The sequence below is a fragment of the Bos grunniens genome, chromosome 12 (genome assembly GCF_055505025.1).
Source record: "Bos grunniens cultivar Pamir isolate PY7600 chromosome 12, Bosgru_T2T1.0, whole genome shotgun sequence".
Classification (NCBI taxonomy): Eukaryota; Metazoa; Chordata; class Mammalia; order Artiodactyla; family Bovidae; genus Bos; species Bos grunniens.
In genome coordinates this window covers 59771873-59916051 of record NC_141176.1, presented here as the reverse complement: position 1 = coordinate 59916051, position 144179 = coordinate 59771873, and the positions used below count along the sequence as shown (strand labels likewise).

General features: G+C 36.5%; 1 long non-coding RNA gene across 6 annotated transcripts; it reads left to right on the top strand.

The window, feature by feature from the left end:
* Nucleotides 1-28711: 28711 nt before the first annotated feature.
* On the top strand, nucleotides 28712-136670 carry LOC147361813 (uncharacterized). Of its 6 annotated transcripts, none has more exons than XR_015137656.1 (6): nucleotides 28712-28992; nucleotides 30124-30147; nucleotides 31093-31144; nucleotides 31334-31406; nucleotides 70977-71049; nucleotides 136511-136670. It is a non-coding gene; the product is annotated as an uncharacterized LOC147361813 (long non-coding RNA). The 6 variants fall into 6 exon arrangements; XR_015137653.1 differs by lacking the exon at nucleotides 30124-30147 and adding an exon at nucleotides 29817-29885; XR_015137651.1 differs by lacking the exon at nucleotides 30124-30147.
* Nucleotides 136671-144179: the final 7509 nt, after the last annotated feature.

The window sequence follows — 144179 nt, the reverse complement described above, 5'->3', positions numbered from 1 at the left end:
CAGAAAAGGAAGATCATGGCATCCAGTCCCATCACTTCATGGGAAATAGATGGGGAAACAGTGGAAACAGTGTCCGACTTTATTTTCCTGGGCTCCAAAATCACTACAGATGGTGACTGCAGCCATGAAATTACAAGATGCTTACTCCTTGGAAGGAAAGTTATGACCAACCTAGATAGCATATTCAAAAGCAGAGACATTACTTTGCCAACAAAGGTCCGTCTAGTCAAGGCTATAGTTTTTCCTGTGGTCATGTATGGATGTGAGAGTTGGACTGTGAAGAAAGCTGAGCGCCGAAGATTTGATGCTTCTGAACTGTGGTGTTGGAGAAGACTCTTGAGAGTCCCTTGGACTGCAAGGAGATCCAACGAGTCCATTCTGAAGGACATCATCCCTGGGATTTCTTTGGAAGGAATGATGCTTAAGCTGAAACTCCAGTACTTTGGCCACCTCATGTGAAGAGTTGACTCATTGGAAAAGACTCTGATGCTGGGAGGGATTGGGGGCAAGAAGAGAAGGGGACGACAGAGGATGAGATGGCTGGATGGCATCATTGACTCGACGGACGTGAGTCTGAGTGAACTCCAGGAGTTGGTGATGGACAGGGAGGCCTGGCATGCTGCGATTCATGGGGTCGCAAAGAGTCGGACATGACTAAGCGACTGATCTGATCTGTTCTGATCTGAACATTCAGTTAAGTTTAGTCGCTCAGTTGTGTCTGACTCTTTGCGACCCTGTGGACTGCAGCATGCCAGGCCTCCCTGTCCATCACCAACTCCTGGAGCTTGCTCAAACTCATGTCCATCGAGTCGGTGAGGCCATACAACCATCTCATCCTCTGTCATCCCCTTCTTCTCCTGCCTTTGATCTTTCCCAGCAAAAGGGTCTTTTCCAATAAGTCAGTTCTTCACATTTGGTGGCTAAAGTATTAGAGCTTCAGGTTTAGCATCAGTCCTTCCAGTGAATATTCAGGACTGATTTCCTTTAGGATTGACTGGTTTTATCTTCTTGCAGTCCAATTTGCAATATTAGTAAAATAAAAAAGGAGTAAAGCATGGATCTCAAATTTAGAATATCCTGGATATATTATCAGTGAAGATACATTATAGTGCATAGAAGGAGAGAATAATGTACATGAATAACTTCTCTGAAGATACAGGTTGAAATGAAATATATAATGTACTATATTAAATAAATATGTAATTTTATATATATATATACATACATATAAAATATACAAGCTCTCTAAACAAGGAATATGGTTATTTAACCCATAAGAATTTCTGTGACTAACAGTTAGAACTGGACATGGAACAACAGAATGGTTCCAAATAGGTAAAGGAGTACGTCAAACCTGTATATTGTCACCATGCTCATTTAACTTATATGCAGCATACATCACAAGAAACTCTGGCCTGGAGGAGGCACAAGCTGGAATCAAGATTGCCAGGAGAAATATCAGTAACCTCACATATGCAGATGACACCACCCTTATAGCAGAAAGTGAAGAAGAACTAAAGAGCCTCTTGATGAAAGTGAAAGAGGAGAGTGAAAAAGTTGGCTTAAAGTTCAACATTCAGAATACTGAGATCATGGCATCTGGTCCCATCACTTCATGGGAAATAGATGGGGAAACAGTGGAAACAGTGGCTGACTTTATTTTTCTGGGCTCCAAAATCACTGCAGATGGTGACTACAGCCATGAAATTAAAAGATGCTTACTCCTTGGAAGGAAAGTTATGACCAACCTAGACAGCATATTCAAAAGCTGAGACATTACTTTGCCAACAAAGGTCCGTCTAGTCAAGGCTATGGTTTTTCCAATGGTCATGTATGGATGTGAGAGTGGGACTGTGAAGAAAGCTGAGCGTTGAAGAATTGATGCTTCTGAACTGTGGTGTTGGAGAAGACTCTTGAGAGCCCCTTGGACTGCAAGGAGATTCAACCAGTCCATTCTAAAGGAGATCAGTATGGGTGTTCATTGGAAGCACTGATGTTGAAGCTGAAACTCTAATACTTTGGCCACCTCATGCAAAGTGCTGACTCATTTGAAAAGACCATGATTCTGGGAAAGATTGAGGGAAGGTGGAAAAGGGGACAACAGAGGATGAGATGGCTGGCATCACCAACTCGATGGACATGGGTTTGGGTGGACTCTGGGAGTTGGTGATGGACAGGGAGGCCTGGTGTGCTGCAATTCATGGGGTCTCAAAGAGTCGGACACGACTGAGTGACTGAACTGAACCGAACTGTGTTCAAGAAGCTTCTGAGTTTGAAACTTTTGCCAGACAATTCTGATCTAAAATTTCACCAATTTCTTAAATACATTAATGTGCTCCTGTAGATTGGAATTTATTCTCATGCTTTTAGTAATTTACTGAAATCTCATAAAGCCTAAAACAACTGATGAGTTGTTTTTTTGTTTTCTAAACTCATTTTATTAGTTTTCTTAGAAATCAAAGTCAATTCTTGCAATGAGGTATCTTGTTTTGTGGGCAATGGAATGAGTGTTTTCATTGCTGATTCAGAAAATATTCAATCAAATATTATTTTAAAATGGCACAATTGTAAATATATTATTATCTCTACCTTGTATTATAGATAATCATCAGTTATATAGACCATTTCATATTTTAACTTCTGTTTACCAAATCTGAAGCAAATTCATTTTTTAAAAATTGCATTTGATTTACAGAGTTTTAGTCTTTAATCCCAATTGTCCATTCTAAATCCCAAGCATCTCAGGGGCAAATAGACCCATAACATTTATATTTTGATCCATTTCTTACTATCCAATTAGGGGAAAAAATACACTACACAAATGTTTCTTTTCCTTTTAAACACATGCCAAAATTCCCCTTCTTTCATTCATTGCAGTACGTGGAAATTTATCAAACAGTGTGGCAAAGACAAATCCTTTCATAGCAAAAGAATGTCTCTAGGGCTTCCCTTAAAGTGGGAACAAACTGCTTTGTAGCTCTATTTGAAGCTGGTTAATAAGACACAAATGTAATAGTCGTCATTGCATTTAACTTCAGAAAAAAACACCACCAGCTTCAAAAGTGAACTTCGGATTATTGCCTCTGCAATTTGTTTAGGCAGCCAATGCACCACAACTCATTCACAGCCTACAAATTGCATTTGTTGGTGGAAGCAGCATACAATAAAGCTAGATTTCCTGGTGCTTTATTGATTCATCATCAAGTAGATGTTGGAATTTGTGTGTGTGTGTCTTTTTTCAATGACTCAAGTATTCTAAATGTTTTCAAAATAATGGCATGTATAAGGAGCTTCAATTCAGTTCAGTTCAGTCGCTCAGTCATGTCCAACTCTGCGACCCCATGAATCGCAGCATGCCAGGCCTCCCTGTCCATCACCAACTCCTGGAGTTCACTCAGACTCACGTCCGTCGAGTCAGTGATGCCATCCAGCCATCTCATCCTCTGTCGTCCCCTACTCCTCCTGTCCCAAATCTCTCCCAGCATCAGAGTCTTTTCCAATGAGTCAGCTCTTCACATGAGGTGGCCAAAGTACTGGAGTTTCAGCTTAAGCATCATTCCTTCCAAAGAAATCCCAGGGCCGATCTCCTTCAGAATGGACTCGTTGGATCTCCTTGCAGTCCAAGGGACTCTCAAGAGTCTTCTCCAACACCACAGTTCAAAAGCATCAAATCTTCGGCGCCCAGCCTTCTTCACAGTCCAACTCTCACATCCATACATGACCACAGGAAAAACCATAGCCTTGACTAGATGAACCTTTGTTGGCAAAGTAATGTCTCTGCTTTTGAATATGCTATCTAGGTTGGTCATAACTTTCCTTCCAAGGAGTAAGCATCTTGTAATTTCATGGCTGCAGTCACCATCTGTAGTGATTTTGGAGCCCAGGAAAATAAAGTCAGACACTGTTTCCACTGTTTCCCCATCTATTTCCCATGAAGTGATGGGACCGGATGCCATGATCTTCCTTTTCTGAATGTTAAGCTTTAAGCCAACTTTTTCACTCTCCTTTTTTACTTTCATCAAGAGGCTCTTTAGTTCCTCTTCACTTTCTGCCATAAGGGTGGTGTCATCTGCATATCTGAGGTTATTGATATTTCTCCCGGCAATCTTGATTCCAGCTTGTGTTTCTTCCATTCCAGCGTTTCTCATGATGTACTCTGCATATAAGTTAAATAAGCAGGGTGACAATATACAGCCTTGACATACTCCTTTTCCTATTTGGAACTAGTCTGTTGTTCCATGTCCACTTCTAACTGTTGCTTCCTGACCTGCATACAGATTTCTCAAGAGGCAGGTCAAGTGGTCTGGTATTCCCATCTCTTTCAGAATTTTCCACAGTTTATTGTGATCCACACAGTCAAAGGTTTTGGCATAGTCAATAAAGCAGAAATAGATGTTTTTATGGAACTCTCTTGCTTTTTCCATGATCCAGCAGATGTTGGCAATTTGATCTCTGGTTCTTCTGCCTTTTTAAAACCAGCTTGAACATCAGGAAGTTCACAGTTCACATATTGCTGAAGCCTGGCTTGGAGAATTTTGAGCATTACTTTACTAGTGTGTGAGATGAGTGCAATTGTGCAGTAGTTTGAGCATTCTTTGGCATTGCCTTTCTTTGGGATTGGAATGAAAACTGACCTTTTCCAGTCCTGTGGCCACTGCTGAGTTTTCCAAATTTGCTGGCATATTGAGTGTAGCACTTTTACAGCATCATCTTTCAGGATTTAAAATAGCTCAACTGGAATTCCATCACCTCCACTAGCTTCTTTCATAGTGATGCTTTCTTTCTTTTTTTTTTTTTTTTTTTTGAGTGTTTGTTTGTTTGTTTTTAATTTTTTAAATTTTATTTTATTTTTAAACTTTACTAAGGCCCACTTGACTTCACATTCCAGGATATCTGGCTCTAGATGAGTGATCACACCATCGTGATTATCCGGGTCACAAAGATCTTTTTTGTACAGTTCTTCTGTGTATTCTTGCCACCTCTTCTTAATATCTTCTGCTTCTGTTAGGTCCATACCATTTCTGTCCTTTATCTAGCCCATCTTTGCATGAAATGTTCCCTTAGTATCTCTAATTTTCCTGAAGAGATCTCTAGTCTTTCCCATTCTGTTGTTTTCTTCTATTTCTTTGCATTGATCGCTGTTTTTTCTTTTTTTTTTAAAGACGCTTGTAATTCTTTGGCATTTTTGTTTCCTTGAAATACTTTAGTATTCTATTTTCAAATTGCCTATGTGTGTAGGAATTTTAGAACTACTGTAAAAATTATTTATCTAAATGTGGAGAGTTGCCCTTTAATATCAATACATCAATGTTCCTAAACTTTGTGATTATATTCTAATGGTAGTAAAACATTATGATTTTTCATAAGTATTAACTGAAAGTGTGCCATTATAGCATATTTTGTCAGTTGTGTTTTACATTACTTTTGAGAATTATAGTTTTATGAGCATATCTGCGATGCAATATATTACTACATGCCATCAACACAACTGATTTTCCTAGCATATTTAGTTTCCATAAAATTTGTTCACAAAACATAATTTAACAAATAATTGTGTACCTTAATAGTTTCTATTTGTTAGGGCTTCCTTTGTGGCTCAGCTGGTAAAGAATCTGCCTGCAATGTGGGAGTCTGGGTTCGATATCTGGGTTGGGAAGATCCCCTAGAGAAAGCAAAGGCTATCCACTCTAGCATTCTGGCCTGGAGAACTCCATGGACTTTATAGTCCTTGGGGTTGCAAAGAGTCGGACATGACTGAGCAACCTTCACTTTCACTTTCACAGTTTCTATTTGTTAGGCAAATAATGAAATACTTGAATGTCAAGCTTGCTTTGGAAGTTTAGGACAAGTATTTTTATATCAAACTTCAAATTACAGAAATGCTTAAAGGCATTTACTTTAATAATAGTATTAATTTATAATTCTTTATAAACATATATTAACCATTGCTTTAAAATACTTTTAGTTTACTTGTGAAAATATTAAGATTAATGTTACTTGTACTGAATAAATTTCATATTAAGCTGATAATTGCATTTAGAAAATAAACATTAGATTGCATCACTTTGTAATAACACTATCCTGAGGATAACATAATAAATGGAGTTCAGTGGTTTTCTAGTACCTGTGATATCTGAATACTGTAAATGCCCAGTGTTTTTGACAACTTGTAGGCAGTATTCTGGCAAGGTATCAGGCTTAGTTATAAGATATTAAAGCATCTGAACTTCAGGAAAATTTTTACTTGAGATATGAAGAAGATATCCAAAAAGCAAAGATACAAGCAGATCTAGAGCTCAGTATATAAGTTGGGAATGGAAATCAGGTACATACAAGTACCCCTTTCACCACGGGAGCATCCTTTTTTTTTTTTTTTTTGGATAAATGCAGCTAAAATATTTAATATGTCTGTTTTGTTTTATTACTGCTGTGGGTTCTGACTTGCACTTGAGATACACCCTAAAGGATCAGTATATAAGTGATAATAAAGTTGAAATCTTTGTTGTCAAATAAATTGCACAAAAATGACAGCATTCTTAAGAATAAGCTACAAAATGCACTTCATAAAAGTATCCTAATAAAAAAGTGGAACTGATCAGTAATGTGGATGGCTAAACATTTTGAAGTCTTTTATTTCAAGGACACATAGTAGAAACTTAAAAAGAAATCCATTTCTTATTTTGATAAGTGCAAAACAAAATTGCTATTAGCCTTTGAATCAAATGTTGCTGTCAGTGAACTGAGGACCCTCAAATCAATATACATACCTTACATTAACATGTAACCCTAAAATCAATATAAATGCCTTAAATTAATATGGAACATAAAATTGAAGATTCAGGTGGATTTTTGAACAGATGCAGAGAATAAGAGATTGATCTGAATTTGCAAATGAATTCACAGCAAGTCCTTTCTGTTCCAAAGAATGACTTTCCCTGAGAAATTGTCTGCAATTGAAATCACTCTCTTTTAATAATTTTTATCCATATATATTATATATATGTAAATGATGGATAATGAATTATTGATACATGAATTAGTAAATAATAAATTGGCATTGAATATTAACTTTTTGTGTATATATATATTATCTTCTGCTGCTGCTGCTGCTGCAGCTTAGTCACTTCAGTCGTGTCTGACTCTGTCCAACACTATGGATGATAGTCCACCAGGCTCCTCTGTCAGTGGAATTCTCCAGGCAAGAGTATTGGAGTGGATGGCCATGTCTTCCTCCAGTGGATCTTTGCAACCCAGAGATTGAACCCTGGTCTCCTGAATTGCAAGCAGATTCTTTACCACTGAGCCACCAGGTAAGCCTATATATATTATCTAATATATATCAAATAAAGTATAAAATAAAATATACATCAAATTACATATACATAATATATTATATATATATCTGAATAATATATATATATATATAATTATTTAGTACTTACTAATTGAACAGTTACTATTCACTTGTAAACACACAATGGTGCACAAAATACAGACATATTACCTATACCATGGAATTTATAATCTAGAATGACACTAATTGTAAAGCTAGTTGTAATATGGAGAGATTATAAAAACACATATTATTAATAGGAAGTACTGGGTCTAAAAAGCGCAAATAATTGAAACAGAAAATATAAAGTTGAAAGACTTCTGTGTCCTTCATTCTCCTTCCTCAACTCTGAACATCAACCCTTGACAGCATGGACTTTTGAACTACAACAACAACAACAAAAAATCAGAGAGATTATCTAGAATAAATATGAACAGAATTTCATTATTTGTTATGATTGTTAAAGTAAAGGGTATATATTTTTGATTAAAATGTATCTGGTAAAATACGTATGATGTTAGAAGTCATCTCCCAGCTAACATTCCAAGTGTTAACATCATGAACTTACAAATTCGTAAAGTCTAGCTTTAAAGATTGTAGGCTTAAAAAAGTTAATTTCAAAATACACTGAGAATGACTATAATCCCTATGCATAACTTCATACAAAAGCCTCAGAAGTAATTTATCTATAAACCAGAATTCAAGTTTAACCACTCACAATGAGAAATGTAATAACTATGATTATATGATACCCTTATCTATAGACTTTATTATAGGGCTCGCAGATTAGCTATATGCACCCTTCTCCTCAATAGATACCTACTTATTACCAAAAATTGTAAAGATCTTTAGTCATCTGATTTCTCTGAATAGAGATGGATACAGAACATAAAATGCAGGGCTTCTTTTGTGCTTTTCACACTAAATAATCCTTCAACAATTACCTCTCCTCACATTCTTTCTTGAATCATTGGTTCTGTGTTCTATGGGGAATTTGACACCTGTTGTGGTAATTCTCAAAACCTTCATTTTTTCATCAGAAGAGAATTTTATTACTAAGTTCTAAAAGGACAAACTTAAATTCAACAGAATAAAATTATGTGATTTTTTTGAAAAGAACATTTTACTATGATTTATTTGTATGACTCACATTTTTAAGTGTGATCTTTGACTATTTAGAAAGTGTATCACCTCCATTGTATGCATTTGTGTCATGCACTTTTAGTTGACACATTGCAATGCTATCACTCGTTGCCCTCTTACTATAACAAGTGAAGGGCGTTACAGATAAATTAAGAATTTTGAAACAGGGAGACTGTACTGAATAATTCAGATGAGTTCACTGTCATTATATGAGCTTAACAAAGTGGAAGCAGGAGAGCCAAAGTCAGAGAAGATGGGGCAATGGAAGCACAGGAAGCAGAGATCCGACTCTTATAATTGCTGGCTTGTCACGACAAGTTAAGGATTCCAGTCAGCCTCTAAAAGCTGTAAAAATCAAGGGAATAGACTCTCTCCTAAAGCCTTTCAAAGGAAGCCTTAGATTTTAGCCCATTGAAGGCCATTTAAAATTTTTGTCCTACAGAACTATAACATAAAGAAAATATTAGTACATTTGCATTATTTTAAGCCACTAATTTTATGATAGTATTTCATAACAGCTACAGATAACCAATCTATATAGTTAATCAAAATAAGTTCTTGTGAGTGAAGTAAATTTAGAAATGCAATATCTATCTAGGAAAACATAAATGAAACATAATTAAAAGCACTATTCTGAGCAATAGCTATATCATACAAAACTATTCATGTATTTACTCAATGCTAAACAAATATGTATTGAGTAATATTTATCATGTTGACAGATCATTTTTGAATCTCAGCCTCACTAAATCTAGTTATGTAACCTCAGACACGCTTGAGATTCCTTTTCTACAAAATGAGTAAAATGCTTATGCAAAAAACTATAGCAGTGCATCACACATTATAAACGATAAACAAAGCTACTCATCTATTTGTTTCTTAGTATTATTGCTGGTCATTACATTTTATCACATACCTTGCAAATAAAAGCTATATTTGTAAAATATAGCTCGTAATAAACTGTAACACATTTGTAGATCAGGTTCAAACTTCAAACTGAAAATTTCAAAATTCTGTATGATAGACTTGAACATCTAGTTATTTTGGCATTATAATAATCATTTAATCAACATGAGAACTACATAATTACATCAGATGAATAATAGAAAAAAACATAGTGTCCCCCCAAATTAAAAACAAGATAGAAAAATGCAATAAACATTCTAAATAAATTGTCTTTCTTAATATAGTATTGTAATATATCAAGCCTGAATTAACAACAAGTCTAAACTACTATTTAATGACTCTGAGAACATACAATCTCTTTCATCTCCCAGCATAATAGAAAATAGATATAGGCATAGTGTCAGCCTATAAACTGAAAATTCAGAAACCTAAAAGAGAGTAATAAATTTCTTTTTAACAGCATGCTACCATCAGAGTAGTTAATAATAATTGTAGGAAATTACTTACCCTTTCCTCAGCTCTGGCTTAGAAAGTAATTTCATCTAAATGTATTGTATTTTAGCTGACACTAAGGACCTGCCTTTGTGAGTTCTATTACATTCTTATGTACTGTGGAATTGTACTTCAGGGTAATTTACAAACTATATGTGTGATTGGTGATTAAAATTATCTTCGAAGACTGAGTTCTATATCGATAACATTTTCCTGCCTATTTGAAGAGGAAATGAACAATCAGGAAGGCAATAAGCTATTCTTATGTGCTCCTGCACAAAGGTGTTCAGCAGATCTCTTCTCAAGATAACCATAGATGATTCAATTAATTTCTTCAAAGAGAACCTGTTCAAAGTTTTTATCATTATCTTCATTATTGCCATTGTCATTATTATTTTACTCTGTCTCAACAATAGACAGTAATAGTTTTCCTATATTGTATAGTATTCCTGTACTTGTCCCTTTTTTATCAAACAAAAAGTCAAATATATTGGATAGGGAAGTAATTTTGTATGCAATTTTAAAGTGATCCCTGGAATTAATTTAGGCATAATAAGATACAAACATTATAATACACATGATATTATATGAATACCATTAGTATTAGAGATAAATATAAAAGTAAATATGAAGCATTAAAATAAAATATATCAACATTCAAACACTATAGAGTAGTGTTCAGAGTATGACATCTGTATTGAAACTAAGTAGGTTGCTTTTTAGCTTTCTTCTTTTAACTGAAAAACTATTTTAATGTACACACATTCACATTTTTTATTTTCATTTTTTTTATTTGAAGTATAGTTAATTTAAATGTTTTGTTAGTTTCAAGTGTACAGCAAAGTGACTCAGGTATACACACATACTATATATATATCGGAGAAGGCAATGGCACCCCACTCCAGTACTCTTGCCTGGAAAATCCCATGGACGGAGGAGCCTGGTGGGCTGCAGTCCATGGGGTCACTAAGAGTTGGACACGACTGAGCGACTTCACTTTTACTTTTCACTTTCATGCATTGGAGAAGGAAATGGCAACCCACTCCAGTGTTCTTGCCTGGAGAATCCCAGGGACGGCTGAGCCTGGTGGGCTGCTGTCTATGGGGTCGCACAGAGTCGGACATGACTGAAGCGACTTAGCAGCAGCAGCAGCATATATAGATATACATATATATATTATATATATGTATAAATATATATATATATTCTTTTGTTAGCCTTAACATAGATCCTAGCAAGTAGGAGATGGTCAATACATTTCTCTCTGTCTTTCTCTCTTTCCTTTTTTCTTGTGCTTTCTATGTATATATATATATGTATATGTAAGGGCTTCTTCAATGGCTCAGTGGGTAAAGAACCTGCCTGTAATGCAAGAGACACAGGAGGTGTGGATTCAATCCCTGGATCGGGAAGATCCCCAGGAGAAGGAAATGGCAACCCCCTCTATTATTCTTGTCTAGGAAATTCCATTTTTAGAGAAGTCTGAGGGACTAGTGTCCAAAGGGTCACAAAGAGTCAAGGATGACTGAGCAACAAAGTATGAATGAATACATATGTATTTATATGTTTCTATATAAAACATACACATCACATAAATATATGCTTACAGGCAGGCACATGCATGTTTATATAATTATATATTTTATTTCATGTATAAAATATATCTATAATATAATATATATATATTCGATAAATAAGTAAACATATCCCAACATTCTACAACATATACTAAATCTTGCTGATGATGGCAATTTCCTTCTTTTTTAGCAATTTATCTATCTCTACCTATAAAACTACTGCCATCACAGTACAGATGAAGCAAAAATTAAGGACAAAGTAATAGCTACAGAAAAAGTGAAGCAACAGTCATTATAGTACTGTCCATTTCACAATATCCCCTTCATAGAGCACAGCCTTGTCATCATGAAGGGGCTGCATAATCCAATGAAGTTATAAGCCATGCCATGCAGGGCCATGCAAAATGGATTGGTCATAGTAGAGAGTTCTGGCAAAATGTGGTTCACTGGAGGAGGGAATGACAACCCACTCCAATATTCTTGCCGAGAGAACCCCATGAACAATATGAAAAGGCAAAAAGATATGACACTAGAAGATGACCCCCCCCAAGGTTGGAAGGTGTTCAAATATGCTACCAGGGAAGAGCAGAGGACAATTGCTCATAGCTCTAGAAAGAATGTAGCAACTGGGCCAAAGGAGAAGCAACACTCAGAAATGAATGTGTCCCAGTGGCTAAGATAGTAAAGGATCTGCCTGCAATATGGGAAACCTGGTTTCGATCCCTGGGTCTGGAAGATTCCCTGGAGAAGGGAATGCAAACCATTCCAGTATTCTTACCTGGAGAATTCCATGGACAGAGGAGCCTGGCGGGCTACAGCTTACAGGGTTGCAAAGAGTCAGACACAACTGAGTGACTAAGATGTTCACTTTTTTCACTGGTGGTAAAAATAAAGTCTGATGCAGCAAAGAACAATATTGTATAGGAACCTGAAATGTAAACCCCATGAATTAAGGTAAACAGGATGTGGTCTAGCAGGATAAGGCAGGAATGAACAATGATATCCTAGGAATCAGTGAACTAAAATGGACAAGAAGGTGCAAATTTAATTCAGATGAACATTATATGCAGTACTGTCAGCAAGAATCCCTTAGCAGAAATGGAGTAGCCCTCATAGTCAACAAAAGAGTCCAAAATGCAGTGTAACCTTGAAAAATGGCAGAATCATCTCCATTCATTTCCAAGGCAAATCATTCAACATCATCACAGTAGTCCAAGTCTAAGCCCCAACCATTGATTATGAAGAAGCTGAAGTTGACCAGTTCTCTGAAGACCTATGATACATTACAATACTAACACCAAGAAAAGATGTCTGTACACCAATGGGGATTGAAAGGCAAAAGTAGAAGTCAAGAGATACCCCAAATAATAGGCAACTTTGGCCTTGGAGTGAAACATGAAGCAGGGCAAATCTAACAATGTTTTGTCAAGAAAGCTCACTGATCAGAGCAAACACCTTTTTCCAGCAACCCAACAGACATCACCAGATGGTCAGTACCACAATCAGGCTGATTATATTCTTTGCAGCCAAAGATGGAAACGCTCTATACAGTTAGTGAAAACAAGACCTGGGGGGTGATTGTGGCTCAGATCCAGAGCTCCTTACTGTAAAATTCAAGCTTAAATGGAAGAAAGTAGGGAAAACTACTAGACCATCCAGGTATGACCTAAATCAGATTCCTTATGATTATATATTGGAGGTGAAAATAGATTCAAAATAGATTCAAGGGATTAGATCTGGTTGACAGGGTGTCTGAAGTAATATGAACAGAGGTTTGTAACATTGCACATGAAGCAGTGACCAGAACCATGCCAAAAACAAAGAAATGTAAGAAGGCAAGGTCATTGTCTGAGGAGGCTTTACAAATAGCAGAGGAAAGAACAGATGCAAAAGGCAAGGGAAAAGGAAAAGATATACCCAACTAAATACAGAGTTCCAGAAAATAGCAAGGAGAGAGAAGAAGGCCTTCTTCAGTGAACAATGCAAAGAAACAGAGGAAAACAAAAGAATAGGAAAGACTAGAGATCTCTTTAAGAAAACTGGAGATATCAAGGGAACAGTTCATGCAAGGATGGGCATAATAAAGTATAGAAAAGGTAAGGACTTAACAGAAGCAGAAGAGATAAAGAAGAGGTGGCAAGAATATACAGAACTGTACCAAAAACGAACTTAATGACCCAGATAACCACAATGGTGTGGTCATTCACTTAGAGCCAGATATCCTGGAGTGTGAAGTCAAGTGGACCTTAGGAAGCATTACTAGAAACAAAGCTAGTAGAGATGATGAAATTCCATCTAGGCTAATTAAAAACCTAAAAGATGATGCTGTTAAAGTGGTGTATTCAATAGTTCAGCAAATCTGGAAAACCCAGCAGTAGACACAAGACTGGAAAAGGTCAGATTTCACCACAATTCCAAAGAAGGGCAATGCTAAAGAATGTTCAAGCTACTGGACAATTGCACTTACTTCCAATTCTACTAAGATTATGCTCAAAATCCTACAAGCTAGGCTTTAGCAGTACTTGAATCGATGTAAAACCTGGGTTTAAAAAGGCAGAGGAACCAGAAATCATATTGACAACACTCACTGGATCATAAAGAAAGCAACGGAATTCTAGAAAAAATCTACTTTTTTATCATTGGCTACGAGAAAGTCTTTGACTATGTAGATCACAACGAACTGAGGAATATTCTTAAAGTGATGGGAATACCAGATCACTTGACCTGCCTCCTGACAAACCTGTATGCGGGTCGAAAAACAACAGTTAGAACCAAATGTGGAACAATTGACTGATTCCAAATTGGGAAAGGTGTACAAAAAGGCTGTATATTGTCACCCTGCTTATTTAACTCCTATACAGAGTATATCAGGTAAAATGTTTGGCTAGATTAATTACAAATTGGAATCAAGATTGCAGGGAGAAATATCAACAACTTCAGATATGCAAATACTTCCACTGTAATGGCATAAAATGAATAACTAAAGAGCCTCTTAATGAGGGTGAAAGAGGAGAGTAAAAATCTGGCTTGAAAATCAACATTAAAAAACTAAGATTATGACATCCAGTTCCATCACTTCATGGCAAATAGAAGGGGAAAAAGTAGAAGCAGTAACAGACTTTCTTTTGGGGGCTCCAAAAATCTGCAAACAGTGACTGAAGCTATGAAATTAGAAGATGCTTGGTCCTTGGAAGGAAAGCTATGACAAACCTAGACATCATATTAAAAAGCAGAGACATCACTTTGCCAACAAAGGTCCATTATAGTCAAAACAATGCTTTTTTCAGTAGTTATGTACAGGTGTGATAGTTGCTTTCAAACTGTATTGCTGGAGAAGACTCCTGAGAGTCCCTTGGACTGCAAGGAGATCAAATCGGTTGATCTTAAAGGAAATAAACCCTGAATATTCATTGGAAAGACTGATGCTGAAGCTGAAGCTCCAGTACTTTGGCCACCTGATGTAAAGAGCCAAATTATTGGAAAAATTATTGGATGCTGGGAAAGATTTCAAACAAAAGAAGAGGGTGGCAGAGAATGAGATGATCTAATAGCACCACTAACTCAATGGACATGAATTTGAGCTAACTCCAAGAGATAGTGGAAGACAGAGGAGCCTGGCATGCCGCAGTCCATGCAATCAAAAAGAGTTGAATTTGACTTAGCAACTGAACAACAATGACAATTTCACAATATATTTTGAAGGTGGTCTTCTGATTCAAAGCTGTTATTGGAGCTCCAGCTTCAGCATCAGTGCTTCCAATGAATATTCAGGTTTGATTTCCTTTAGGAGTGACTGGTTTGATCTCCTTGCAGTTCAGGGGACTCTCTGGAGTCTTCTCCAGCATCACAATTCAAAATAACCATTACTTCAATGCTTAGCTTTCTTTATGGTCCAACTCTCAGATCTGTACATGACTACTGGAAAACCATAGCTTTGACTCTAGAGACTTTTGTTGGCAAAGTGATGTCTCTTCTTTTGAATATGTTAGCCATAAGTTAGCCATAGCTTTCCTTGCAAGGAGCAAGAGCCTTCTAATTTCACCTATTAAGACAGATGATTTGTTAATAGCTGGGGTATCTGGTTTAAATATGTAATAGAATTATTTACTACTTTTGCAGACCCACAAATAAGTAAATATTTTATTCAGGACTTGGTATGATGAAATTTATTTTGTTTCTGAATTCTCAGCCAAAAATTATTGTCTCTACCTTTTCTCCCTACTCCAATCCTGGGTAATATTGATATTTTGTTCAGACACTCAAGGCAACAGGCTTTGGTAGTCTGTTTTATAGGACTGAGATATACATACTCATGTCTCTTTAATAATTTGTGAGATAGTCTTCTCAACTGTCACAAATCCCATTTTGAAAGCTAATCAAAATATCTATTAATAACTGAATATTTCATCAAAATATAACTCTCTGGCTTTCTTCACTCATCTTTAATTCTGCTATTGTTTTCATAATCTCAAAGCATTTTTAGTCACAACTGAAAGTATAAGGAAAATATTTTATATACAAATGTAAGGTTACATTAGGTTTTAGTTGTATTATTTTATTTACAAAATTTTTGCTTATATTGATTGACGTATATTCTATCACTGAATAAGAACATTGCAGACTTTATCAGCATGATTAGAGAAAGAAGCCAATAATATACTCAGTCACAATCAGTAAAAACAGTCAATTGTTATACTATACAAATCAGTGTAGACCAGTTAATATGTTAATTCTATCAGTCAACAGAATTAGAATATTTATTCATTCACCTCATCAATCTGAAAATCATTTCTTACAAAGAAAAATATACATAAAGTAACAACACTTACCTCAGAGTTAGCAGTGGCAAATGAAATAAAGCATATGCAAGTTCTTTATGAAGGGCAGAGCATTTTCACATGATAGAAATATTGAAGATGCTCTCTCAATAATCCAAAATTATGCTATGGGGCTTCCCATGTGGCACTAGTGGTAAAGAACCTGTCTGCCAATGTGGGAAACATAAGAGACACAGGTTAAATCCCTGGCTTGAGAAGGGGACAGCATAAAAACCCACTTCAGTATTCTTGCCTGGAGAATCCCAGTGAAAGAGGAACCTGGTGGGCTACAGTCCATAGGATCACAGTCGGACTTGACTGAAGTCACTTAGCATGCACATAGTCCACATATCTCTAAAAGTTGTATGTGTGTGTGTGTGTGTGTGTGTGTTAGTCACTAAGTCATAGGATTCTTCAGGCAAGAATACTGGAGTGGCTTAGCCATTTCCTTCTCCAGGGGATCTTCCAGACCCAGAGACTGAACTCCAGTGTCGTGTTGAAGACAGATCCTTTATCATCTGAGCCACCAAGGAGGCCCATAAATAGTGTATAGCTCTTATTTTTTTTGTTTTAATTTTTCATGATGCTTGTGTTTACACTTGGATTTGCACTTAGTTGAAAAAAAACATGCACCCCTTATCTCAGAAGGTTTTTTTCATATGAGCCTACCAGTCTCTTTGGCATAGTAGGTAACATAAAAAATTAAATGCCAATATTGGTAATCCATGGCTCAGGTGAAAAGCACCTCTGTACTTCAATTCACAATGGTATTTCATATCTAAAAGATATTTGATTTTCTGCACCCAATGAAGCCAGGGAGATAGCCAGAACATGTCTAGAGAGTCATAGAATTTTACAGCTGGAGGTAAATTTATTGTGAAACCCCAAATACATCAGATAAAGAAATAGACTTACAAAGATTAAATAACAAGCAAAATTTAAGTTTGGGCTAACTGATCTCAGATTTCAGGGAAAAAATCTAGATTTCTTTTTTCTTTATTCCCAGTTCAGCTACCCAAGTTTCTTTCAGACTCAAATAACATTTGATAGCCTATTTCCATTTCATTTGAGATGTACAAAACTATGTAAATACTTGCTTTAAACTCTTGCTGGATAAAAATTATAACTAGGTATTTTATAAAAAGGACTTTTTTTCCCTATCAAAAATATGTTAGAATTATTTTTGAAGGTAAATTAAGGTATGTTGTTTTGTGGAATGACTAAGACAGTAGTGTTAAATAAACCAAGAGAGGTAATGATTCTATGTCTGCTTTGCTAGAAGAAAGCAAAATTATTAGCACAAATATTTTGGGATGCATTAATAAAAATCCTGACCAACTGACTAACAACTATTTTCTCTACCTAATTGGTCTAAAATAATTATAATTATTTGGAGATTTTTCATTTAAGAAAAGTGTTAGCCAGTAAAAGATAAGAGGAGAGTGCAAAAGCTAGCTTAAAACTCAACATGTAAAAAACTAAGATCATGGCATCTGGCCCCATCACTTCATGGCAAATAGATGGGTAAACAATGGAAACAGTGAGAGACTTTATCTTCTTGGGCTCCAAAATCACTGCAGATGGTGACTGCTGCCATGAAATTAAAAGAGGCTTGCTCCTTGGAAGAAAAGTTATAACCAACCTAGACAGCATATTAAAAAGCAGAGACATTACTTTGCTGACAAAGGTCCATAGTCCATGGTCATAGTCATAGTCAAAGCTATGATTTTTCCAGTAGTCATGTATGAATGTGAGAGTCGGACCATAAAGAAGACTGAGTGCTGAAGAATTGATGCTTTTGAACGGTGGTGTTGGAGAATACTCTTGAGAGTCCATTGGACTGCAAGGAGATCCAACTAGTCCCTCCTAAAGGAAATCAGTACTGAATATTCATCAGAAGGACTGATGCTGAAACTAAAACTCCAATATTTTGGCTACCTGCAAAGAGCTGACTCATAGGAAAAGAGACTGATGCTGGGCAAGTTCGAAGGCAGAAGGGTAAGGGGACAACAGAGGATGAGATGGTTGGATGGCATCACCTACTCAATGGACATGAGTTTGAACAAGCTCTGGGAGATGGTGAAGGTCAGGTAAGCCTGGTGTGCTGCTGTCCATGGGGCTGCAAAGCATCAGATGTGATGGAGGGACTGAACAACAATGACAACAGCGAAGTGTAACAAGGGCTTCTAAGAATACAGTTTTGTTAAATTTTAGTTCTTAAAGGAAATCCATAAGAACTCAACCTCTCAGTTTTGCTGAATAACAATGAATTATCATCTAGCCCCAAGTGCTAATGTCAGCCTTCTTGCATGTAAATAAGAAGGCACCATGTGGATATGTTCAGTATATATAATAGTTGGCCAGACAGAGACTGAAAAATGCTCAGTCTTTCAGCATCTGGGGGGGAGGGGTTGATGACTTTGTGGACATTTTTGAGTTATTGAATTACCTCTCCTGAAGTCTTTACTCCTTGTGTCTTTCATGAGCCAACAATAATAAAGCAATACCCAAAATAATAAAACATGCTATTTATTTACCAATACCTAGAATATAGATTTACTTACAAGACAAAAGATACTACGGAGGTAGGAAAAATCATAACTGAGTAGCTTATGTTTGCAACAGAGGATTCCTCTTTACTGAAAATTATGGGTATATTAATACAGATGTATTTTGTATTGAGAGCTTCCTGGCAGCAGAGATGATGAAGACTCTGCCTGCAATTTAGGAGACTTGAGTATGATCCCTGGGTAGGAAAGATCCCCTGGAGAAGTGAATGGCTACCCACTCCAGTATTCTTGCCTACAACTCACATCAAATACTCATTACCTTGTAGTGCTTGATACAAAAATGCTGAAATCTTCCCTTTAATACAAGTTGAAATAGATTTTATCCTAGAACTAACAGAAATATTTCTTTAATCTATATGGAATGGATCTACTTACTCAGTCACACATAAGATTTACTACTAGTTTCAGTTAGAGTTGAAAGTTCATATATATATATATATATAAGTATTTTTATATATTAAATATATATTTATATAATAGATTTAAGGGTCTAGATCTGATAAACAGAGTGCCTTATGAACTATGGATGGAGGTTTGTGACATTGTACAAGAGACAGGGATCAAGACCATCCTCAAGAAAAAGAAATGGAAAAAAGCAAAATGGCTGTCTGGGGAGGCCTTACAAATAGCTGAGAAAAGAAGAGAAGGGATGAGCAAAGGAGAAAAGGAAAGTTAAAGCCATTTGAATGCAAAGTTCCAAAGAATAGCAAGGAGAGATAAGAAAGTGTTCCTCAGTGATCAGTGCAAAGAAATAGAGGAAAACAATAGAATGGGAAAGGCTAGAGATCTCTTCAAGAAAATTAGAGACACCAAGGGAACATTTCATGCAAAGATGGGCTCAATAAAGGACAGAAATGGTATGGACCTAACAGAAGCAGATGTATTAAGAAGAGGCAGCAAGAACACACAGAACTGTACAAAAAAGATCTTCAAGACCCAGGTAATCACGAAGGTGTGATCACTCACCTAGAGCCAGATCCTGGACTGTGAAGTCAAGTGGGCCTTAGGAAGCATCACTACAATGAAAGCAAGTGGAGGTGATGGAATTCTAGTTGAGCTATTTCAAATTCTAAAAGATGATGCTGTGAAAGTGCTGCACTCAATATAGCAGCAAATTTGGAAAACTCAGCAGTGGCCACAGGACTAGAAAAGATCAGTTTTCATTCCAATCCAAAAGAAAGGCAATGCCAAAAAATGCTCAAACTACCACACAATTGCATTCATCTCACATGCTAGTAAAGTAATGCTCAAAATTCTCCAAGCCAGGCTTCAGAGAAATACGTTAACCATGAACTTCCAGATGTTCAAGCAGTTTTTAGTAAAGGCAGAGGAAACAGAGATCAAGTTGCTAACATCCTCTGGATCATCAAAATAGCAAGAGAGTTCCAGAAAAACATCTATTTCTGCTTTAATGACTATGCCAAAGCCTTTGACTGTGTGGATCACAATAAACTGTGGAAAATTCTGAAAGAGATGGGAATACCAGACCACCTGACCTGCCTCTTGAGAAATCTATATGCAGGTCAGGAAGCAACAGTTAATACTGGCCATGGAACAACAGACTGGTTCCAAATAGGAAAAGGAGTACATCAAGGCTATGTATTGTCACCCTGCTTATTTAACTTATATGCAGTGTACATCATGAGAAACACTGGGCTGGATGAAGTACAAGCTGGAATCCAGATTGCCACAAGAAATACCAATAACCTCAGATACGCAGATGACATCACCCTTATGGCAGAAAGTAAGGAAGAACTAAAGAGCCTCTTGATGAAAGTGAAAGAGGAGAGTGAAAAGGTTGGCTTAAAGCTCAAGATTCAAAAAACTAAGATCATGGCATCTGGTCCCATCACGTCATGGCAGATATATGGGGAAACAGTGGAAACAGTGGCTGACTTTATTTTTTGGGGTTCCAAAATCTCTGCAGATGGTGTTTGCAGCCATAATACTAAAAGACGCTTACTCCTTGGAAGGAAAGGTATGACCAAACTAGACAGCATATTAAAAAGCAGAGACGTTACTTTGCCAACAAATGTCTATCTAGTCAAGGCTATGGTTTTTCCAGTAGTCATGTATGGATATGAGAGTTGGACTATAAAGAAAGCTGAGCCCTGAAGAATTGATGCTTCTGAGCTGCAGTGTTGGCAAAGACTCTTCAGAATCCCTTAGACTACAAGGTGATCCAACCAGTCCATCCTAAAGGAGATCAGTCCTGGGTGTTCACTGGAAGGACTGATGTTGAAGATGAAACTCCAATACTTTGGCCACCTGATGAGAAGAGCTGACTCATTTGAAAAGACACTGATGCTCGGAAAGATTGAAGGCAGGAGGAGAAGGGGACTACAGGGGATGAGATGGTTTGATGGCATCACCGACTCAATGGGCAGGAGTTTGGGTAGGCTCTAGGAGTTGTTGATGGACAGGGAGGCCTGGGGTGCTGCAGTTCATGGGGTTGGAAATAGCCAGACATGACTGAGCGACTGAACTGAACTGAATTTATATAATATATATAATATTATATATAATTTTATAGAATCGATATATGTTATTTATATATTATTATAATATAAATAAATACTAATTATATTAGATTAATATAATCATATTTTATATAATATATATATGAAAAAATTGAGATCTGAAACATTATGCTCAATATCTTATTTCAAATAGATATTGAGAGTTAGTGTTAAGTCCTCTGGTAGTTGAGTTTAATACATTAAAATATACTGTCCCTTTCATCAAAGCAGATGATACCTACAAAAACATAGTATGGGTTGGAAAGGCCCATGGAAGAAATACTTCCCAGTAAGGTGTATAGACAGAAGCATGTGTTTAAAAATATACTACTTGATATATAAATAATACCACCTAAAATAGCCAAGTGAAATTGAATGCATGTCTGCAGAAGCATAAAATGTGACTTGCTTTCCAGATTCACTGCTCAGAAATTTCAGGGTAATTTCAAATATAATTTAGAAAAAAAGTTTTGGAAAAGTGAACAATGTGTGAAAGCCTAATAAAGTCAAACCCTATGTTTGAAGCAGATTAGACTACTCAAAAGACACAGGTTATTATTATCATTGGTCATTTAGAATATGTCTGCAAGACATAGAACACTTGGGGGCTTTGACAAAAGTATTAAGAACCTTAAATGTTTCATGTGTTATGTTCTTAGTAAAAACAGTTAATTTTGTTTCTTCTGGTTTGTAAAAGCTACAACTAAGAACCAATTTATATGGAGAAGCTATAAAAGCTGTATAACCCTTGGCATTTCTAGAAACACTAGGATCTGTCCTACAGAGAAAAACAACCAAAATTCAGATGCACAGTTATGTCCCTCTGATTTAGGAAATATATTAAGACTTTTCCAATAGATCTTCTATTCTTTGAAGATAAGTGATGCATTTGATAGTTATGAAAATATTGTCCAGATGCATAAAAATAAGGATTCATAAAATATTTTATACTGAAGAAAATTCACTCATGCAGTAATTTTTGATGGCAAGTAAAAAGATTTATAATGAAGTCTACCATTTGAGTACTTGCTAAGGAAAATTTATCTTATTCTTGTAATGACATGAAATTCATTCCACAAAAAAAAGACTTAACAATTTAGATTCCGATCATCAAAAAAGTACTAGTACAGATTTTAAGGTTGATGTCAGCCTATCTGGCCTTCAAAGTGAATAATTCATTATCATTAATATAATTATTTCATTGTACTCTGCTAATTTAATATTATGGCATTAGTGGAAGTATATGGCCTTGTGCTGGAGAAGGAAATTGCAACCCACTCCAATACTCTTACCTGGAAAATCCCGTGGACCAACAGAGGAGCCTGGTAGGCTACAGTCCATGGGGTCACGAAGAGTTGGACACGACTGAGCCACTTCACTATGGTCTTGTGCTGACATTTACCCTTTGCTGTAACAATAATTAATTTTGAATTTTTTTGTCACTTTAAAAAAAAATTCATAATTTCTCTTGTTAAAAGAAAAATGGGTTTTGGTTATGAGGAGGCAGGGCCTTAGGGAGGTAATAAGATCATGAAGACAGACTTCTCATAAATGGAATTGTTGTTGCTGTTCGGTGACTAACTCTTGTCCGACACTTTGCAACCCCATGAATTGCAGCATGCCAGGCTTCCCTGTCCTTCACCATCTCCTGGAGTTTGTTTGAACTCATGTCCATTGAGTCAGTGATGCCACCCAACCATCTCATCCTCTGTTGTCTTTTTCTCTTCTTGACCAATTAGTGTCCTTATAAAAGAGACCTCAGAGATCTTGCTTGCCCTTCTCACCACGTGCTGTGCTGTGGTTAGTCACTCAGTTGTGCCTGACTCTTTGTGGCCCCATGGGCTATAACCCTGCAGGTTCTTCTGTCCATGGGATTCTCCAGGTAAGAGTACTGGAGTGGGTTGCCAGGACCTCTCGCCAAGTGAGAACACATCAAAAAAGTGGCTGAGAACCAGGAAGGGGGCTCTCACACCGTACTAAATATGCCTGGCACTTTGTTTTTGAACTTTTCAGGCTCCAGAACTGTAAGAAGTAAACCTCTGTTGTTTATAATCTTCTCAGCCTATGGTATTTTGTTTTAGTGTCAGAACTGAATATGAACCACAAGTAACTTGTGGAGATTAAATTTTATTTTCCTTGAAAATGTATATACAATTACTCTAATAATATTTACTTAAATTGTCCACATAAACTCATTCACTTGAAGTGCCCTTACAAAAAACCTAATTGCTTTTCATTTTATGTCTCTTCCATTTCCTTACTCTATTATAATTGTCTATGATTCTTTATTCCTGCACTAATATCAAACTCATAGTTGTTCATATCCCTTAATAACTGATAAGCCAGGATTCTCTATTTTTCAACATACTCTGAGTTTTCCTAACTGTATTCTATATTATTTAACAGAATTAAAAATCATCTTGTCCTGCTCCATAAAATTCCTGTTTAGAACTCATAATTGCTTTAAATTTTGCATTTTTTAGAAGAGAAAAGCCATTTTGCAATATTAATAACATGTAGGGGATTCAAGAGATTTGTTTATCCATTTGCTTACTGAAGAATATTTGGGATACTTTCAGCACTGGCTATTATTAATAAAATGACTATGAAATTCTCAAGAAATCTTCTTATGGACAATGTTTGTATTTATAATATATCAATAGCCACAAATGAAATTTCTATGTGATAGAGTAGACAGGTATTTATTTTTATTAGAAAATTTGAGTTTTTTTTCTAAATTGAGAGTAACATTTTTATCCCTGTTGTGAATATACCATGTATAATAATATATAGGCATTGCATTCTCTACATTTTCAGCAACATTTGGTTTTATCAATCTCTTTATCCATCTAGTGAGAGATACCTGGCATCTCGCTTTTAGTTTGTATTTCCTTGAGGAAGAGTGTGTCTTGAGTACTTTTTTTAAAAATTATTTTTGTGCCTTCCTAGTATGCATTTTGCTATTCTTAGATATTCCTTTGTGAAGCTTCTGTTCTAATCTTTTGCTTATATTTATTGAATTTCTTGTCATTTCATTATTGACTTGTAGAAATTTGTTGCATAATTCTGGGTTCAAGTCGTCTTGCAAATCTATGTTTTGCAAATATTATTTTCTTGGACTTAATTTTAAAATTTAAATTTAAAATTCTTCTAAAATTTATTTGCTTAATGTTTTATTTTAATGAACAGAATTTTTATGATTTACAATATATTTTTTAAGGCTATTGTTTCTGGATCTATCAAATAAAACTTTTCTTCTCCAAAACTGTGCAAATATTTTCTTCTGAAAAGTTATAGTTTCAAATTTGTGATAATATATATAATCCATTTCATATCGATTTTTATAAATTTGTAATATGTAAGAAAATATCAAAGAATTGTTCTTTATAAAAAAGGTTTCCAGTTATTCCAGCTCCAATAATTTGAAGATTTTTTTTTCCCCAATGATGACTTTGGCATCTTTTAGAAAATCAAAGTATCATTACATAAAAGTGGATCCATTTCTAACTATTTTCCATTGATCTATTTGTTAGGACTTCAACATACACATTTTGGGGAACATGATTCAGTTTATAACATAGGATCTCATGTTTTCTTGAGAAGGCATTATTCAGCTTTTAGATTTTCAAGTTTATTTATTTATTTTTCCCCTCTCTGTTCTTCAGAAAGAATTATTTCCATTGGTCATAGCACTCCATTAAGTGCTATGCTTATGTTAGGGCTTCCCTGTTGGCTCAGATGGAAAGAATCCACCTGCAATGCGGGATACTTGACTTCTATCCCTGGGTTGGAAAGATCCCCTGGAGGAGGGCCTTGTAACCCATTCCAGCATTCTTGCCTGGAGAATCCCCATGGACAGAGGAGCTTGGCAGGCTACAGTCCATGGAGTCGCAGAGTTGGATACCACTGAGTGACTAAGCAGCAGCAGAGGCAGCAAGCTTAGCTCATTGGATCTCTATTTTGTTATTTCTGTTTGTTCACTAGGCCCATCCAGTGAAGTTTTTCTTTTCTCTTTTTTTTTTCTTTTAGATATTCTACTTTTCCATTCTAGAATTATAACTTTATTTTTTCTTATAATTTTTTTTCTCTGCTGTAATTTCCAGACTGGGTTATCTCATGTTAGTCTTTGTTGGTTGTCTTACTTTCTAGACAATCAGCCATATTTTCCTATGTATTTATTTGTTGAGTAATTTTGACTTCTATCTTTGACATTGTTGTTGTTCAGTTGCTCAGTTGTGTCTGACTCTTTGAGTGAGTATTTAATTTTATTTTATATATTTTTAGAATTTCTACTTTAAGTTCTTTCTGTTCCTCCTATGAATATTGATTTTGCTTTTTAAGCAAGCATTCAATTTTCCCGAACCACAATTTTGTCACTCTTGTGGGTACAGAAGTTCAAATCTCAATATTTTTTAGCCTTTTCTGCAGTTCTTGTAATATGCCTCAGTAATTCAGACTTCAAGGGTAAGTCAGAATCTGGCAAATTCTATATTTAGATGTGGGTCTCTTTCTCTCTGGTCCTCTAATTTCCCTCTAACTGAGAGATATTCCCTCTCAGTATTCTTTGACTCTGGTAGTACAAACTTTCTTCTAGTTCTTCAATTGTTTAAGTCTTTTTTTTTTTTTTTTTAATAGAATTTGACTTATTCTTTTTGGATATTACTAAGGATGAATATCAAGAAACTATCTGTGAAAGAAGGAACTCTACTTAGTGCTACTGTTTATTCTCAGTTTAACTTTTATTAAATAGTATCTGAGTGCTTTTGATTATGCTTTGTGCCTTCAGGTTTATTTTTGTTTACCAAAATTTATAGGTTTTATGTATGGGAAGAGGGGTCTGATAGAAGATGTTCAGCCATGGCCCTAGTGAAGTATGTTTATTTACAAAGGAAAAGAGTACTACTATTTTATCTCTCAGGTACATTTGACAGTTGAACAAGACCGAGGTTGGACCATTGACCTCTCCCCCTGCCCAGTCAAAAATCCATGCACAATTTGACTTCCCCAAAACTTAATTACTAATAGACTACTATTGACTGGAAAATTTACTTATAAGCAGTTAACATATATTTTGTATTTTATTCTTATAATAATGTAAGCTAAAGAAAAGAAAAATTAAGAAAATTATAAAGAAGAAAAATTGTTTATAGGCCTGTACTCTGTCAATATTGTTAAGTTTACATCATCTATTTATAAGAGGATTGTCTGTTGATACCTACAATATTGTTGTTTTACGATATATAACACTGTAGATAATACACATATATTGTTTGTGTGTGTTAGTCACTGAGTCATGTCTGACTCTTTGAGACCCCAAGGACTGTAGCCTGCCAGACTCCTCTGTCCATGGGATTTTCCAGGCAAGAATACTGGAGTGGGTAGACATTCCCTTCTCTAGATACATATATTACTACATTAAATTTTTTTGAAAAGAAATATCTCTTACAGGTATAACAATTCATACATTGTTGATTAAGAAGCAACAACAGGATTGCTTTATTGTAGCCTAGGATGATCTATATGATTTCTTCATGAGGCCTAGCCCATACACTAGTGAATGAATCACTATAACATTTGTATGGTATACAGTATGACAGTCATTTTCATGAAACAGTATTTGGAACATTAAAAAAAAAGTTTATCTGTGATAATAGGCTGACAAGAAGTTTCTTCAATTAGAGAGAGAGGTATAACCTAAGGTAATGCAATTCTTTGTAAGCAAAGTAAAACGACAGTAAGAAAATAGAACATTTTAAATTTTATATAAAATATTACTCACCGTATGCCTATATAAGGATGGATGGTATAGACATATAATTTATACCTTTGTGACCTACCTGGTTTTATTTTTTTAATAGTTCTAACTATGTGGTTCATGCTATATAATGTAAATATCTCTAAGGATATAATCTTAATTGAATGAAGGTCAGAGAATACATATTTATTGCATGATATTATTGAGTTGTACCAAAACAATAGTTCAAGGTTTTTTTTGTGTTCTTCTGTTAGAACATTGCTTTTTCATTTTGCTTGACTCTCTGTTAGTTCTTATATATTAGGTAAATGAGCCACCTCTCCTAGTCTTGAAGGAATGGCCTCATGCAGGATATAATCTTAATCCTGGCCTAGCTCTAGGTTGTCCTTCAAACTTCTGCAATTGGCCAAGCAGCCTATTTTTATTTTTAATGCCCCCCAGTAGTTGAGTGTGTGTCAAGATCTTTCAGTTTCCTAGAAGAGAGGATCTCAGTCTGTATGGAGATTCAGCCTGATTGGGAACACATGCTCAAGCAGCAGCTTTTAAAGTGTACAAATGTATACAGTCCTGTGGGACTACAAGCATAAGCCATGCTGACCTCCAGAACTGGGCAACTGGGTGGTCTGGAGGTGATCCCCAGGTATCAGTTGCAAAAACTGTGACTCCAGATGACTGTGTAAATTTCTTTCTGGGAGTTATTAATATAAGTATGCTGTAGTGAGGCAGAGGAACACTATGCTGATGGTGCCTTCCAGCCTCTGCTGCTGCTACTGCTGCTAAGTCACTTCAGTCATGTCGGACTCTGTGTGACCCCATAGATGTCAGCCCACCAGGCTCCCCCGTCCCTGGGATTCTCCAGGCAAGAACACTGGAGTGGGTTGCCATTTCCTTCTCCAATGCATGAAAGTGAAAAAGTGAAAGTGAAGTCGCTCAGTTGTGTCCAACTCTTAGTGACCACATGGACTGCAGCCCCACCAGGCTCCTCCATCCATGGGATTTTCCAGGCAAGAGTACTGGAGTGGGGTGCCATTGCCTTCCAGCCTCTAATGTGTATTAAATTAGATATTAATACCTCCCAGGACTTCCCTAGTGGTCCAGTGGTTAAGAATTGATGCTTCCACTGCACGGGTGCAGGTTTGACCCCTGCTCGATCCCTTGGTCTGGGAGCTAGATCCAATATGCCAGAAAATCAGATGCCTCCATCACAGGTTAATGCTTTAAGATTAGCAAATAAGCCTCTCCATCTATTGCCTCCAGGCTGTGCCCTAAGGCTATGGAGACTGATCTTGCAAGCCTTTTGGGTCCTTTGTCACACTATTACAGCCTTGGGGTTTTGCAGACTTGAGTCTGCCTCTTTGGATTTCAAAGCTATATGTATTAGGGGTTCATCTTTTAAATGCCGGTTTGAAAAGCTGAGGTGTTGTAGGGAAAGAGCAAATTAGCGAAGATGGCTTGGTCAGGTTCTCTCGCCCCATGGCCTCTCGCTTTTGCCCCACATTTTGTAAATAATGATATGTAACAGCTGAGATCACTTACTGCACTGAGCATGCATATCACACGGTTTATGTAACAACTGAGATCACCTATAGGACTGCGCATGCCCCTCAGGAGGTACTTATTTGGTCACAGGTTGGGTTGTTGTAAAGCAGCGGCATTACTGCTGCATCACGACCGTGTCTGCGGGGTCAGCCATGAGAGGAGAGACTTGTGGTATGGCTGCCATGCCGGCCAGAACAGAATAAGTGTGTCTGCGATTGCTAGGGCTCCTGGAGTCTCCTTCTGGCCTCTTAGCTCGCGCCTTGCCTACCCTGGATTCAGCGAATAGTGCGGCAGTGGCTACAGCAAGACAACTGGCGTCACCAGCAGGCTCCGCAATACAGGTGTCCAATGTGCAGTTCAAAGCTTTCACTTTTCAGTGTGGAGTTCCCTCCTGATTATGGGTCTCAGTGCCAGGGATGGGGCTTGTGGAGAGATTGTGTCCCAGCCTCCTTAATAGATATGAGCTTTCTCTCATTGGCTCAACTAGAAGTTGCTCAGAATTTTTCTTTTTTTAGAGAGAGGGACTTTTTTTAGAGAGAGAGAGATTTGTTGAGTCCCTGAAAAGAGGTGAGTCCAGGATCCTCCTAAGTAACCCCTGGAACTGGACCCCCCCCAAAATATTTTTAAATGGTTAAAGAAATATACAGTAGGCATTTACTTATGTTCTCTTGCACTTTCCACATTTTAAAGCATATTTTAAAATTTGTGTTAGGTAATTCGGGAAGAATATATCAGCAAATTCACAATTGTAAACAGCACAAGACATATGTAAAAAAAAAAAAAGCATTGAACATTTAGAATGTTAATTAGCTATTTAATATTATAGAGTAGAAAGTCTAGAACAAGACTGGGAACTAGAACTGGATGTGCTAAGGCAAATGCACATTAGAGAGCCATTACAGTAGCATGGAAGGAATTGTTGTCCACCCCTGTGAGTCCACCCCCAGCAAGGGTTCTTCTACCAGGTGTCTTTAGAGCCTATGGAATGAGATTGAGTTCAGTTCAGAGGCAAAAGAGATCTTTATCAAAGAATGGACAAATGCAAACTCCTGCTCTAGAGCAGTGCCAAGGACCAAGGGTTCCAGAGGATAGTTGGGAGATGATCAAGCATGTTACATTTATCGTGCACTTTATTTCTAATCTAATGCCGCCACTGATCTGGCAGCACGAACCAGTCAGCCTGGAGGTTGGGGACTCCTGCTCCAGAAGAAACGCTGTCCTCAAGAGGCTGCAGGTGGGACTGTTTTGTAGGTTTCTGTCAGTGAGGAGAGGGCGGGGTTCTTGCCTATGAGGCGCAGGCGTGTCGCTTACCGCCCCAGACCCAGGTGCCTGGCCCAGCTTCTCTGCACAGGGCCATCGCCATCTTGAATTGAGGCACTGTGCACAGCGCTTGTCCTGCGGGCACACCGCGCTGGTGTGTTATGTGCAGCAGTTCCTCTATGGAAACTCTAACTGGACTTGTTACTTGCAAGGCCTCTGCACGCAACCCACTATAGGTAAGAAAAACCAGCTGTTGTTACTGTTTAGTCGCTAAGTCATGTCCGACTCTTTTGTGACCCCCATGGATTGCAGCCCGGCAGGCTCTTCTGTACATGGGATTTCCCAGGCAGGAATATCAGAGTGAGTTGCCATTCCCTTCTCCAGGGAATATTCCAGATCCAGGGATCAAACCCACATCTCCTGCATTGGTGGGCAGATTCTTTACTAAGCCACCAGGGAAGCCCAAATGAAACTAGACTAAGCCCAAAAGAAGAGGTTAGACCTCATCACCCAAATTACATCTTATTTTTTCACCCATGGAGACCAGTCAGCTTTGCCAGTGACAGAACTATCCATAAATTGAATTGGCAGCTGGAAATGAGCTAAGTGACAAAGATGACTAAAGGTTTATTCATGATTTGTGTGCATATTAGTGCCAAAATCTATACCATGGGAGTCTAGATTGAATAAGGCTCACCAGGACACTGTAGTAATAAAATGCACCATTTTCCTGTTAGTTTAGTGACATCTGTTGATCGAACAGTCATAGTGAATGTATAACCATTGTATATTTAGGTCTAGATCATAAATGAGTAATGATTTCATGGAAGTAATATCTGAAGCCATATATTTGGTTAAACTCACCCAGGGGTAAAATTACAAGAAAAAAAAAAAGTGAAAAATCCATACCTATACATTCACTTATCATCTAAAAGAAGAGAAACTAACACATTCCTTAGTATAGAGGTAAGTATATATTATGTATCTTTAGAAAGTTCGGGTACAGCATATGTAACATTCTGAATATGGGCTTAAAAACCTGGATCAGGAGTTGGCTGCCATAATAGGTCTTATTAGTCAAGGCAGGTAACATTTCAGAACTTCAGTTTTCACCCTCTGTAAAAGTTATCTACTTTGTCAGGTTAAAAGCTCCTTTTTTTTTTTTTTTTTTTTTCCATTAGGCAGTGAAGAAAGGAAAGTATATGGGAATGGGGCGAAGATAATGATTAGCAGGTGAGTTAAAAACAAGGGCTTCAGGTACCTTCAGCTTTTTCCCCAGGATATCCAGCTACCCCAGAGACAGTTCTGAAACCAGAGGGAGGCTCATTTGTATATACTTACTTGGTCATGGCTTGTTAAAGGTACAAAATTCTCCACAAGCTTACCACCCTATGTTGGCTTTGCTTTTCTCTATCCCATCAGGAATCAACATGGGAAACTGCTGTTTCCCAGAGGGAGCACACGACCTATTCCTAAGCTGCTCTTCTCCCAAATGGTAAGATGTGAATCAGTCACTTTATCTTTAATTGTAGTAGTGTATGTATATTCATATGTCTATTGAAAATGAAATATTCTAGCAGTGCCAAGTACTTCTGAAAGTGCCATTCAGACATATGGTACAACATGTTTATACCTTTTGCGGACCATCTGCTGTCTAGGCTCAATTGCACATTTATTTTACTTTTAATTCACAAAGAAAATGGAAAATAGAACTGGCCCATGTACTGCAATTTGGCTGGGCTTTAAGCAGGTGCAAATTCAATAAGAAAACGTATTTGGAACTATAAAAACCTCACTTGTCTGTCCCCGTGTGGGTATATATTCTTTCCAAACCAATGCAAATGTCTCAGTTTTTTATGCTTAGATCTGTTGCACTGTGTTTTAATGGGGTCAGATGGGATGAGGCTAATTTAGAAACCAGAGAACTCTATATCCTTTTGCTAAAGAATAAGGAATGTGTATAATAATACTTGTAATACGATTTTCTTGGTGTCACCCAGGTTTTATACTTATAAGAGAAGTAACAATTATGAAAACTTTATTCTTTCTAAACAATTTTCCTTTTAATATAGTATATGCTGTACACAGAATGAAAATACATAATATGAGATTTCTGTAGGCAAATCATCTTGCTTGTTAAAAATGTGAAAATTTGTCAGAAACCAAGTCACAGATACATACCACAAGAAAGAAAAAGAGAAACAAAGGAAGGGAATGAGGTAATATACTCATGTAGCAATGAAAACATACTTGCAATTTCTTTATTCTTAACTATGATACAAAGTATTTTTCAATAATAAGTTCTTTTCAGGGACTTTCCTGGCCTTCCAGTGGTTAAGACTTCACCTTCCAATGCAGGTGGTGCTGGTTTGGTATCTGGTTAGGGAACTAAGCTCCCACATGCCTTGTGGACAAAAAATCAAAATACGAGACAGAAGCAATATTGTAACAAATTTAATAAAGACTTTAAAAATGACTGACATCTAAAAAAATCTTTAAAACAAATACTGCTGCTGCTGCTGCTAAGTCACTTCAGTCGTGTCCGACTCTGTGCGACCCCATAGACGGCAGCCCACCAGGCTCCCCCGTCCCTGGGATTCTCCAGGCAAGAACACTGGAGTGGGTTGTCATTTCCTTCTCCAATAATTATTGACTCTAAGTAATCTTTTAATAACTAATGTTTTGGGTTGAGTTTTAATATAACTCTTTCAATTTTAATATGAGATAACTTTTTCAAAATTTCAAAGCTATTTTTTTGACAGAAAATTTTTGAATATTTAAATTTGATGTGCTTTAACCTAAAATATTATTCACTGTCTAGGTTCTTTAGGTAAGAATTGGTGAATTTTTCAGATAGAGGCTAAATATATCATATGTCAATAGGAGACACTTCTTTCACTGATATGGTCATTGATAAATGAAGGATATATATCAAGGGTCACTTGATATATGTAATTTTTTTTTATAAAGTTTGTCCTTGAAATGTTTTGTTTGAGGTCGGATGTTTCATTTGTGGCAAATACATACATACATAGATGTGTACATATAAATAAATGATGCCTCAGAAAGAAGTGTGAAGTGTGAAGTCGCTCAGTCGTGTCCGACTCTTTGCAACCCCATGGACTGTAGCCTATCAGGCTCCTCTGTCCATGGGATTTTCCAGGCAAGAGTGCTGGAGTGGATTGCTATTTCCTTCTCCAGGGGATCTTCCTGACCCAGGAATCGAACCTGGGTCTCCCGCATTGCAGGCAGACGCTTTACCCTCTGAGCCACTAAGAAAGTACAGGCATATTGTGAGAACACATAGGTGTAGGTTACTTTTCAGTTTCAATGGCTACACAATACTATTTTAACAGAAAAGAGTGGGGATCCATAGAGATGTCCTAAGGAAATCCACTCTATCAATAAAAGTAAGTCTTGACTGAGTATTTGCCATATGACATGTTGAAATGAGGAATAATACTATAATAATAAACAAGAGCTGAGACTAACTAGTTTTATGTGGAATATTTAAATAAATACTTGCATTACTTTCAAACCCTTACTACTTCTAAAATTTAAAGGCAAAGAAAAATGAAAACCAGTGGCATTGATTTAAAATTTTTGCCAAATCAAGGAAGCATTAACACCTTTAATCAGGGTGGTGAATAGGTTTAATCTCATGGACTGCTACTGCTGCTAAGTCACTTCAGTTGTGTCCGACTCTGTGTGACCCCATAGACGGCAGCCACCAGGCTCCCCCATCCCTGGGATTCTTCAGGCAAGAACTGGAATGGGTTGCCATTTCCTTCTCCAATTCAGGAAAGTGAAAAGTGAAAGTGAAGTCACTCAGTCGTGTCCGACTCTTCAAGACCCTATGGACTGCAGCCTACCAGGCTCCTCCATCCATGGGATTTTCCAGGCAAGAGTACTGGAGTGGGGTGCCATTGCCTTCTCCAATCTCATGGACAACTTCTGTCAATTTATACTGGTCTTCAAAAATGCTACCCTGCGAATCATTTGAGTTCTTCTCTTATGGTCATTGGAAGCAAATACAATAATTATTCATGTTGCCTTCCAAGATCCTTTAAAGCACTTTTCAAACTATCTTTAATTAACAGCTCCAACCATTCCCCCAGTAATATAAGACTTCTATTTGGAGTGAAGCTGAATCCTTTTACTACCATAATTTCTATGTATTCAAATAAGTTAACATGGATTCAAAGTTATCCTACAAAAAAATTAAATCAGCTAATTAAACATCCTGACTTTTCAAGAAATCCTAATGTTACTAGTTTCCTCTGTCTTTCTCTAAAGTGGCTACAGGGGGAAATAAGATTTTAATTCTAGATATGAGAATATAAAGATGGGGCTGAATTATATTTAGTGGCAGTGTATTTGAACTGTAGCTAAATGGGAATAAGGTTTAACATTTGTTATTGAATTTCTATCTCTCAGTTAAATCATACAAAAATCGGCTTTGTTTTCTGCCTTTTTCTTCTGCATTGTTGTTACTATGTGTAACTTCCCAGGTGGAGTAGTGGTAAATAACCTATCTGCCAGTGCAGGAGACATAAGGTACATGGGTTCAATCCCTGGGTTGGGAAGATCCCGTGGAGGAGGAAATGGCTACCAGTATCCTTGCCTGAAAATTCCATGGACAGAGGAGCCTATAAGGCTATAGTCCATAGAGTCACACGGAGTTGGACATGACTGAAGCAACTTAGCATGCACACACCCATACTTACTCTGTAATGTTTGTTTGTTGACATTATTCTTTGAAAATGAAACACCCAGTGGGAATAAGTTATTATCTGGGATGGTATTTGTTTACCTAATAATCTTGACATGGGTCTATATGGTGTACATATAGATGTATTTAACAGGAGTCTTCTAAATTTCAAGCATAAAATATAAGTTTAGAGTAACTAAACTCTTACTGAGAAAGTGAAAGTTGTTTAGTATAATTGAATGTATATTTAAGATCTATATGTACACACACATGTATTTAGATTAGTCATTTATACATTGTATGTAAAATATACATATATATGTTTGTGTATCTGCAGTAAAACTGACATGTGTGTACATACATAAAAATGTACCTTACAAAATTTACAAATAATATATGGCATGGGTTTGGTCAATGCAATGTTTAAGTAGCTTTGGCTTACTAAAACATCTTTGTGAATTCACACAAAAACAACTTGAAATTGAATATTTGCAATCCAGATTCCTCAATTTCTCCTGATACACCTCTTGTTGACCTTGATGGATGTTGGAACTTGATGTCATCAAAATCAATGCTGATATTAAAAGGAACTTTAGGAGCCCTGTCAAAATTAGCTAAAAGGTCATTCTCCATGGCAAACATCAAGTATGTAGCAGTAGAGACCACTGCTCATAAAGCAAGAGAAAATATACTCTCCAATCATCTGCTTTACCCAGGAAATGATATCTCCCTTACTGCCACACAGAAACTTTCTGTTAAAATTGCTTTTTTTTTTTTTTTTTCATAGCTGTAATTTATTTGGCATCTTCTATGAGTCTGTTGCTAGGTTAGAGAGTCTAGAATGCATTTAATTTCCAACTCTAACCCCTATTCATACCCTAACTCATGCTGTCATGGTGTTTAAGCCTTAATTTTAGGTCAATAAAAAGTTTGTTTTTTTTTTTTTTTTTATATTTCTCTATGTAAAGAATGTCATTTGTATGTGTGTGTGTGTGTGTTTATTCATTCAAACAATGACTTACAGTCAGTACTCATGGTTATTTCCTGCTCCAGGGAGTTTTTATCTTCTCCTTCTTAAAATGTCTGCTCTTCAAGATCTTTGTATATCACAACATGCCAAAGACAATTCACAGAGTAGACAAATGAGTCTTAAGCTGTGCTATGAAATCTTGGATTTTTGTCAAGATTTTATTGTATCATTAAACATGAAAAATAATAACTTGAAAATCAGGTACCTTTATCTTTAAAACACTGTTTCATTGATTTCCCTTTTTTCTGGTTACCAGTGTGAATTCTGAATAGAAAAGACTGATTTTCTTTCTGAACCAAGATTTTTAAAAACATATGAGATGCTTTTTTCTTTTTTTCCTACTTTAACCTGTATATTTAGGAATTTAAAAGGAAATGAGTATGTATCTCTATTGTCATTAGTTTCACTAGAGACTTGATTTATCCATTCAGTTACTGGACTTAAGCCTTTCTGTAGAGTATCAGTCCAATTATACCTACCTGTCTTGCAAAATTCCTTTTATACATATGATTCATTTCTTGGCTCCAAAATCACAGCAGAGGGTGACTGCAGCCATGAAATTAAAAGACACTTTCTCCCTGGAAGAAAAGCAATGACAACCTAGACAGCATATTAAAAAACAGAGATGTTGCTTTGCTAACAAAGGTCTGTCTAGTCAAAGCGATGGTTTCTCCAGTAGTAATGTATGGATGTGAGAATTGGACTATAGAGAAGACTGAGTGCCAAACGTGTTGGAGAAAACTCTTGAGAGTCTCTTGGCCTGCAAGGAGATCAAACCTGTCAATCCTAAACGAAATCAGTCCAGAATATTCATCAGAAAGACTGCTGCTGAAGCTGAAACTCCAATACTTTGGCCACCTGATGTGAAGAACCTACTCATTGGAAAAGACCCTGATGCTGGGAAAGATTGAAGGCACGAGGAGAAGAGGACCACAGAGGATGAGATGATTGTATGGCATCACTGACTCGATGGATATGAGTTTGAGTATGATCTGGGTGTTGGTGATGGACAGGGAAGCCTGTTGTGCTGCAGTCCATGTGGTCGCAAAGAGTCGGACATGGCTGAGTGACTGAACTGAATGTATGCATACATACATATCTATCCTTTTGATAATTAAGTAACTGAGAAATCTAAATAAAGCATGTTTCCATACTTCATATGTGTTTTTTCCTTGTAGGTTTTTTTCTTTATGCATATACCGACATTGGGCGAAGGCTCTTTTTAATATTTTATACCATAGAATTTTTGCAGCGATTAAGAACAGAAACCTGCTTTGCACAATGTCTAGTGTGTGCTAAGTGCCCAGTTAATGGTAAACTAAAACCGATAATCAAACATTATTAAGGTAAATCATTTTCTAGCAAACTGTTCCTCTAATGGCATTCAACATTATTCAGACTAATTTATCCATTGAAAACAACTAAAGATGTTGGATTAAAATATCTTTACAAATCTTACTGATAAATCAAAGACTGATAAAATAACAAGAAATCATCAGGCAAAATATAACAGAAAGCAAGAATTCACTCTTAAGTATACATAGAGCCTGAGCTCATATGCCAATCTTGCAGTAATTGAGCTTTTGAGAATCTAATAGGGCAAGGGAGATTGAAGTATAAGCATAAAGCTTTGTAAGGTTACTAAGCCAAGTGCAAATTCCCTAAATTAAGGTTGCACTCCTAGGGTAAACTTGAACCAGAAATAAATATACCCCATCCCAAGCCTCAGAAACTTAAAGACAAATACAGACTTCCATATGATTTAACACCCTAAGGACACATTCTGGGAGAACCAAGGGAAATCAGATATCGAATCTGGTCAAGGAGGTATCTAAATCATCATTGTGCCTACTGGAACTATCAGACACAGATTGTAAAAATAAGTAATTTTTATGATGTTAAAAAGACAAACCTTGGCCATATTTGCAGAGAACAAGAATTAGATGATTTGAAAAATATTCAAATAAAACTTGTAGAAGTATTTTTTAAAAATACATGACCAAATCAAAACGCAGTGATTAATTTTGACAGCAGACTGGGATTTCCCTGGATATTAAGTGATTAAGAATCTGTGTTTCTTCTGCAAGGGGCATGGGTTAAATCCCTGGTCAGGGAACTAAGATCCTGAATTCTGTGCAGCACAGCTAAAAAAAAAAAAAAAAAAAGTATTTAGCAGACTAAAAAAATATTGGACATTAGGTCAAAATAAATCATCTAGATAGAGCATTCAGACTCAAAACAATAAAAGTATGGGATAGCAGTAATGAAAATGTGCAGGACAGAATGAAGTCTATATTGTTTAATGAGAGCCATAGGCAAAAAAGACAGGGGACAGAGACAATATTAGAAAAGACAATAAGGATTTTCCAGAAATATTATATTAGAAAGGCATAACAACTCACAGCCAGCTGAATGACCATAAATCATCAGCATCTACTTTGGAAATTCAGGTATCTTTTTCCTTAAAGTTCTGTATTGATCTTTCCACTTGGCCTGGGCCATTTCTCGAGATGCAGTAAAACACATTTGTAATGGTGCAAACTCTACTTTGGCTTCTGAGGAGGAAGTATAGCACAATTCTCATCAGAATCCTAGCCAGTTATTTGAAGTTGACCTGAATGCCTTCAAGGACCCAACTTTTGTTAAGCTATAGTAAGGGATAGATTTTATATCATCTTTTCTGATTGGATGACTCTGCTGTAGAGAATTGGAAAAGGAAATGGCAGCCCGCTCCAGTATTCTTGCCCTGAGAATCCCCTGGGCAGAGGAGCCTGTCAGGCTACAGTCCATGGGATTGCAAGAGTTGGATACTACTTAATGACTAAACCGCCACCACTGTAAAGAATAATGGCCATAGTGGGTACACAAATTTTGAATCTGTTATCCTTCTAGGAATTTTCCCCAAGCAAACAAACAAAATTATATTCTCTATAGATTTTCCCAGCCAACTGAGGGATAATTGATCTACATGGGGGAATTTCTTAGATATTTGAGGTCTCTTAAGGTCATCACTAAGGTGGAAACAGTTGTGTTTAGGGAAGAAAGGTGATTAATGATTGGTTTTCCCAAAAGAAATATGATTCGAAAGGTGCATATGGTACTCTGTGAAGAACTTGTTTATTTTGTTGGGATTTAATCAGCTGCAGGTCACAGGTTGATAGTGCGGTCAACATAGCCTGCCAGCCAATTGGTAAACTTTGTAATAACCAGTTACTCAGTTTGTGTAACTGAACCTAGTTCTTGTATTTGGAGGGACTGCCTGAGAGCATTGAGTGCAATCTGTCCTCTTTATCTAAGACAGATACTAGGTAGTATCCCTGTGTCACATTTCAGTATCTATAACTAATTTTTTCTCCAATAAATTGCTCACAGCTAAACTTTTAACAAAAAAGGGTCAGATAGAAGAAAACATCATTTTCATAAAGCATAATTGGAAGTAATTTTGAGTCCATTTGCCTTCTTTTGACTATATTTTCATATGAAGAATGTGTCAACCAGGCTGGTCTGAGATTGGTGATAGTAGAAAGATGTATCATCTCCAGGAATGAAATGGGTGGGATAGAATCCACTCATGTGTCTCTAACTGAGATGGGATGGTCACTTTCTGAAAAGAGCTGGATTCAATGACCAAGTTACTCTAATGAGGTAAATTAAGAAGAGGTGAAGTAGAAATCTGTTTAAACTAATTGGTAAGGAAACTGTTCCAACACTTAATAGTAGCAGATGCTTGCAGATAATGGGAAGCATGGAATTTCCATCAAATAGCTTGACTATAAGCTCATTGTTGAATGACTTTTCCAATAAATTGCATATTATTTCCAGAGTACAAGTGGTCTGAAAACCCCAAAAGAGAAAAGAAAATAAATCTTAAAGCCAAAGAATTAAAAAAAAAATTATTTAGAAGTACCAGCTACATTGACTTCTCTACAGTAAAAGAAGAAGAAAAAAGAATGGACTAATATATTTTGTATATTGAAAGAAAATTGTTCCTAAATTGGACATTTATACTACACACAATTATCTTTTAAGAGGAGAGGCATTTATCACTGGTTGGATAATACTAAGGGGGAGAAAAGGAAAATGATCCAAGATGTGACATTGGTAACTGAAAGTGAAGTGTAAAGAGTAATGAAGAGGCAGAGTTTTATATATGATTGAAGTTAAGCAGGTATAAATTCAAATTAGAATTTTACAGCTTTAGGATGTTAAATGCAATTCCTGTGATAAAAACTGTTAAGATTCCTTTTCATACATGTTGATATGCTAATGATTTAAAAATACTGACAAGCCCAAGACTGGTAGAAAGCAGAAATATTTTAACATGGATGCACTAATAGTAGAAACTTAAATTGGAAATGGTTTGGCTTTATACAAGAATGGTGAACATGTGAATTCCCTAAAATCAAGCTATTCCACTCCTCATACTAAAGAAATGGCAGCCCACTCCAGTATTACTGCCTGGAAATTCCCATGGACAGAGCAGTCTGATGGGCTACATTCCACGGAGTAGTGAGGTGTTGGACACGATTTAACGACTAAACAGCAGCAGCAGCAACAGCAGCAGCATGATAAAGTTAGCAGAATTTAGAGAACCAGGATGGATGTACAAGAATAATTAGAGGAAGATTCTGAAATAGGGAAAATTTTGTAAATAGAGTGAATATATAAGTTGTTATTAATTCATAAATATCAAGATAATTAAAGACAAACCAAGACTGCATTTCGGTGAAAATAAACTCGTTAACATAAAACAATTGAAAGAGTTTTAAAAATATATTGTCAGTTGAAAGGACAAAGAAAAATGACTGCCTAGAGTATGGAATCTAAATGTAAAATGTTCAGTAATAGACAGTATTAAACTCTAAAGTTTTAAGGATAAATACACAGGAAAACCATAGAGGCAAGTAAGAAAACGAGTATCACAAGATCAGTGTAATGGTAACTTCTAAGAGTAGCTAAGTTTGTGCTTGGAAAAAGTCATGAGGTGAAGGAAGAGGACTGTAAGTTACTGTTGATATTTTATTTCTTGATTCAGGGTGGTGTTTATGATTTATTCATTAAACAGTATAATTCATTATTTTATTATGTTTATCAAACATTATTAAATATGATCCAAGTAAATATTTTCTTTTCATTACTCTTCCTATTCTCTTTAACTACTGATACATCTAAAAATAAGTATATGTGTCATTACATTCAGGGTCTTTAATAAGTGTTTTACCTATAATTTCAAAAGATTATCACATGAAATTTTTTTTTTAACTTTACAATATTGTATTGGTTTTGCCGTATATCAAAATGAGTCTGCCACAGGTATACACATGTTCCCCATCCTGAACCCTCCTCCCTCCTCCCACCCCGTACCATCCCTCTAGGTCGTCCCAGTGCACCAGCCCCAAGCATCCAGTATTGTGCATTGAACCTGGACTGGCGACTCATTTCATATATGATATTATACATGTTTCAATGCCATTCTCCCAAATCATCCCTCCCTCTCCCTCTCCCACAGAGTCCAAAAGACTGTTCTATACATCAGTGTCTCTTTTGCTGTCTCGTATACAGGGTTATTGTTACCATCTTTCTAAATTCCGTATATATGGGTTAGTATACTGTATTGGTGTTTTTCTTTCTGGCTTACTTCACTCTGTATAATAGGCTCCGGTTTCATCCACTTCATTAGAACTGATTCAAATGTATTCTTTTTAATGGCTGAGTAATACTCCATTGTGTATATGTACCACAGCATTCTTATCCATTCATCTGCTGATGGACATCTAGGTTGCTTCCATGTCCTGGCTATTATAAACAGTGCTGTGATGAACATTGGGGTACACGTGTCTATTTCAATTCTGGTTTCCTCAGTGTGTATGCCCAGGCAGTTCTACTTCCAGTTTTTTTAAGGAGTCTCCACACTGTTCTCCATAGTGGCTCTACTAGTTTGCATTCCCACCAACAGTGTAATTTTTACAGTACATTTAGAGAGCACTGAAACCAAATTTTTTCCAGTGAAAATTTTGTGTATAAAATAACACCCAAAGGCAGAAAGAAGCAGCATGATCTAAATTCCCAAGTAGTCATGAAGATAGTGACTTTGAGACATATGTCTGTAATATTTTAAGAACTGAGGAAAATAGAGATTTGAATACATATGTACACAAGTTATACTGTTAAAAATTGTGCATATAAAAGTAAAACATACTCTAAATTAGCAAAAAACGCCTACAAACACAAATTAATTTTAGGTTTATATTTCAGGAGTAGTTTGCACAAATATATATACATAATTATTTTTTATAAATATGATCAATTGATTATTCATAATTCCAGTTGTAGTATATAATGAAATACCCTTAAAGCTGAACATATGGATTTTTCTCACCTTAGATACCACGGTATTTTTCTATTTAGTTTGCAAAACCTTATTGCAATAAAAAAAAAAGCATATGCAAAATTTTTTTTTTTTTGGTAAACCTTTTAAGTATTTATTTAGCACCCATTACCATGATATTTTTTATAAACCACTTAAACATTTCTTTAGCATTCATTACCAAAATAGTTTTATAAACAGCTATGTATATAAATATATATAAGTGCATGCTCATGTGATCAGTTGTATCCTATTCTTTTTGATCACACGGACTGTAGCCTGCCAGGCTCCTCTGTCAATTGAATATTCTGGGCAGAAATACTGGAGTCAGTTGCTATTTCCTACTCAAGGGGATCTTCCCGACCCAAAGATTAAAACTGTGTCTCAAGTCTCCTGAATTGGCAGGCAGATTCTCTACCACTGAGCCGCCTGGGAAGGCCGTATATATGCATACCTGCATATCAAATTATTCCCATATTATATAAATGATGAAATTGATTTGATAAATTATCCAGTCACTGATTGTGATCCTAAAACTAGTACATGCAATCTTACAATAAAGTCTCAGGTGGATTGTTATATAATTTAGACATGACCAAGAAGTACTGCTTTGATATAAAGGCCGACTGTTTTCTAAAAGTGAGTACATTAACAAGTCAACTTATTTTCCCAGATAAAGGATATACTGCCTTAAATAATATATGATGCCTTAAATAATAATATATGATAAATTAGGAGGTAAGTTAGCAAGCAGGATTTATTTTCAAGGGAAAAAAAAGGAATTGGAACAGCTCTCCACAGCAGATATTGGCTAAAGAGGCATTGCCTAAGGCCATTGAACTTGAAAAAAATGAAGCAAATGTGTTGAAGTTCCCCACACTCAGTATGGTATGAGGGTGAAGGCTGGATTTGCAGCTTACCACAGACACCACCCTTATGGCAGAAATTGAAGAGGAACTAAAAAGCCTCTTGATGAAAGTGAAAGAGGAGAGTGGAAAAGTTGACTTAAAGCTCAACATTCAGAAAACTAAGATCATGGCATCTGGTCCCATCACTTCATGGGAAATAGATGGGGAAACAGTGAAAACAGAGTCAGACTTTATTTTTATGGGCTCCAAAATCACTGCAGATGGTGACTGCAGCCATGAAATTAAAAGACGCTTACTTCTTTGAAGGAAAGGAATGACCAACCTAGATAGCACATTCAAAAGCAGAGACATTACTTTACCAACAGAGGTCCGTCTAGTCAAGGCTATGGTTTTTCCAGTGGTCATGTATGGATGTGAGAGTTGGACTGTGAAGAAGGCTGAGTGCCAAAGAATTGATGCTTTTGAACTGTGGTGTTGGAGAAGACTCTTGAGAGTCCCTTAGACTACAAGGAGATCCAACCAGTCCATTCTGAAGGAGATCAGTCCTTGGTGTTCATTGGAAGGACTGATGTTGGAGCTGAAACTCCAATACTTTGGCCACCTCATGCGAAGAGTTGACTCATTGGAAAAGACTCTGATGCTGGGAGGAATTGAGGGCAGGAGGAGAAAGGGATGACAGAAGATGAGATGGCTGGATGGTATCACCGACTTGATGGACGTGAGTTTGAGTGAACTCCGGGAGTTGGTGATGGACAGGGAGGCCTGGCGTGCTGCAATTCACGGGGTCACAAAGAGTCGGACACGACTGAGCGACTGAACTGACTGACTGACTGATAGGATGCCAACAAACACTTATCTGAAATATGAGGACTAGTTTACCTTGATATAATTCTTGTTCCTCAAAAAAGTTTTAGCCCTTTTGCAAAGAGAACAGATCATCCCAGACATGATTCTGGGTTATTTTTTTTCCCCTTAATCTTTGCTAGCTCTCAGATTTAGAGTATAGGAAGGTGTCAGTTCACTGAAACACTACCGTGAGCATGTGTACATCATCTTCCCCTACACTGTCTTCTTCTAATATATTTTCAAGCTATCATTCACTGTTTCCAAAATCATCTGTATAACAAAAGTCAGTTAAATGTTATCTCTGTAAAAACTTAGTGTTTTCAATGTCTTATAAGAATAGTCCTGCAGAAATCTACAATAAAAATTTTATCCACCAGTACATTCTCTCCTTGTTTTGATCTACAACCCTGCATTAAGACAAAACCCAGTCCCAGTGTCCTAGTCTGTTTGCTATGATAAACCCAAAACCACACATTGTGCACTGGATTTCTGTTTAGAATGTATTTTCAGAACTTTCTTTAGGGTATCTACTTTGGAAAATTGGTAATGGAATATTTTGCCTTGCTGTATAACTGAAATTCTTTGTTGCTTATTCATTTTTTTTTGCTATTCTTCCTGGTGACCAACCCAAATGACCATTATCTATTGTGAAAGGAGAAAAGCCAAATCATTAGGTCAAATTTATACTAAATATTGCTAAATGAGATCAACTTTGTTATGAATGTGAGGGAGGTAAGCAAGATGCTTAAATATATTGTTTGACAGAGAGGAGATAAGTCAAAATTTAGTTTTGTTCTAAGTCCACTATGGAAATTCTCAATATTTATGAAAATTAAAATATCATTAATTATAGGACAGGAGGGCAGAGCGGCAAAGCTGTGGTTGCAATTTATCAGCTATTGAATTTAGGTCATCTTGAATTTAGCAAAATTTTGATGGGAAGGAATAGTTGGAGACAAGTTTTTCAGGGGTCATGTTGAAACAGTTTTAGTCTTTTAGAGACTTTTACAGTTATTCTTTACCAGCATTTGCCTCAGAGAGACCATTTTTATGCTGAATGTCAGAGTCCAGTTTCTCACCTCTAACTAGGAATCCAAGTCTGAAGAACAAGTGAAGTCCATGAGCGTAAGAAATGTTAGAGTTTCAAGTGTAATTTTTTTTTTTCCCCCTAGTGAATTCATTCATCAGATACTGGCTAGTTCTCAGATAAAAACACTCATGGGTCTGGATAAGATACAATACAGAATTGCAGTGCTAAGGAATACAAGAAGTGGATCGTCAATACACCCTGAAGTGCTTCCTTTAGAAATACTAACTTTTCTTAATGCTCACAAAAAAAAAAAAAAAAAAAAAATCCTAAGCCCCAAATTCCCCAGTTTAGAAAAGCCACAGTGGCCAGATTTCCAAGGTTTCATTTCTTTCTCTTTAGTTCTTTATTCTAACCGTCAAATGTCAAATGCCAAGCATTTAGAAACTAAATAAAGTTTTATAAATAAAAGGAAAAAATCTTAAAAATTTTCATCCTTGATGCTTATTAAATTTTATATTTTTAAACCACAACAGATGGTTTAAAGATAGTTATTTTTTTAGCTTTTTAAAAAATGTTTATTTTTAGTTGAAAGATAATAGATTTACAGAATTTTGTTGTTTTCTGTCAAACCTCAACATGAATCAGCCATAGGTATACATATATCCTCTCCCTTTTGAACCTCCCTCCTGTCTCCCTCCCCACGCCACCCCTCTAGGTTGATACAGAGCCCCTGTTTGAGTTTCCTGAGCCATAGAGCAAATTCCCGTTGGCTATCTATTTTACATATGGTAATGTAAGTTTCCATGTTACTCTTTCAATACATCTCCCCCTCTCCTCCCCTCTTCCCATGTCCATAAGTCTATCTTCTATGTCTGTTTCTCCATTGCTGCTCTGTAAATAAATTCTTCAATACCATTTTTTAAGATTCCGTATATATGTGTTAGAATACAATATTTATCTTTCTCTTTCTGACTTACTTCATTCTGTATAATAGGCTCTAGATTCATCCATCTCATTAGAACTGATTCAAATGTGTTCCTTTGTATGGCTGAATAATATTCCATTGTGTATATGTACCAAAACTTCTTTATTCATCTGTTGATGGACATCTGGGTTGTTTCCATGTTATAGCTGTTGTAAATAGTGCTGCAATGAACAGTGGGATATATGTGTCTTTTTCAATTTTGGTTTCCTCAGGGTATATGCCTAGGAGTGGGATTGCTGGTCATATCGTGGTTTTATTCCTAGTTTCTTAAGGAATCACCATACTGTGTTCCATAGTGGCTATATCAATTTACATTCCAACCAAGAGTGCAAGAGCATTCTCTTTTCTCCACACCCTCTAGAGCATTTATTGTTTGTAGACTTTTTGATAATGAAGGATAATTATTTTTTTAAAAAATGGAGAAAGAGACAGCAATTCAGATTCCCTAGTATTCAAAATCAGTGTCTGAAAGTCTTAGGAGTCAGAAATGTGACTCAAAATTTTTGGAAAAACTGAATTCTTCATGAAGCTATCTGCTTTTAGAGAATCTGTAAAGAGTGTCAGTTTTACATTTCCAATCACTGAGGACAGCTGGTTCATGGGCGTATGATGCATTGTGACTTTGGAAATGTAAATGCAGGGCTTTCAAAGATAATTGCTGGGTTAGTAAGACCAGGTATGATCTTTTCCAAAGAGGTTCAAGAGTATTTTTACATTGTTTCTGAGGTTTTCCTTTAGTTCAGTTCAGTTCAGTTGCTCAGTTGTGTCCGACTCTTTGCAACATTATGAACCACAGCACGCCAGGCCTCTCTGTCCATCACCAACTCCCGGAATTTACCCAAACTCATGTCCATTGAGTCGGTGATACCATCTAACAATCTCATTCTCTGTCATCCCCTTCAACTCCTGCCTTCAATCTTTCCCAACATCAGGGTCTTTTCAGATGAGTCAGCTCTTCACATCAGGTGGCCAAAATATTGAAGTTTCAGCTTCAACATCAGTCCTTCCAATGAACACCCAGGACTGGTCTCCTTTAGGATGGACTGGTTGGATCTCCTTGCAGTCCAAGGGACTCTCAAGAGTCTTCTCCAACACCACACTTCAAAAGCATCAAGTCTTCGGTGCTCAGCTTTCTTTATAATCCAACTTTCACATCCATACAGGACCACTGGAAAAACCATAGCTTTGACTAGATGGACCTTTGTTGGCAAAGTTATGTCTGTGCTTTTTAATATATTGTCTAGGTTGGTCATAACTTTCCTTCCAAGGAGTAAGTGTCTTTTAATTTCATGGCTACAATCACCGTCTGTAGTGATTTTGGAGCCCAGAAAAAAAAAGTCAGCCACTGTTTCCACTATTTCCCTATCTATTTGCCATGAATTGATGGGATTGGATGCCATGATCTTAGTTTTCTGAATTTTGAGCTTTAAGCCAACTTTTTCACTCTCCTTTTTCACTTTCATCAAGAGGCTCTTTAGTTCTTTTTCACTTTCTGCCATAAGGGAGGTGTCATCTGCATATCTGAGGTTATTGATATTTCTCCTGGCAATCTTGATTCCAGCTGTGCTTCCTCCAGCCCAGCGTTTCTCATGATGTACTCTGTATAAAAGTTAAATAAGCAGGGTGACAATACACAGCCTTGACGTACTCCTTTTCCTATTTGGAACCAGTCTGTTGTTCCATGTCCAGTTCTAACTGTTGCTTTCTTGGTTGTTTGTTTGTTGTTTGCATACAGGTTTCTCAAGAGGCAGGTCAGGTGGTCTGGTATTCTCATCTCTTTCAGAATTTTCCACAGTTTATTGTGATCCACACAGTCGAAGGCTTTGGCATAGTCAATAAAGCAGAAATAGATGTTTATCTGGAACTCTCTTGGTTTTTCCATGATCCAGCAGATGTTGGCAATTTGATCTCTGGCTCCTCTGCCTTTTCTAAAAACAGCTTGAACATCTGGAAGTTCACAGTTCACCTATTGCTGAAGCCTGGCTTGGAGAATTTTGAGCATTACTTTACTAGCGTGTGAGATGAGTGCAATTGTGCTTGAACATCTGGAAGTAAAGCTACCTAGGTCTGTTGGTGATAAGTTTTTGTATACTGCAATAAACCTTTAAAAAATAACAGTTGTTGGATATATAATTGCTAATATCACTGGGTTAGAGTTAAGAGAATGATGACTTATGATTTCCAGTCAGTGAATTTTTGATAGTCAAGGAAGTTAAGGATGATACCTTAGGTCATGGCAGTGAATGCTTTAAATAATTTTCCAAGCATTATTTGTTCTTTTGTCTTTCACTACTGATAGACATGATAAAGACAATGGGGTTTCTAAATAATGAAAGGTATCATATACAGTTATTGTGAAATAATTTCCTCTGTCTCTGAATAAAATGGTTCATAAGGGACCAAGTTGAAAATACAAAGTCTAGGAGGCTGATTGTTATTATTCATTTGTTTTCACCTTATTTGTTTTCTAGTTGTTAATGCAGTTGCCTTTGCCAGATAAAATCTTATGGCCATCTTGAAAATACATACTAAAATGTATTCATATCAGTTTGAGGGAAGCAATTGCAAAATACCATTTTTAAATTTCACAATAAACTTTGAGGCTTGGTTCTTGGTTACTGCTTTGAGGTTGTCCTGGATTACAAATTTGGCAGGTGGGTGTGTGCCTGAAACATCCTAAGAGTTTTGAGTAAAATTATTCTGCTGCTGCTGCTAAGTCACTTCAGTCGTGTCCGACTCTGTGCGATCCCATAGACAGCAGCCCACCAGGCTCTGCCGTCCCTGGGATTCTCCAGGCAAGAACACTGGAGTGGGATGCCATTTCCTTCTCCAATGCGTGAAAGTGAAAAGTGAAAGTGAAGTCTCTCAGTCATGTCCGACTTGTAGCGACCCCATGGACTGCAGCCTACCAGGCTCCTCTGTCCATGGGATTTTCCAGGCAAGAGTACTGGAGTCAGGTGCCATTGCCTTCTCCCCAAATTATTCTAGCTATAGTGATATTAAGCTGCCAGGTAATTTACCTTTGCTACGGTGATCAAACTGAATAGTTACGTTAATAAATTATGTTATTTGATTGATTATGTTAATATATTATTATAATAAAATTTATCCTGGGAATGAGAATATATTATAAACTGTATGGAGATGGACAAGCCTCTGTAGCAATTTTATTTATGTTAAAAACCAAACTGATTGCTATTGATTGTACTGATGGTCATGCACATTGTATTTTAAAACAAAAGTCATCTTGTAGATAGCTGTTATGCATGCCTTTCTGCTTGTCCATGTGCGTGTATATGCTCAGTCTCTTTAGTCATGTGTGACTCTTTGTGAGTCTATGGACTGTAGCCCACCAAGCTCCTCTGTCCAAGGGATTCTCCAGTCAAGAATACTGGAGTGGGTTGCCATGCCCTCCTCCAGGGTATCTCCCCAAGCCCGGGATTGAATCCATTTCTCCTGTGTCCCCTGCATTGTCAGGCAGGTTCTTACCACTAGTGCCACCTAGGAAGCCCCTGGCTTATACATGAGTATATTTTTAATCTGAGGGCTTCAATATATATTTTTGGGGAAACACAATTCAAACCATAAGGGTCCACTCTTTACCCTCTCTGAAATTCATGTCTTTCCCATGTGTGAAATACATTCACTTCATCTCAACATCCCCAAAGTTTTAGCCCATTCCAGTTTAACTCAATGTCCAAAATTCACATAAATACAGTTAGCTCAAATTCACTTAAATTAGTTACATGAACGGCATTGAGTATGGTCCATCTAGAGAAAATATTTCTTGTCATCTATAGCCTTGTGAAATTACAAAACAAGTTATATCTTTTAAAACAAAATACTGGAGCTCTTATTGGATAGATGTTTTCATTCCGTAAGGTAGAGATTGGAGGAAAAAGGTCTCAGGTTCCAAGTAAGTTTGAAAACAAGCAAGGCAGATTCCATTAGATATCAAGGGTTGAGAACAATACCATGTGGCTCAGTTCCCTGTTCTGGCAGCTCTCTTGGCCCACTGGAGTGCAGCCTTAGCCTCTCTGCCCTGGGAAATACTGTCATCTCTGGCTGCTTCATCCGTGGTTCTACCCTCAGAGTCCTTTATTGCATTCTGTCTCTGACCCTCTCAAGCCAGGCTGGCAATGTTTCTTCTTGCATAATTCTAAAAATCTTGTCAGTCTTCTGAACAATTCATGGGAGTCCAAACCATCAAACAGAAAGGTACTCAATATATCATTCCTGATTATTTACATCTATATTCCCAGGTTCTTAGAGTTGACTGGATCCACAATTCACATAACCAGTCTCATTAGCAAATGTTTGTCCAGCCACATTCTTAGGTTCCAGAATGTACAGGATTGGATTTGAATTTTCCAAATCATTAACTGATGTTTTGTTTTTTGTGTAAGAGTTCATTCCTCAACTTATGTCTTACTTTTGCATTTTATTATAAGCAGCAAGAGAATCCAGGTCACACATTTCACACTTTATTGCAAGTTATTCTCAGTTAAAATCCATGATTGTCACTTATAAGCTCTACTTTCCACAAAATAGTGGAGCATAAATCCATCAAGTTCTCTGCCACTTTTTTTAAAAAATAAGTATCACTTTTCCTCCATGTTCCAGTAACATATTCCTCATTTCCATCTGAGACATCATCAGAAGTACTCTTAATGTTCATATCTCTTGTAGCATTCTTCATGACAATATATGTATTGTCTAAGAAATAGAAGCTTTGTATGCAACTCCTCTTAACTCTTTCTTATTCTTTCTCAGAATTTTCTTTGATGGCCATATTTCTATCAACAATCTCTTCAAGGCAATCTAGCTTTTCCTATTAAGAGGTTCAAAAAATTTCCAACCTATGCCCATTACCCGTTTCCAAACCCACTTTCACATTTTCTTAGGTGTTTGTTATAGCAGACTGTTGGCCTTCTAAACTATGAGAGAATTCATTTTTGTTGCTTTAAGTCAGTTGCTTTATAACAGCTCAGAGACTAATATAGATTTTACTAAAATGATCAAAGTGCTGCTATAACAAATACTTGAGGAAAAATACAAATATAAAATGAAATGCACACATACTAAAACCAAACACACAGAGATATCTATAAAGCACCAATAAGATAGGAAAGGGGAGTATTTTACCTATATTTATATTTATAATTAAAAATAGCAATTACTTTTAAGCAAGACTTTTGGAAGCCGGATGTCACTGAATGGCAGCTTTATACTAATGGAATACTGTGGTGCTGGAGAAGACTCCTGAGAGCCCCTTGGACTGCAAGGAGATCAAACCAGTCCATCCTAAAGGAAATTAGTCCTGAATATTCATTGGAAAGACTGATGCTGAAGCTGAAGCTCCAGTACTTTGGCCACTTGATGTGAAGAGCCAACTCATTAGAAAAGACCCTGATACTTGGAAAGATTAAGAGCAAGAGAAGGAGATGACAGAGGATTAGATAGTTGGATGGCATCACTGACACAATGGACATAAGTCTGAACAAACTCCAGCATAGTGAAGGACAGGGAGGCCTGACATGCTGCAGTCCACGGGGTCTCAAAGAGTCAGACAAGATTTAGCAACTGAAGAACAACAATGTACAAAGAGGTTGTACAGGCAGTAAGTATGTTCACTGTCTGTAACAAATTTAAATATGTAGTAGATCTGAATAGAAACCACTCTGCTCTTTATATCATAAAGCACTGGAATTTCTAAACATTGTTATTGGCAAAATATACCTTCTTGCCTTGGTTGATTATTTGTGTTCTCCCCACTGTTTAAAAGTAGTGCGGAAAACTGTGTCAATTTAGAATTATATACTCTGTAAAATTTCTCTTAAAGAACAAAAGTTAACATCTAGGCATTTTTGTATATTGGCCATGTTTCCTGTGGACTTCCCAGATAAAGAATCTGCCTGCCCGCCAGGGCAGGAGAATTAAGAGACATGGGTTCGATTCTTGGATTGGAAATACCCACTTGAGGAGGACATAGTTACCCAGTCCAGTATTCTTGCCTGGAAAGTCTCATGGACAGAACAGAGTTGGAAACAACTGAAGCAACTTAGCATGTACTCAATCAGTTCCCTGCAAACTTGCTAAACTCATTTATTCAGGTAGCTTTTATGTAAATTTTGTAGCATGTTCTAAGATAGAAAATCACTTTGTTTGCAAATAAAATAGATATACTTCTTCCCGGTAGATTGTAATGGCTTTTATTTCATTTATTTTATTATTATTCTCACTAAAATTTCTAGTAAAATTTTGAAGAGAAATAGTAGATCATCATCATTGCCTATTCCCTGATTTTAAATGGAAAATAATGTTAGCTGTGAGATTTTCCCAGTTGCCTTATATCAGTTTGAAGACATTTTCTTCTAATGAAGTGAAGTGAAAGTCACTCAGTCATGTCCGACTCTTTGTGACCCCATGGAGTATACAGTCCATGAAACTTTCCAGGTCAGAATACTGGAGTAGGTAGCTTTTCCCTTCTCCAGGGAATCTTCCCAACCCAGGGATCACACCCAGGTCTCCAGCATTGAAGGCGGATTCTTTACCAGCTGAGCCGCAAGGGAAGCACGAGATTACTGGAGTGGGTAGCCTATCCTTTCTCCAGTGGATCTTCCCAACCCAGGAATTGAACCAGGGTCCCCTGCATTGCAGGCAGATTCTTTAGCAACTGAGCTATAAGGGAAGCCCACCTTTCTTCTAAGAATGACTTTTAAAACAAAAAACTGAATAAAATATGTGACGATTCTAAATGTTGGCAAGGATGTAGCGCTCACACATTTCTTGAGGAGGAATCAATTTTTATAACCTTGGAAAATTCTTTGAAATCGTCTAGTGATGCTGGAAACAACTTTCAAACCAAATTGTATGCACATGCTTAACAAAAGATACATACAACAGTATCGATGGCAAAATGATGTATAAAAGTTCCAGACTGGAAAACTGAAGTATCAGGCCCAAATTATCAATTTGAATATATTTACTCAACAGAATAATGTACAAAAATTACAGTGGCATAGCTAGAGCCTCAGTCAGTGATAAGCATGAATCTCACATGCATAACTTTGAGCAAAAGAGGCAAAACCTGAAAAACTGTATACAGTTAATTTGTACACATTTTAAACATAGTTGAAACCATAATGTGAATTAATCTGTTAGAAATCATTATAGTTGTTAACTTTTGGCATACAGGCAGCTCTGACATACTGTTATGTACCCTTTCCTTACTTGGATGGTATATGTACACTTAAAATATGCAAAAATCTCTGCATATATGTTGTGCTGAAGTTGAAAAAATAAGAAAATTTGTGCAAATAGATGTATGTTGTAATAAAATTTAGACCTATAAGCCAAGTTTTTACTTACATATCTATTTCTTTCCCTTCATCTTCTGTATTCCTGCAGTTGAATCAGAAACATTCATTGCTTTGAAGAACATGCTGTTAAGAGAGGTCCAAAATGAATTCATAAAGAATAGAATGAACAAGTCGCTTTGTGTTCCAAATTAGATTTTTTTTTGTATTTAAAGCAGGGACAATAACCTCAAAATGAAATGCTTTTCATTTTCAAGGGTCTTCTATTTTAAAGAACCAAAAATTAAACTTTGAATGATGCCAAGATGAATATGTTTGCCATACAAGAGATAAGAGCAAGACCCTATGAACTGCAGCTCATCAGGCTTCCCTATCTTTCACTGTCACCTGGAGTTTCTCAAACTCATGTCCATTGAGTTGGTGACACTGTTGTAATGTCATGATCCATGGTTTATTAAAGTCTGATTATAATATAGAGAAAAATAAACATTTTTGCACTTCACAAATAACACATATTTGTGGCACTTGATGGTTTTGCTATGTCTAAGGCTGGTCTTGGAAAATCATAGGATTTTGAATTATTTATTATCTTTATATGATAAACAAGATTTCATATGCAGATTTCTAAGTGGTTTTAATTATACCATCACCTGAAAAATAAATAACCAATATGAAGTCATAAGTAATAACCAGTTGACTAAGGTAAATAAAAATAGTCAAGTTTGGTGCATGTATGATGCATGTGTGAATAATTGAATCAAAGACTTTTATATTAATATACAATACATTAATCTAAATTAGCATAATGAAAGTTAACAACTTTGGAAGATAATTGGAATTATAAAAGCTTACACACAAATGTAGATGTTTAAATTAACAAATAGCAAAATAGAAAGTAACATCAGTTTTTAAATGCTATTGACATCAAGCAAAAAGTGAACAGTTTTCTTTACAAATCAGAAGTCAACATGCTCATAGAACACATGCTCATAGAAGAAATGTCAGAGGGCACTTGCAGTTTTTAATATCCATACTTTAATAAAGATGATATATAATATATGCTATGATGGTGTAAAAAACATCTTATTCAGCCATCCTGCTCTAGAAATATTTCTAAAATTGTGTTATTCTTATAATAAAAGTAACTTGAATTCAACTTTAGAGTGGGATCTTATTTAGGCTCTACTTTTAGCATTTTCTGAAGAATATTTTTAGTTAAGAAAAGCATAATTAATTTCAATAAGAATGACTTATTGAAAACTGTTAACTGCATAATATAAAATAGAAAATGCACTGTAAAATATGTAACTAATATTAAATAAAAGTATAATTACTATGACCAATTAAAAGAACAATAGTAATGACTTATCCATTGGAGTCAGGGAAAGAGGTTAGAATTTTTATATAATATTTTTTCAAGAAGAAGAGAATAATATTTTTTTAATTTATTTATTTTCATTGAAGTCAAGAGGATAATATTGTTTCAGTTCAGTTCAGTTCAGTCACTCAGTTGTGTCCGACTCTTTGCAACCCCATGAATTGCAGCACGCCAGGCCTTCCTGTCTATCACCAACTCCCAGAGTTCACTCAAACTCATGTCCATCGAGTCTGTGATGCCATCCAGTCATCTCATCCTCTGTCATCCCCTTTTCCTCCTGCCCCCAATCCCTCGCAGCATCAGAGTCTTTTCCAATGAGTCAGCTCTTTGCATGAGGTGGCCAAGTTACTGGAGTTTCAGCTTTAGCATCATTCCTTCCAAATTTAGATATTATTAAATTACATGAGAGGGATAAGAGTTGACTGGCAAATGAACTGATGTTCTGTCTTCCTCTCTGAGGATATCTGAATGTTCAGTTCTTAACTGTTGGTCAAGATAAGGACCATAAATCTATGATGTGTTGTTTAAGGTCCAAACATTCACTGGTGATCAGTTTTGTTACTGCTGGTTTGGTCCTGGCTTAACTGATTTAATAAGCCTAGTGGTGAATGGCCAATGGTCTTAGTCTTCCCTAGGAGTGTCAGCGTCTCCTAGACATGGTCTACCAATGCTTGCCTGCATTGTATTCCTCTTGCCATAATGGCCACTTTGCCTTAAAAAAGAAAGCCTAATGTGAGTGTATTCTGTGAAGTCAAGTCTTTTCACGTATCTAAAGGAGAGAAGTGTTTGCAGCATCTATGAGTTAATAATAAGCTGATTGAGAGAGTGAAGATAAAACAACAAAATATCTCATTCAAAAAAAGGCAGTGTGGAAGGAGTAAAACAGAATCAGAAAAAGGATAAGACAGAGAATATAAAAAGTAAGATGCTAGAAAGTCCTCCAAATATTTGAGCAATCACTGGTAAATATAAATATGTGGAAACATAACTAAGTATACTATGGATTCTTGCTTTGCATTTTCTCTCTTTGAAAATGTTACTCCAGAACTTTTCCAAATGCTTAGATTTCATCTGAAATAGATATTTTAGAATAAAAACATTTTGTCTCCAAAATAAAAGGATGTTTACTTATAATGTATTTTCTTATAGTTAATGCTGGAAGGTTGACCCCCCAAAAAAGGAGATTCAACAGCCTATTTTCTTAACCTACAGCTTCACCATTTATGATTGCAGGTACTGAAAAAGATGAATTTGACATTTCAGTGAGTATTCTGACTCATTGGTAAAGGAAACTGGTCCAAATAAACTGGGCCAACTGTAACTAAGAAAAGAAAAATATGACAAAGACCATCTTTCTCTCATCTTTCTCTCAGCTTTATAAGGTGTTGATCATATGACGGTTGTCTTATAGCACAGATTTTTTTTTTTGAATAGTATTATGTGTCAGGTAAACCAATCATTCTAAGCGCACACACAAAAAACACTTGAATGTTTTTTGAGCTCTTTTCAAGAACTAACTCATTTGAAAAGACCCTAATGCTAAGATTGAAGGCAGGAGGAGAAGGGGACAACAGAGGATGAGATGGTTGGATGGCATCACTGACTCAATGGACCTAAGTTTGAGTAAACTCCGGGAGTTGGTGATGGACAGGGAGGCCTGGTGTGCTGCAGTCCATGGGGTCTTAGAGAGTCAGACATGACTGAGCAACTGAAATGAACTGAAAGATGAAAGTCATTTGAAAGTCATACAGTTTCTTCCGGGGTACATTTTCATAATTCACTGGTTGGATAAATGTACATGAAGGCTGAGAGACTGAAAAAGTTTTGAACAGTTGACACCGGTAAATGCTTGTTGAAAACTTAGTAATGAAAGGAGAAAGTGGGAAAAATGCAGAAAGTAGCATCGACATATATACACTACCATATGTAAAATAGATAGCTGGTGAGAAGTTGCTATATAACACAGGGAGCCCAGCCTGAGGCTTTCTGATGACCTAGAAGAGTGGGATGAGGGGAAGGGAGAGATACTCAAGAGGGAGGTGATATATGCATGATTATGATTGATTTGTGTTGTTGTATGACAGAAGCCAACACAACGTTGTAAAACGATTTTCCTCCAATTAAAAAAGAAATCATGTCCATGTACTTTTCAATGAGGGAGTGGATCTTCAAATTAATAATTTAGCTGAAAACATGAAGTCAGCATTTTGTCTTTAGGATTGTACTTTTGACTTATGTATTGACTAATACAGATGTGGCTGTATTGTTTGTTTGCACTGGTCCAAAATAAGTGTAAGTTCAGTTCAATGCAGTCGCTCAGTTGTGTCCCACTGTTTGCAACCCCATAGACTGCAGCACTCCAGGCTTCCCTGTTCATCAACAATTCCCAGAGCTTACTCAAACTCATGTCCATGGAGTCAGTGGTGCCATCCAACCATCTCATCCTCTGTCATCCCTGTTTACTCCTGCCTTCAATCGTGCCCAGCATCAGTCTTTTCCAATTAGTCAGTTCTTCGCATCAGGTGGCCAAAGTATTGGAGTTTCAGCTTCAGCATAAGTCTTTCCAATGAATATTCAGAACTGATTTCCTTTAGGATGGACTGGTTGGATCTCCTTGCAGTCTAAGGGATTCTCAAGACTCTTCTCCAATACCACAGTTCAAACGCATCAATTCTTTGGTGCTCAGCTTTCTTTATAGTCAACTCTCACATCTATACATAACTACTGGAAAAACCATAGCTTTGACTAGATGGACCTTTGTTGGCAAAGTAATGTCTCTGCTTTTTAATATGGTATCTAGGTTACAAAATAAGTGTAAGCTAGCCATCATAGAAGAAAATGTATGAAATGCTTGGCAATAAACACAAGTAATACTGAAATATACAAAGTGCTAAATAACCCTCTGAATGGTCCCTTTTTATCTATAATAATTGTACTGACATTTGCATTTTGGTGCAGAAATAGTAGTGAGTGAAACTTTTTGTGTCAGTACAAGTCAAGGTAGAGATACCAAATTATGGCAATAGTCAGTTTTCTTCACCACGACAAACTTACAGTTAAATAACTGATACTTCAAGCAAGTATTGGAAATGTAGAAACCTGTGTCCATCTCCATGAGTTTATATCCTCTCAGTAATTTAGGGTTTTGTTGATAAGTTAATGGATATATTTATGAATAGTAAATTATGTCAATATTAGGAAGATTTGTATAATTCATGGAAGTATTTTCCAAATGAACAATATATGATGATACAAATTCATATATGGGTAAAAGACACATTCAAAGATAGCAATGACTTACTCAAGTATGAAAGATTTATCGATATGGTTTCAGATTTCTACTGAATATAAATCACTGAATCTTTAAAATCTTTAAAGATTTTAAATCTGAATCACCAATCTTTAAAAAACTACCTCTTGTCAAGCTGGAGTATAGAATCAAAAATAGCCACAATTATCTGAAAAAGGCTATGAAAATACTTCTCATTTTTTTCTACATTATTTCTAACTTTTTTTTTGTAATCTTCAAGCAGAAAAAAATGAAAAACTTATTGCAGCAGAGTGAATGCAGGAATGAAAATGAGAATCTAGCTCTGTTCTAGTAATGTATAAAACAATGCTATTCTTCTCACTAAATGTTTCAAATAATGTGTAATTTTCAATAGAATGTATTGACTTAGTGGGCAAGGGTTATAATTATTTTAAGAATGTTAATAAGCAAGTATTATGAAAGATCTTAATTTTTAGCAAAATTTAAATTTAAGAAAATGTGATGATTTTAGTCATAATGCAAATCCTCTGACATTACCTTTTCATAAAAAATTTAGCTCTATATGGGTGCAGAAAGAGCTCCATGTTTTTTTTGTTTTTTGTTTTTTTCCTTCTAAAGGTCTGCTCATTTCTGTTAGAGTGCATGTGTGCTTGCTAAGTTGCTTCCATCTTCTCTGACTCTTCGGGACCCTGTGGATTGTGGCTCACCAGGCTTCTCTGTCTATCGGATTCTCCAGGCAAGAATACTGGAGTGGATTATCATGCCCTTTGTCAGGGGATCGTCCTGACCCAGGGATCAAACCTGCATCTCTTACATCTCCTCCTTTAGCAGTCGGGTTCTTTTCCACTAGGAAAACCCTTCTGTTTCAGTTGTTCTAGGTTATGCTCTGTCTCCGCATAAGAATGAAAACTCTCCCTTTAACTTTCCATCTTTCTGTTTGAAGGTGATAAATTTTAGAGTTCAAAGACACCCTCTATTATGTTCTTAGTTACTGTTGTCAAGATTTGATAGAGCTCTTCTGTTGCAAATCTAGGTATTAAAGAATTTCACACTCCCCTGCTGAGATTTGGGCAAAGCACTCTTTGCAGTTACTTAATAGCTGAGAATGGCTTTTCTTTCTTTTCATTACACTGGTGGAATAGAAGTAACTATAACATTTTCAAAGACTTTGAAGAATGTATATCAAGGTATGATTCAGGTTGCACTCCATTATTTTTATTTATATATATATATATTTATCTGAAAAAGGATATATATATATATATATATATGTATATTTCAGTTCAGTTCAGTTCAGTTTGGTTGCTCAGTTGTGTCCGACTCTTTGGGACCCCATGAACTGCAGCATGCCACTCCTTCCTGTCCATCACCAACTCCCGGAGTCCACTCAAACCCATGTTCATCAAGTCGGTGATGCCATCCAACTATCTCATCCTCTGTCCTCCCCTTCTCCTCCTGCCCTCAATCTTTCCCAGCGTCAGGGTCTTTTCAAATGAGTCAGCTCTTCACGTCAGGTGGCCAAAGTGTTAGACTTTCAGCTTCAACATCAGTCCTTCCAATGAACACCCAGGACTGATCTCCTTTAGGATGGACTGGTTGGATCTCCTTGCAGTCCAAGGGACTCTCAAGAGTCTTCTCAAAAGCATCAATTCTTCTGCACTCAGCTTTCTTTATAGTCCAACTCTCACATCCACACATGACCACTGGAAAAACTATAGCCTTGACTAGACGGACCTTTGTTGGCAAAATTATGTCTCTGCTTTTTAATATGCTGTCTAGGTTGGTCATAACTTTCCTTCCAAGGAGTAAGCCTCTTTTAATTTCATGGCTGCAATCACCATCTGCAGAGATTTTGGAGCCCAGAAAAATAAAGTCAGCCACTGTTTCCCCATCTATTTGCCGTGAGGTGATGGGACCAGAAGCCATGATCTTAGTTTTCTGAATGTTGAGCTTTAAGTCAACTTTTGCACTCTCCTCTTTCACTTTCATCAAGAGGCTCTTTAGTTCTTCTTCACTTTTATATATAAATATGTAAACCCCCTTAAATATATATAGAAATATCAATGATTGGTGAAATCTGAAAATGTCTGTCAGTTGCTGGAATATCTTGTCTCCGTGTTACACCCTGTGTTATCTCTGGTACATTATTTAAGTTGCAGATAAAAGAGAATTTTGCTTTTTACAATAATTTAGATTATTATAAAATAAAGATAGTTCTATACACTGCAGTTGGAAGCAGCCTCTAATGAAATAACTGTAAGCCAATTAAAATAAATAAAGATAAATAGTATCCTAATTTCAGAACCAATGATCCTTTTGCATTTTACTTCCAAACACAATATATTTTTGTTGGAATTCAATTTCTAAATAAATATATAAACATTAACAAGTCACTGATATTTGGGTTGTAAAGTGACTCACTAAAAAAGGCCAGTGCTGGAATAAATTTATTAACACTAATTTTGATAAATATTTCTAATATTTGACTATGGAATTCTTTATAGAACATTTACCTATTATTTATATAGATACATCTTTATAAAATTAAAGTTTAGCACAATATAATGAGTACTGAATGTTGGAAGAATGTATAAAGATCATTTAATCTTACTTGTTATTGAATGTAATGGGTGTTAAGAATGCTCAATCATGTGGTTTTTGCATTATAGTAACTCCATTTCTAAATAAAATTTCAGCTGATATAATAAATGTTTCTCCACTTTTAATCCATTTTTTTTTAATCAGGAAGGCATTTTTCTTTCTTTTCTTTCTTGTTTTTTTTTTTTTGAGCAGAAAAATGACTTGATTTTATTTTCAAAGTAGCATACTGGCTGTCATAATAGTATGGACTACAGGAGAGGGTGGGATGGATTGAGAGAATAAAATTGAAACATATACCTTAACATATGTAAAATTAGATAGCCAGTGGAAATTTGCTGTATGACACATGGAGCTGAAATCAGGTGCTCTGTGACTTTTCATATTTTTACCCACGAATGATTTATGCCCTTTACTTTAAAAGGTATATTAAAATCAAACTAATACATTAAGTTTGATCCTGTTACTTAAATTCCTGTTCATATGTTGGTTGGCATTTATTAGACATGGAGAGGAGAGAACGCAAAGTGTCAGCTGCAGCTTGAAACATTAGCCACAAGAATAAAGAGCTCATTAAAATAGCAGTGCTTCCTCTCACTTCTGTTCCTTGACATAATACCCGCAGATACTATACCACTGTTAACCTCAGACTATAATAATGTTACTAACCATGGTGATTCCTCAACAGTTATAATCTGTTTTGCAAACTATTCACCTTTGAAACCAAAGGTCTCTTTATATTACCTTAAGCCTTTTTTTTTTTTTTTCTTTTTCACCTCCTATTTATTTAAGCAAACATTTATCTAGAACTCTCTAAAAATATTGCTCTGGTTTTCCTATTATGAAAGTAATGGAAGTTCATTAAAAATAAATATTACTGTAGTTCAACATACAAGGTGAAACCCAAATAGATTATAACACATATAATTTCAGCATAGAGCAGAAAGTTTAAGATGAATGAATCTGGAGCTTGATTCCTTGGGTTCAAACCCTGTCTCTGCCAGCCTTTAATGTGCATTTTAAAGCAAGGTAATTAAGCTTTCACCGATTCAGCCTCCAGGGGAATCAAATAGTTCTGACTTCATAGGGCTGGTGTGAGATTTAAAATAATTAATTAAAACTTTATTAGTAATAGTGACCTCATAAGCTTGAAGTTGTCTAAAATTAAATTAGTTAATCGGTTGTGAGGATGAAATTAACCTCAGAGTACTATTTAATGCTCAGTAGGCATTGACTTTATATTAGCAATATAAAATAGAGTATTTTTACCACTTTAAACTCATATTAGGTATAATATTTGAAAACTGCATGATCATTTCCCTATGTTTCTCAATATCACTGTTTTCAGTAAATACTATCCCCATTGTATGAAGAAAATATAATCTAATCAATAGTATAATATGCTGGAATATATATGTTTTTTCCATTCTGAGTTTTGGAAAGGCCAAATTTAGCACTCTTTTACACATAATTTTTGCAAGGCAGTTTTATTTCTTAAAATGCGTTTCTACGATTGGGATTACTAGAACTTGGTATATTCAAACCATTTATTCAAAGAATATTTATTTAGTGCATGTGTGTACACTCATCCCTCAAAGCCATGAGGTGGATTGATTCTAGGACCTTCTCAGATACCAAAATCCATGCATGTTCAAGTCCCTTATATAAAATAGTGAATATAACCTTTGTTCTCTTTCCATGTATTTTGTCATCTCAAGATTAGCCCAGGTGGCGTTAGTGTTAAACCACCCCCCACCCCCCTGCTGCCAATGTAGAATACATAAGAGATGTGAGTTCTATCTCTGAGTCAGGAAGATCCCCTGGAGGAAGGCATGGCAACCCACTCCAGTATTCTTGCCTGGAGAATCCCATGGACAGAGGAGCATGGTGGACTATAGTACATAGGGTTGCAAAGAGTCAGATGTGACTGAAGCAACTTAGCAGGCAGGCAGATTACTTATAATGCTTAATACACTGTAAATGCTATAAAAATAGTTGCCAATGCAATAAAAATGCTATGGAAATGGTTACCAGTATGCAGCAAATTCAAGTTTTGCTTTTTTCTAACTTTCTGGAATTTTAAAAAATAAATTCAACTCATGGTTCGATAGAGCTTCAGAAGTGTGATCCACTGATATGGAGGGCCAAATGTGTAGTGGCTGGTATCCATCTCAGTTCCCTTGCAGATACTGCCAAAGTCTCTGTCCCCATGGAGATTATATCTCCTGGAAAATAATTTGAACTTTTGGTACATACTGCCAAATTCCCAAACTGACAAAGCTTGTTTCACATTATCTTTTCACCAATGATGTATGAAATATTGTTTCTTAAATGTCAACCAATAGTGGCTAGTCTAAGCAAGCAAGTAACAGCTAAATGAATAATAAAACAATAGGAACAAAAATAGAAGCTATGGAATAAACAATGAAAAGGCAGAAAAATTCATCATCTTTAGCCTCATTATGGCATGTAGGAGTGTAAATTAAAGACAAGTGTTGTATTTAGTCACTAAGTCATGTCTTATTCTTTTGCAACCCCATGGACTGTAGCCCTCCAGGCTCCTCTGTCCATGGGATTTCCCAGGCAAGAATACTGGAGTGGGTTGCCATTTCTTTCTCCAGGATATCTTCCCCACCCAGGGATTGAACCTTCTTCTCCTGCATTGTAGGCAGTTCCCTTACCACTGAACCACCTGGGAAGCCCAAGTTAAAGATGTATATTCCAAATAAAATATTTAAAGTGCTGATAATACCAGAAAACCATTTTCTCCTTTATTGCCTTATTTGTTATTATTATTGTGTTGTGGGAAATATCTTACCCAAAGAAGACTTTTATGAATCTTAGCAGGAACACAGGTCAGACATCATTTATATAATTCTTTTAAAGAATAGAAACAGTTCCAAATATGACAAGAAGGGAAGACAAATAATTTAAGTATGACAACATCTTTCACTTCCCATCTTCTTAGAATCTGTAAAATGCTTATAATTTTTCATACTATTATCATAATTGCTGTATAAAGATACATAATGTTGACAGGTTGTGGATAATTACTTCCAATTTACAATAGGAAAAATGGTGAGATTAAAATACAATTTCATTCTTTTAGCATATCATTTCAAAGATTTGCACTCTCTAAACAATGGTGTAGGATATGACTGAAGCAGTGGTATGAAAGATATATGATACAGATAACAATACATGATCTAGAGAAAAAATACAGGCTTTAAAGTGAGAAACTCTTGTTCTGAATTTCAGTGAACTGTGATGTGTAAAAATACATTTAATCATTCAGTCTTCTTTTCTCTCATTAATAAAAACCAGTTAATACACAGTACACCAAAGGTCTTCTGTGAGGATTTAATGAGAAAAAACTATGCAAAATTTCATTCAAGTTCTTAGCACATGATATAAAATCCCAAGCAATGGTTTTCCATTGCCATTGTATTTATATTAACCACAGCCACATAGATATTAGCCATTTTTTCCAGTCCCACCCAAGCATGCACATGCATATATCATTTAATCTTTTAAAAATATTGCACAAATAATTGAGGTCTCTGATTTCCGTCTTTGCTATAAAAAGCTTTCTCTTCTGATTTTTTTAAAGAAAACTTTCAAGCTATTAAGTCACACTTAAATCCATGTCTCTTTTAGCAGTGGACATGCTGTCTAATATTTTAAGAATAAATACATGTATTTTCTTTCCTTCTAACTTAATGGATACTTAACAATGAAGAGAGCCATTTTAAATACTGTAGATTATTTCTTCCTCAACTCAAGGTTGAAAATGAAATGTTATATGGTTTTATAGTGGCCCACAATGTTTAACTTATTCTTAAGAACATAAGACTAGAATTGCACTTGATTTCTTATGATCAAAAACATGAGTAAAAGGATTGGTAAGTGATCAGTTGATAATGATTTAAGTAACTTCTTCACAAGCAGCAACTCCATGTTGCTTTTACTTTATTTCTAACACTTACTAAAGGTGTTAAATGCCTGTTATCACTAGTTCAGAATTTATCTTAAGTATGTATTTGTGATTTTCATATTGTGTAGGTACTCCATCTTTGACAATCAGAGAGGACTTCTTTTTGAAAGAATAATACAGTAGGTACAGCTGTCATGGGCTCTACATAGCAAGTGGACAGGTTTCTAAGATCCAGGAGTGGTTAAGGTCAATATCTCAATTACCCTTTGTCTTGTAAATGATTCTTTCCATGTGTAAAGAAAAGTGTCTTGTCAGGATAACGTGATAGAAGATTGTGCACTTAGTGCCCAGGATCTATTTTTCTTCAGATAAACAGAGTGCTTTATTTTCTTTTCTTCCTGCCAATCTTCCTTTCACAAGAACTAAATTACCTAAATGGAGAGCAGGTTGTTAAATGTCTGAACTTTAAGATCCTAAAAGTACTGGCAGTTTGCCACATTGAAGATCTGACACCGACTGGCCTTGGTTTTAAACACTCCTTCCCATTTAGATATTGACAACATAGAGAATGGGAATGTCCTGTTATTTCTTGTCACAGTTTATGTTCATTGGAGAAATCCATATCTTTAGAACTTCTGTTTTTCTTTTCATCTGACTTCTACCAAAGTATTCACTGGAATGGTAACTTTCACAATTCTAGTTACTGTGAAAACAGAACCTGAAGATGCTGTCCCTACACTATTTTTTTAGTTGCTGATCTACCCAGAGTGAATTGGGAATACAGGATAAAAACAGGAAGTAGGGACTGGGAAAAGAAATACAAAGAAGATAGTATCATCTTCAACCTAGCCAATGCTCTATCTATGACCGGTCCTCGCATTCCTATTAAAAGGCAACCACTGCAGCATATGTACATTGGAAATTGTATTTTAATCCAGTTTCCAACATTTATTATCTCAGTGACTTTGATATGAAGAAATTACAAACTCATCTTGCTTCCATTTCTGTATTTCCAAAATAAAGGTAAAATGAGTCAATGTACAGAGTGTGTGTGCAGCTGGTATCCCAGGTGGCACTGTGGTAAAGAATTTGCCTGCCAAGGCAGGAGCTGCAAGAGATGCAGTTTCATTCCCTTGGTTGGGAAGATCCCCTGGAGAAGGAAAAGGCAACACACTTCTTTCTTGCCTGGAAAATCCCATGGACAGAGGAGCCTGGTGGGCCCTACTCCGTGGGGTTGCAAAGAGTTGAACATGACTGAGTGACTGAACACACACACATATGTAGGTAGCTAGCTTTAGGAGATTCAGGAGATTCCCTGGTGGCTCAGGGGTAAAGAAACTGTCTGCCAATATAGGAGATGTGGGTTCCATCCCTGGGTCAGGATGATCCCTGGAGAAGGAAGTGCTCAATAAATGTGCTAATATTGTCATGGCCCTGATTCTCTCAGATGTGTGCCCATGACAGACACCTTCAGGTCCAAGTCAAAAATTTGGCCTGTTTTCTTTTCTTATAGTAATTCTGTTGTGATTATATCATATCCCAAATCTTATGTAGCTTAAGGTATCAAAGTAAAATTTTCTTTCCTTATGCCTAAAAGTTATATGAATATGCAGAATGGTATTTTTTCACAGAGCTACAACAAATAATTTCACAATTAGTATGGAAATAAAAAAAACCTCAAATAGCCAAAGCAATTTTGAGAAAGAAGAATGGAACTGGAGGAATCAACTTGCCTGACTTCAGACTCTACTACAAAGCCACAGTCATCAAGACAGTATGGTACTGGCACAAAGACAGAAATATAGATCAATGGAACAAAATAGAAAGCTCAGAGATAAATCCATGCAGCTATGGACACCTTATCTTTGACAAAGGAGGCAAGAATATACAATGGAGAAAAGACAATCTCTTTAACAAGTGGTGCTTGGAAAACTGGTCAACCACTTGTAAAAGAATGAAATTAGAACACTTTCTAACACCATACACAAAAATAAACTCAAAATGGATTAAAGATCTAAATGTAAGACCAGAAACTATAAAACTCCTAGAGGAGAACATAGGCAAAACACTCTCTGACATAAATCACAGCAGGATCCTCTATGACCTACCTCCTACAATATTGGAAATACAAGCAAAATTAAACAAATAGGACCTAATTAAAATTAAAAGCTTCTGCACTACAAAGGAAACTATAAGCAAGGTGAAAAGACAGCCTTCAGAATGGGAGAAAATAATAGCAAATGAAGCAACTGACAAAGAATTAATCTCAAAAATATACAAGCAACTCCTGCAGCTCAATTCCAGAAAAATAAACGACCCAATAAAAAAATGGGCCAAAGAACTAAACAGACATTTCTCCAAAGAAGACATACAGATGGCTAACAAACACATGAAAAGATGCTCAACATCACTCATTATCAGAGAAATGCAAATCAAAACCACAATAAGGCACCATTTCACACCAGTCAGAATGGCTGCTATCCAAAAGTCTATAAGCAATAAATGCTGGAGAGGGTGTGGAGAAAAGGGAACCTTCTTACACTGTTGGTGGGAATGCAAACTAGTACAGCCACTATGGAGAACAGTGTGGAGATTCCTTAAAAAACTGGAAATAGAACTGCCATATGACCCAGCAATCCCACTGCTGGGCATACACACCAAGGAAACCAGAATTGAAAGAGACATGTGTACCCCAATGTTCATTGAAGCACTGTTTGCAACAGCCAGGACATGGAAGCAACCTAGATGTCCATCAGAAGAAGAATGGATAAGAAAGCTGTGGTACATATACACAATGGAATATTACTCAGCTATTAAAAAGAATGCATTTGAATCAGTTCTAATGAGGTGGATGAAACTGGACCCTGTTATACAAAGTGAAGTAAGCCAGAAAGAAAAACACCAATACAGTATACTAATGCCTATATATGGAATTTAGAAAGATGGTAATGATAGCCCTGTATGTGAGACAGCAAAAGAGACACAGATGTATAGAACAGTTTATGGACTCTGTGGGAGAGGGAGAGGGTGGGATGATTTGGGAGAATGGCATTGAAACATGTATAATATCATATAAGAAATTAATTGCCAGTCCAGGTTTGATGCAGGATACAGGATGCTTGGGGCTGGTGCCCTGGGATGACCCAGAGGGATGGTATGGGGAGGGAGGTGGGGGGCAGGTTTCAGGATGGGGAACACGTGTACACCCATGGAAGATTCATGTTGATGTGTGGCAAGACCAGTGCAATATTGTAAAGTAATTAGCCTCCAATTAAAATAAATAAATTTATATTTTAAAAATTTAAGAAAAAAAAGAGCTTCAGTAGAACTAGTAAAAATTTTTGTAAATATTTTGTACTGCAGAACCTATTATTTCTTGTAGCTATTACTGAATCCCTAATTTTCCAAAAGCTTTCAATATTGTTAAACAACTGTTTTACATCTGTGAACCCAAAATGTCAGTCAAAGCAAAGGAGATGTTGCGGTATAAAAAGAGAGAGAAATTCATTTTACAAATATTATTCTGTTAAATGTATATGTTTTGGAGCAAAGCATTTTCTATTTGAAGTTGAAGTCCAAACAGTTGAAAGCCTAAACAGAACAAAAACATCAAGAGAGAATTTCTTCTGCTTCACTGGCTTTGAGTGAAGACAATATTTTTTTTCTTGCCTTTGAACTTTAACTGAATCATTGGCTCTTAATGAGTTTTAAGCCTACTGGCTTTCACACTGGAACTACATCATCTGTTCTTCTGGGTCTTCAACCTCCTGAAGATCTTGGGACTCGTCAACCTCCATAATCACATATGCTAATTCCTTAAACTCTTTAGGTAGATAGATATATAGGTCACTAAGTATATGATAATAAAATAGGTGATAGACAGATACAGATGATCCTCCATTAGTTCTGTTTCTCTGGTGAACCTTGACTAATACAGCCTCCAAACTGCACTTTGTCTTTTTCCAATGGGGAATAATAATAATTCACACCTCATAGGGTAGATTCAGTGACTCTATACATAAAAGTTTTAGTAAAAGTGGCTCAAAAATTGTGTTTTCAAATTAAAATTTTTATTTTAAGATTTCTATTTAAAGTCTTGTAAATTTTATCTTTAAATCTGAATGTGTAGTTGTGTCCAACTCTTTGCGATCCCACGGCTTACAGTCATGGAATTCTCTAGGCATGAATACTGGAGTGGGTAGCCTTTTCCTTACTCCAGGGGTTCTTCCCAACCAGGGATTGAACCCAGGTCTCCTGCGTTTCAGGGAGATTCTTTACCAGCTGAGCCACAAGGGAAGCCCAAGAATTCTTGAGTGGGTAGCCTTCCAGCAGAAGGCTGGGGAAGCGGATCTTTTCAACCCAGGAATTGAACTGGGATCTCCTGCATTGCAGGCAGATTCCTTACCAGCTGAGCTATCAGGAAGCCCACTGATAGGTAAAAGGAGAAGATAAAATTACCTCAATTTTATCTTAGGCTATTACAAACTCCTGACCAGTTTATTTGCCTAAAGCATGTTCTCCTCTAAAAGCTATAAATTAAAATTCTTCATTTGTCTAATAGTCTGATAACTTTATGATTCCATCAGATCAGATCAGATCAGTCACTCAGTCGTGTCCAACTCTTTGCGACCCCATGAATTGCAGCACGCCAGGCCTCCCTGTCCATCACCAACTCCCGAAGTTCACTGAGACTTACATCCATCGAGTCAGTGATGCCATCCAGCCATCTCATCCTCTGTCGTCCCCTTCTCCTCTTGCCCCCAATCCCTCCCAGCATCAGAGTCTTTTCCAATGAGTCAACCAACTCTTCACATGAGGTGGCCAAAGTACTGGAGTTTAAGCTTTAGCATCATTCCTTCCAAAGAAATCCCAGGGCTGATCTCCTTCAGAATGGACTGGTTGGTAAGTCATTTAGCTTCTTCATTCCCATCATCATCTGTTCCCACAGCTGGAATTTTGTTGTTGTTGTTCAGTCGGTAAGTTATTCTGACTCTTTGTGACCACACTGGCTGAAGCACACCAGGTTCGCCTGTCTTTCACTATCTCCCAGAGTTTGCTCAAATCCGTGCCCATTGAGTCAGTGATGCTATCTAACCATCTTATTCTCCGCCGCTCTCTTCTCATTTTACCTTCAATCTTTCCCAGCATCTGGGTCTTTTCTAATGGGATGGCTCTTCACATCAGATGGCCAAAGTACTGAAACTTCAGCATCAGCCCTTCCAATGAATAGTCAGGGTTTATATCCTTTGGCAGTCCTTGAGTCTGAACCCAAGTCTACTGGCTCTAGAGTCTTCATTTCTGATTGCTTCATGGTGAATCCTGTCAACTATACATTGACTTGTAAATCAGTTATTTAACACCTTGTCTACACCAAATGGAATACTCTTTTGGAAAAAAAATAAGTAAACTGACTAAAAAGATATTTTATTTACAGATTTACCTAGCTCTTACTCAATTTAAAAAGACTATAGGTTTGAGTTTCTAAGACATAGGAACAGAATTCTCAACGGGAGAGAGTTTAGTTGTTTTGTCCAAAAAAATAATGTATAAAAGTGTCATGAACATAGAACGCACTAAAGAAATATTCAACAAACTAATAAATTAAGAATAATTTGTAGAGTGGTTGAAAATAGAGCTCATCTGACAAAGTTTCTTAACTTCAAAATATAAACAAATTTAAAAGTCTTATGGACTTAGACTTGTTTTAAGTGTAGTACTCTTAAATGGAGCCTCAGTTCATTCAACATTTGTTTTCCTATAGTATTTAATGATTCAGCAACTTATACTGGTGGTTTCCATTCTAGCAGTATGGAATAAAGGATAGAATAAAGATGTTTTTCTTCTAATCATATTCCTCTAAATTAAATGTGGATATTATATGTATATATATATGCCTGTATTAAAAATATTAAATAAGTATCACTTTCACAAAATGCATTTGATTTTCTGAACTCTTTCTAGGTACTTCACACACTAAAGGGAAAAACTTGCTTGTGTTGGATGATTTAGCACCAGAAGAGATGTTAGCAAAGCCTCTAATATGTTGAGGATAAAAGTCAGATAACAAGTTTCCGGAACTTGGGAGAAAACATTATCCCTTAAAATGATCTTAGGATTTTAGAAATGTGATTTTATTATATTGTTTTTTAGTCTCCTATATAGATGGGACAAACTGTTCAAGTAAAATGGAAACTGAGCTTGGACGATGAATTGACTCCTCTTTAAATCATTTTCATTCTGTGACCTTGGCAATGAAAAGACAGGCTCAGATGATGTAATGTTTAAGGCTCTCCTAGCTCTAATGTTCTGTGAACAAAATAGGATTCTAGATTTTAAGCAACAGAAAATCATTAGATATCTTACATATGTGACTGATTTGTGTGGCTGTGTAAATGCATATGTATAAGTTTAGATAGAAAGTGGATTAGTGTTTGACTGTAGAGCTTTTTTTCTTTATTCTGCAATTTACTTTTATTGCCAAAATAAACAAAAAGAAATTTAATGTATTCTACTGAATTTCAAGTAATATATTGATTTCTTCCTAACTTCTAAGTAAAACTGTTGTTCAGTATAAATAATAGCCAATATTGCCAATAATTTTTTGCCCTGCATTTTGATGTTATTGTTTGTATCCATTTGTAAACCAAATAAACTGTCATATGTCAAGTGTGACATTACTACATCAATATAGTCCAAATCAAGTCTGTCTCTGTTCTCTTTTTTGCAGGAGATTAAGAAACTACTTCAGTAAATAAAGGGAGTCCATTCAAAGAATGAGAATGTGAAGCAGAATTACCTGAGTGAGTAGAAGAAATAAGGCACCATTTTATAATTTAGAAAATGGGAGCAAAAATGCAAAAATGAATCCCACTATTATAGAATAAAATATAAGAAAATTTTGGAAGTGGATATAGAATCAGTCAACATTTGATCAATAATTGCAAGTCTGCAATCAAAATTAGATGGCATTATGTGAAAACCAAACATAGGTGGGCAGGCAATGTGTCTAAAATTGATAATATTTTATCTTAAATAATTGTTATTAATTGATATAAGCATTTTACAGTAGTCCTCATGCAAATACCTGAGTGTGTACCAAGGCCAGGGTCTGCTTCATGTGTTCCTAGGACTTGGAGACATTTAGCAGATAGCAAACTCAACAATAATGAGTTTGTCTGTAAATGATACCCTCGTTGTTGTTGTTGTTTTCTTAGCCATTAGAGACCTTACCTGTTAAGTTCCAATTTTAAATTATTGTTTTAATTTGGATATTAATTCAAGTTATTTATTGTTGTTTATAAACTTCTTAGTGGTCTTTCTGAAATTCTTCATATTATAACATAGTAATTCTCCAAAAAATATATATATATACAGAAACCAGCAAGAAAACAAATCCAAATTAAACTATAATTCACCAGAACTAAACAAGGATAAAAAGAAATCAAATGCAAGCACTATAAAAATAATTCCCATAATAACCCATTTTATCTAAGATAAAACTGTCTAATAACAGCTCAAGTCTTTATGTATTTTATATATATATGTATATATACATACATACATATCAGATCTTACAACATAGACCATTTTTCTATTCAGTATACTCTTCAAAAAGAAAGTCTTGTGGAAAAGTTTAACAAAGTCCTAAAATAACTGCTCTACAAATGTGGAAACAGGCAAGCAGAGTAATGGGATATGGAAACAATAGTATTAGTTATAAAAGTGCAACAGCCTTCCTTAGGACCTATCTATTGAGCATCTATGTCAGAATAACCCTGATCTGAGGACAGTTTGAATAGGCTAAAAAGGTTAAAATAATTTCCCACTACAAAATTCTATTGACCACATAAGTCTGTTTGGCTTTTCACTGTGTGACTTCTTTTTATTACCTTTTCGCAATTTTAAACTCATGAGGTATATGTGTGTGTGTATGTTCCTATGTATGCTATGCTATGCTAAGTCACTTCAGTCGTGTCCGACTCTGACCCCATAGACGGCAGCCCACCAGGCTCCCCCGTCCCTGGGATTCTCCAGGCAAGAACACTGGAGTGGATTGCCATTTCCTTCTCCAATGCATGAAAGTGAAAAGTGAAAGTGAAGTCACTCAGTCGTGTCCGACTCTTAGCGACCCCATGGACTGCAGCCTAACAGGCTCCCCGTCCATGGGATTTTCCAAGCAAGAGTACTGGAATGGGGTGCCATTGCCTTCTCCTATGTATAGATATAAACTTTATTTCAGATCTAGCCTAATCCCACTTGACAGTGCTATTTCCATTTTTGCGTAAATTCCAATAGACAAGTTCCATTTATGTTGCAAAATAAAAGTTCTAGAGATACCACTGATTTTGTAACTAAAATCATAGTTACCAATTAAGAAGGAGATTTAAATGCCAAAAAGATAAATTATAAAAACCTGAAGACATGCTTTTTCTCAAACATTATTAAAACTAGCCAATTCGAAGAAAACAATAATTTTAGTAAGGAAAAGTATGTAATATGTCATTGAGGAAATTTGTGAAAAGGAGTGCTATGGTCTGAATATTCATGGTTCCTCAAAATTCATACAATGAAATCATACAGTGAAGCCCCAAAGGTGATGTTAGTGGTGGATGAGGTCTTTGGGAAGCTCTTAGCTCATGATGGTGGAGCCCTCATAAATAGGACTAGTGCGTTAAATAAAAAGATCCTACAGATTTCTCTTGCCTCTTCCACCTTGTGAGGACACAGTGGGAAGCTGCTGGCATGAGCCAGGAAGAGGGCCCTTGCCCTGCCAGGCTGCTACCTTGATCTTGGATTTTCTGGCCTCTACAACTGTGAAAAAAAATAATTCCTGTTGTTTATAAGCTACCCAGCCTGTGGCATTTCTATATAGAAACATAAATGGACTAAGACAAGATGGAAAACACTTTCCAAAGTGTCCTTATAGACTTCTAGAAGGCATGGGTATTCTAAATATAAGAATATATAAGAATATAATATTATGAATATATTCTAATATAATAATTGTTATTATCTAAAGGCAATACAAAACCATAAATACCTCTGCATATTTTATATCTTTCTTGAACTCATGATCTATTAATAAATCTGGTTATCTCAATGATATCTCTTTAAGGATAGCCTAACCACATCTCAAAATCATTATCAATGCTTTTAAACAAAAGTATTATTTTTCCATGCCCTTCTCATCTTTTTAGATACAGTTACAAAGTGTATGTCAACTGAGATCCTTTCATAACTAAAAAAAAGTTGATCACCAAATACTTTCATTCCTACCCCCTTGAAATTGTTTTCTTTTTCTATATTCAAGCTTATGATTAAGCCACAATATATGATATTATTATTTCTTCCTGATATTTAAACCTTGAATCAGTTTCCTCTAATTAAATACTCTTCCACATCTGCAGTAAATTTATCTGTTAAAAATTCAAAGAAGATCATATTATTTTCTGCTCTAATGACATTTTTATAACTCTAGTCAACCCAGATTTAGTTCAAAATTCTCTGCATAAATTCAAGATAGTCCACCTTCTGTCACATCTTCAACTTCTATTGCACTGAAGTATCCTCTTCATCTGTCTAGACCAGGTAAATGTGTTTTTGTTGTTTCTGTGATAGACAGAATATCCCCATAGTTATATCCATGCCCTAACACTTATAACCTAAGAACGTGCTATGTGACATGGCAAAAGAGTTTCTCAAACGTACTTAACATTTATACACCTTAAAATAGTGAGATTATTATGGATTACTTGGGTAGGTGCACTATAATCACATGAGCCGTTAAAAGACAAGCACATCTTCACGTGGACTTGAAGAGAGGTGGCCCATGAATAAGCTATTGGGATTGAAAGCACAGCAATGACTCGTCTTTGTTGCTGGAGGGGTCCACATGGAAAGTATAAGGAACTGGTCTGAACTAACAGCCGGCAGTACAACAGGGACTTCAATCTGATAACTACCAAAAAAATAAAAAATAAAACTGAATTCAGTCAACGACTTGAATGAGCTAAGAAATGCATCCTTCCTCAATCTCTAGTAGGAAACCTAGACCTGTGGTTAATTTGATTTTGGCCTTATAAGACCTAGAGCAGAGAAACCAGCTAAGACCTGTGAGCCATAGACCTGTGAGATGCCAAATAGAAGATGCCATTGGCCCTGAGTCTGTGCGAAATTTTATAGAAGCAGTAAAAAACTAAAGTCTCCCTTAGAAATAAGCATTACATTTTAAAATAAACATTTCATCCTATTTCTTCTTCCACAACATATTATATGTATATGTCGATTATGGTAATTTGTATATATTTTTGCTCTTAGGACATATAAATGCTTTGTTACAGATGTTCTTTGAACTAACTAGTATTCCAATCTTCCTAAATTTACCAACATGGGATGCACAGCAGATTTGTTTTCCAAAGGTAACCACAACAATGTCTCCCATTCCATATGTGCTGCTGCAAGGTGATTTGCCATTCCTCCAGCCAAAGGTAGAGTTTAATTTTCTAACCACTTTAAAACTGAGTGGGCTTTGTGACTACATTGATAAGAAGGTATAAATAAATAAAGGGCAGACATGTTTCTGTGTTAGTTCTAGATATCTTCCTGTTAGCTTCTCTTTCTCCCTCTTGGAAGCCAGCCACCAAAAAAGAAATCTAACTACCCTGGAATTACCAAGTTGTGAGAAATCATAGAAATCGCAGCACATGGAAGACCCTGGAAGATAAACCATCATAACTAATTTGAGACACTCTCACTAATTTGTGAGAGAGAGACACAGAGAGAGAGAGAGACTAACAAACACCGTGGCAACAGATATGTGAATGAATGGAGAGAATATTTAAGAATGTCATCATTCAGACACTACTACCCCAGCTGATACCAAAAGGACCACAGATAAACTATTCAGGTTAGTCCTTTCCAAATTCCTTACCCTCAAACTGTGAGAAAATTAAAATGACTGTTTATGCCACTAAGATTTGGAGCACTTTGTTACACAGCCAACTGTATGTTCGTTGCTAAATCATGTCCAGCCCTTTGCGACCCCATAACCAGGATCCTCTCTCCATGGAATTCACCAGGCAAGAATACTGGAGTGGGTAGCCATTCCCTTCTCCAGGGGATCTTCCCTATCCAGGAATTAAACCCAAGTTTCCTGCATTGCAGGCAGATTCTTTATCATCCGAGCCACCATTTATAGGGAAGACTTAGAAAACCTTGGATAACTTAAATAAACCTTAGATAACTTATAACTTAAATAAGTTAATTGGCTAAAAAATTCTGGTCATTAAAAATAATAATGACAATCAGTTCCCTAATGGCAACCCACTCCAGTGTTCTTGCCTGGAGAATCCCAGGGACAGGGGAGCCTGTTGGGTACCGTCTATGGGGTCACACAGAGTCGGACACAACTGACGTGACTTAGCAGCAGCAGTGTCAAAGCACATACATTTCTGGTCTTGTAAGTATATATTCAGAAGTTTGGCTCCTGGCCAAAAATCCAAGGAGTGATTTTTTCAGACCTGATTATAGATAATTTCAAGTCTTTACCAGTAGCATCATAGAACAAAGCTGCCCTCCCCACATTGGCTTAGAGCAGAGTCCATCCAGTGCATTCTCTGAAGGGAGTTGCAGTCAAGAACTCAGACCTCCTTGCTGCCCATACTCTGGTCTGCATCTGCAATTTCTATCCCAGTTTCCTTACTCAGAATCCTTTTTATCTGGGGCCTTTGGCCAAGACCTTCCTCAGGTGCCTCTGCTGAGGCCTTCTAACAGGGGAGAGGGGAAGGAAAACTTGAAGACACTTTTCTTGATTCTGATTCAGTTCTCAGTACTTTCCCACTCCTGCTACTGCTGCTGCTGCTAAGTTACTTCAGTCATGTCTGACTCTGTGTGACCCCATAGATGGCAGCCCACCATTTTCCGCCATTGTTGGGATTCTCCAGGCAAGAACACTGGAGTGGGTTGCCATTTCGTTTTCCAATGCATGAAAGTGAAAAGTGAAAGTGAAGTAGCTCAGTCGTGTCTGACTCTGAGCGACCCCATGGACTCCAGTCTACCAGGCTCCTCCGTCCATGCGATTTTCCAGGCAAGAGTACTGGAGTGGGTTGCCGTCGCCTTCTCCGTTCCCACTCCTAGACATTCCCTTGCCCTTGCCCTTGGCACCTGAGTTCATCAAACTATAGGAAACTTTTATTCCAGGCTCTCTCTTCAGTGATACCATGCCCTTGACTGGACTGGTCCAATGGACCTTCAATAGGGGAAAATTGGAAGAGGAGGTGTACGTGTTTTCTCTGGTTTAACTGCCAGCTTAAACTATTATGGTTCGTGATTAAAGGCTTAACTGTTACTTTCAGTTTGGCTTGTTGTTTTACAGACAGCTGACAACTCAGGTCTTTCTCTCCAACTCAGCTGAGTCCCTGACATATCTTATTAGTGAAGATAGCTGATGGTTTTTGTCAGGGTATGCTGTGTTATGAGGTTTTATATTGAAATATCAGCCCCTAAATCTCAGTAGCCAAAGCAATGGAAGATTACTCTTCACCCACTTGACACATCCTTCATGGGGCATCGGATTATTGCTCAACACAGTCCCTGGGGGACCTGAATTGACAGAAGAGCTACCATTTTAGCTTTACTGGTTACTAAGTGACAGACAAAGTATGTCCTGGAGGATCTTGCATTAGCAATTAAAAACTGTGACCCAGACATGGCACTTATCTCTTCTGAACACACTCACTCACTTACTCATCAACTCTAGAGGGGCCAAATAGTATAACCATATCGTATTTCTGGAGTCTGTAAGTCAGAACTATTTGGCAGACAGTTGTTAAAACTAACTCTCTGAAAATAACTTTCTTGTTAATATCCATTCTCGTCCCTTAGAAGGTGTATTGCCTACTTCCAGGAACTCTACAAATTATTCAAAGTGAGGTTCCGTGGGTTCTGCTGAGTCATTTTCTGATTAAATAATTCATTCCCAAGTCTCAATGCTCATGTTAAAACTGTGTAATCAGTAAGGAGTCATGATCATGAAGTTGAGAGGGGAAGCTTGGTCAGAGTTTCTTCGTTGCAAATAATGAACTCAAAGCCATTGCTTTTTTTGTGTTCATGGTTATGGGGTAAATATTTAAGATCCTCAGCTACAGCATCTGATTGACTAAGTGCTAATTATCACCTGGAAGTGGATGAAAGCATTGGGAAAAGGGTTGATCCAATAAAAGGACCCTCTGGGGACTCCCCTAGGATTCTCCACTGTGAGAATAGGCACTGAGATTTACAAGTCTATCAAGGTTACACAAATTGAGGTGCAGTGATTCTCCAAAGGAAATTGGAGTTAGAAATGAGAACTGTAAAACAGCAAATAACAACTAATGTTGCTGGTAAGTCACTTCAGTCGTGTCCGACTCTGTGTGACCCATAGACGGCAGCCCACCAGGCTCCCCCGTCCCTGGGATTCTCCAGGCAAGAACACTGGAGTGGGTTGCCATTTCCTTCTCCAATGCATGAAAGTGAAAAGTGAAAGTGAAGACACTCAGTCATATCTGACTCTTAGCGACCCCATGGACTGCAGCCTACCAGGCTCCTCCGTCCATGAGATTTTCCAGGCAAAAGTACTGGAGTGGGGTGCCATTGCCTTCTCTGAGCAACTAATGTTAGGGAATAAAATTTGCTCAAGGCCAATTTTTACTTACAAGTTATCCCTGATTCATTTACTGAAAACAGTGCATTCTAAGGCAAAACATATTTAGTATGACCTTCTTTTCTCAAGGTGAAACACACAAACTCGTAGTCTACAGAAAATTCTCCATATCCTTGATGACAGAGATTGCCTTGCTCATTCTGGAATGTCCCCTGTGACTTGCTCCCTGACTAAATATCTGAGCCAAAGTCACTTCCTATGATGACAGCAGGTAATTGGAAAATCTCCACAGAAACATCATCACATTGAAGTTGATACTAAATTAGAACAATGCTGTTTGGCTTGATAGGAGTTGAAGCCATGTTTCTGGCATATAATAGATCTCCTATCAGTACCCTTCAAGAAACTCCCTGAAAGCATTAACTACGCTGTTCTTTCAGAAACTTGGTCAGATATAGAACTCTAAAAATAAAAGAGAAGTGTATTCTTTATTTTAGGACATAATGTGAATCCATGTCATTTATTAAAAACTTGTGACTTTGGTTAAGAAAAACGCCTTCTACACTGAATCCATGAATGGATACAAAGAGAGAGTTGTTAAAATCAGTGATTATGACAGAATACTGATTTAGAATACAGCTACTGTGTCAAGTGGAATCAAGGACCACAGGGTCTCTTAGATCCATAGAAATCCCCTGAAACCTTTGCCCTTTCCCCATAATAACTTGAGTGATTATAAAGGGAAGACACTAGTTATTGGAGGATCCTATACTTAAAGGGGAACCATCCTGACTCTTTCAGGATAATGTATTGTCAGTAATGCCTAACGCAGCTCCCGACATCGCTTTAGGCATTACTGACAATTTATGTGCTTTTTTTTTTTTTAATGTTTCTTTGGTTAGTTCATTGATTTTAATGTATAGCAGAACCATCATTTTCTTTGTGGACAAATATCATAATCAAGCAACATGAGGATAACTAGACCACCATGAATGAGCTTAAATACTAATTTAATATGATAAACTAGATCTGAAGTGGACACATGATTGAACATTGTCACCTTTGGTATTTTTCCCAAATGCTTTAGTAAATTTCCAAGATCCCATGAAAAGTAAATAGGTAATAAATTTATGATCCAAATGTAGATCTTCTGGTATGTAATCTAGACTTTTAAATAAGTTATACTTATTTAGTTTTATTGTTATTGTTTATTAACTTATTTATCATTGTTACAACTGCTTCATTGAAACATTTATGATATATAATTTGATGATAAACAATATTTAACCCTTGCAAAAAACAATAAAATTAGTATAAAAAATAAATTGAGTAGGTTACTTGGCCTAACCAAGTTTTGGTTGCCTTCCTACTAAAATGGGGTAGAAAGAAATTAAGTTATCTGTGTTATAGCGTCTGTTACAGAAGCTGGCATCAGATCAGATCAGATCAGTCCCTCAGTCATGTCCGACTCTTTGTGACCCCATGAATCGCAGCACGCCAGGCCTCCCTGTCCATCACCAACTCCCGGAGTTCACTCAGACTCACGTCCATCGAGTCAGTGATGCCATCCAGCCATGTCATCCTCTGTCGTCCCCTTCTCCTCCTACCCCCAATCCCTCCCAGCATCAGAGTCTTTTCCAATGAGTGAACTCTTCGCATGAGGTGGCCAAAGTACTGGAGTTTCAGCTTTAGCATCATTCCTTCCAAAGAAATCCCAGGGCTGATCTTCTTCAGAATGGACTGGTGGGATCTCCTTGCAGTCCAAGGGACTCTCAAGAGTCTTCTCCAACACCACAGTTCAAAAGCATCAATTCTTTGGCGCTCAGCCTTCTTCACAGTCCAACTCTCACATCCATATACATGACCACAGGAAAAACCATAGCCTTGACTAGACGAACCTTTGTTGGCAAAGTAATGTCTCTGTTTTGAATATGCTATCTAGGTTGGTCATAACTTTTCTTCCAAGGAGTAAGCGTCTTTTAATTTCATGGCTGCAGTCACCATCTGTAGTGATTTTGGAGCCCAGAAAAATAAAGTCTGACACTGTTTCCAGTGTTTCCCCATCTATTTCCCATGAAGTGGTGGGACCGGATGCCATGATCTTCGTTTTCTGAATGTTGAGCTTTAAGCCAACTTTGTCACTCTCCACTTTCACTTTCATCAAGAGGCTTTTGAATTCCTCTTCACTTTCTGCCATAAGGGTGATGTCTCTTCAATAAAGTTGTCTTCTCCTCCCTGCTTTTTCCTGCTTTCTCTTCCTTGATCTTTATTCTCATTTCCCCTTTCTTCCTTTCCTTTGCCAAACTTTATGTTCCTTGGGTTTGTTTGAATTCATAATTCTATGAATTATTATATTTTATTTTAAAGACTTCATGTATAGTTTAACTATCTAGTAAAAAATCAAACACCTATAAGAGAAAAATGCTCAAATTGACAAATTTTTTAAAATAGTTTTATTTCTAAAGCTGTTGCTGTTACTGCTTTATATTGACATTTGAAACAATATATTTTAAAACATGTATTCTTTATGTGTTCTCTGATTTAATCCATCAACAAAGATTTGTTAAGGAGTGTTTGTAACCCTGAATATGGTCATTTAGTGGTAATTAAATGCAAATGTTTAAATGTAAAGACCAGTGCAGTTTATTTAATTCTTAATCTACATGAAAATAATTTCTCTGTTGCTAAGGATAAACATTTTCATTGAGTTTCCAATATTTTTCAAGTTAAAAACGTATTAAAATTTAGAGTTTATTAAATTATGTAGTACACTAGATTAATATTGAATATAAGTCATATTGCCCAGATTAAAGCAGAAATATATACTGAAGTTACCATTATAGAAGTAGCCATATTTCCTGAATCCTATACCTGATGTAACTCTTATACATCACTAGATGGCACTCTAAATTTAGACTGTGACAAATGTGTTTTCAACCAGAAGTACATTACTTGTGGTTTATAAAGAAGAATTCATCATACGAAATAAACAAATGATCTACCTTCCTCCCTATAAACAAAGTTAAGATTTCCTCTACTACTTACTGGTGATGAGTAAGAAAACCTACAGTACTTAATTAAAACAATTTTACAATGCCAAAGTATATGATGAAAGACTAAACTAAAAAGAGGATATGCAGGTAACTTTTAAATGTTTCTCATAAATTTTTCAAACCTTATTTTTAATTGTTAACTTTAAGGCTTAATTTATATGTATATATCCAGTAATATAGAAATAAAGTATATTTATTTCTGTAAAAAGAGATGACTTACTGTTTAAAAAGCTGCCTAGCTTCTTAAAAACTTTTTTTTTAATTTACAAGTAGATATACAAATAGACTGGATACAATAAAAATGAAAGTACTACTATTAAAATATGTTTTCCTAATCAAATATAATTAGGGGTTTCCCCAAATAGACAGTGAAAACTTATGTGATTGTTTTCTCAGATGTAAATTCATCAAATTCTTAATTTCTCTAGAGTATTTTTAGTTTCATGAAAAGACTAAGTTCATACTTGTCTTACTTTCCTACGTAAGTGATTGCTTCCCATATAAAGTGATACGACTGAACCTTTGGAAACGTTATCGTGATCATTTGAAAAGTAACCAGCCAATGATCTTATGACCCCAGCATAATTGAAGCCGTCAGCTATTCTCTGTCCAGGAACAAGGCCCTGGATGGTTAGCAGAAGGGGCGATGAGGTGGCTCGGCCTCACATTCAGGCTGTCAATTAGACTGCATTAAGGAACACTTTTAGCAGGGTTAATGCCATTGCTAGAGAAAGGCAGGCATCTGAAGATAGCCAGTACTTAGAAATATTCTACATTAGAAACCAACTTCTCCATGGATGGAAGTCAATGTATTTATCTCTTACTCTATGGTAAGGTCATGGCTCCAATTACAATGTAAAAACGCATGAATTCTGAACGGTTTTCCTTTGCTGAAGACCACAGATTTTTTTTTTTTTTCTTTTCCTGACTGCACACTAAAGATCAACTTTTTAATTGTCTGGGTCAGATATGTGGGAAATAGCTATTATATTCTTCCCTTCCAGAGTAAAGAATGAGATCTTTGAATAAAATCCCTTCTGAAAAAATGGAAAAAAAAAATGTGGAGCTCTGTTGCACTGCAGCAAAGTTTGTTTTTCACTAAGTCTCTATATTTTGAGAGGAAGGGAAAAATCCATCACTGTTAACACTGATAAATGGGTAGAATTTTAATATTCATATTTCTGATTCAATTACAGTTACTGTGACATAAAAGGAGATGGCAAACTATTATGTTACTTTGGGATATATGAAATCCATACAAAACCCATAAGGGGGAAAAATATTCTTAGAATTGTTATTTTCTTTAAATACTCCAAAAATGTTCTAGTGCATTATGAAATATAAAATGAACTTATTTTAAATTCTCACTTCATTTGAAGCTAAAATTTATCTTTGTCAATACTGATCTGTTATAGAGATAGTAGGAGATCAAGAATTCAGGGAAATATATTATTATAATTGTGAAGAAAAAAATTAAAACAAATATTCACTTACCAATGTTAAATTTACTGATATTTGGTGTTGGATGCAATAAAAGGGCTATAAAATTAAAACGCTTTGTTAAAAAAATAAATTATATTGTTCAAATTGTCATAAATTAAGAGAAATAATAGTTTCAGAAAATAAAACTTTAAGAAAGATATGTAAAACAAGCACAAGCTTTGGCCCGAAATTCTTCTCAGAAATCAAATTGGAAGCTACCAATGCCAAAATTCAATGCATCAGTGTATCAGAAGTCTTTCTAATAACCACAAGGATATTTGTCAAAAGAATGAGGGACTTGGAATTAGACAACCTGGATTTGAATCCTAACTTTGTTCTTGCTAGCTTTTAGAATTTGGACAAATGATTTAATCTACTTAAGCCTAGGCATCTCTTGTCCTAAAATAATAAAACATAGCACCTAAACAATCCTATCATCAACTGCTTATTTGGCTGATGGCCTAGAATTGAAATGTCTGGAAAACATGACCAAGCATTCATTTTATAGATTAACTCTAGTTTCTTCAGGGATATAACTGTTTATTTTTATGGCCCTTCTTCAAATTCCAATTCAGCTGTAGCATTGTTCCAAATTCTGTCAATAGTAGGATTTAAAACACACCCCAGATTTTCTTAGAATAGAGTAGAAACATATATTTGAATTATTTTAAAATGCAGCAAGTAACTCTTTTTATTACATAATGTTCTATATATTCTAAAATGTATTTGAGGCAGATACATATATCATTTACTCTAAAATACACCTGGTTAATATGTTTTGTAAGTTGGATCACTTACCATTATCTTTAGCAACCCAAGAATTTACAAGATTTAGGCTACAGGGTTTTTTGTTGTTGTTGTTGTTATTTTTTTCTTTAACCAATCAATATAAAAACTAAAAAAAGATACTTCCTTGATAAAGAATCCCTGTAGCAATGTAGAAGACACCAGTTTGATCCCTTGTCTGGGAGGATCCCACAAGCTGCAGAGAACCTAAGCCCATGCACCGCAACTATTGAATCTGTGTTCTAGAGCATAGGAGCCATAACTACTGAGCCTATATACTGCAGTAACAAAGCTTGTGAACACTAGAGTCTGTACTCTGCAATAAGAGAAGCCACTGCTTAAAACTCAACGTTCAAAAAACTAAGATCATGGCATACTGTCCCATCAGTTCATGGCAAATAGATGGGGAAACAATGGAAACAGTGAGAGACTATTTTCTTGGGCTCCAAAATCACTGCAGATGAGGACTGCAGCCATGAAATTAAAAGATGCTTGTTCCTTGGAAGAAAAGTTATGACCAACCTAGACAGCGTATTAAAAAGCAGAGACATAGCTTTGCTGACAAAGTTTGGTCTAGTCAAAGCTATGGGTTTTTCCAGTAGTCATGTATGGATGTGAGAAGAATACTCAGTCGTGTCCAACTCCTTGTGATCCCATGGACTGTACAGTCCATGGAATTCTCCAGGCCAGCATACTGGAGTGATTAGCTTTTCCCTTTCCCAGGGGATCTTCCTAACTCAGGGATCAAACCCAGGTCTCCTGCATTGCAGGCAGATTCTTTATCAGCTGAGTCACAAGTTGGACTAAAAAGAAAGCTGAGAATCAAAAATTGACACTTTTGAAACGTGGTATTGGAGAAGACTCTTGAGAATCTCTTGGACTGCAAGGAGATCAAACCAGTCAATCCTAAAGGAAATCAGTCCTGATTATTCATTGGAAGGACTGATGCTGAAGCTGAAGCTCCAATACTCTGGCCACCTGATGCAAAGACTGACTCATTGGAAAAGACCCTGATGCTGGGAAAGATTGAAGACAGGAGGAGAAGGGGATGACAGATGTGAGATGGTTGGATGGTATCACCGACTCAATGGACATGAGTTTGAGCAAGCTCTGGGAGTTGTTGATGGACAGAGAAGCCTGGCGTGCTGCAGTCCATGGGGTCACAAAGAGTTGGACATGAATGAGTGACTGAATTGAACTACAGTAAGAAGCCCATGCACCACAACTAGAGAATAGCCCCTAGTCCCTGCAAATAGAAAAAGCCCATATGCAGTAACAAAGACTCAGCACAGCCCAAATAAATTAAATTTTTAAAATACTAAAATTTATGTAAATTATTTAAAAAGAGAATATGAAAATACAGTAAGCATGTATTTTTTTTCTCTTGTGAGTCCCTTGGACAGCAAGGAGAGCAAACCAGTCAATGCTAAAGACAATCAACCTGAATAATCTTTGGAAGGACTGTTTAAGGAGCTCCAGTATTTTGGCCACCTGATGCAAAGAGCTGACTCATTGGAAAAGAACATAAAGCTCAGAAAGATTGAAGGCAGAAAGAGAAGGGGGTGTGACAGGATTAGATTGTTGGATGGCATCATTGACTCAATGCACGTAAGTTTGAGCAAACTCTGGGAGATAGTGAAGGTCAGGGAAGCCTGATATGCTGCAGTAATGGAGTTGGAAAGAGTTGGACATGACTGAGTGACTGAACAACAACAACAATTATTTATTCTAAGTTATTGAACATGAATAGCATACTGGAGCTCAAGCTGGGCTCAGACAAATCTGATTCTACTACTTGATGATATTTTCTAAGCTTTTGTTGATCAAAATATTACTTCACAGAACTGTAGCATCCACACCAACTGGGAACTTGTAACAAATGCACTCTTTTCAGGTCCCAAACCATACCCACTTCAGTTTAGCAACATCTGCAGTTGATTTATAAATACAAGTTTTGAGAAGCATTGCTGTTTATGTAATTTATGTAGGTTCACAAACTAAATGACCTATTCTATTAATTACATCTTTGTCATCATTTTTAAAGGACCTGTAGAGTGCAATAATCTGTCAGGCAAAACTGTTTATGCCAGAGTAGCTTTAACCAACTTTTCTAAAGAAATAGAAAGTTGGAACTTATGTATTTATGTTATATATAGGATGTTAACCAATTAGACAAGTTGAAAAATTCCTTTCCATACAAAGAGCAAAAGAAATCATTCAACTACTGATTTTCCTGAAATGAAAAATCATTGAATATATATGACTTACATCTCTGTGTATCAGTCTGTTTCTTTCTGAAACAGTGGTTTCAGTGTGTATATATATATATATATATATATATATATATATATATATATATATATGAACACACAATGGTTTGGTCACTCACCTAGGGCCAGATATCCTGTAACATGACGTCAAGTAGGCCATAGGAAGTGTTAACTACAAGCAAAGCTACTAGAGGTGATGGGATTCCAGCTGAGTAATTTTAAATCCCAAAAGATGATGTTGTTTAAAGTGGTGTGCTCAATATGTCATCAAATTTGGAAAACTCAGCAGTGGCCACAGGAAGGAAAAGGTCAGTTTTCATTCCAATCCCAAAGAAAGGCAATGCCAAAGGCTGCTGAAACTACCATACAATTATACTTATTTCACATGCTAGTAAGGTAATGCTCAAAATCCCTTAACTGCTGCTGCTGCTAAGTCACTTCAGTTGTGTCCGACTCTGTGCGACTCCATAGACGGCAGCCTACCAGGATCCTCCGTCCCTGGGATTCTACAGACAAGAATACTGGATTGGGTTGCCATTTCCTTCTAAAATGCATGCATGCATGCTAAGTCACTTCAGTCATGTCCAACTCTGTGCAACCCGACAGACAGCAGCCCACCAGGCTCCTCTATCCCTGGGATTCTCCAGGTAAGAATACTGGAGTGGGTTGCCATTTCCTTCTCCAACTAGGTGTCAGCAATATGTGAACCTAGAACTTCCAAATATACAAACTGGGTTTAGAAAAGGTAGAGGAAGCAGAGATTAAATTACCAACATTCACAAGATCATAGAAAAAAACAAGGGAATTCCAGAAAAACAACGATTTCTGCTTAATTGACTACACTAAAGCATTTGACTGTGTGGAATATGACAAACTGGAAAATTCTTAAAGATATGGGAATACCTGAACACCTTACCTGTCTTCTGAGAAAATCTGTATACGGGTCAAGAGACAACAGTTAGAACAGGACATGGAACAACTGACTGATTCAAAATTGGGAAAGGAGTATGACAAGGCTGTGTATTGTTGCTTGTTTATTTAACTTATATGCACAGTATATCATGTGAAATGCCGAGCTGGATGAATCCAAGTTGGAATCAAGATTGCAGTAAGAAATATCAACAACCTCAGATATGAAGATGATACACTCTATGACAGAAAGTGAAGAGGAACTAAAGACCGTCTTGATAAATGTGAAAGAGGAGAGTGAAAAACTTGCTTAAAACTCAACATTCATAGTTTTATATATATAGGTCTTTAGTTTCTTTAGGTAGATATATTCCTAAGTATTTTATTCTTTTCGTTGCAATGGTGAATGGAATTGTTTCCTTAATTTCTCTATTTTCTTGTTATTAGTGTATAGGATGCAAGGGATTTCTGTGTGAGGGTTTTATATCCTGCCACTTTACTATATTCATTGATTAGCTCTAGTAATTTTCTGTTGGAGTCTTTAGGGTTTTCTATGTAGATGATCATGTCATCTGCAAACGGTGAGAGTTTTACTTCTTCTTTTCCAATTTAGATTCCTTTTATTTCTTTTTATGCTCTGATTGCTGTGGCCAAAACTTCCAAAACTGTGTTGAATAGTGGTGAAAGTGGACACCCTTGTCTTATTCCTGACTTTAGGGGAAATACTTTCAACTTTTCACCATTGAGGATAATGTTTGCTGTGGGTTTGTCATATATAGATTTTATTATGTTGAGGTATGATCCTTCTGTTCCTGGTTTCTGGAGAGTTTTTATCATAAATGGATGTTGAATTTGGTCAAAGGCTTTCTCTGCATCTATTGAGATAATCATATGGCTTTTCTTTTTCTTTTTTAAATTTTATTTTATTTTTAAACTTTACAATATTGTATTAGTTTTGCCAGATATCGAAATGAATCTGCCACAGGTATACCTGTGTTCCCCATCCTGAACCCTCCTCCCTCCTCCCTCCCCATACCCTCCCTCTGGGTCGTCCCAGTGCACCAGCCCCAAGCATCCAGTATCGTGCATCGAACCTGGACTGGCGACTCGTTTCATACATGATATTATACATGTTTCAATGCCATTCTCCCAAATCTCCCCACCTTCTCCCTCTCCCACAGAGTCCATAAGACTGATCTATACATCAGTGTCTCTTTTGCTGTCTCGTACACAGGGTTATTGTTACCATCTTTCTAAATTCCATATATATGCATTAGTATACTGTATTGGTGTTTTTCTTTCTGGCTTACTTCACTCTGTATAATAGGTTCCATTTTCATCCATCTCATTAGAACTGATTCAAATGTATTCTTTTTAATGGCTGAGTAATACTCCATTGTGTACATGTACCACAGCTTTCTTATCCATTCATCTTCAATGTGTTAATCTGGTGTATTGCATTAATTGATTTGCAGATATTGAAGAACCCTTGCATCCCTGGGATAAAGCCCACTTGGTCATGGTGTATGATCTTTTTAATGTGTTGTTGGATTGTGATTGCTAGAATTTTGTTAAGGATTTTTGCATCTATGTTCGTCAGTGATATTGGCCTGTAGTTTTCTTTTTTTGTGGTATCTTTGTCAGGTTTTGGTATTAGGGTGATGGTGGCCTCATAGAATGAGTTTGGAAGTTTCCCTTCCTCTACAATTTTCTGGAAGAGTTTGAGTAGGATAGGTGTTAGCTCGTCTCTAAATTTTTGATAGAATTCAGCTGTGAAGCCGTCTGGATCTGGGCTTCTGTTTTCTGGAAGATTTCTGATTACAGTTTCAATTTCTGTGCTTGTGATGGGTCTGTTAAGATGTTCTATTCTTCCTGGCCCAGTTTTGGAAAGTTGTACTTGTCTAAGAATTTGTCCATTTCTTCTACGTTTTCCATTTTATTGGCATATAATTGCTGATTGTAGTCTCTTATGATCCTTTGTATTTCTGTGTTGTCTGTTGTGATCTCTCCACTGTCATTTCTAATTTTATTGATTTGATTTTTCTCCCTTTGTTTCTTGATGAGTCTGGCTAATGGTTTGTCAATTTTATTTATCCTTTCAAAGAACCAGCTTTTGGCTTTGTTGATTTTTGCTGTGGTCTCTTTTGTTTCTTTTACATTTATTTCTGCCCTAATTTTTAAGATTTCTTTCCTTCTACTAACCCTGGATAACACTGGTGAAAGAAATCAAAGAGGACACTAATAGACGGAGAAATATACCATGTTCATGAATCAGAAGAATCAATATAGTGAAAATGAATATACTACCCAAAGCAATCTATAGATTCAATGCAATCTCTATCAAGCTACCAATGGTATTTTTCACAGAGGTAGAGCAAATAATTTCACAATTTGTATGGAAATACAAAAAACCTCAAATAGCCAAAGCAATCTTGAGAAAGAAGAATGGAACTGGAGGAAACAACATGCCTGACTTCAGACTCTACTACAAAGCCACAGTCATCAAGATAGTATGGTACTGGCACAAAGACAGAAATATAGATCAATGGAACAAAATAGAAAGCCCAGAGATAAACCCACGCACCTATGGACATCTTATCTTTGACAAAGGAAGCAAGAATATACAGTGGATAAAAGACAATCTTTTCAACAAGTGGTGCTGGGAAAACTGGTCAACCACTTATAAATGAATGAATGAAACTAGAACATTTTCTAACACCATACACAAAAATAAACTCAAAATGGATTAAAAATCTAAATGTAAGACCAGAAACTATAAAAACTCCTAGAGGAGAACATAGGCAAAACACTCTCTGACATAAATCACAGCAGGATCCTCTATGACCCACCTCCCACAATATTGGAAATAAAAGCAAAAATAAACAAATGGGACCTAATTAAAATTAAAAGCTTCTGCACTACAAAGGAAACTATAAGCAAGGTGAAAAGAAAGCCTTCAGAATGGGAGAAAATAATAGCAAATGAAACAACTGACAAAGAATTAATCTCAAAAATATACAAGCAACTCCTGCAGCTCAATTCCAGAAAAATAAACGACCCAATAAAAAAATGGGCCAAAGAACTAAACAGACATTTCTCCAAAGAAGACATACAGATGGCTAACAAACACATGAAAAGATGCTCAACATCACTCATTATCAGAGAAATGCAAATCAAAATCACAATGAGGTACCATTTCATGCCAGACAGAAGGGCTGCTATCCAAAAGTCTACAAGCAATAAATGCTGAAGAGGGTTTGGAGAAAAGGGAACCCTCTTACACTGTTGGTGGGAAGGCAAACTAGTACAGCCACTATGGAGAACACTGTGGAGATTCCTTAAAACACTGGAAATAACTGCCTTATGACCCAGCAATCCCACTGCTGGGCATACACACTGAGATAACCAGAATTGAAAGAGACACGTGTACCCCAATGTTCATCGCAGCACTGTTTATAATAGCCAGGACATGGAAGCAACCTAGATGTCCATCAGAAGATGAATGGATAAGAAAGCTGTGATACATATACACAATGGAGTATTACTCAGCCATTAAAAAGAATACATTTGAATCAGTTCTAATGAAGTGGATGAAACTGGAGCCTGCTATACAGAATGAAGTAACCAGAAAGAAAAGCACCAATACAGTATACTAATGCCTATATATGGAATTTAGAAAGATGGTAATGATAACCCTGTATGCGAGACAGCAAAAGAGACACAGATGTATAGAACAATCTTTTGGACCCTTTGGGAGAGGGAGAGGGTGGGATGATTTGGGAGAATGGCATTGAAACGTGTATAATATCATATAAGAAATGAATCCCCCGTCCAGGTTTGATGCAGGATACAGGATGCTTGGGGCTGGTTCACTGGGATGACCCAGAGGGATGGTATGGGGAGGGAAATGGGAGGGGAGTTCAGGGTGTTGAACACGTGTACACCCATGGCAGATTCATGTTGATGTATGGCAAAAACCAATACAGTATTGTAAAGTAATTAGATTCCAATTAAAATAAATAAATTTAAATTAAAAAAAAAAACTCAACATTAAAAAAACTAAGATCATGGCATCTGGTCCCATCACTTCATGGCAATACATGGGGAAAAGTTGGAAACAGTGACAGATTTTCTTTTCTTGGGTTCCAAAATCACTGCTGTTGGTGACTGCAGCCATTACATTAAAAGATGCTTGTTCCTTGGAAGGAGAGCTATGACAAACCTAGACAGAGTATTTTACAAAAAGCAAAGTCATCCCTTTTCTGACAAAGGTCCATATAGTCAAAGCTGTGGTTTTCCAGTATTCATGTATGTATGTGAGAGTTGGACCATAAAGAAGACTGAGAGCCAAAGAATTGATGCTTTTGAATCGTGGTTCTGGAAAAGACTCTTGAAGAGAGTCCCTTGGACTGCTAGCAGATCAAACCAGTTAATCCTAAAGGAAATCAACCCTGGATATTTCCTGGAAGGACTGATGCTAAAGCTGAAGCTCCAATACTTCAGCCACCTGATGTGAAGGGTGAAACATTAGAAAAGTCCTTGAAGCTGGGAAAGATTGAAGGCAAAAGGAGAAGAAGGCCAAAGAGGATGAGAGAGTTCATTAGCATCACTGACTCAACGGACATGAAGTTGAACAAACTCCAGGAGATAGTGAAGGCTGAGGAATCCTGGTGGTCTCAGTCCATAAGTCATATCCAAATTATGGACTTAGTGTAATTATTACACTTAGAGTGTAAGAGTTGGATATGACTTAGTGACTATTCAACAAAAAGAACATGAGAACAATCATCTTTACTCAGTGCCTTTTCAACCTTTTTTTCTTTTCTTTATATCCTCAAACATGAAAATATATACAGTATTGTCAAGGAACCATAATGAATAAAGAGAATAATATCTTAAAATGTTTCATTTCTTCAGAAGTTTCATTTGGTAGCCATCTCCTCTGTCTCTTTTAGAAAAAAATGTGTTGTTACATTAAATTTAAATTCATTTTGTATTGCAGAGCATCCAGTGTTGATAACAATGGCTTATAATATAAAATAGTCTTTAAGCAATTATAAAATATTAGTCATAATGATTATCAATTAGCTTCCCATATTAGCTTCCCATAACCAATAATCATAATGGTTATGGTTATTATCCCCATTTTATAGATGAGAAAACAAAAATTCAGAGAAGAGATGTGACTTTTCCAAACCTTGACTCTTTATAGATCTTCCTAACTTAAAAAAAAATTGGTAATAATTTTGTTATACTATGCCTTAACTCAACAAGAGAATTCCCATCTTAAAAGGAAAAAATATATATCTTTCTATATTTTCCTCAGGGCTTAAACATATAGAATTTGAAACAACTATTTGTGACTGTTCAAAGGCTTTGCTTCAAAATATATTGGCTTGGAATTTTTATAAATAAAAAAGTGTGTATTGAATTATTAGATAAATGAATCATGTACATAAATTTTGTAAAAATGCATATACATATTAATTTTTTGTCCAAATATGTTTCCTTTCATGATTTAAGTTTCTTCCAAACAGTAGTTTATCTGCAAGCTGTGGACTAGTCTTCTCTTTAGTCAAATATGTGTGATGCTATGAAAAGAACCAAGAATAAATAGATGGTTATTTTAAAATAATTACCAAAATAGACCTAGACTAACTTATCTAAAATAGCACCATTGCTGTGTGTGTAATGCATTACAGTAGATATGTCTTAAATACTTTGTTTCACCAGTAGAGCTAGAGGGAAATGTGTTATTAACTTTTATTATCTTATTCAAATACAATCTGCAAAAAAATCATTAATAGTTTCTCTCATGGATGCACAGAGTGAGAATTACCTTTTTATGTATCAGTGCTTATGTTAATTTACTATTGTTTAAAGTTTTATTATCATAAAAGTATATATAAAATGATTTTACACAGCAACATCACCTAAGTGAGAAATAATTTATAGATAAATTTGAAGAAAAATTTCAAAGGTACTTAAAGATTATCACCTAACTTATTATGCATTCACAGAAAATTATATTTAGGATTGCTTGCTTTTTCTAATATAAGAAAATCTTCCAAAGAGGAGTGACTGAATAAAAATTCATTTTTTAGTACAGTAGTATACTACTGCCTTTAGAAAAGCAATTGTTAAATATTCAGGAAATAATTTTAGATGTTAGAATTAAGTACAATTGGAAATTCAGAATGACTTTGTTTCTAGTAAATGAGAGATAATATTATATTGTGATAATATCTCTTGATACTGACTGAAGTATTATAGTCTAGCATTTATAAAGACTATAAAGTGCTGATGATTTTAAACTATCTTGCAAACCTAGATTTACCCACTCTGATGTTTTGGAAGAATGCTAACTATATTCAGTTTTTGTTATTCCCAGTAATTATGTTCTATAAAGTCTCTGCAAAAACTGAATCATTCACTATTCAGTGAATAATGATCCATTTTTCGTAGGGCCCTCTCAGGTGGTGCTAGTAGTAAAGAACCCGCCTGCCAATACAGGAAATGTAAGAGAAAAGGGTTTGATCCCTGGGTTGGGAAGATCCCCTGTAGGAGGAAATGGCCACCCACTCTAGTATTCTTGCCTGGAGAATCCTATGGACAGAGGAGCCTGGCGGGCTTCAGTCCATGGGGTCTCAAAGAGTAGGACACAACTGAAGCGACTTAGCACAAACCATTGTTCCTAGGAGAAATACAGAATTAGTTTCCTGCAAGCTTCTAGTCCTAACATTTTTGTCAACAAATCAAAACATAGCTTTGTTTTATATATGCTTATTTTAAAGACACCTGATTTAATACAGCGTTGCTTTATTAAAATTGAACTCACAGCCTTCCCAGGTGGCTCAGTAATAAAGAATCTGCTTGCCAATGAAGGAGACACAGGAGACACCAGTTCAATCCCTGTGTCAGGAAGATCCCCTGGAGGAGGAAATGGCAACCCACTCCAGTATTCTTGCCTGGAAAATCCCATGAACAGAAGAGCCTGGCAAGCTACAGTCCACAGGGTTTCAAAGAGTCAGACATGACTGCTCAACCAAGCACGCACACATGCAAAGCCCACAGCACCATAATTAATGCCTGAACGTAGCTTTTCTAACATATGTATTCTCTTTAGATGATACATCAGAGATTTCCTGCACTTTTAGTAGATGGACAGCACTTTGATACTACCCTTGAGGGCAATTTAGAAAAGTGAAATAATCAACAAAAAAGCACAAAAAACAGAACTGTGGCATTTAAATAGACTACAAAAAGAACAATTGTTTATAGTATGAGAACTGAAACAAGAAGGTCAGCTGTCATCTTATTTGACATCAGCTGGAAATGTGTGTTGAGTAATTTGAACTTTTGTCATTCTGTGTATATCCCACAGTGTATAACACCACAAGTGTTTTGTGGTTGTTTCTGTTTTGCTTTTTTTTTTAATCGGAGTATATTTGATTTATAATATTGTGTTACAATATTGTGTTAGGTATACAACACAGTGGTTTAGTTATACACACACACACACACACACATATATATATACACACACACATAATTTATACAATACCTATAAGTGGCTGGATGGCATCACTGGCTTGATGGACGTGAGTCTTTGTGAACTCCGGGAGTTGGTGATGGACAGGGAGGCCTGGCATGCTGTGATTCATGGGGTCGCAAAGAGTCGGACACAACTGAGCGACTGATCTGATCTGATCCGATAAGTGTATTTTGTATACATGTGTGTGTGTGTGTATATATATATATATATATATTCATTTTCTAATTATTTTCCCTTGTAGGTATTATGTAAATTGTGTATGGCTCCTTGTGCTATACAGTAGGTCCTTGTAGGTTATCTACTTTATGTATAGTTGTTTGTATATGATAATCCCATGAGTGTTGTTCTGGGAGGGTCATGCAGAAGTTTTAGTGAAAAGAGAAATTCTCAAACATAGAATCCATGAACAATGAGGATCCACTGTACTTGGTTTTACTTATTTCACTTAGAATGACTATTTATTAAAAATTGAATTCTGCTCTATTCAGTGCTTTCTTTTCTGTGCTTTTGGTGATTTTACATAAGATGGATATGCTTAAATGAGATTCTAATGAGAAGAATCATTTTCTTGTTTTTGTCTAAGCTGAGAGTTATTTCACTAAGCACATCACTTCTCTGTACCACCATTAAACATCTACTCCCTTTAGTTCTTGGAGCTCAGAAGATATTCTTACATAGTCACTTCATGCTTAGTATTATACAGGTTGAACCACATCAGTAATACTATAAAGTTGAGAAAAATGATACACTTTGGCAATTATGTTAACTTAAAGATTTATCCCTGACAGTTATTAATTCTATGACTTTTGAAAATTGCTTTACATATTCAGTACCTTAGATTTCTAATTCTTAAATAAGCTTAATATATAATATACTTAGTATTTAATGAAAATATACATTTCAAATCATTCCTGGTGCTTGTCACAGAGTAGGCAGTAAATAAATGCTATACTTTCCCCTATACAGTAAAAATGTATGATATATATGAAAGGCACAATACAGAAAATGCTGTCTCACCACAGAAAATAAAGTATACTTTGCTGAAGGTTAAAAACACAAACGGTAATTAACTTATATCTCTTAAGGGTAAATTAAAAAGCAAACAAAGAATAAAGGAAGAATGAAAAATCCCGTTATAACCACTTGTTTTTCCAAATGCAATGATTAGATGACTGAGCTCATATGGTCATGAGGGAAGTACAAACTTAGCTTGATAACGTGAAATATATGAAGTGATATATCAGGTTTTTACCTTAAAACACAATAAAGTTAAAGGGCAATTTCTTAAAAAAAAAATGTAAGAGGCTTTACAAGTTTCAGCTGAACTAAGCAATGCATTTTGAAAGAGCACCATAAAGAGAAATGTGTCTAAGGAATTAGTTGGCAGGTATGGCAAAACAACTTAGAGAAAGTGGGAAAATATGTCCGTAGGCAAACTATCTTGACACAGAAAATTTCAAAAGCATCAAACACAACATGAACATTTTTCACTTTCTTGACTTATTTCATTTGAGCCACCTAACTCACCAAGGAGTACTTCTTGAAATTAACAAAGTTTACCATGCCTAAAGCCATTAAAAAAAAAAAGCAACAACAAAAAAGGAAAAAACCAAGTCAATAGATGGCATTTTTTTGCCTTTTATCTAATGATAATCAAAGAACTATGAGACTTAAAGTACTTCTGAGTTTTTCCTGATAATAATATTTGAAATGAGCTTTTTAAAGACATTGCAATGCATTATAAAATAGACACATGTTAGCAGAGGATAAGTAGTGATTGATTGATTGAAAATGGTGAATGTTATTTTCTAATCTCTCAAAAGAGAGTAGAACTGGCATTTACAATAATTCTAGCCTAGCGTATTTTAATCATCTGGAACAAATACTCCCCTAATTTAAGAGGTTTTGAAAATATAAACACTCATCTCCTATGCTAGCAAATCACACAACTGCACTTATCTCACATACTAGCAAAGTAATGCTCAAAATTCTCCAAGCCAGGCTTCAAAGGTACATGAACCGTGAAGTTCCAGATGTTCAAGCTGGATTTAAAAAAGGCAGAGGAACCAGATATCAGATTGCCAACATTCATTGGATCATAGAAAAAGCAAGAGAGTTCCAATAAAACATCTGCTTTGTTGAGTATGCCAAGGCCTTTGACTGTGTGGATCAGAACAAACTGTGGAAATTACTTCATGGCAAATAGAGAGGGAAACAAAGGAAACAGTGACTGATTTACTTTTTTGGGTTCCAAAATCACTGCATATGGTGACTGCAGCCATGAAATTAAAAGACACTACTTGGAAGAAAAGCTATGACCAATCTAGACAGTATATTAAAAAGAAGAGACATTATTTTGCCAACAAAGTCCATCTAGTCAAAGCTATGGTTTTTCCAGTAGTCATGTGTGGATGTGAGAGTTGGATTATAAAGAAAGCTGAATGCCAAAGAACTGATGCTTTTGAAGTGTGGTGTTGAAGAAGACTCTTGAAAGTCCCTTGGACTGCAAGGAGATCCAACCAGTCCATCCTAAAGGAAATCAGTCCTAAATATTCATTGGGAGGACTCATTCTGAAGCTGAAACTCCAAACTTTGGCCACCTGATATGAAGAACTGACTCATTGGAAAAGACCTCAATGCTGGAAAAGATTGAAGAGAGGAGGAGAAGGGGATGACAGAGGATGAGATGGTTAGATAACATCACCAACTCGATAGATATGAGTTGGAGCAAGCTTCAAGAGTTGGTGATGGACAGGGAAGCCTGGCACACTGCAGTCCATGGGGTCACAAAGAGTGGGACTTGACTGATTGACTGAACTGAACTGAAAATATAAACTGTATTACCTTAACAAGAATGTAAGGAGTGTTGTAATTTTGCTACATCAATAAATCAGAATTTTATAGGTGTCTAATTATGTTATTGTTTACAATGTTGCAAATATTTATAATAGAAACATTTGTGTTGTAGCCTTTAAAAATAGGAATGAGGGCTCTTTTAATTGATTCTTGATTTCAGTCCTTCATTTAAATAAATAGAAATTGAAGGTAATTGTTTTGATCAACTTAGGGCAAAATGAGTGGCATTGATAATTTTTATCATTAATCTAAAAATAGTGGGGAATCAAGAGTTTTGGAAAACCGAAACTAACAATTTCACATATCATATATATGAGGAATGCCAAAAATAATAACAAAAAAGTAACAGAAGTAATGCAAAGCCAGTGGATACTCTCTGTCTCTTTATGTTCCAAAACAGTGAATTTCAGGAGTAACCAAATTTGAATTGATTAAAATGCTTTTTATTGGAGAAAATATTAAATAACCAAGACAGCAGCAATGATTTCTTTTTAATCTCAAATTGATGTGTTTTCACTTCATCTGTTCAAGCTTTCTGATGCAGCCTGGGAGGATTACCTCCACTCCCTGTTCGGCCTTTAACATCCACCTGCAAAAGGAAGTTTCATAAAATGTTTGTCAGTTCTCTTTTGAAGTTTTACCTCTTTAGAAATGTTTGGTGGACTCCACTGCACCTATGTCAGGTAGCCTGTGGCCAGAGAAAAATAGAAAGTACCGATGGAATTGCTGACCTAAGTTAAACATCCTTTCACTGAGACTCAGAGGGCCACGTTGGCACCCAGATTGTGTTTTCTATCTTAGCCTACTTTGTGTATGCTTTCCTGAGCCTTTTACTCTGAGTTTGTTTATTTACTATCCTCTCCTTGACTCACTCTGAAATATTTTTCATGCAGATGATAAAAGGTATTTTGGACTAAGCAGAAAGCCCAAATGGGTTCTGTCTTCTGTGTTCTTTTCTAAGCCGCCCTAAATAACTCACATTGTGAAGCTCCTCCATTTAGTGACTCTTCAGTCCCTCAGAGCTAGTCTAGTGTGGCAGGCTAAGCACTTGCGCTAAAACAAATCCCTTCTGAACCATAGGTATTTCATAAAGGGTCTTCTCAATAGGAGAAATGCACAGAAATCCAAACCCAGGCTGTGCTGCTTCCTTTTGATTCTAAGGAGGTGGTTTCCACATCAAAAGACAAGACTGACCCAAGGGCAGCAGCCTCTACTGGAGCCTGGGTATGTCACTGTTACCATAGGTATTAAAAAAATAAAAATAAAAAGGAATTCAAATAAATTTTCACTAGACCAGTGGGAAACTATTTTCACCTTACATTTTAAGCTACCTTAGAATGACAGTAATGCAGAGGATCTAAGGAGGAAAATGAAATTTACCTTACATGGTTCAGTGAAATTAAAAAAAAAAAAAAGAACACTAGATTAAAATTCTGCCTTTTTTGGAACATCAGAATGTCTCTTCTTTTAAATGCTTGATATACTGGTGACTAAAGTTGCTATAATTAAAAACCAAACCACAAAGGATGTAAATGTGGATATTTAGAAAACTGGGAAATACTTAAGGTTTTGAAAGCATATTTACCCATTGTGTATAAAATTCTAAGAATTATAGAATGTCCACATTAAAATATGTAGTAAAGAATGTGGATACATTATTGAAAAGAACCTTGGACTAGTTAATTTTCTAAAAGTTTGTAACTAATACAAATTTAGCCATGTTTTCCTTGTATATTATTATTATTTTTATATATCTTTCTATAAGCTAGGATGTAGTCTAACTATTCTGTCAACTCTAGAGTCTTGTTTAAAGACAAAATAAAATGATGTAATGCCAAATGCACTTTAAAAAGAGCTGCCTTATCTTAAGGAAGTGTAAAACTGCAAAGAAAATATGAAATTGGAGCTTTTATTTTTTTTCTTTATTTTTCATTAGTCTACTTGCTCATAGTGACATTAAATGTAGCAAACAGCCACATATACTAAGTTTTATTATTACATCATAAAATTCAATTTGGTACTTACATGATATTGAAGTAAAAGAACATAATGTTTTCTGATGATGCCACTGAAAAGCAAGTTCTTACAATTGGTAACAATATTCAAATTTTGTTTAGGGCAAGAACATTTTCATGGTTACCAAAGGACCTTCATATTTAATTTTAGAAATTGTTCCCACTTTATAAAGAAAATAATTTGCCAACTTAGATTTAACACAGTCAGAACATTTGGCACTGAATTAACATTTTGAATTCTGCCTAGTCATTAATGTATTAATGGGATAGATTCCCAAAATTAAGGTCAGTTTACAAAAAATCACACTAAGGTAATATCATAACAGTATGCTATGAAGTAGGCTTTTATTTCAGTCTCTTTAGGGGGAGGAAGATGGTCATGTGAGAATCTATAATAAAGGCCCATGTTTACTATTTGGGCAACAAATAAAAAATTCATTGTCAGGAGAGTGTATTGGTTCTTTCTGGTACTGTAACTTTTATTTTATAGAATTATTTTTTATAACTATCAGCTTCTGTTTCTTTTTTTCATAATATCAACACCCACCTACATTATTGGTTTTTGTTTTTTTAATATGTTTTATGTATTACTGTTGTTTTATCTTGATTAAATAGAGTATGAACATTTATGCAAATTTATCACAATGCCTGAAAAAGAGGACAGGGTCACTTGTTCAGGTATAAACATTATATGTTAGTATGAAATTTTAACTCTTTCAACTCAGACTTAAAATATAATTTTCAGCTTCTCTAACTTTCTTGTGTATGACCACTGCTTTCTTTTGGGTATGGGGACAGGAAATAAGCATTTTGTTTCCTGATTATAAGTGATTCAAACTTGGTAAATACATAGATTTTTATCTATTGCAAGTAAATAAATATATTTTTATCTATTGTGAGTAAATACATAGATTTTTATCTATTGCTTCCTGAAATTCCAATAATGTAAGAAAAAGAAGGTTAAAAAGCAGAGGCAGAGGGAGATAGGGAGTAAAATTCACAAGGTCAAAGATACAGGAGAAAAAGCAACATAAGCAAAATGCTGGAAGCTGGTGATAAGTGCACCAGTGACAACTGATTTATCAGATAAGAAAAAACTGAGACTTAAGCTGGCAGGAAAAATGCCTAGGAACAAACCCATTTGCAGGGCAGTATCCCAGAAATCCACAGGAATTTTCGCACTGGTACTCTTGAAAGTACAGATATCTCTGGAGCTAAAATTTCCTTGTGTGGTGCATCCAGGCGAGAGGTTTACTCTCTCGAGAGTTCAACAGGCATCATATTGGAAGAATCAGATGGAGCTGATGGTAATAACACATGCTGAAAAGCAGAGAAAAGAGTAGAAGCTTGCATCCTTGAGCACAGAAAGGACAGAAATATTCCCATCCAAAGCCCTGCTACCCTCACAGAGATTCTGGTAGATTTTAGAGTTCTTAACTATCAACTATGGACAAAGAAGCAGGAATCCCTAGACAACTGAGGAAATCTTCCAATATGAAAGAATACTAACACAATGAAGGACTACTGTAGAAACAGACATATATGGAGTAGAAAAGATTTTTTTTTTAATCTATACTCAATATCCTAAAAAAAAAAAAAAATATATATATATATATATCAATGGTATTCTATCCATCTACTCTAAAGTCTGTATAAAGTAAAATATCCCAAGGAAATGTAAATAAATCTTTGGTATGTATATATATAAAATTACATATATAATGACAGTTTTGAAAATAATCAAGATATGTATCAGGATATAAAATTGAAAAAAAAAAGTCATACTAGAGAACAAAGCTACCAAGATATTGAAAATAGCAGAGAAGAGATAAGAAAATTAGAGAATCAGTGCTGAAACTGTTCTATGTGGTTATTAAAAGGTCCCAAAACAGGGAGTACAGGAAATGCCAGAGAAGATATTTTGATTGTTTCTTGTTTAAAATTGCCCACCACTAAGTGGTGGGTGTGGATAAACAAAGAAAAGTCCACACTGATATAAACATTAGAACATTAGGATTAAAGCCCTAATGTCATTCAAATTTTAGAATAAAGCCCTTAAGTCATCTAAGAATAGGAGGAGAAATGACACATTTTATTTCATCACATCAATACCATAGTTAGAAATAGTGAAGCACTTTCTTCAAAATTTGATCCATTATCCCCCGCCCGCCTGGTGGTCGCCGCCGCCGCAGCCGCCCGAGGGGAGCTTGGGGAGGACGGTGGCCCGTGAGGTTCGTCGCACACAACGCGGCGGCGATGTCCGCGAGCCAGGCAGGAGCCGCGGCGGCAGCGGCGGGGCCTCAAGCACGGCACGGCGGCCTGGGCTTAGGCCTCCCTCCGGTTCCTAGGAGGCGGGCCGACGGCCAGCGCGGCGAAAAATTAAAAAAAAAAAAAAAATTTGATCCATTAAATGCCCAATCTTTAATTGATTATATAGACTAGCAACCCAGTTTACTCATGTACTTATCCTGTTATCCAGGCATTTTTGAGTACTTGTAATGCCTCAGTCATTGAGATAGTGGAGGTCAGAGGAGCCTGGTGTCACTCAGTCCATGGGGTTTCAAAGAATTGGACACAACTTAGTGACTGAACAACAATAACAAAATTATCCTCAGTCATTGTTATAGGTACTAAGGAGAAAAATATGTTCTAAAATCCTTTAGCATAATTTATGTTTTAATAGTAGGATCAAAATAAATAGGTAAAAATAGAGAATTTTAGACCTTGATAAGGGCTGAGTACAATAAATAAAGTCTTCATTGAAAATCGGTTTTTGAGTAAACAAAAGAAGTAATATAGTAATAGAATTTGGATAATTGTATTCCAAAGAGTTCTACAGGAAACAAAAGGCTTGACCTGTACGTACAATATAGCATATCCAAATTCTAGGAAGAAGTTAATATGCTTTAAGCTATGAGAGAAAGAGGATCGAGACAAGAGATCAGTAAACTAAGGGTAGAATTGGGGTTATATGTTAAATATTGACGATCATATTAAAGACTTTGGGTAAACTCTGAGTGAAATGGAAAGCTGGAAAAGAGTTTGAACATTTTAGACAAATTTTAGCACAAATATGATGCCAGGACAGAATGAAGGACATCAGTTATGAGGGTACTGCAATGGTTCAGGCAGAGACAAAGGTGGCTTAGACTGAGTTGTGGCAATAGGAAGGAGGAAACATGGGTGAATCCTGGCTATTTTAGAAGAATGCCAGGTTTTGAAGGTTAAGCTCTTATAATTTGGTGATGGACTAGATCTAGAGTATGAAGACAAGAAAGCTGTTAAAAATAATGTCGAGATATTTAATTTGAATAATTGAAATAATAGAGTTGCCCTGTAGTGGAATAGACACGATCACAGTATGCACATGTTTGTTGAGCCATCATTATCTCCATTTAGAAAAAGTATATGTGAAATGCCTGATTATCATTGAAGAGGCTATGTCAAGAAGGTCATTATAAATGTAGATATGGAAAGACAGAAGAGAAGTTCTGATTATAGTCATCATAATGTACATGGTAGTTAAAGACAAGAAAAATGCATATGATTGCATAGGTAGTGAGCATACAAAAAATGTGTTGTCCTTATTCCAAGAAAAAGGTAAACTCTGCATGATTACCTAGTATGTTTTGTATCACATTCCATTTCATTTATTAAAAATATTCCTCCATCAGTTTTCCTATCATCATGTACATGGTACCTGAAGACAAGGAAAGTACATTAAGATTGCCTAGGGAGTGAGCAAGGAGAGAAAACAAAGAACCAAGCCTAGAAGCACATTTTTACATTGGTGAGATGAGCCAGCTCAAGAGACTGACCAGCTAAAGAAATAAGCAGAAAGATAAAAGGAAAATTAGATTAGAATAATATCACAGAAACCAATTGAAGAAGGTGTTTCAGAACAAGTGTTAATCGATAGTGTCACATGCCACTGATTTTCAACAAAGGAAGGCTGAAGTAAGTTCATTGTATTTCACAACAAGAAATCATTGCTGATTTGATAAAGGAGGTTTATCTGGTAATTTTGAAGTGATGGGGCAGAAATATAACTGTAGTCAGTTTAAGAGAGAATAGGCTGACATAAACAAGATATGATATGTTTTAAAAACATATAAAGTTTTGTTCCATAGAAGAGAAGAAAAATGAGATAGTAGTTGAAATAAGAGAGAGATCAGGGCAATTTTTCTTTCTGGGAAAAATAATAGCATGATTCTATGCTGATGAAAATGACCCAGAAGAGAGAGAGAGAGAGAGAGAGAGAGAGAGATGATGATGATGATAAAAATACGGGAAAATTGATAGAGTGATATCTTTATGAATTTGAGATGAAATTGAGTCTAAGAAATGCCAGGCAATTATAGAGAGCTTACCTTTGCTTGGAATAAGGACAATGCATCATTAGTAACAGGAGAGATGAGATTCAAGATGATAGATGGAAGCTGATAGACTGAAGGTTCCTTCTGATTGTTTCAGTCCTCTTAGTGATGTATGGATCAAGATTATCATCATCTGAGAGTAAGGTTAGAGCAATTTAAGGAGAAAATAAATATAAAATAGATATTAAGGAGAGTTGGAGAGAAGAAGGAAGACTTTTTCAGACATTTGAGAATCAAAAAATTATTTGGCCCATTTTATCAGAAAGTCACACTGGATATAAGTTCTACTACAATGAAGGAATTAAACAAGGCTGAGAATATGAAGATGAAATACAGGTGAGAGCAGAGGCAGAGGAAATTTCAAGGTACATCTCAGAATATCAGCTCTGCCTAAATATCCAACTACTGGGGAGCTGGGTGAGGCATAGCCCCAGGAAGGAATACAGCCACACACAGACAATGTGTAACTTTTACTTCCTTAAGTCATTAAAATATTTCAGTAGTTAATGTCACTTCTAGCAGAGTTGAGTGAAAAAATACTGATAAGCACAAAGAAACCAACCACATTAACTATTCAGTTCGGTTCAGTCACTCAGTCGTGTCCAACTCTTTGCGACCCCATGAATTGCAGCACGCCAGGCCTCCCTGTCCATTACCAACTCCATAATCTCACAGAAATATATGAGATAGTTTAACAAAGAAAAAAAATCAGTCAAATATGGCTCAACTATTGATTGTATTTTATACTCCAAATATTGTAAGCCCTAATTGCTCATCTGTCTCACAATATCAAAATTATATCAGGTATATTTGAATGGATGTTGAAGGGGTAGGTTTTTAAAATGTTGAATCACGTATTCCCATGCAGTTAGTCAAAAAATGTGATGTGAATTGAAACATATTAATTAATAGTTGTAACATGACATATAAATAAAATGTAAAAAAAAATTGAAAACTAGATAAAAGAGGAATTACTTAAAAGTACCTCTGAGCAGCAGAATTAAAAAGAAGAAGCGGTACAGAAGAGAAATTTTTAAATTAGTTGGTAATCTAGGCATGCGTGCATGGTTGGTTGCTTCAGTTCAGTTCAGTCTCTCAGTTGTGTCTGACTCTTTATGACCCCATGAATCACAGCACGCCAGGCCTCCCTGTCCATCACCAACTCCCAGAGTTCACTCAAACTCATGTCCATCAAATCAGTGATGCCATCCAGCCATCTCATCCTTTATCATCCCCTTCTCCTCTGGCCCCCAATCCCTCTCAGCATCAGAGTCTTTTCCAATGAGTCAACTCTTCACATGAGGTGGCCAAAGTATTGGAGTTTCAGCTTCAGCATCATTCCTTCCAGTGAACACCCAGGACTGATATCCTTTAGGATAGACTGGTTGGATCTCCTTGCAGTCCAAGGGACTTGAGTCTTCTCCAGCACATAGTTCAAAAGCATCAATTCTTCGGCACTCAGCTTTCTTCATAGTCCAACTCTTACATCCATATATGACCACTGGAAAAACCATAGCCTTGACTAGACGGACCTTTGTTGGCAAAATAATATCTCTGCCTTTCAATCTGCTATCTAGGTTGGTCATAATTTTCTTTCCAAGGAGTAAGTGTCTTTTAATTTTATGGCTGCAATCACCATCTGCAGTGATTTTAGATTCTCCCTCCCCCCCCCCAAAAAAAAGTCTGACACTGTTTCCACTGTTTTCCCATCTATTTCCCATGAAGTGATGGGACCAGATGCCATGATCTTAGTTTTCTGAATGTTGAGCTTTAAGACAACTTTTTCACTCTCCTCTTTTACTTTCATCAAGAGGTTTTTTAGTTCCTCTTCACTTTCTGCCATAAAGGTGGTGTCATCTGCATATCTGAGGTTATTGATATTTCTCCCAGCAATCTTGATTCCAGCTTGTGCTTCTTCCAGTCCAGCATTTCTCATGATGTACTCTGCATATAAATTAAATAATCAGGGTGACACTATACAGCCTTGATTACTCCTTTTCCAATTTGTAGGTCTTCATAGAACTATTCAACTTCAGCTTCTTCAGTATTACTGGTTGGGTCATAGACTTGAATTACCGTGATATTGAATGGTTTGCCTTGGAAACGAACAGAGATCATTCTGTCGTTTATGAGATTGCAACCAAGTACTGCATTTTGGACTCTTTCGTTGACCATGATGGCTACTCCCTTTCTTCTAAGGGATTCCTGCCCACAGTAGTAGCTATAATGGTCATCTGAGTTAAATTCACCCTTTCCAGTGTATTTTAGTTCGCTGATTCCTAGAATGTCAACGTTCACTCTGCCATCTTTTGTTTGACCACTTCCATTTGCCTTGATTCATGGACCTGACATTCCAGGTTCCTATACAATACTGCTCTTTACAGCATCGGACCTTGCTTCTATCACCAGTTGCATCCACAACTGGGTATTATTTTTGCTTTGGCTCCATCCCTTCATTCTTTCTGGAGTTATTTCTCCACTGATCTCCAGTAGCATATTGGGCATCTACCGACCCAAGGAGTTCCCCTTTCAATATTCTATCATTTTGCCTTTTCATACTGTTCATGGGGTTCTCAAGGCAAGAATACTGAAGTGGTTTCCCATTCCTTTCTCCAGTGGGCCACATTCTGTCAGACCTCTCCACCATGACCCGTCCGTCTTGGGTGGCCCCACACAGCATGCCTTAGTTTCATTGAGTTAGATAAGGCTGTGGTCCGTGTAACTAGATTGACTAGTTTTCTTTGATTATGGTTTCACTGTGTCTTCCCTTTGATGCCCGGTCACAACACCTACCGTCTTACTTTGGTTTCTCTTACCTGGACCTGGGGTATCTCCTCAGGGCTGTTCCAGCAAAGCTCAGCCACTGCTCATTACCTTGGATGAGGGGTATCTCCTCACGGCCACCCCTCCTGACCTTGAACGTGGAGTAGCTCCTCTCGGCCCTCATGCAGCTGCTGCTCCCTGGACGTGGGGTTGCTCCTCTTGCTTGCTTCAGTCATGTCCAGTTCTTTGCAAACCTGCTTTTCTGTCCATTGGATTCTTCAGGCAAGAATACTGGAGTGGGTTGCCATTCACTCCTCCAGGATGTCTTCCCCACCCACAGATTGAACCCACATCCCCTGGGTCTCCTGAACTGCATGCAGATTCTTTACCACTGAGCTACTGGGGAAGCCCTAACTAGGCATAAGTGATTTAAAAACAGCTATTTAATGATATAAAGTTATTTTCAGTAATTTTAGAAGTCAGAAATACTACTATCAGTGCTCAATGATAACTCTACCACTAGGAGTATTCATTAGTCACGTTTGGACAAGTTTTAATTTTTCTCTACTTGTTTTAAAATATTACAAGAAGCAATAAATTGTTTGAAAATTGTTTAAAGTGATTATTACTGTGTCCCATCTATATTTCACCAATGCGACATAGCACCTCTCACTTGAATGCCTATATTCACCTTTGCCCTTTTATGAATACAAGCTATTAATTCATGTGGAATACTTGCTTGAACAATCTCAATTCTTAGTTATGTCTGGGATGACTATGATTTTGTATTCTTGATAGCCCAAATTCAGTGTCATATTAAATGAAATATAAATATTTATCTTACTAAAATAAGTTATTTTTCTTTTACTATGCCTTAGTTTGAGTTTGTTGATATATTATTTTACATACAAAGGCATCCACTTTTAAGATTCCATAGTTATTTTGTAATCAATACCTATCTTGGTCCATGAATTAAATGTGTTTCCTAACAATTTAAGGACTTTATCAGCATGGTAGGGAAAAAGGTAATATTCTTGCATCATTGTACCTGACAAGACAAGAACTATTTTATTTACTTCATTTCATGTTTTTAGCACATTCTAGATTAAAAATTACAAAAGCAAATAAAAGAGCACCTTTCAACACTTCACCTAAAAATAGCCATAGTGAAGTGAAAGTCACTCCGTCTTGTCTGACTCTTTGCCACCCCATGGAATGCAGTCCATGGAATTCTCCAGGCCAGAATACTGGAGTGGGTAGCAATTCCCTTCTCCAGGGAATCTTTCCAGCCCAGGAATCAAATCAGGGTCTCCTGCATTTCAGGTGGATTCTTTACCAACTGAGCTACAATGGCATATAATGCTATATTTTCTCCTAGGCTTACCTATTGTATGTGTATGTATGTGATAATTATATAATTAACTCCTATAACATATATATTTTTATCCCAATTTATTCATTTAATACTATCTCCCATGAATTTTTAAAGTTAGTACTGCTACTCAATATTCGTATGTGAATGAGGAAATATAACAATAATATCTCAATAAAGATGTATATATGGATTTATTTAAGTTTTACTATGTTATTGGATATTTAAATAGTTTTTAACATTTTTAATTTAAAATAACCCATTGTAAAAATTATTACATAAACCTTCAGTTATGTCAGCATATATGACATTGAAACTATACCTCATACCTAAGGTTAAAAAAAAATCCTGAAACCACACTTCAAATGTTAAGAGAAACCGATGATTAACGGAAATTCTTGAGCTTGTCTTATAGAACAACAGATAAGAGAACAGCTAGTTTAAAACACTCCCTTGTAGCACAGCAAAACGGTTGAAACTGGGTGGAACTAACGTAGTTTAATTTTTAAAGAGAGTTAGACCATAAAAAAAGCTGAGGGCCGAAGAATTGATGCTTTCAAACTGTGGTGTTGGAGAAGACTCTCAAGAATCTCTTGGACTGCAAGGAGATCAAGTCAGTCAATCCTAAAGGAAATCAAGCCTGAATATTCACTGGAAGGACTGATGCTGAAGCTGAAGCTCCAATAATTTGGTCAACTGATGTGAAAAGCTGATTCATTTAAAAAGATGCTGATGCTGGGAAAGGTAGAAGGCAAAAGAAGTGGGCAGCAGAGGATTCGGTGGTTAGATAGTATCACCAAGTCAGTGGACATGAACTTGAGGAAACTCTGGAAGATGGGAAGCCTGGCGTACTGCAGTCCATGGGGTCCTAAAGAGTCAGACACTCCTTAACAACCAAACAACAACAATGTGGATTACTGGAGTTGTGCAGAATAGACTTGCTTGTCTGAAAGATGCCCTTTTGTCATTTGAGGCCAAAACTTTACCCTCAGATCATACTCATGCCACCGTTTTCTAAACATGTATCCATGAAGAAGCATTTTATCTTCCACCACAGCTCCAGTCACGCTATACTCTTCACTTGTAAGTTTTCAGAGAACCTCACCTTCAAGGAGATGAGTTTGAGACTTATTCTCACTCTACTCTGTTGGTTGCTTTGTAAATAAACCCTTCCTGTGCTACAAACCTCAGTGTTTCTGTGTTTGGCTTGCTGCTTGTTGGCAAGGAAACCTGGTTTAGTAACACAATCTGTAATAGTTCTCAATAGAAACTACCTAACTTACTTTTTAAATGTTGCAGCAATTGATATCTTTTTCTGAAATATAAGACAGTGTTTTGCTGGTTATCCCTGAATTTTTTCATTTAAAAAATGGCCAAGGGATTTCTGTGTGTTGATTTTATATCCTGCAACTTTACTATAGTCATTGATTAGTTCTAGTAATTTTCTGGTGGAGTCTTTAGGGTTTTCTATGTAGAGGATCATGTCATCTGAAAATAGTGAGAGTTTTACTTTTCTTTTCCAATTTGGATTACTTTTATTTCTTTTTCTGCTCTGATTGCTGTGGCCAAAACTTCCAAAACTATGTTGAATAGTAATGGTGAAAGTGGGCACCCTTGTCTTGTTCCTGACTTTAGAGGAAATGCTTTCAATTTTTCACCATTGAGAATAATGTTTGCTGTGGGTTTGTCATATATAGCTTTTATTATGTTGAGATATGTTCCTTCTATTCCTGCTTTCTGGAGAGTTTTTATCATAAATGGGTGTTGAATTTTGTCAAAGGCTTTCTCTGCATCTATTGAGATAATCATATGGTTTTTGTTTTTCAATTTGTTAATGTGGTGTATTACATTGATTGATTTGCGGATATTGAACTAATAATGAGAAAACAGAAAGAGAAATTAAGGAAACAATTCCATTCACCATTGCAACGAAAAGAATAAAATACTTAGGAATATATCTACCTAAAGAAACTAAAGACCTATATATAGAAAACTATAAAACACTGGTGAAAGAAATCAAAGAGGACACTAATAGATGGAGAAATATACCATGTTCATGGATTGGAAGAATCAATATAGTGAAAATGAGTATACTACCCAAAGCAATTTATAGATTCAATGCAATCCCTATCAAGCTACCAACAGTATTCTTCACAGAGCTAGAACAAATAATTTCACAATTTGTATGGAAATACAAAAACCTCGAATAGCCAAAGCGATCTTGAGAAAGAAAAATGGAACTGGAGGAATCAACCTACCTGACTTCAGGCTCTACTACAAAGCCACAGTTATCAAGACAGTATGGTACTGGCACAAAGACAGAAATATAGATCAATGGAACAAAATAGAAAGCCCAGAGATAAATCCACGCACATATGGACACCTTATCTTTGACAAAGGAGGCAAGAATATACAATGGATTAAAGACAATCTCTTTAACAAGTGGTGCTGGGAAATCTGGTCAACCACTTGTAAAAGAATGAAACTAGAACACTTTCTAACACCATATACAAAAATAAACTCAAAATGGATTAAAGATCTCAACGTAAGACCAGAAACTATAAAACTCCTAGAGGAGAACATAGGCAAAACACTCTCTGACATACATCACAGCAGGATCCTCTATGACCCACCTCCCAGAATATTGGAAATAAAAGCAAAAATAAACAAATGGGACCTAATTAACCTTAAAAGCTTCTGCACATCAAAGGAAACTATTAGCAAGGTGAAAAGACAGCCTTCAGAATGGGAGAAAATAATAGCAAATGAAGCAACCGACAAACAACTAATCTCAAAAATATACAAGCAACTCCTACAGCTCAACTCCAGAAAAATAAATGACCCAATCAAAAAATGGGCCAAAGATCTAAATAGACATTTCTCCAAAGAAGACATACAGATGGCTAACAAACACATGAAAAGATGCTCAACATCACTCATTATCAGAGAAATGCAAATCAAAACCACTATGAGATACCATTTCACACCAGTCAGAATGGCTGCGATCCAAAAGTCTACAAATAATAAATGCTGGAGAGGGTGTGGAGAAAAGGGAACCCTCTTACACTGTTGGTGGGAATGCAAACTAGTGCAGCCACTATGGAGAACAGTGTGGAGATTCCTTAAAAAACTGGAAATAGAACTGCCTTATGATCCAGCAATCCCACTGCTGGGCATACACACTGAGGAAACCAGAAGGGAAAGAGACACGTGTACCCCAATGTTCATCGCAGCACTGTTTATAATAGCCAGGACATGGAAGCAACCTAGATGTCCATCAGCAGATGAATGGATAAGAAAGCTGTGGTACATATACACAATGGAGTATTACTCAGCCATTAAAAAGAATACACTTGAATCAGTTCTAATGAGGTGGATGAAACTGGAGCCTATTATACAGAGTGAAGTAAGCCAGAAGGAAAAACACCAATACAGTATACTAATGCATATATAAGGAATTTAGAAAGATGGTAACGATAACCCTGTATACGAGACAGCAAAAGAGACACTGATGTATAGAACAGGCTTATGGACTCTGTGGGAGAGGGAGAGGGTGGGAAGATTTGGGAGAATGGCATTGAAACATGTGAAATGTCATGTATGAAAGGAGATGCCAGTCCAGGTTCAATGCACGATGCTGGATGCTTGGGGCTGGTGCACTGGGACGACCCAGAGGGATGGTATGGGGAGGGAGGAGGGAGGAGGGTTCAGGATGGGGAACACATAAGAAATAAAGGAATAAAAAAAAAAAAGTAAAAAGAATTAAGTTATACAAAACATGGAAAACGATGAAATCCCCTAAAAGATGATGCACTGTCTTTAAAAAATATATTATCCTGCAGTTTTCCTATCATAGTGCCCAAAGTACTGCTTTCATTTTCAAGAAGGAATAAAATAAGACTTGAAGGGACTATCTTTATGGTTTGCTTCAAGATTTCATACAAGTTGAGAATTTAGAATTTTTCATTTTCCATTCATAGTGGCAAATAAAAGGAAATTGATAGAGGAAGATGTTTCCAAGTTATTAGATGAATCAGAGGATAAATGGAAAGAGGCAGGTAGCAGCACTTTTAGACTCTGTTAATGATGGCAAAATTGGTCAGGTTATGAGCTTTCAGAGGAATATATTGTAGATGAATCTTCTCAAAACTCAGTAATCGATAAATGACCTACATATTCTTAAGGACACAAAAGAAATGTGGTATTTTCATCCAGTTAGTCATTTGACAGGAAAAATGTCACTATGCAATGTTTTGTGACAAGAACTTGGACCATCTTGTTTTGCCAAAATGATGTATGATGATACTCTTTAATATTTTTTATTGTTTGTGTGTCAATGTTTGAGTTGAGGTTTACTATGTTAAAATTCTTGTGAACACTTCAAATAAAGTTTTTTTTCTTATTAAAAAAAAAAAAAGGCCAAAATTTGATAGGTGAATAGTCTCAATTTTTTTCACATTTCACACTTTGCCTCTTTTTTGTTCATATTAATGTTAACATTGCTCTTATACTTATTTGATATGTGATTTTTTGTTTTTCTCAGCAATGATACAATTTCTTTTGTCAATTAGTATGAAATCTTTATTAATAGAAGCAATAACACTTAATTTAAAATATCTACTGCACACATTTTCCTCAATTAATTGTTTGGAGACTTGAAGTTAAAATGAAATACGAAATGCTCTATGCAGTATAATCTGCATTTATGAGTTACCTGTGAGCATTCTGACCAGCTTAAAGGCATTAAGATCTTGGTAAAATATAAGTAGTGTAATAGCATAGCTTTTGTGAAATGTCACTTCTATATTTTCAGCAACTAAAAGCATTGCCTTTATGCATTCATATACATGCATTTGTGAGATATATATATAGTCTTGGGCTTCCTAGGTGGTGTTAGTGGTAAAGAACCCACCTACCAATGCAGGAGATGTAAGAAAGGAGGGTTAAATCCCTGGGTCAGTAAGATGCCCTGAAGGTGGGCATGGAAACCCAATCTAGTATTCTTGCCTGGAAAATCCCATGGACAGAGTAGCCTGATGGCAACAGTCCATGGGGTCACAAAGAGTCAGAAGTGACTTAGTACATATGCACAGATATGTTGTCTCACATACATGATCATGATTTTGGAAGTAATTAAACAATTCTATTTAACTTGATAAATTAGCAGAACTTTAGTATAATAGATGACATTGCAATTTGAAAGCCTCTCGTGAAGAGAAAGATGTACATACATGTTCAGTCATGTCTGACTCTCTGCAACCCCATGGACTGTAGCCTGTAGCCTGCCAGATTCCTCTGTCCGTGGAATTTCCCTAGCTAGAAAACCGGACTTGCTTACCATATTCTACTCCAGGGGATCTTTCCCTCCCAGGGATTGAACCCATATCTCTTGCATCACCTGCGTTGGCAGGCAGATTCTTTACCACTGGTGCCACCTGGAAAGTCATGAAAAGAACATATAATATTATAAAAATAATTCATGCAGAAAATCCAAAATATCTAAACTAGATTATTATATATCTTGAATTGTAGCGCTAGTAATTTAAGTTCAAAGAGATAAACTTATACTATATCAGATAACTAAAATTTTGCTTATCAGTTTTTATACCTTCTGACTTTTTATAAACATTTCATACAGAAGATATCCTTAAAATAATTTTAATCTTAGTGTAACTCAGCATACTGAAATGCAAAGTAAGAGAGATATTTTTAGGAAGTTTATTATTAGAAAAGATATTTTGATAAATTTTCCTTCTCTGAAAAATATCTAACTAGAACCATTAGTCACTGAAAATTCTAGCATCTAATTAAATGTAAGAAGTTAGTAATAGATTTAAAAGGATGAGGCATCAGACAGATACAGAAAATAGCTGCCTCATTTCAGTCAACTCTAGACTTGTGCTTCTGGGTGAAAATAGAGAAAACTTTAGCAATCTTTCTCTAAAAACACTGTAGATTTTAAAACATTATTTTACAATGTGCTTGCTCTTTTAGTGGAGTAAGACGGGTTGCAGAATAGCCACACCCTACAACATGGTAATAATGGTCAATCTTTGAAGACTTGGAAGCTAGGTATCATAATTCACTTTGGTGACAGGGGCAATGTGAAGAGTCCTGTGGTCACTCAGACCTAAAATCTGGGTCTCCATTAGGCCATGTTCTCAAAGGGAGGGAATTTTTAAAAGTCCTGCAGAATTGCAGAAAAAGATACTGGTATGTTTAAATTTGTACTCTGTATGGGGCAGAACTTAATAAGAATGTGTACTAATGTTCTGGAGAATAACCAGATGTCATCATTTACTAAAAGGATGGAACCCAAAATTCATATTTTCTGTGTTGCCTGAGAAATTCCAATTTAAGAAAATTAAAGTCTGGATCACACAGAGCCCAGGCATAAGTAACCTAAAACCAAAAACCCTCTAACAGAATTTGCTTTCATATAACATGTATCAAATTATTTTTAAAAGAATGTTAACAAGGAAAATAATGTGCTTAATTGCTTCAGTCGTGTCCGACTCTGTGTGACCCCGTGGACTGTAGCCTGCCAGGCTCCTCTGTCCATGGGATTCTCCAAGCAAGAATACTGGATTGGGTTGCCATGCCCTTCTTCAAGGGATCCTCCCAACCCAGGGATGGAACCTGCCTCTCACACACCTCATGCATTTGCAGGCGGGTTCTTTACCACTGACTTCCCTGGTGGCTTAGATGGTAAAGCTTCTGCCTACAGTGCAGGAGACCTGGGTTGGATCCTTGGGTCAGGAAGATCCTCTGGAGAAGGAAATGGCAACCCACTCCAGTATTCTTGCCTGGAAAATCCCATGGACGGAGGAACCTAGAAGGATACAGTCCTCTTTGGGGTCGCAAAGAGTCAGACACGACTGAGTGACTTCACTTTCACTTTTCTTTACCACTAGCACCACCTGGGAAGCTCTGTAAGGAAAATAATATTCTCCATTAAAAGTCACTAAATGCTTAAGGAAAAAATATCCATTATGAATCATACCTCTTTCTTGTCAGCAAAGATTTTATTAGATGAGACCTTGGGAAAGTAGTGTTTGATATAATTGGGGGAGGATGGCAGGTGGACAGTAAAAACCACTGGGAGATTCATTAAGCAACAAACTGCATCAAATATTGCAGTGACAGGGAAGGGTATGATCGGTTGGTAGGACTGAGGACAGAGCATGAGACGGAGCAACAGAGCTACTGTGCAGGAAGTTTACATGAAGTTCAGGTGTCAGCTAGTCAAGCCAGTCCAAAATTAATGGCAAGCAAAAAGGTATATCAGCCCTGTCAATGGAGTTTGAAATTTTGACAAAATAATAAGAGAATACCAAAATTGACTAATAAAGAACCAAAAAGTATTGATACTATAAATGAACAGCATAGTGAATTATTAAAAGCAAAATAGACACTGCTGAGGAGAATATTAAGTAGAAGATAGATCATTAAAAAAAAGAAGAAGCAAAAATATTTAATTAGCAGAGTAAGGGCCAAGGTGGGTAAAGTGAAAATGTTAATGTGTTTAGCTGGCATTCCAGAGATAGTATCTGAGATATTTCCTCAAATGGTAAATAAGACCCATCTTCATATTCAGAAAGAACAAACAAAAAAAACCAGGCAGAATCCATAAAAATAAGTCAACTCATAGACATATTTATGTAAATCTGTTGAACACCTAACACCTATATGATTAGGAAATCATATAAACCCTCAGAAAGAAAGAACAAATGACCAAGAATGAAATATCAATTAAATTAAAAAGTAATGTTATTTTTTTTTTTAAAGAGGAAGCCAGAAGACATTTCACACAAATCTGTACAGATAAAATCACTTTCAACCTACAGCTTAATACTCAAATAAAAAATAAGGGTAAAAGTAAGATATTTTGAAATTAATAAAACCTGACTTTGCTACCAAAAGCTATATATTAAAAGAAAGCATAAAGTTATGATTCACAGAGAAGGAATATAGTTTCAAATGAAGCTCTGTGATGTAATAAATACACAAAGAAAATTACACTAATATGTATATCTATTGAATACATAAAACATTACAGCAAATATCTAAATAAGATTAAAATGAATTAGCCCTAATATGCTGAACATTTTATGAAATAAGTATTTAATAAAATGCTAATTGTAAGACAAATTAAGCATCAAGTTAGACTTAAGCACAAACATATCCAAATTTTTGGAAGGATCATTAACAGGGTAGAAACATAAATTCCAAATTAATCAAAAGATGACAGGAAAAGTAAAATAAATAATGTCAAAAGTGAGCTATAAAAGTAGCCTAGAGGCTTCCATCCAAAGCCAGTGATCCATTGAACAAAAAAGATGCTGTTTTTTTTTTAATTGAAATATATTTGACATATAACAGTGTGTAAATTTAAGCTGTACAGCATATTAATTTGATACAATTGTATATTGTAATATAATTGTCATAGCAATAATTAGGATCTCTAGCATGTAACCGGAGAAGGCAATGGCACCCCACTCCAGTACTTTGCCTGGAAAATCCCATGGATGGAGGAGCCTGGTAGGCTGCAGTCCATGGAGTCGCTAAGAGTCGGACACAACTGAATGACTTCACTTTCACTTTTCATTTTCATTGGAGAAGGAAATGGCAACCCACTCCAGTGTTCTTGTCTGGAGAATCCCAGGGACGGGGGAGCCTGGTGGGCTGCCATCTGTGGGGTCCCACAGAGTCGGACACAACTGAAGTGACTTAGCAACAGCAGCAGCAGCATGTAACACAATTATTATTTATTTTTAGTGTTGGAATAAAGTTCTAGACTCTTAGAAAATTTGATTATTGTAATATGGTGTTATCCATACTTGCTATTCTGTGCATGAGATCTCTAACTTGTTTTACTACTTTTTGCAAGTTTTTTCCCTTGAACAGCAGCCAGCCTGTCCCTCGACCTCCCTGTCCTCTTGTACCACTTACATGTGGAATCTAAAAAACTACATCTTTAAAGACACTGAGAAAGGATTTTGCCAAGTGTTTTCTAAGTCATGAAGAAACAAAAACCTTGCTGTTTGGAATTCTTTTCAGTTCTGTGTGTGGTCAGACATTATTATAAAGTCATCTTTTGTCCTATGCCATCATAATCACAGTGACTTTATAGAAGGTTATTGTTCTCTGAAATTGTTTATGTTGAAGAGAACATTATAGCTTCTCGATTCTCTCTTGAAAATGCTGATGCCTTTTTTTTTCTCAGTGCCTGCCCTTTTTAGTTTCAGTTTAAGAATAAGATTAGCTCCCTTTAAAGTTTGTTATTTGGGTCTACCATGAAAAAAGACACATAGAGCAATATGGACAAACAGAAAACACAAAATATAATCACAGAGTTGTAAATCAATATAAATGTAGTCAATTCTTGAAAGATGATATCAGTTGAATTCAAAACCAAAGTTATATCTTATCTATAGCACAGCTACTTACATTATAAGAACACATAGAGCTGAACAGTAAAAAACAAAGAAACTAGTTATATGATGAAAATACTGATATAAACCAAAGAGAAGTTGATACATGTAATTTAATAATAAATAAAGTAACCTTTAAAATGACATTACTGGAGATAGTCACTATTTCCCTATTAAAACTTTCAATTGAGCAGGAAGATATAGAAATAACAAACTTGCAGGGGAATTAATAGGGATAACAACTGAAAGCAGGTTTCTGTCATAACAAAAGCCTAAAATAAGAGGAGTTGGCAGGAGGAGGCAAAATTTTTGGTAAAACTGTCACTTGTAGTAACTGAAAATGTGCATTATTACCTATCTGTTTAACCAGAAGCTCTGGGGGAAGTGGTTAGAAAACTGAAACCTAATGTTGTGTGTTGACTGTTTTTGACCAGTTACACAGATGGACTCAGGAAAGAACTGGCCAGTTTTCCATTAGAAACAAAATGAAATAGGTCTTTTCTAACACTATTTTCAGAGGATGTAATTTTGCCTGGAGAAAATGAGTGGGGCTTCTAGGTGGTGCTGGTGGTAAAGAAATGACTTGCCAGTGAGGGAAACATGAGACATGGCTTTGATACCTGGGTCAGGAATATACCCTGGAGGAGGAATTGGCAACCCACAGCAGTGTTACTGCCTGGAAATTCCATGGACAGAGGATCCTGGTGGGCTACAGTCCATAGGGTCACAAGGAGTCTGACATGACTGAAGTGACTTAGTAAGAATGCAAATGATTTAGGGGTTGATTTAAATCATTTAGAGGAGCTAGTGCTGGAAAAATCTTTTGTGTTCTATAAACCCTTTGATCCCTGAAAACCACAAAGGCTAAAGCTATTAAATGATTCCGCTACTCTGCCTAAATCTGAAAATCCTTTCAACTAAAACTAATCTGTATAAGGAATTGGGATGATGTCAAATTTCTGGATTTTTGACTGACAAATGCAAGATAACGTTTAGGTCAGGTTTAAATTCTTGTCATTTAGTATTTTTGAGCTTTAACCTGCAAGACAGTTTTAGTTTTGAATATTTACTTTTACTCCAGGAAATTTCTTAATATATAGGATGACTATGTGATGACTTTTTTTTTTTTTCCAGCTCAGTACTTCTCATAATGACATTTTATTTCATTGAAGAACTTATAATACGCCTAGGACATTTTGCACTCTATCTATCAGATTTGGGCCCTTAAATCTATTTCTCACTTCCACTGTATTATCATAAGGAATTTGATTTAGGTCATACCTGAGTGGTCTAGTGGTTTTCCCTACTTTCTTCAATTTAAGTCTGAATTTGGCAATAAGGAGTTCATGGTCTGAGCCACAGTCAGCTCCTGGTCTTGTTTTTGCTGACTGTATAGAGCTTCTCCATCTTGGCTGCAAAGAATATAATCAATCTGATTTCGGTGTTGACCATCTGGTGATGTCCATGTATAGAGTCTTCTCTTGTGTTGTTGGAAGAGGGTGTTTGTTATGACCAATGCATTTTCTTGGCAAAACTCTGTTAGTCTTCGCCCTGCTTCATTCCGTATTCCAAGGCCAAATTTCCTGTTGCAAAAAAGCAAAATGGCTGTCTGGGGAGGCCTTATAAACAGCTGTGAAAAGAAGAGAAGTGAAAAACAAAGGAGAAAAGGAAAGATATAAACATCTGAATGCAGAGTTCCAAAGAATAGCAAGAAGAGATAAGAAAGCCTTCTTCAACGATCAATGCAAAGAAATAGAGGAAAACAACAGAATGGGAAAGACTAGAGATCTCTTCAAGAAAATCAGAGATACCAAAGGAAAATTTCATGCAAAGATGGGCTCGATAAAGGACAGAAATGGTATGGACCTAACAGAAGCAGAAGATATTAAGAAGAGATAGCAAGAATACACAGAAGAACTGTACAAAAAAGATCTTCACGACCCAGATAATCATGATGGTGTGATCACTGACCTAGAGCCAGACATCCTGGAATGTGAAGTCAAGTGGGCCTTAGAAAGTATCACTACGAACAAAGCTAGTGGAGGTGATGGAATCCCAGTTGAGCTATTCCAAATCCTGAAAGATGACGCTGTGAAAGTGCTGCAGTCAATATTCCAGCAAATTTGGAAAACTCAGCAGTGGCCACAGGACTGGAAAAGGTCAGTTTTCATTCCAATCCCAAAGAAAGGCAATGCCAAAGAATGTTCAAACTACTGCACAATTGCACTCATCTCACACGCTAGTAAAGTAATGCTCAAAATTCTCCAAGCCAGGCTTAGCAATATGTGAACCGTGAACTTCCTGATGTTCAAGCTGGTTTTAGAAAAGGCAGAGGAACCAGAGATCAAATTGCCAACATCCGCTGGATCATGGAAAAAGCAAGAGTGTTCCAGAAAAACATCTATTTCTGCTTTATTGACTATGCCAAAGCTTATGACTGTGTGAATCACAATAAACTGTGGAAAATTCTGAAAGAGATGGGAATACCAGACCGCCTGACCTACCTCTTGAGAAATCTGTATGCAGGTGAGGAAGCAACAGTTAGAACTGGACATGAAACAACAGACTGGTTCAAAATAGGAAAAGGAGTACGTCAAGGCTGTATATTGTCACCCTGTTTATTTAACTTATATGCAGAGTAAATCATGAGAAACACTGGACTGGAAGAAGCACAAGCTGGAATCAAGATTGCCGGGAGAAATATCAATAACCTCAGATATGGAGATGACACCACCCTTATGGCCGAAAGTGAAGAGGAACTCAAAAGCCTCTTGATGAAAGTGAAAGTGGAGAGTGAAACAGTTGGCTTAAAGCTCTACATTCAGAAAACGAAGATCATGGCATCCGGTCCCATCACTTCATGAGAAATAGATGGGGAAACAGTGGAAACAGTGTCAGACATGATTGAGCGACTGATGTGATCTGATCTGAGGACATTTTACAGATAATTTGAGAAACTCAATCTTGAATAATGTGTGAATTTTGGAGAAGATTTAATTAATTAAGTTAATCAGAGGGCACACCTCTGATCCACTAGAGAGATTTCTGGTTCTAAAATCTATACATTCTATCACAGGTTTCTGTTTCCTCCTTTGTTCATTATGCCATTCATTTTCCCAGCTAATAGTAATGTAAAGTTGTTAACTACCATTAATTTAGGAACATACCTAGACACAGAAATTTCAGTCCATTCCTTTCTTCTTACTCAAACTAAATCAGCAGAAAAAAGTAGAGGTATAATTTACAGACCCTGCTTTCTGCTTGAATGTGATATCCTGAGTAGACTCTGGTACAATTAGGGAGATCTCAAGTCCACTAATACTTAAATCAAGCATGTGTCTTCCAATCTAGCTTTATAAGTCATAAAGATGATCTCTCTTGGTCTTTGTCTATTGCTGCATCCGCTGTCTATTTCTCAATTTATCTGTAACTTGAATAGAGACAATGAGTGTTATTTACAAATGTGAGCTTTAGATAATCATGTAAATGCCCTAGCTTGTGACAGAATCTTTAGGCTGATAATTCTGATTTATATTTTTCTTGCCATTCTCTCTGTTCTGGGCTCTAACTGCATTTATCTAAGTACTTATGAGATACCCTCTACACAGATGTCATAAGCAGCTCAATCTTGATACATTTAAAATTAAAGACATTCTTTAATGTTTATTTTACTATTTTCAGTGTTTTTGTTCATTACCTTTAAGCATCTAATCCAGAGGTTATATAAGACATTGATATAGTCTGTCATTAACTCAGGAGCTTTTAGGATTTCTAAGGGATTGTTGTTTAGTCTCTAAATAGTGTCTGACTCTTTGCCACTCCATGGACTATAGCCAGCCAGGTTGCTCTGTCCATGGAATTCTCCAGCCAGAAATACTGGAGTGTGTTGCCATTTCTTCTCCAAAGGATTTTCCTGATTCAGGGATCAAACTCTCATCTCCTGCTTGGCAGGCAGGTTCCTTATAACTGAGTTACCTGGGAAGCTTCTTCAAAGGTATACAAACAAATTATCTGGGAAAGGCTGACATAACATAATGTAACAACTAATGAAACTGAAGAGGTTTTCTTATCAGTAGTTTCCTTAATCTTTCCCAATAGGGATGTGTACCAAGGCATGGAGGAAGCTATTTTTAGAATTGAGACATATGCAGGTTGTTCTTGGACTACCTAGTTGGCCTCAGGGGTAAAGAATCCACCTGTGGTGCAGAAGATGCAAGAGACCTGGGTTCGATCCCTTGTAGGGAAGATTCCCTGGAGTTGGAAATGGCAACCCACTCCAGAATTCTTGTCTGGGAAATCTCATGGACAGAGGAGCCTGGTTAGCTCCAGGGAGTTGAAAAGAGTTGGACACGACTAAGCGACTGAACACATACACAGTTGCTCAATCTAGGAGGCTGATGCTGTTGGGAAAGTCAAATTAAGGGAAACAATTAGAAGGATTAGGAGCAGGTTTTATGTAGGGTGAAGAATGAGGGAGGGAAAAGTATACTTCCCATAACATGAGAAGTTATGAGTTTAGTATAGGCAAGCATGCTAAATCGCTTCAGTCCGGTCCCACTCTGTGCAACCCCATGGACTATATATAGCCCACCAGGCTCCTCTCTCCATGAGATTCTCCTGGAAGAATACTGCAAGAATACTGCAGTGGGTTGCCATGCCCTTCCGCAGGGGCTCTTCTCAACCCAGGGATTGATCCCGCCTCTCTTACATCTCTGGCATTGGCGGGAGGGTTCTTTACCACTAGGGCCACCTGTGAAGACCAGTACAGGTATACAGCCAGTTTCTCTGGGGCTTAGTGTCTTTGACCTGGCCACAGCCTATCTTGGCAAAATGTATTCAGTCAAGTAAAAAGAGCACACTATTCAAAGCCTTAACTGCTACTTGAAAGGAGTTTGAATGGAGTTTCTTTTTTTGTAATATACCAACATTTGACTTACTTCCTCAAAGGAATAAGACCTCTTCCAAATAGTCAATATAAAATGCTGAGCTATCTATAGGCAGAGAATCACCAGTAGAAGATTCTCTAATTTAGCTGAGACCCTCCTAATACAGTAAATTAGATCATGTTCACCTTCATTTATCTCTATTCCTCTTTCCCCAACATATCTGTCTAATTCTCTAGAATGTACTTGTCATGAAGTGGCTCTCTCATTCCAGATATCACAATAGACTCAATGCTACCTGTCAGCATCCTCAGAACTTGATTTAGTATAAACAACAAAATGCTTTTTCCTTAGCATCCAAGAATCCTTTTAGCCTTCACGTGTCCTCTTACTCCCTCAAAAGTCCAATGGATTAATGACAATGCCTTCACCTCTGGAAATGTTATTTTCCTTTAAAAGAACACTCAGTCTTCATTGAAAAGCTAGATAAGAAAACTGGTGAGAGCCTTATGCCCTAGACCAAGAATGTTTGATTCAAACCTGACTCTTCAGCTAACTACTTATGTGTCTCTGAAGAAGCTTTTTAAACTCTTCTTTCCTATAAAATGGGAAAATCAGCATTTATTTCATGAAGTTGCTGAAGACTGAAAAATTTAATATAATCCTTTCAATATTAACAATTCCACAGATATTTATCATTATTCTGAAGTGTTAATTTTTACTAAATGTCCATTTTTTGAAAGAAGAATTTGAAATGTTTTTCATTTTTGTTTCCCTGAGTACATATTTTGCAGCAACTAATCTTTTGAGTTGTCTAAATAATTACAGCAAAATATATATTTCTCAGGAAAGTTGTGCTGACAACTTATCTCACACTTGTTTTAATATATTCTGGGCCAAATTCATTTATAAAGATGCCATTTTCTTTCTTTCTTTTTTTTTTTTTTTTTACTGTATCTGTGTTTCTCCATTCTCAGTGATATTACTACCAAGTCAGACAGCAGATGGAACTGTTAGTTCCATCATTATTGGAACACTTCTAAACATTTAGAAAACAAAGGTTATTTTTTCTTCTAGATAGGGAAGACAGTAACAGAATTGACCAGCAGTTTCAAAGTTCCTTAGCAGACAACATTAATTTTATATAACAGCTTATGGAATGTTTGCTAGAGAGCATTATATATATATTTTTTCTGGTTATTAATGCTATTAAAACTATTAAAATATACTTTACTAATAATATATGGACTAGAAATTTTCTTTCTTTTCAATGAAAAATCTGGCTGATTACACAATGAAATTGCTCAGGCTTCCTGTTGGTTTTGTCATTTGAACATTGAATTAGCTTGTGAATAATACATAAAGGAAAAAGAAAGACCCAAATTCCATCCCACTGCCATCTGGCTGAAGAGGATAAATGTCACATGCAATTGGCATACTCTTGCCTAAGATTAATCTCTACCCTTTTTTGTAAATTCTAAACCATGTTGTCTTCTTAAGCACAGAGGGGAGAATGATCTTCAAGATTTATTTTTAGAACAGAGAATGCCAGACTAGATAAATCACTAGTGTTATTCCAAATTACACAGCCTATATTCCAAAATCGCAAGGTAATGGGAAAAGTTATAGAGTTGTCCATAAGGAAAATGAGAAATAGCTAAATAGACAGCCTAAAGTGTTTATTATTCTGGAAAGGTGAATCAAAATATTAGTGCAGCACAATTCACATAGAGATGTTTTTTATGATTATTTCACACTGTTGTATTTTGTCATAATATCTTTAAAACATTTTATGTTGCAATTCGGCGTATGGTGGTAAATTAATTATGTAGCAATGTTTTTAAGAATTTCATTCAAACTCAGTTATATGTGATTCTATAATATTAAACTTTGAGCATAAAAATATAATAAAAATTTCAAGTCAGTAAAAAAATCTACATTTATTTATATTTTTTCCTTGCCCATACATAAGAACATCACTCTGTATTGTTATCAATATATTTTGTAGAAAAGATTGAACAACTGTTACAAAAGCTATAGCCAATTAGGTTGTTTAAAATGACTTTATGGATTCAAAAGTATAACCCACTCATAGTAAAATCACTACACTATGAACATTCATTTACATATAAATACACAGAGAGGATCACTTAGCACAAATCTATGAAAGTGTCATGACATCACCCAGAGACATAGTGTTTAAATATGATCTGTGCTTTTACATATTAATATGCACAGTTTACTATAAATGTATGTATACAAAAATTACAACACAATTTTTCCCCAATGGACATTATACCCTGAATTTTTTTATTCTTAGTGTCTCTAGAACTCTCATTGTTTTCACTAGTCCTATACAATTCCATTATATCATTCCACTATAATTTATTATGTAGGGGATTACATATAATTAACATTATTTTCCCAATATATAAATGGAAAGCTAGCCAAGGGATAGTGAAAGATGGCACAAAGTACCAGCACAGACAGATAGCAAGTGTGCTGGGTTACTGTGCAAACTGTAGTGTGCACTGCCTTGAAAGTAGAAACAAAGGAGGAGTGAAGCCAGTATTTTATTGTTCTTTCTTTGGCTAAAATATAGCTGTCAGGTATAAAGCTTTCCACAGTGGACACTTTGGGTCCAGGTAGTTTAAATTCTATATCGTCAATAAAGAAAAGTACTTCTTTTTTGACAAGAGAAAAAATATAGAGGAGAGAAGATGATAGATAAAATAGTAAGAAAGAAGATAAATTGTTTTGCTTACTTCAAGAATTGAACTTTAAAAGTCCTAAGGACACAGAATACATCACATTGTTATTTTTGATAGTTTTCTTGGAATCTTCTACCATGCCTTTTCTCCTGTGATACCCCAAAACAGCCATGATTTCTTTCTAATTCAGTCCTAGTGTTAACATATCCATCAGTTTGGTTCCTCCATTTGTACTTCAATTCCACAAAGAATGTTGAAAGTTCCTATTAGACTATCAGTAATATCTAAGAGTGCCCAACAACTTCCCAGAAATTATTGTTATTTTCAAGAAAATGTAGTAAATGGTAACATCAAATGAGGAGCTGTAGTTTTTCTGCTAAATTCTTCATTGGAAATTCACAGGGCGGCCTCTTTTACTTGCATATTTAATTAATAGTTATACAGTCTTAGGGGATAGAGTATTGGAATTTTGAGTGAATTTACATATTGATTTATTCCCATCCATACTTCAGTGATAAGTATCCAGCTTGTTCATACGGTAGGTCCTTAACAACCACAAGGTTGATGCCTAACCTGCCTTCCTGACAATAGCTGATAGAAAAGAAAAATGATGGGCATATGACCAGAGTTAAGCCAGTTAAATTCTGTTCTCTAGCATCTTCAAATTTGAGTATGTTAATGGTAGTCTTCATATGTACAAATTTTATTGGCTTTTAACCATTTGACCCCTTCCTCTGAATAAAACTGGCCCTGTAGTTAAACACAGTTTTAGTTAGCCAAGAATAGGGAAAAGCAACTGAACAAACAAAAGGTAATGAAAACAAATCACTGTCAAACCAAAAAAAAAAAAAAAAATTCAAAGCATTCAGACACCTGATGCGCAGATTCAAAGGAAAATACAACAATCATATCGGACTCTATACACCCTACACACACACGCACATACACATACATACCCCTAATTATTTTCTCATGAAGTGAAGAGAAGTGAAGTCGCTCAATCGTGTCTGACTCTTTGCAACACCATGGACTGTAGCCTACCAGGCTCCTTAGTCCACGGAATTTTCCAGGCAAGAATACCGGATGGGTTGCCATTTCCTTCTCCAGGGGATCTTCCCAAGGAAATATATTATGGCAGCCATCAGATCAGATCAGTCACTCAGTCGTGTTCGACTCCTTGAGACTCCATGAATCGCAGCACGCCAGGCCTCCCTGTCCATCACCAACTCCCTGAGTTCGCTCAGACTCACATGCATCGAGTCAGTGACGCCATCCAGCCATCTCATCCTCTGTCGTCCCCTTCTCCTCCTGCCCCCAATCCCTCCCAGCATCAGAGTCTTTTCCAATGAGTCAACTCTTCGCATGAGGTGGCCAAAGTACTGGAGTTTCAGCTTTAGCTTCATTCCTTCCAAAGAAATCCCAGGGCTGATCTCCTTCAGAATGGACTGGTTGGATGTCCTTGCAGTCCAAGGGACTCTCAAGAGTCTTCTCCAACACCACAGTTCAAAAGCATCAATTCTTCGGCACTCAGCCTTCTTCACAGTCCAACTCTCACATCCATACATGACCACAGGAAAAACCATAGCCTTGACTAGACGAACCTTTGTTGGCAAAGTAATGTCTCTGCTTTTGAATATGCTATCTAGGTTGGTCATAACTTTCCTTCCAAGAAGAAAGCATCTTTTAATTTCATGGCTGCAGTCACCATCTGTAGTGATTTTGAAGCCCAGAAAAAAAAAGTCTGACACTGTTTCCAGTGTTTCCCCATCTATTTCCCATGAAGTGATGGGACCAGATGCCATGATCTTCATTTTCTGAATGTTGAGCTTTAAGCCAACTTTTTCACTCTCCACTTTCACTTTCATCAAGAGGCTTTTGAGTTCCTTTTCACTTTCTGCCATAAGGGTGGTGTCATCTGCAAATCTGAGGTTATTGATTTTTCTCTGGGCAATCTTGATTCCAGCTTGTGCTTCTTCCAGCCCAGCGTTTCTCATGATGTACTCTGCATGTAAGTTAAATAAGCAGGGTGACAATATACAGCCTTGACAAACTCCTTTTCCTATTTGGGACCAGTCTGTTGTTCCATGTCCAGTTCTTGCTTCCTCACCTGCATATAGGTTTCTCAAGAGGCAGGTCAGGTGGTCTGGTATTCCCATCTCTTTCAGAATTTTCCACAGTTTCTTGTGATGCACACAGTCAAAGAATAGTCAATAAAGCAGAATTGGAGGTTTTTCTGGAACTCTCTTGCTGTTTTGATGATTCAGCGGATGTTGGCAATTTGATCTCTGGTTCCTCTGCCATTTCTAAAACCAGATTGAACGTCTGGAAGTTCATGGTTCAAGTATTGCTGAAGCCTGGCTTGGAGAATTTTGAGCATTACTTTACTAGCATGTGAGATGAGTGCAATTGTGCAGTAGTTTGAGTAATCTTTGGCATTGTCTTTCTTTGGGATTGCAATGAAAACTGACGTTTTCCAGTCCTGTGGCCACTGCTGAGTTTTCCAAATTTGCTGGACTATTGAGTGCAGCACTTTCACAGCATCATCTTTCAGGATTTGAAATAGCTCAACTGGAATTCCATCACCTCTACCAGCTTTATTCATAGTGATACTTTCTAAGGCCCACTTGATTTCACATTCCAGGATGTCTGGCTCTGAGTGTTCACACCATCGTGTTTATCTTGGTCGAGAAGATCTTTTTTGTACAATTCTTCTGTGTATTCTTGCCATCTCTTCTTAATATTTTCTGCTTCTGTTAGATCCATACTATTTCTGTCCTTTATCTAGCCCATCTTTGCATGAAATGTTCCCTTGGTATCTCTAATCTTCTTGAAGAGATCTCTAGTCTTTCCCATTCTGTTGTTTTCCTCTATTTCTTTGCATTGATTGCTGAGGAAGGCTTTCTTATCTCTTCTTGCTATTCTTCGTAACTCTGCATTCAGCTGCTTATATCTTTCCTTTTCTCCTTTGCTTTTCACTTCTCTTCTTTTCACAGCTATTTGTAAGGCCTCCCCAGACAGCCATTTTGCTTTTTTGCATTTCTTTTCCATGGGGATGGTCTTGATCCCTGTCTCCTGTACAATGTCACGAACCTCATTCCATAGTTTATCAGGCACTCTATCTATCAGATCTAGGCCCTTAAATCTATTTCTCACTTCCACTGTATAATCATAAGGGATTTGATTTAGGTCATACCTCAGTGGTCTAGTGGTTTTCCCTACTTTCTTCAATTTAAGTCTGAATTTGGCAGTAAGGAGTTTCTGCTCTGAGCCACAGTCAGCTCCCGGTCTTGTTTTTACTGACCATATAGAGCTTCTCCATCTTTGGCTCCAAGGAATATAATCAATCTGATTTCAGTGTTGACCATCTGGTGATGTCCATGTATAGAGTCTTCTCTTGTGTTGTTGGAAGAGGGTGTTTGCTATGACCAGTGCATTCTCTTGGCAAAACTCTATTGGCCTTTGCCCTGCTTGATTCCGTATTCCAAGGCCAAATTTGCCTGTTACTCCAGGTGTTTCTTGACTTCCTACTTTTACATTCCAGTCCCCTATAATGAAAAGAACATATTTTTTGGATGTTAGTTAAAAGGTCTTGTAGGTCTTCAGAGAAACGTTCAACTTCAGCCTCTTCAGCATTACTGGTTGGGGCATAGGCTTGGATTACTGTGATATTGAATGGTTTGCCTTGGAAACAAACAGAGATAATTCTGTTGTTTTTGAGACTGCATCCAAGTACTGCATTTCAGACTCTTGTTGACCATGATGGCTACTCCATTTTTTCCAAAGTATTCCTCCCCACAGTAGTAGATATAATGGTTATCTGAGTTAAATTCACCCATTCCAGTTCATTTTAGTTTGCTGATTCCTAGAATGTCGACGTTCACTCTTGCCATCTCCTGTTGCACTAGGGTTTTATAAATGAGTAAGTCCTACTTTTGACCCCCTAATTAATTCAGTTGTCTAAACATAAAAAATAAACCAATGATAAAAAGGTACCATGTAACACAGCTAGCTATATTGTGATATAGTCTGTTTTCAAGTGTTTTTCACCATTTATTACATCTTCCTCCCCCACTTTCAAGCATTAACTATCTTTCTCATATTGAATATAATGTACATTCTACTATTGTATGTATAATCAAACCCTTATAGTGAATTTTGTTCTTCTTTTGTCAGGGATTCCTACATTCTGGAGGCCAGGGAATCATGTGCATTTTCCTTTCAGCCTACAACACTTGGCACAGAACAAGCTCTAAAAAATTAGCAATATAGTAGAAGCAAGTCAAAAATAATAATGAACACAGTGAATTCTTTCAAAGTATGGATTACCATGAAATCCAACACACTCTATAAAAAGAGCAAACACAGAATACAATTATCATTGAATAATCAGAAAGCATTTTTTAAAAAAGCATAAAAATACCAGAGCCATAATATATTTTTAAAAAATGAGAAACAACATGTGCTTGTTCTTAGTTGCTCTGTCGTGTCTGACTCTTTGCGACCCCATGGATTGTAGCCTGCCAGGCTCCTCTGTCCATGGGATTCTCCTGGCAGAGTTCTAGAGTGGGTTGCCATTTCCTCTTCCTTGGAATCTTCCCAACCAGGGATCGAACCCGAATCTACAGTGTCTTCTGCATTGAAGGCAGACTCTTTACCATCTGAGCTACCAGAGAAGCCATAGAGTTCATAGATTTGTTGTTGTTCAGTTGCTCAGTCATATCCAACCCTTTGCCCCTTAAATAAATGACTCCATCAAATTTATCTTTGCTTCGCATGAGGTGGCCTGACCTGCCTCTTGAGAAACCTGTATGCAGGTGAGGAAGCAAGAACTGGACATGGAACAACAGACTGGTCCCAAATAGGAAAAGGAGTTTGTCAAGGCTGTATATTGTCACGCTGCTTATTTAACTTACATGCAGAGTACATCATGAGAAACGCTTCCAGAATGTCTTTAAAATAACCTTTGTTGTTTTACTGGTTGCAGTTAGTTTCACGTGTTGTTTGCATTATCAGAGAAATGAATTCAGAATGTCTTCCTCTATTCTACCTATGAAAATCAATGAGCTTTCTTCAGTAGCTCTTGGTTGTTCTCCGCATATATGTGTGTTAAGTTGCTTCAGTCCTATCTGACTCTGTGACCTCATGGACTGTAGCCCACCAGTCTCCTCTTTCCATGGGATTTGTCAGGCAAGAATACTGGAACAGATTGCCATGCCCTCCTCCAGGGAATCTTCCTGACCCAGGGATCGAACCCAGGTCTCTTAAATCTCTTGCATTGCCATGCGTATTCTTTACCCCCAGTGCCACGTGGGAACCCAAATAAAATCCTTTCTGAGTGTTACATTCAAATTAGCAAGTTTTTGGACTCCACGGATAAGCTAAACACTATGCTATCATCTGAGATCATCAAGATAAAATAGTCTCTTATCTGTAGGGGAAAAAAATCTATGCAGTGTTCCCAAAGGAAATTAATAAACAAAGTTATCTTTAAAAATTACGCTATGAAAGAAAATATGTATATGCAGCAATTCTGTGCTCTTACAGACATCACTCTGCTTCTGTAATAAAAAATCATCATGTCCCTACATATTTCCATTTAGATCCTCCTCCAAAATATTATTATGTGCAGGCATCAATTTATATACTTTATTTAATATTAAATATAAATTTTCAATAATACCATAATAATTGTTACATGAGGTGATTTAGTTCTAATTCCATTCCACAAAATCCTATTTGGTCCATAATGTCCCTGATGTATTTTATTGTCCTCATAAAAACATAAAAGCAAACCATTTTACTCCCCAATAATTCTTTGAAGAAGTGTGTCCAGAGCCTAACATAGAACCCTACCAATATATCTCTTCAATGCAATTCAAACATTCAAGATCACGGACTGCTTTACATGGAGCTATTAGCTTAGGCATAAATTCTAGGTTGATGAAAGACACTGGGAACACAGTGGACAAATAGACAATTGAAATAAAGTGGAATCCTAATCACTGATGAGGTGTGTGGCAGAAATAGATGATTTGTGGGACACCTAAGACTTGTGGACCTGCTCGTGGAATGTCAATAGACAGCGTGTGTTTACATCTGAGTGAGACCAGTTCAGTTATGATGTGGGTCACCGTATACCTCCCTTGCAGTCTCTCACTTTCCTTCATGTCACTGGGGTTCACATGTCAAAGAGGGTGATATCACAAGTTGGAAGGAGTCTGGATTCCTGAGTCACTCTTTGGAGTAAAGCCACAAGTTCCCCAATGAAAAACATTTGAAATAAACTTTGTATGGGTGAGAAATAAACTTTTATTGGATTAAGCCACTGAGATTTTTGAGTCATTTATTGCAAGTCCTACATTGCTCAAGCTAAGAGAGGGGTCAAGGAGAATATGATTTGAGTTGACTGATGGGCATGACTGGAGAAAACCTACTCTGCTCTGCTCTTTGTTCTTCTTATGTTTCACAGTTTTTCTACATTCTGCCCTATTTAAAAATTGGTGCTCAGAAAAGCTTGATAGGATCACAACAGAGAACACGATGGGTGTAAAGCATTAAGAAAATAGAAATAAAAACAGAACTCACTCCTCTTTTCACTTTTGCATATACTTTCAACATTTAGCATGAGAGACTGGAGTTGGAGAGAAGGGTGGATGAGGCAGGCAATGAAAAATAGTAATAACATGAGTTTTCTCCTTATGTCTTCCTTCCTCTGTTTTTGATGCCACAGTTACATACCAGAATTAAAGTTGCAGGTGTTAGTGAGACCCAAGAAGAGTCAATGAAAGGATATTTCTATGACAGTCAGTCTCAATAGGTAAGGAGGGACAAATACGTAGTATCGGTACCTTATGTGAAGAAATGCATATGAATCATGCCATACAAATTAAGCCATTCTCACAGTATTGCTCAAGATGACTGCTTATGGTAACACCCATAAGTATTTTTAAAATTTTCTTAAATTGATTCAATCCCTTTAATTTTAATAACATGCTGACTGTATATATATTGTTTAACCTCAGCTTAAGAAGATTGACATATTCAAAGCAAGTTTTCATGGCGTGTTACTGTTCTTGGTATGTGCAGATGCCTTTCTTATTTTATGTATCTGTTCCCTTTTAGTATCATATCTTCCATCTCTTCTTTCCTCAAGGCAACCATTCTGTTCTCCCTAATGTGTTATTTTCATTCGTATGAGTTTCTTTGGAGAGTTTATGAATTTCAATTGAGTAATATAATGGATGTTTTCAGACTCAAAACAGTCTAATTAAAATGATGATATAATATTAATTTATGATAGACTAAATTTGGTACACTCCACTACCTCAAATAGAAGTCCTCAAGCCATGCTCTTAGGAAACATTTAAATACTAGACCAAAAATGCTTCCAAATTAAGATAAGGTGATGACAATATCTCAACATTGGCAAACACACACACAAACACATAATATGCATATATGTGTAAATAACTCTAGACTGCCTTAGCAAAATAAAACAGATTGCATGGTATAAAAAATAGAAAATTATTTTCTCCCAGTCCTGAAGGCTGGAAAATTTAAGGTCAAGGTCTAACAAGAGTTTGGTTTCTAGTGAGAGCTCTCATCACAGCTTGAGATGGCTGCCTTCTTTCTGTATTCTTACGTGGTGGAGAAGTATCTTTTTATCTTCCTCTTCTTATATGGTCACCAATCCTATCAGATTAGGGCCCACTCTTGTTAATTTTAATTACCTCCTAAAAGCTGTATGTCCAAATGCAGTCACGTTGAGGGTTAGGGTTTCAACATTTGTATAGCACTTGAAAAGCAGAGACATTACTTTGCCAACAAAGGTCCATCTAGTCAAGGCTATGGTCTTTCCAGTGGTCATGTATGTATGTGAGAGTTGGACTGTGAAGAAAGCTGAGTGCCAAAGAATTGATGCTTTTGAACTGTGGTGTTAGAGAAGACTCTTAAGAGTCTCTTGGACTGCAAGGAGATCCAACCAGTCCATCCTAAAGGAGATCAATCCCAGGTGTTCATTAGAAGGACTGATGTTGGAGATGAAACTCCAATACTTTTGCTACCTGATGAAAAGAGCTGACTCATTGGAAAAGACCCTAGTGCTGGGAAAGATTGAGGGCAGGAGGAGAAGGGGACGACAGAGGGTGAGATGGTTGGATGGCATCATCGACTTGATGAACATGGGTTTTGGTGGACTCTGGGAGTTGGTGATGGACAGGGAGGCCTGGAGTTCTGTAGTTCATGTGGTCACAAAGAGTCGGACACAACTGATTGACTGAACTGAACTAACTGACTGAATGTATATCTCACACACAGATGAAGCCACACATATTGGAGAGAAATTTCTCTATTATTGAAGTTGTAAATCAAAAAGTTTGTTGTGGCATTTATTCTTATGTTTGTAAATAATGTACAACCTGATGTTATATATTTATTCATTATTTGGCAAATAATCCTTGCTCAAGATGCATAATGTACTTGATTCATCAGTTATCTATTGATAAGTAGTAGCCCATTATTAGGAGAAGGCAATGGCACCCCACTCCAGTACTCTTGCCTGGAAAATCCCATAGGCAGAGGAGCCTGGTGGGCTGCAGTCCATGGGTCGCGAAAAGTCGGACATGACTGAGCGACTTGACTTTCACTTTTCACTTTCGTGCATTGGAGAAGGAAATGGCAACACACTCCAGTGTTCTTGCCTGGAGAATCCCAGGGACGGGGAAGCCTGGTTGGCTGCCATCTATGGGGTGGCACAGAGTTGGACACGACTGAAGCGACTTAGCAGCAGCAGCAATAGGTATGAAACACTGTTACAAGTTCTTAAAATTAATCAAAGAAGAGGGGAAAAATTCTGTCTGGTTGTAGCTTACATAATAATAGGTGAATATTGACAGTAAATAATAAGATAAAAAGGGAATTATGCAGTGTGTTAGAAATTGAAGTCTTCTATGGAAATAATAGAGAAATTTAATAAGGATAACAATGGAGTATCAGCATGTCTTATAGAAAAAGTAGTATTTGGGGAAAATTCAAAGGATATTAGGCAATTAATCATACAACTATCTGAGGGAAGAAGATTCCAGGCAAGGGAACTGTGAGGTAAACTTGTTGAAGGAGAGAACATTTAAAACTGCAAGAAGACAGTGTGGCTAAAGCAGAAACAATAAAGATTGAAAGAAGTGGAAATGAGTCCAAACCCAACTTGCATAAAATTGCATAGGCAATTAGTTGTAAACTTCTTGGCTTAAACTGTGAATGAAAATGAGAATCATTGGAGCATTTGAAATCTGGTTTAAGATTTACAAGAATTAGTGCTGTTGCTGTGTTGAGAACTAAAGAGGAAGGATGGCAAAAGTGGAACCAGAAACCCGCTGAGTGGCTGTTAGAGTAATATAGGCAAGAGGCAACTGTGTTTCTGATAAGGCTGGTAGTGCTAGAAGTTGTAATAAATATTGGGATCTTGAATATATTTTGAAGGTAGTGTTCAGAAAGAACTACTGATGGTTTGTGTGCAGGTAATTTAGCACTCAAGTACAGAGTTGGTTTAAGTTTATTATATTGTGATCACTATCTCCTGCTGCAAAAAGCAATAGAACTTTCAGCAGGTCACAAACCTAGTTATAAAGCCAAATATTCTAGAAAATAAAAATGTTTCCATGAAGCAAACTGGGGTAAATTCAACATAGACTAACTCACCATATCACATGTGTTAGACTCCATTCGGAGAAGGCAATGGCACCCCACTCCAGTACTTTGCCTGGAAAATCCCATGGACGGAGGAGCCTGGTAGGCTGCAGGCCATGGGTTCGCTAAGAGTCGGACACGACTGAGCGACTTCACTTTCACTTTTCACTTTCATGCATTGGAGAAGGAAATGGCAACCCACTCCAGTGTTCTTGCCTGGAGAATCCCAGGGACAGGGGAGCCTGGTGGGCTGCCGTTTATTGGATCACACAGAGTTGGACACGATTGAAGTGACTTAGCAGCAGACTCCACTGTGTCTCTAGTGGAAATGTAACTTTAAAGTAGGTAGTTTATATATTCAGCTCTACATTTCCTAAGATGAAGTGACAGCTTAGTTTTGAAATACATTCAGTCATCTGTAGACAGTAGCATGACGTGTTCTGTTGGCAGTTCAGTTTAGTTCAGTCGCTCAACTGTGTCAAACTCTTTGCAACACCATGGATTGCAGCAAACCAGGCCTCCCTGTTCATCAACTTCGGAAGTTTACTCAAACTCATTTTCATTGAGTTGGTGATACCATCCAACCATCTCATCCTCTGTCATCCCCTTCTTCCACCTTCAATCTTTCCCAGCATAAGGGTCTTTTAAAATAAGTCAGTTCTTCACATCAGGTGGCCAAAGTATTGGAGTCTCAGCTTCAGCATCATACTTCCAATGAATATTTAGGACTGATTTCATTTAGGATTGACTGGTTTGATCTCCTTGCAGGCCAAGGGACTCTCAAGAGTCTTCTCCAACACCACAGCTCAAAACCATCAATTCTTCAGCACTCAGCTTTCTTTATAGTCCAGCTCTCACATCCATACATGCCTCTTGGAAAAATTGTAGCTTTGACTAGATGGACCTTTTTTGGCTAAGTAATGTCTCTGCTTTATAATATGCTCTCTAGGGTGGTCATAAATTTTATTTCAAGGGGCAAGCATCTTTTAATTTCATGGCTGCAGTCACCATCTGCAATGATTTTGGAGCCCCCCAAAATAAAGCTTGTCACTGTTTCTACTGTTTCCCCATCATTTGCCATGAAGTGGTGGGACCGGATGCCATGATCCTAGTTTTCTGAAGGTTGAGCTTTAAGCCAACTTTTCACTCTCCTCTTTCACTTTCATCAAGAGGCTTTTTATTTCTTTCTCACTTTATGCCATAAGGGTGGTATCATCTGCATATCTGAGGTTATTGATATTTCTCCTGGCAATCTTGATTCCAGCTTGTGCTTCATCCAGCCCAGCGTTTCTCATGATGTACTCTGCATATAAGTTAAATAAGCAGGGTGACAATATACAGCCTTGACATCCTCCTTTTCCTATTTGGAACCAGTCTGTTGTTCCATGTCCAGTTCTAACTGTTGCTTCCTGACCTGAATACAAATTTCTCAAGAGGCAGCTCAAGAGGTCTGGTATTCCTATCTCTTTAAGAATTTTCCAGAGTTTGTTGTGGTCCAAACAGTCAAAGGCTTTGCCATAGTCAATAAAGCAGAAGTAGAGGTTTTTCTGAAACTCTCTTGCTTTTTCAATGATCCAAAGGATGTTGGCAATTTGATCTCTGGTTCCTCTGCCTTTTCTAAAACCAGCTTGAACATCTGGAAGTTCACAGTTCACATATTGCTGAAGCCTGGCTTGAAGAATTTTAAGCATTACTTTACTAGTTTGTGAGATGAGTGCAATTGTGTGGTAGTTTAAGCATTCTTTGGCATTGCCTTTCTTTGGGATTGGAATGAAAACTGAACTTTTCCAGTCCTGTGGCCACTGCTGAGCTTTCCAAATTTGCTGACATACTGAGTGCAGCACTTTTACAGAATCATCTTTTAGCATTTGAAATACCTCAACTGGAATTCCATCACCTCCACTAGCTTTGTTCATGGTGATGCTTCCTAAGGCCCACTTGACTTCACATTCCATGATGTCTGGCTCTGAGTGAGAGGTCACACAATTGTGATTATCTGGGTCATGAAGATTTTTTTTTGTATAGTTCTTCTGTGTATTCTTGCCACCTTTTCTTAATATCTTCTGCTTCTGTTAGATCCATACCATTTCTGTCCTTTATTGTGCCCCTATTTGCATGAAACTTTCCCTTGTTATCCCTAATTTCTTGAAGAGATCTCTAGTCTTTTCCATTCTATTGTTTTCTTCTGTTTCTTTGCATTGATCACTGAGGAAGGTTTTCTTATCTCTTCTTGCTATTCTTTGGAACTCTGCTTTCAAATGGGTATATCTTTTCTTTTCTCATTTGTATTTTGCTTCTTTTCTATTCACAGCTATTTGTAAGGCCTCCTCAGACAACCATTTGGCCTTTTTATGTTTATTTTCCTTGGGGATGGTCTTGATCCCTGCCTCCTGTACAATGTCCTGAACCTCCGTCCATAGTTCTTCAGGCATTCTGTCTATCAGATCTAATCCCTTGAATCTATTTGTTACAGAAATCCAAGTCTATGCCCTGACCAGTAGCGCTGAAGAAGCTGAAGTTGAATGGTTCTGTGAAGACCTATAGGACCTTTTAGAACTATCACCCAAAAAAGATGTCATTTTTCATTATAGGCGACTGGAATGAAAAAGTAGAAAGTCAAGAAATACATGGAGTAACAGGTAAATATGGCCTTGGAGTTCAGAATGAATTAGGGCAAAGACTACTACAGTTTTGCCAAGAGAACACACTGGTCATAGCAAACACCCTCTTCCAACAACACAAGATAAGACTCTACACATGGACATCACCAGATAGTGTATACTGAAATCAGATTGATTATATTCTTTGCAGGCAAAGATGAAAAAGTCCTATACAGTCAGCAAAAACAAGACCGAGACCTGACTGTGGCTCAGACCATGAACTCCTTATTTCCAAATTCAGACTTAATTTGAATAAAGTAGGGAAACCACTAGACCATTCAGGTATGACCTAAATCGAATCCCTTATGATTACACAGTTCTGTTGGCAAAGTGCCTTAAAATGAGACCTTCAAGGCCCATTGGTTGTTTGGACTCAAGAGTCCCTCTGAAGGCATACCTGGAGAATATTAGTCCTGGATAGAGTCTCATTTTTGGCCAAAGTCATGTTTGAGGATGGCACTACAGCAACCATAAGAGTCTACTCACCTGAGTCTAATCTCTTTATATGCTCTTGGTTTCTAATCAATTTCTATGCTTATATTTTGAGGTTGACTTTGGTGAAATTTTCCATTACATCCAAAGAATGTCTGTATACTTCTCAGGTTAGACATTAACAGCCTAAGAGGTATGAGGTCCCTGAGAAATACAGATTTTACCTTCTAGAAGCTTTTGGAAGTTCAACCTCTAGTTCTGATATTTGGTTTTCATTGAAGGTATAATACACCACCCTAAAGTGATGCAGGCTAATTCTGTTGGCCCGTATTTACCAGCATATGAGGTTTTAGATCTTGTTTCTAGTTATTATCTGTGACAAATGCAGTATAATACTTGTACCCTAAAATAAAATTCACTGCACATTTTTTTAATCAGGTATAAAAATGTAGGGGTAATTTTGTGGGGTTTTTTTGTATGAAAAGTCATACATAAAATATTAAAGCATGATTTCTGTGAGTAAATGAATAAGGAAAGTCTTTTCTCTAGTTTATAGAGCTGTGCCAGCCTGGCTGGGGTCTGGAAACTCTTTGCTGTGACAAAGATAAAAACTTTGTCCTGCCATGCAGATGCCTTGGGTCCCAGCTGTTTATTTCTGTAAACTTGATCCATATGGGAAAAACAGGCTCAGTAATATCTTTTAACAAGACTGCTCTGAGGACAGAACTTAGAATGTGACTCTAAAATTCTTCTGTTTCAATTTATAGATTATTATGTTCCAAGACTTTGCCTGAGCTGTTTTCTTACCTGCCTTCAAGCAGAGAAGCTTGCTTTAGATCAGATCTCCTGTCAGTGTCATGGGTAATGAAAGTGCTAATGAGAGTACCAACACCACAGGAAGTATCAAAAGGCTTAGATAGAGACTGGTAGAGACATAGAGGCTGATCACAGGAGTGGAGCAGGGAGAATGTGTACACAGGGGGCAGGTCCCCCAACTGGCCAGAGATCCTGGCATAGACAATACTGGTTGGAAAAATAAGACCCAAGGCTAGAAGCATATCTGCCATTTTATGTTATAAAGTGGGCCAAACCTAAGGGTGAAGGTGGCTTTGGTGGCCAAGGAGGAGGCAGAGGTGGCTTTGGAGGCCGAGGTGGTAGCAGAGGTGGCCGAGGTGGCTTTGGTGGCAGAGGCCTGGGAGGCTTTGGAGGGCAAGGAGGCTTCCGAGGAGGCAGAGGAGGAGGAGGAGACCACAAGCCACAAGGAAAGAAGACGAAGTTTGAATAGTTTCTTCTATCCCTGTCTCTCCCTCTTCCATTTGAAAGAAAGGACTCTGGGGTTTTTACTTTGTTAACTGATCAATGATAGAGCCTTCTGAGGACATTCCAAGACAGTATACAGCTCTGTGGTCTACTTGGAAATCTGTATAGATAACATTTCAAGGGAGATAACCCTGTTGGTGTTGACTGGATATTCGTATAAACTTTTTAAAGAGTGATAGAGCTAACCCTTATCTGTAAGTTTTGAATTTATATTGTTTCTTCCCATGTACAAAACCATTTTTTTCCTACGGGAAAAAAAAATAAAATAAAATAAAGTGCTATTTTTCAATGTATATCAGTGATGAGGTCAGGTATTTTATCTTTTGTATCTGTATTAGGAAGTGCAGAAAGAGCAAGGAAGGATAAAGCCATGGAGTGTACATACACTCTCTGAGAAGTGAGCATATTCAAATTTTCTATTTCAGAGCAAGCATTTTCACAATGAAGACTGTGACTTGATCACTTTTTGTCCATTTGGCTGCTGTGACAATATACCAGACCAAGTAGCTTATAAACCCAGATATTTATTTCTCAAGGTTCTGGAGGCTTGAAGTCCAGAATCAAGGCGCCAGCATGGTCACATTCTGCTAAGAGGCCTCTTGCTAGGTCATAACCAGTGTCTTCTCACTGTGCCTCATGCAGTGGAAGTGGTGAACGATCTCTGGGGTCTCTTTTATAAGACTGATACATTTTTAATTAATTTTTCTTGGAGTATAATTGATTTACAGTATTGTGTTAGTTTCTGCTGTACAGCAAAATGAGTCAGACATATATACATGCACATATATCCACTCTTTTTTACCTGTGTATATGTATATACATATATACATGCACATATATCCACTTTTTTACATATGTATATGTATATACATATATATATTCACATATATACACTCTTTTTTTAGGTTCTGTTCCCATATAGGTCACTGTAGAGTACTGAATAGAGTTCCCTGTGCTATACAGTATAGGATCTTATTAGTTACCTATTCTATATATATAGTGATGTGTGTATGTCAATTGCAATCTCCAAATCCCAATCTCCTTTCTTCCCGATAACTGTAAGTTTGTTTTCTACATCTGTGCTTCCACTTCAGTTTTGTAAGTAGGTTTTTTTGTACCATTTAAGAAGATTAATCTTATTCATAAGGGCTCCGTCCTCATGACCTAATCACCCCCTAAAGACCATGCTTCCTAATGCCATCATCTTTGGGAGTTAGAATGTAAACATATGAATTGGGGGGGGGGGGTCACAAACATTCAGGCCAGAATAATCACAATCCTTCCAAAATATGATTATTGATGCTATTAGCTAAAGATGGAAGATCTGAATAGACTACGGACTGATCTGAAGAATATCTTTGATTCTTCATCTCTCCATACTAATATCTTCAAATCAAATAACTTATGACTATAAGTATCTCTCTGTGGAGAAGGTGATGGCACCCCACTCCAGTACTCTTGCCTAGAAAATCCCATGGATGGAGGAGCCTGCTGGGCTGCAGTCCATGGCGTCGCTAGGAGTCAGACATGACTGAGCGACTTCACTTTCACTTTTCACTTTCATGCATTGAAGAAGGAAATGGCAACCCACTCCAGTGTTCTTGCCTGAAGAATCCCAGGAATGGGGGAGCCTGGTGGGCTTCCGTCTATGGGGTTTCACAGAGTCAGACACGACTAAAGCGACTTAGCAGCAGCAGCAGCATAAGTATCTCTGACATAGATTTACTTCAACTTTAGAAGTCAATGGCATAATATTCCTAATATACAGTATGGATTTTCCCCTTAATGGTAACTAAACATTATTTGTTGAAGATCACATTGGTTTGTTAATAATGTAGTCAGGGAGCACATCTTGAATGTGTAAAAATATCTTTCAAAGAAAATCTTTTGGTTAACTTAATGTGGTTATATATTTAAATGTGCTGTTAAAACAAGCACTTTTCAATATATGACTGCTTCAATTTTAAGGATCTTCTTCAGTAACTCAGTGATAAAGCATCTGCCTGCAAAGCAGGAGATGTGGATTCAATCCCTGGGTTGGGAAGATATCCTGGAGGAAGAAATGGTAACCCACTCCAATATTCTCACCAGGAAAATCCCATGACATAGGAGCCAGCAGGCTACAGTCCATGGGGGCTCAGAGAGTTGGACATAACACAGCAACTGTGCATGCATGTTAAAACAAGTCCAAATGGAATACAAGGAAATATATAAAGAACCCAACACAACTTCCAAACATTTGTGATGGGGAAAATGATGTTCTGTCCACTAACAGGAGTTTTATATGAATCAGGAGATTTTTTTAATGAATTTAAATGAAATGTGTTCCAATTCAATAACAAAATTTATCATGTAAAAATTATGTAAATAGAGCTGAAAGATCACATAATGGTTTGAAATGAGGTGCAATTTAAAGTGCAGTATGGTATTTTGATAATTCTTACCATTACCATTATATCTTTCAGGCCATCAGACTTGTTTACACTTTTATTTTTTGATATAGAGCTGATTAAAGTTCAAGAAGAATGAAAACAAAACAAAAAAATAAGTGACAGAATAGTCATTTCATCTAGGCTTTATAATTAGAGTTTTATTTGTATTTTATCACTAGGAATAAAAAAATTTGAATGAGAAATTTGCATTCCACTGAAAACCCTTAGAAAAATAAACCGTAAATCTAAAGACAATGTAAAATTTTTAAAAACTGTGATCCAATATAGATGCAAAATATTCAAAATTAGTGTATGAAAATGCAAGAATGAAATAAGCCATATCCTGATTGAAGATTAAACTAAGCATAAAGTAACTAAAGTTCTCTCTTTTTAACATTGAATCAGAAAACTAAGACCACTTTATAATTTTTAATTCCATTTCTTTAAATTTAATTGATTTTTTGAATGCTGAACTAGCAGAAAATAATATAACTGATATTGGCCAGGAAAACATTTGATGGTGGATGCAAACCATTTGGAGATTCTATTTTGTTAATGTCTTTGGCTGTAAAAGCAATCAGGACAGCATCTATTTTTATCCTAAAAGTATATTCATTGACAATCCCTACCTCCCTATTTGATAAAAGTGGTAATATTAAGAGAAGAAGAACTTGCCTAATGTTCTGACATTCTAATAATTTATCAGTGCATTTGCTACTTACTCTATTTTGAACTGGAATATATTTTAATTTAATTGACCTATGCTTGTATAATTAAAATAATTTTACATACAGTTACAGTTATATATTATACATGGTTTTGTAAATATAGTTCATTATATGGTATAACCATTAGATGATTATTCTAGTTATGGGTGATATGAGTTCAACATTTCCAATAATACTTGTAATAAAATCAACTATTATAATTTTATTAAGTACTTTATGGTTTACAAAGTACTCTAGTAACAATACCAATTCTGTATGTATTAAAAACGTGTAATTATCTATCTCCCTATTAGGGTTATAGTTTTAGTAACTACACAAATATTTATAATGCCTAGATATATGTAAAGATAAATTATGTGGCTAGAAATAAATAAAGGGATGGAGCAAGGTGAGACTGTTATAAAGAGCAAGGAACAGAGCAGATATTAATGCCAGAAAACATGAGGACTTAGGGAGAATAAAAAGCTGAAATTATTAAGAAAAGAGAATTAAGAAGGATAAAGTCATGAGGGTTGGAGACACTGATATTTAAACATGTAGAGGAGATAAGGAAAAGGTATTTAAAGAAAGACAGAGAGGTCTGAGAAAACAGTGCATCCACTTTTCTTAATGTATGAATGGAAAACCTTCTAGTTTATTTTAAATCTACAGCTTGTTAAAGAGCGTCCAGTGCACAGCTAGACTTGTGCTTGATGAAAAAGGAAACAGTTTCTTGTTCAAATATGTAATTCCCCAAAATCTCTTCATGGTCTTCATTTTTTTTTTTTTTTTAGTATATTCACGTTAATTGCATGCTGCTTAAATGTGGTTTTACATATTTACTCTCAGCAGCTCACTTTTAGAGCTACATTTATTTTCCCACAAATGAGTCTTTCAACTCTTCAATAAATGCTCTTTCAATATTTGATATGGTGGTATGTATGCGGTTGCTGTCTTATCCTAAATTAAATGTTTATTTGAGACACTTCATTTAAAGTGTTTTCATTTTCTACTCATTTTAGTTGGAAAAGCAATCATACAGTCTCATTCAAGCTATCTTTTCCTCTGGCATTATTGTTCTTGTTAGTGGCGAAGTAACCTGAAAAGAGGGGAAAAAAAATCAAATTGAAAAAGACATGCAAACAAATTGTAGCTTCCAGTCTTCACAATGGACACACTGCACACACACAAAAAAGGTTTAGCGGTAATCTCTGACTGTGCCAATTCAGTTCACAAAGGCCTATTTGTTCATTCATGACAAACAAACAAACAAAAAAACAAAATGAGTTCCACTGAAGGTAAAATCCTTTACTTAATAGCCACATTGATGGCATTTTCATTTTCCTGCTTTAGGACTTAGGGCCAATGTGATTTCATTATAAAAAATTTGTGATTATTTTAATAGAAAATGGCTGGGTGTAGGAAATATTTTTTATGTTGATTAAGATTGCAGAAAAGATGTCATAGGGTCTATGTACAAAGCAATACTGCACTATTTATTTCTTTATCTGATGATGCTTCACTATAGTGTTTATACTCCCACTCTTCCCAGTACATCAGGGCACAGTTTTACCCCCTTCTACATGTTAAGGCAATGGCACCCCACTCCAATACTCTTGCCTGGAAAATCCCATGGACGGAGGAGCCTGGTAGGCTGCAGTCCATGGAGTCACTAGGAGTTGGACACGACTGAGCGACTTCACTTTCACTTTTCACTTTCATGCATTGGAGGAGGAAATGGCAACCCACTCCAGTGTTCTTGCCTGGAGAATCCCAGGGATGGTGGAGCCTGTTGGGCTGCCGTCTATGGGGTCGCACAGAGTCGGACACGACTGAAGTGACTTAGCAGTAGCAGCGGCAGCATGTTAAGGATAAAATCTGTTTCCTTCTTCTCTTATTTCTAACTTGGCATTTAGGGATAGTGAAATGTTCAGCTATGAAGGCATATTTATAAGTTCTGAACCAGTTTATTTATTTCAGCTTGCTGTAAATAGAAAAACATGCATTTGAAATACAAAATAAGGTTATAGAATTTATAAGATAAGGATGCCAGGACATAGTAAATGAAAACACAGGGTGCACAGTTAAATTTAATTTTGAAATGAATGTCAAACAGGTTTTCTATTTAAGGATTCCATGTGATATTTAGGATACACTTGTACTAAAAAATGTCACTGTTGTTTATCTGAATTTTAAATTTAACTGAATGTCCTTTATTTTGTCTGATAATCCCATTGGGAAACATGGTCATAAGATCTTTGTGTCATAAATTTCTATCATTTTAGAAGGAAGAAAAATCTAAATTATATAATTTATCCATTGCTATTATGGTTAATTACTAAAAACTGAAATAACAAAAAGTATATGATTAAAATTCACCAAGTTAATTATCCTGTCCTATGATTAAAATTACCAATTAAATGAACAAAATGCTAACCTAATCCCTTTATATTTCCTAACTGAATCAGATTGAAGCAGTATTTATTCTATAATCATTAATTTTATTATGCTGTATCAGTTTCAAATTTTGTGGCTCTGTTTTGTGTATTTCAAGCCATAGAATATTTTCCCAAAGTACTATATATGTTAGC